The 118,659-nt window shown below is 45.6% G+C and overlaps 1 protein-coding gene and 10 non-coding genes across 12 annotated transcripts; 3 read left to right on the forward strand and 8 right to left on the reverse strand.

The window, feature by feature from the left end:
• Positions 1 to 9,454: 9,454 nt before the first annotated feature.
• TRNAL-CAA (transfer RNA leucine (anticodon CAA)) lies at positions 9,455 to 9,564 on the reverse strand. The gene is made up of 2 exons: positions 9,527 to 9,564; positions 9,455 to 9,500 (listed from the first exon to the last, which is right to left on the reverse strand). It is a non-coding gene; the product is annotated as a tRNA-Leu (tRNA).
• A 10,151-nt stretch (positions 9,565 to 19,715) lies between these two features.
• Positions 19,716 to 19,825, reverse strand: TRNAL-CAA (transfer RNA leucine (anticodon CAA)). Its single transcript has 2 exons — positions 19,788 to 19,825; positions 19,716 to 19,761 (listed from the first exon to the last, which is right to left on the reverse strand). It is a non-coding gene; the product is annotated as a tRNA-Leu (tRNA).
• A 5,335-nt stretch (positions 19,826 to 25,160) lies between these two features.
• TRNAA-AGC (transfer RNA alanine (anticodon AGC)) lies at positions 25,161 to 25,233 on the reverse strand. The gene has a single exon. It is a non-coding gene; the product is annotated as a tRNA-Ala (tRNA).
• Positions 25,234 to 29,880: 4,647 nt separating this feature from the next.
• TRNAL-CAA (transfer RNA leucine (anticodon CAA)) lies at positions 29,881 to 29,990 on the reverse strand. The gene is made up of 2 exons: positions 29,953 to 29,990; positions 29,881 to 29,926 (listed from the first exon to the last, which is right to left on the reverse strand). It is a non-coding gene; the product is annotated as a tRNA-Leu (tRNA).
• Positions 29,991 to 33,048: 3,058 nt separating this feature from the next.
• On the forward strand, positions 33,049 to 33,121 carry TRNAR-UCG (transfer RNA arginine (anticodon UCG)). The gene has a single exon. It is a non-coding gene; the product is annotated as a tRNA-Arg (tRNA).
• A 513-nt stretch (positions 33,122 to 33,634) lies between these two features.
• Positions 33,635 to 33,744, reverse strand: TRNAL-CAA (transfer RNA leucine (anticodon CAA)). The gene is made up of 2 exons: positions 33,707 to 33,744; positions 33,635 to 33,680 (listed from the first exon to the last, which is right to left on the reverse strand). It is a non-coding gene; the product is annotated as a tRNA-Leu (tRNA).
• A 10,791-nt stretch (positions 33,745 to 44,535) lies between these two features.
• Positions 44,536 to 44,645, reverse strand: TRNAL-CAA (transfer RNA leucine (anticodon CAA)). Its single transcript has 2 exons — positions 44,608 to 44,645; positions 44,536 to 44,581 (listed from the first exon to the last, which is right to left on the reverse strand). It is a non-coding gene; the product is annotated as a tRNA-Leu (tRNA).
• Positions 44,646 to 44,987: 342 nt separating this feature from the next.
• Positions 44,988 to 45,060, reverse strand: TRNAA-AGC (transfer RNA alanine (anticodon AGC)). The gene has a single exon. It is a non-coding gene; the product is annotated as a tRNA-Ala (tRNA).
• A 2,029-nt stretch (positions 45,061 to 47,089) lies between these two features.
• TRNAN-GUU (transfer RNA asparagine (anticodon GUU)) lies at positions 47,090 to 47,163 on the reverse strand. The gene has a single exon. It is a non-coding gene; the product is annotated as a tRNA-Asn (tRNA).
• Positions 47,164 to 55,446: 8,283 nt separating this feature from the next.
• Positions 55,447 to 110,835, forward strand: SRPX2 (sushi repeat containing protein X-linked 2). Of its 2 annotated transcripts, XM_088475582.1 has the most exons (11): positions 55,447 to 55,681; positions 57,384 to 57,538; positions 81,777 to 81,860; positions 90,839 to 91,030; positions 93,064 to 93,240; positions 95,931 to 96,057; positions 97,384 to 97,505; positions 98,391 to 98,570; positions 99,910 to 100,043; positions 105,045 to 105,166; positions 110,544 to 110,835. In XM_088475582.1, the coding sequence occupies exons 2-11, from the start codon at positions 57,466 to 57,468 to the stop codon at positions 110,722 to 110,724; spliced, it is 1,392 nt and encodes a 463-aa protein (XP_088331708.1). In that variant the 5' UTR covers positions 55,447 to 55,681; positions 57,384 to 57,465; the 3' UTR covers positions 110,725 to 110,835. The 2 variants fall into 2 exon arrangements, with proteins under 2 accessions (XP_088331708.1, XP_088331709.1); XM_088475583.1 differs by lacking the exon at positions 90,839 to 91,030 and having other exon boundaries at positions 55,448 to 55,681.
• TRNAE-CUC (transfer RNA glutamic acid (anticodon CUC)) lies at positions 57,837 to 57,908 on the forward strand. Its single transcript has one exon. It is a non-coding gene; the product is annotated as a tRNA-Glu (tRNA).
• Positions 110,836 to 118,659: the final 7,824 nt, after the last annotated feature.

A 118,659-nucleotide genomic window follows, 5' to 3' on the forward strand; every position in this document is an offset into this window, starting at 1 on the left:
ATAGTATAGTTGTCCACAACCAAAATGTCATCAATGTACCTCAATCAATCTATCACTTTAATACATTCTGATATTGTCATTGAATTCTCCAGAAGGTTTAGGGGTATATTTACTCAGCATTAGTTCGTCAAAACCGCCGACCATCCCCGTACTTCTTAGATTCTTTGTCAGTGTGGTGAAAATGCCTTTTTTAAGTGTAATTTTCTTACTGCATCTGCTTACTAAACATCTGTATGTGTCTTTGCCTATGTAGATTCTACCGCACTTTATGTGTATGAGTCTTTACACTTGGAATGGAGGATGGAGGTGTGGAATGGAAGGATGGAGGTCTGGAACAGAGGATGGAGGTCTGGAACGGAGGATGGAGGTGTAGAATGGAGGATGGAGGTGTAGAATGGAGGATTGAGGTGTGGAACAGAGGATGGAGGTGTGGAGCGGAGGATGGAGGTGTAGAATGGAGGATGGAGGTGTGGAACAGAGGATGGAGGTCTGGAACGGAGGATGGAGGTGTAGAATGGAGGATGGAGGTGTGGAACAGAGGATGGAGGTGTGGAGCGGAGGATGGAGGGACAAGCATTTGCTAAGTACAGATAGGATGTGTTCCCACAAATGCAAACCATGCAAGATGCATAAGCGCTTGTCAGGAGGTGGATCACCTACAGGTACTTGATCCCTAATGTACATTATGAAACAAAGATGGTAATGGTTAGAAGCCGCTTCTGATTGGCCGACTGCGTCTTGATCCCTGTAATTATTACTATTATTATTACTATTATTAGTGTAAATGCTGCAATATGTTCACATTAATATTTGCAGCTGTCCGTGACACAAAAGCAGATTCATCTTTTAAAGGGAAAGACAATGGATGTTAGTATTTATTTGAACTTAATTAGTACTTTATTTTGGTATTTGCATCTGTATTTAATTGTATTTTACGTGGTATTATTATTATTATTATTATTATCCTTTATTTATATGGCGCCACAAGTGTTCCGCAGCGCCTTACATAGTACATAGAACTAATAAGTGAACAAGAAACAAGTAACTTACAGTACATTACCGTGCAGGACATGGACACGATTTATATACATTGCTGCAATAGCGATTAGATCACAATAAGCTACCGGGAGTTGGCGGTCCCGTGTTAGGTGCCCTAATGGGGAGTAGAGAGTAGAAGAAAATGTAAAGAGAAGCACATGAGGGAAGAGGTCCCTGCTCGTGAGAGCTTACATTCTAAGTGGTATTAATAACACTCGAGAATAGGGATGTGTGAGACTGGCACCAATTTACCTATTAGATTCAGTGGTAGATTCATATGTGCAGCTTGGAACGGTAGGAGCCTTTCAACAATGCCTCCCAAAATACAGTTATGGAAATACAGGATGGTTCCAGCGCTTTCTATGATCTATCCTATACATTTGTTTGATGGTGTTCTCGATGTATTCAGAGATATGTAAAAAACAGAATGGCAATATCGTATAATACCGTCAAAAAAAAGTTTTCTTTTTTAAGAAAAATAAATGCACTCACCAATAATAATAATTTATGCTTTCAAAAGTCCAGTAATCAAATAATTTATAATTTATTAGTCTATAATGGTGTAATCTAATTACACCACTAATTGCAACCACCACAGGACCACGGTGAAAATTGTGTCCAACGCCTATCACCCACCGGTAAATGGTGAGTGCATTTATTTTTCTTAAAAAATAAAACTTTTCTTTGACGGTATTATACGATATTGCCATTCTGTTTTTTTACATATCTCTGAATACACCGAGAACACCATCAAACAAATGTATAGGATAGATCATAGAAAGTGCAGGAACCATCCTGTTTTTCCATTAATAACACTGGGCATGATTCAGCTTTGGAAATATGGTATGATATTGTAAACCTGGACAAACCATGTTGCAATGCAAGGGGTGCAAATACATACATTTTATTTGCTGGTGGGGTAAATACTGGCTGCTTTTGCATGTAGCCCACAAATGCTGCCCAGCTTTATTATTACACTGCAAATTAGATGCCAGTTTGGACACCTCCCTCCCAAATCTAAACCTCTTTGCACATTTTTAAATCTGCCCCCCCTGCAGTGCAGCCTGGTGTCACCAAGATGCTCAGTTACTTGCTATAACGTACTCTATTACCAAAGCTAACTCAGGCCCAGTGTCCAGACATAGGCTATAATATGTTGTACTGTATCATCAGGATTTGCCACTAACATTCCAAGTCACTTCTCCTGGTGCCAGCCAGGCGCACATGCTGTCCTTACAGAGATAATGTACAAATGCCCCAGAGGGTACATCTTCTCTGGTGCTGTATTGGTTCTTCTTTTTAAATGGTGAATATAAAACATTATGATTTACATGTTACATCCTACATATAGGAACACATTTTACTCAGTCCAATGTCAGTGAGCTATAATAATGTCCATCTGGTTCTAAAGGCTCAAAATAAATATATGATTTTATTCTAAAGTTCAGAACGCGGTGTTATAACCAAGTTTCAATATATATGCAAATAAATAATAATAATCTTTGTAATCCAATATTCACAGTGTCCATGAAAAAAAGCAGCAAAATGTGAATTGAAATTGTTTTATTTGTGCAGATTGTTATTTGCTTTGTTATTTTTTGAGTTTGTATTTTTTTCAATGTTCTGTATTCAATAGTTAATGTTGGAAACTAAATAAATGCAGGAAATACCTGAATGTGCCCTTCAGTAATGGCGACTGCTAGATACATCTTACTACAGTGTACGGTGGTTTTGAAAACCATATGTATATATCCAGTCCTGCCCTATATGCCCTATATTTAATTGTCAGCTCCATTCTGTGTCCTCTCAGGACTGATCACTGGTTTTCAATTTGTAAAGTTCCTCCTAGTATTATCTGACACTAGCTGGAAAGCCATGGGTGTAGCGTTAGTACAGACATATCCTGTGAAATGCCAGATACGTTTGTGTATTGAGATAAGACAAAGCCAGTATCCTGGTAAATGCAGTCAGATATAGGCCCGTATTCAATTTGAGGCGAAAAGTCTGGATCCGCGATACTTTTTCGCCGATGACGTCATTTTCGCTTGTTTTGCTTTTACCCCGTATTCAATTTGAAAGACTTTCTGCCTAGGCGGAAAGTCAATGCAATGTAATAGGCAAAAAAGTTTCGCCTACGAATAGCAGGCAGAAAAAAGTGCAGAATTGGGGTTTTGGGGTGCAACGTTGTGGGAACCCCCCTGCAGCCTTCAGACAGTCCCCCAAAGATAAACTGTCTCAAAAATTAAAAAAAAAACACTTAAGAAGACCCCAAAAAATCACTTTCATTCTGGGTGGCAAAAAAATAAACGTTGGGGGACAAAGTTAAAAGCTAGCGAACTTGACTCTGGGGGGGGTCCCCAAGTATGCCCCAAGTGTTTTTTTGATTGCAGGGGTTTGCAGCAGGTGGATTTTTCATGATTTTTTCAACTTCACTTTAGCAACTTTTAAATATGCTGACCCCCATTTTCAAGTACCCCAAATTTGCTGGGATAAGTTATTTTCTGGGAAAAATACTCCTGAATACTATTCTGCACCACGTATAGAAAAACGCTATTTAGCAGCTATTGAGCCCGTTTAAAAACACCAAATACCTTCAGCAAGCCAAATCGGGGGTTCCATGGGGAACCCCCATGTCAGAGTATCTTTTGGGGGGTGTCAGGCTGATTTCCTCAAAGCTGACAGTACTTTCCGCATGTTCAAGTTTCGCCGGGTCCCGTTTTCGCATACTTTCAAATTGAATACGGGGTTAATCGGCCATGCGCGCGATACTTTTCCACCTACAAACAGGTGAAGTAGGTGAAAAGTCCAGGACGCGAAAAAGTATCGCGGATCGGCTCAAATTGAATACGGCTCATAGTGTATATGATAGTATATCTGGAGCTCTAGCACCCCCTGCAGGTCATGTTTGAGAGACTTTTCTAAATGTAGGAGTAATAGAACATTGCTATATTTGGGAAGAGTTGCAGTGGTCAGGCTGATTAGCCTCAGTGATATATATTACAATAGGATGCAGAGAAACATGGCTGGAAAATCATTGTGAGGGCTGTAAAAAAAAAAAAAATTATCTGGAGAATACGCGCATCGATCCCGCTACCTCTCACATGCTAAGCGAGCGCTCTACCATTTGAGCTAATTCCCCTCCACTGCACTCACCAGTTTCATGAGTTACACCACAGAGACATTAGCTGTTGCATCATGATGTATTTATCAAGGGAAAAAGCCTTTGCACAAATCACTTTGGGGCCCTTTTATTAATGATCACATACACAATGCGATCTGGGCGTGAGATTAGCGCCCACGATCACATTGCAGGATACGATCATATCGGCCCAAATGTATCACAGAGCACTCACAGGGACTGGGGCTCAGAAGGAAGACCATCCCTGCGATGTGACCGCGTTATCTTTAAATGGCGTTGGCTGCGGGGGACAAGCTCCAGAACGCATCGTATCCCCATAGAAACCTTAGGGGGTTGCGGCTGCTGCCGATAATGGAGGGACCACAGGAAATATTGGAGATCTCTGCTGCGATCCATCCATAATACATTGTAAGGATACTGACTATTTGCCGGTATCCCCCTGTAAATGGGTGTTTTTGGGGAATATGCGGCAAATGATTAATGATAAATGGGCCCCTTTATAAGTAATCACAGCTGTACTCTGTGATCCAAACACTTAATTCAATTATCTGCAAGAGCCGCTGTTAGCAAATATTTGTATCAAGGGAGAATCTACAAAATGTAATTCCATAGGAGGCAAAGTAATATGCATTATAATATCTTATAGGTGCTACCCACTAATTCCAAACACAGATACATACAATTACATAGAAGAAGGAATCAGTGTACAGTAGGGTGCACTTTCCATCTAGTAGAAATATCAATCTAACAACAATTCTTTATTCAGTATACTCTATAGACAGGTATCAATACAAATTATTTACTAATATCTTAATATATGATTTGTATCTTCTTATGTATCAGTATGTAATCACATCTATATGCACTATGATAGGGTCTATTCAAAGTGAAGTATAAAACCAGACAGTACAAGAAAAGAAAGTGATTAGAAAAGAAAGGACATTTAATGTGAATAAACAGATTGTTAAAAAACAAGGCTGTGTGCTGCTTATATTCTAAATATAAAGTAAGTCTTTCATATGTGTGAGCTTCTAGAATGCACCATTAGTTACACATAAAAGTTGCAAGTTTGTGATACTTTATTAGGGTACACTGGTATACTATGTATCGTAATGTATCAGCTTAAGCTGGCAATATAACCTCTCACTACATAGAAGAAGGAATCAGTGTACAGTAGGATGCACTTTCCATCTAGTAGAAATATCAATCTAACAACAATTCTTTATTCAGTATACTCTATAGACAGGTATCAATACAAATTATTTACTAATATCTTAATATATGTTGTTTGTTGTTTATGTATTTCCTGTACATATAATTCATCATGATTTGTATGTTCTTATGTATCAGTATGTAATCACATCTATATGCCCTATAATAGGGTCTATTCAAAGCAAAGTATAAAAGGAAATTTAATGTGAATAAACAGATTGTTACAAAACAAGGCTGTGTGCTGCTTTTATTCTAAATATAAAGTAAGTCTTTCATATGTGTGAGCTTCTAGAATGTACCATTAGTTACAAATTAATGTTGCAAATTTGTGATACTTTATTAGGGTACACTGGTATACTATGTATCGTAATGTAGCAGCTTAAGCTGGCAATAACCTCTCACTACAGGAGAATCATCCACTGACGTTAAATAGTGTATACAGGTTGAGTCTCCCATATCCAAATATTCCGAAATACGGAATATTCCGAAATACGGAATATTTTTAGCATGACTGAGATAGTGAAACTTTTGATTTTTGATGGTTCAATGTACACAAACTTTATGAAGGCACAAAATTATTAAAAATACTGTATAAACTGACCTATAGGCTTTGTGCATAAGGTGTATATGAAACATAAATGAATTTCATGTATGTACACAAACTTTTTTTGAGCCATAAAATTATTGAAAATATTGTATAAAATTACCTGTAGGCTGTGTGTATAAGGTGTATATGATTCATAAATGCATTCTGTGTTTAGATTTGGGCCCTATTCCTAAGACATTTCAATATGGTATACAATTATTCCAAAATACGGAATATTCCGATATCCAAAATACCCTTGGTCCCAAGCATTTTGGATATGGGAGACTCAACCTGTATATAGTAATATCTCATCTATTCCAGTTTGGATTAGGGATAACCTGATGTCACAGTATGTTACCGTATATTGGATGAAGATCACTGAATAGACTCGCCAAGACTCTCCTAAATGTGCTCATATGAGATGTTCATTCTCCTGATCATACAAACTAGGAGCTATTACAAGGTTTTAGGGATTATAATATGCTTGTTGTACAAGTTATAGCCTAGATATTTATTACATACACCATGTACCAATGGACTTTAAGTTATCCCGTACTCGTAATACACTCTTATTTATAATCTAATTTTGCATGTTTATTATATCCACTGCACCTTTATCTGTTTGTCATATAAATTCTATACTTTAAAATGCTTATGATGATGCTACAATGGAAAGTCTTCTGGGTGACACAAATGGAACAGCTACACTGTGGTCTGATATCCTTGTTATACAGCTATAGTTATACATGTATCCATGGGTTGTTGTTGTTTTTCAACTTAGAGGAAAAAAAACATTTTTTTAATGTATTATTCCATGTTTAAGAGTATAGATGGATTTCAGAAGCATGAACATAGAGGTTCTAATAATTCCTGGAAATACATGGTGCTGGTCTTGGAGGTTCATCATGAAATGTAGACAGACAAAAGATAGCAAAGCAGCACAAATTGTATATCCTGCAAAGTTAGCTATAAATGTAAGGCCGATACAGAGATAATGTTTGCCACATTGTGGTTATGATGCCATTTTAGATTATTACTAATATTTTTATTATTATTATCCTTTATTTATATGGAGCCACTAGGTCCACAGCACCTTACAAGGTAGATCCCACAAGTGCATTAGTGTTGGGTGAGGATCTGACATGATAAGTCATACAGGTTCAGTCTCCCATATCCAAACTGCTTGGGAGCAGGAGAATTGGGGATATTAGATTTTTCCATGTTATGGAATATTTGCAAACCGTAATGAGATTTCTTGGGAATGGGACCTAAATCTAAACACATAATGCTTTTTATTTCATGTACACCTTATACACACAGCCTGAAGGTCATTATATACAGTATTTTTAATGATTTTGTGAATCAAACAAAGTGTGTGTACATACACAAAATTCATTTATGTTTCATATTACACTTCATGCACAGTCTGAAGATGATGTTATACAATACGTTTCATAATTTTGTGCATTAAACAACATTTGTTTACATTAAACCATCACAAAGCAGGTGTGTCACTATCGCAGTCACACTCAAAACAATTCTGTATTTCTGAATATTTGGATATATGAGACTTTACCTGTACACACAAGGGGCAAAATTTACTAAGCGCCGGGTTATAAACCTCAGCGATTTGGTTGGCAGTTTTGCTATCCGCAGAATTACTAAGGCCAAAACAGCCCTCAAAGCACACTTTAGAATGAAACAGAGAAACAATTGAATAGTTGCTGAAATCAATTTATAAGCCCATCACAATACTACTATTACTATTGCATTACTATTATCATGTAGTATGTACTGTATGTCCTATGAGTTAAAGTCCCTCTGAATTGTTATTGTACTTGAACTATCGTGGATTTACATTTTCCACAGCAGACACCGAATGGCAGCACTGGGGTCAGTGACACCCAGTGTGGCAAGTAAAGCCCCCGCGTGGCTGAAAAGGGGGGGTCGTTTATTGAAATTGTGAAACGAGGGTGTTAAAGCATAGAAGATTATTTTATGACATCTGACATAGATGAGGGGTAGGCAACCTGTGGCACTCCAGCTGCTGCGGAACTACAAATCTCAGCATTCCCTGACAGTTTTATTATGCCCTAACAGCAAAACTGTGGCAAGGCAAACCAGTGGCATAACTGCATCCCAGGTGGCTGGAGAAAATATAAATATTGGTGCCCCACCCCCAAAATAAAATTTACCACCCCCCAGCACCTATGCCAGCCCCAGCCTCTGACGTCCCCTTATGCAGTTCATTTTATACAGTGCCCCCAGTAGTGGTCCCCCTATGCAGTGCCCTCAGTAGTAAGGGCCCCTGTAGTGCCCCCAGTTGTAGTGCTCCAAATAGTGACCACAGTAGTAAGCCCCCTGTAGTGCCCTCAGTAGTAAACCCCTGTAGTGCCCCCAGTAGTAAGCCCCTGTAATGTCCCCTGTAGTGCCCTCAGTAGTAAGCCCCCTGTAATGCCACCTGTAGTGCCCCCAGTAGTAAGCCCCCTGTAGTGCCCTCAGTAGTAAGTCCCCTGTAATTCCCCCTGTAGTGCCCCCAGTAGTAAGCCCCTATAGTGCCCTCTATAGTAAGCCCCCTGTAGTGCCCCCTGTACTGCCCCCAGTAGTAAGCCCCCTGTAGTGCCCCCAGTAGTAAACCCCTGTAGTGCCCTCAGTAGTAAGCCCCCTGTAGTGCCCCCAGTAGTAAGCCCCCTGTAGTGCCCCCTGTACTGCCCCCAGTAGTAAGCCCCCTGTAGTGCCCCCAGTACTACGCCCCCTGTAGTGCCCCCAGTAGTAAGCCCCCTGTAATGCCCCCTGTAGTTCCCCCAGTAGTAAGCACTCAGTAGTAAGCCCCCTGTAGTGCCCCCTGTACTGCCCCTAGTAGTAAGCCCCCTGTAGTGCCCCCAGTAGTAAGCCCCCTGTAGTGCCCTCAGTAGTAAGCCCCCGTAGTGCCCCCTGTACTGCCCCCAGTAGTAAGCCCTCTGTAGTGCCCACAGTAGTAAGCCCCCACTAGTAAGCCGCCTGTAGTGCCCCCCCGCACGCACACATACATGAAAAAGAAAACAATACTTACCTTAAACCCCACTCCAGTGCTGCTGCCGTACGTCCCTGGCGCCCGCTGCTCGGAAATAGGAAGTGACATCATGACGTCACTCCCATAGTGCACTGTGGCACCCGGAAGCCGGAGCTCGAGAGTGAGCTCCGTTCTCCGGCTGGCGCCGGGGGGGAGACAGGAGAGCAGGAGCTGGGCGCCTGCTGGTAACACACTCAGCGGGCGCCCGGCAAATGGAGGGTGCAGCTCCTCCTCAGCAGTGCCTGAAACGGCCGGGGGACAATGGAGCCAGGTGCCCACTTCAGGACTGGCACCCAGTGACAAATGACTTCATTGTGTCTGGGAGCACCGCCACTGAGGCAGACTCAGAGGTGTATTTCTGCGGTAGCTGGAGTTCCACAGGTTGCTTATCCTTGGTCAGAGTAAATTATAAAAAAAAAAAACCACATGTCAGAAGTGGGATTTGAACCCACGCCTCCATTCGGAGACCAGAACACCCATATGCAGGGAAAATATCAATCTTGAGTCTGGCGCCTTAGACCGCTCGGCCATCCTGACAGCTCACAGCACATGTTTAGAATGTGAGTCACATACCTGAGCTTCTTATTGCAGATCTCCAGGTATGAAAGCCGTTTCTAGCATTAGCTGATACTTGTTGCCACCTTTGGATGTTATGTCAGTAAGGAGATGTTATAGGAATTACATTAAAGAATCTGCCTCCTATATACTGTATGTGTGAGGTATAAGAGATAGACAGTAATTAGATAGACAATGTCTAGATATACACCAAATGTTAGACAGTCAATAGGTCGACAGGGACAAAAGGTTGACATGGTCAAAAGATCGACACACTAAAGGTCGACATGTAGACAGTCAATAGGTCGACAAGTACAAATGGTCGACCAGATCAAAAGGTCGACATGAAAATGGATGACAAACAGTGGTCAACACATTTTTTTTTTGAGCCCTAATCTTCACCCTAAACCTCCCCTTGGTGCCTGACTCTCCCTCCTGGTGCCTAACCATCAGGGTAGGTGCCTGAGCCTAACCGTCCCTTCTAGTGCCTAACCCTAACCGTATGAGTAAGTGCCTAACCCTAACCGTGGGGGTAATTGCCTAACCCTAACCCTCCAGTAAGTGCCTAACACTAAAAACAAAACGGATTCAACATCAACCTTTTGGTTAACAACCGAACACGCCAACCGATTGGATTGTGCCACAGAGATATCAAAAATTGGCAACATTCATATCTCTAATTAGGGAAAAAGCCCTCACAATATTCTACTGATATGCTTCTTCAAAGTCCTGTTTAGATGGATCGTGTTCTCTGTCTTGGCTCATAAAAGATGCCCATAAACTTCTGCTGAGTCTCCTAGTACAAATTATGGACATTGAGCTGCGATCTTTTTGGTTTTGCTGGACACTTCCATAAGGGTATTCATATCATAAAATGCTTCAATTCAATGTTAACGCTTTTACGCACACATTGCCTTACCGGTGCTGGTGTTCAGTCACAAGATGAGAAGAGGATCAGAATGAGAGAAAACAGGGACCCCCTCGCTTGGCCTGGTTTTAAACAGTCAGATGCCTTCAAGTAAAGGTTTTTATGATCCTCATTTTTATCATGTTTGCACCATGGGTCGAGAACCTGGAAGTGATCCACCTCCAGACAGATACATATGTATCTCTAATACTCAACACAGGACATATTTTTGGTCTTGGCTCCCTTCACACAAGGAGTAGTAAATTCTAATAAGGACTCATTATAAAAAGCTGCGCAATGTGTTTACGCCCAACTCTGTATGAGCCCATGAATCATTGCACCCAACAGCCCTTTTACCAGCATTTGTGGTTATTATTATCCTTTATTTATATGGCGCCACAAGTGTTCCGCAGCGCCTTTCATAGTACATAGAACTAATAGGTGAACAAGAAACAAGTAACTTACAGTACATTACAGTGCAGGACAAGGACACAACTTATATACATAGCTGAAATAGGGATTAAAGCACTCACAATAAGCTGCCGGGAGTTGGCGGTCCCGTGTTAGGTGCCCTAATGGGGAGTAGAGAGTAAAGAAAATGTAAAGAGAAGCACATGAGGGAAGAGGTCCCTGCTCGTGAGAGCTTACATTCTAAGGGGAGGGGCAGACAGACAGGCGTGACACAGAAGGGGAAGATAGGAAGGAAAGAGCATGAGGTGGGTTAGGATGAGTGCTGGAAGGCCATGATGAAGTAGTGGGTCTTGAGAGCCCGTTTGAAGATTTGTAGAGAGGCGGAGAGTCTGATGGGGAGAGGGAGAGCGTTCCAAAGGTAGGGAGCAGCACGGGCAAAATCTCGGATGCGGGAGTGGGAGGATGTAATCAGTTGGCAAGAGAGGCGGCATGCATTAGATGAGCGAAGTGGGCAGGCAGGAGGGTGAAGGGAGAGAAGGTCAGAAATGTATGCGGGAAAGGATTTGGTGAGGGCTTTGTAGGCGAATGTAAGAACCTTGAATTGGCATCTGAAGGGGAAGGGGAGCCAGTGTAGGGCTTGAAGGAGAGGGGAAGCAGATGTAGAACGTCTGGAGAGGAAGATGAGCCAAGCAGCAGCATTAGGAACAGATTGTAGTGGAGAGAGGTGGGAGACTGGGAGGCCAGCTAGGAGAAGGTTACAGTAGTCCAATCTGGATATGACTAGTGAGTGGATGAGGGTTTTAGTGGCATCCTGGGTGAGGAAGGGTCTAATCCTGGAGATATTTTTTAGGTGAAAACGGCAGGACTACGAGAGGTGCTGAATGTGTGGTTTAAAGGAGAGGGAGGAGTCTAGGATAACTCCAAGACAGCGCACTTTGGGGCTAGAGGAGATAGTTGTGCCATCAATAGATAATGAAATTGTGGAAAGTGATGAAGTGGAAGAGGGTGGGAAGATGATCAGCTCAGTCTTAGACGTGTTAAGTTTAAGAAAGCGCCTTGACATCCACGAAGAGACAGCAGAGAGACAGTTGGAGATACGGGTAAGGAGCTCAGGGGTGGAAAGGTAAATTTGAGTATCATCTGCATAGAGATGATATTGGAGGTCAAAGGAGTTAATGAGTTCACCTAAAGAGGATGTATATAGGGAGAAAAGGAGAGGTCCAAGAACAGAACCTTGGGGAACTCCTACCTTTAGTGGAAGTGGAGGGGAAGAGGAGTCATGAGAGGACACAGCGAAGGAACGATCAGAGAGGTAGGAGGAAAGCCAGGAGAGGGCAGTGTCATGTAGACCGAGAGAGTAAAGGATTTGCAGGAGGAGAGGGTGGTCTACAGTGTCAAATGCAGCAGAGAGGTCAAGGAGAATGAGCAGAGAGTAGTGGCCCTTGGATTTGGCAGCAAGGAGGTCGTTGCTGACTTTCGTGAGGGCAGTTTCAATGGAGTGGAGAGATCGGAAGCCAGATTGAAATGAGTCAAGGAGGGAGTGGGAGGAAAGAAAGGTGGTAAGGCGGTTGTAGACAATACGCTCAAGGAGTTTGGAAGCAAAAGGGAGAAGAGAGATGGGTCGATAGTTGGAAAGTATGTTAGGATCAAGGGTAGGTTTTTTTAAGAATGGGGGAGACAAGAGCATGTTTGAATGCAGAAGGGACAATGCCAGATGATAGGGAGAGATTAAGGAGGTGAGCAAGACGGAAACATGCAGAAGGAGACAGGTGGGAGAGGAGACTAGAAGGGATAGGGTCAAGAGGGGAGGTGGAAGGAGGGGAGGACCGGATGAGGGCCATGACTTCCTCTCCAGAAGCAGGGGAGAAGGATGTCAGAGTTGGTGAGACAGAAGGTGAGGGGTGGTAAGGGCAAGGAGGGGGAGGAGTGCTGAGGGTCTGATGGGATATGATGTCCTCATGTATGGAGTCAATTTTAGATGTAAAGTAGGTGGCAAAATCGAGGGCAGAGAGCGAGGAGGGAAGGCAAGGAGGGGAAGGGCAGAGTAGGGAGTTGAAAGTGGCAAAGAGACGCCGGGGGTTTGAGGACTGGGAGGAGATGAGGTTCTTGAAATATGTTTGTTTGGAGAGAGACAGGGCAGCACTGTAGGAAGAGAGAATAAATTAGAAATGGAGGAAGTCAGCCTTAGAGCGTGACTTTCTCCACTGACACTCTGCAATTCTTGAACACTTTTGTAGGTATCTGATGCATTTGGTTAAAAAGAACCACTGACTTACATTTAATGAATAGCTGTGAGCCCCTGTCAGGATGGCCGAGTGGTCTAAGGCGCCAGATTCAAGATCGCGATCGTATTTTTAATTGTCAGCTACATTCTGTGTCCTCTCAGGACTGATCACTGGTTTTCAATTTGTAAAGTTCTCTCTAGTATTATCTGACACTGGCTGGAAAGCCATAGATGTAGCGTTAGTAAAGTCATAGCCTGTGAAATGCCATGTAAGTTTGTGTATTGAGGTAAAACAAAGCCAGTATACTGGTAAATGCAGTCAGACATAGGCCCGTATTCAATTTGAGGCGAAAAGTCCGGATCCGCGATCTTTTTTCGCCGATGACATCATTTTCGCCTGTTTTGCTTTTACCCCATATTCAATTTGAAAGACTTTCCGCCTCAATGCAATGTAATAGGTGAAAAAGTTTCGCTTGTGAATAGCAGGCAGAAAAAAGTGCAGAATTGGGGTTTTGGGGTGCAACGTTGCGGGAACCCCCCTGCAGCCTTCAGACAGTCCCCCAAAGGTAAACTGTGTCAAAAAAAATTTTAAAACATTTAATAGAGACCCCAAAACATCACTTTCATTCTGGGTGGCAAAATAAAAATGTTGGGGGACAAAGTTAAAAACTAGCGAACTTGACTCTGGGGGGGTCCCCAAGTATGCCCCAGGTGTTTTTTTGCTTGCAGGTGTTTGCGTCCGGTGGATTTTTATGATTTTTTCAACTTCACTTTAGCAACTTTTAAATATGCTGACCCCCATTTCAAGTACCCCAAATTTGCTGGGATCAGTTATTTTCTGGGAAAAATCCTCCTGAATACTATTCTGCACCATGTATAGAAAAACGCTATTTAGCAGCTATTGAGCCTGTTTAAAAACACCAAATACCTTCAGCAAGCCAAATCGGGGGTAACCATAGGGAACCCCCATGTCAGAGTATCTTTTGGGGGGTGTCAGGCTGATTTCCTCAAAGCTGACAGCACTTTCCGCATGTTCAAGTTTTGCCGGGTCCCGTTTTCGCGTACTTTCAAATTGAATACGGGGTTAATCGGCCATGAGCGCGATACTTTTCCACCTACAAACAGGCGAAGTAGGCGAAAAGTCCAGGACGCGAAAAAGTATCGCGGATCGGCTCAAATTGAATACGGCTCATAGTGTATATGATAGTATATTGTAATAATAATAATTATATATGATGTTGCATGTTATAGTGCAATCACCCAGCTAGAGATGGCAAAAACATTGACGTTCCTGGGTGGGCTTAAACCACCAACCTTTCATTTAATAGCCAAACACGCTAACGGATTGCGCCACAGAGACTTGGGTGTTTTGTTTTAGCGCTTCATATAACTAACAAGGGAAGAAACATTTCAACATTCAACCCATAAACTGTTATAAAGTTCTATTAAGAAAATGCAGCTGTAGTTTTAGTTTTGTCTATAATACCTGGAGAAATGAAGGGTGTATGGTTTTGCTATTATTCCTTTAGTTCAGTTATTAGTGTCATTTACTTACATTTCCCTCCAGAGGTTCCTGTCTTAAATCTGGACCTCTAGCACCCCCTGCAGGTCGTGTTTGAGAGACTTTTCTAAATCTAGGGGTAAGTCTTGACAATAGAACATTGCTATATTTGGGAAGAGTTGCAGTGGTCAGGCTGATTAGCCTCAGTGATATATATTGCAATAGGATACAGAGAAACATGGCTGGAAAATCATTGTGAGGGCTGTAAAAAAAAAAAAAAAATTATCTGGAGAATACGGGCATCGATCCAGCTACCTCTCACATGCTAAGCGAGCGCTCTACCATTTGAGCTAATTCCCCTCCGCTGCACTCACCAGTTTCATGAGTTACACCACAGAGACATTAGATGCTGCATCATGATGTATTTATCAAGGGAAAAAGCCTTTGCACAATTCACTTTGGGGCCCTTTTATTAATGATCACATACACAATGCGATCTGGGCGTGAGATTAGCGCCCACGATCACATTGCAGGATGCGATCATATCGGCCAAATGTATCACAGAGCACTCACAGGGCCAGGGGCTCAGAAGGAAGACCATCCCTGCGATGTGCTTGGAGTGACCACGTTATCTTTAAATGAAACCTATGGGGGTTGTGGCTCCTGCCGGAAATGAAGGAACCGCAGCAAATATTGGCGATCTCTGCTGCGATCCATCCATAATACATTGCAACGATACAGACTATTTGCGGGTATCCCCCTGTAAATGGGTGTTTTGGGAGAATATGCGGCAAATAGTTAATGATAAATGGGCCCTTTATAAGTAATCACAGCTGTACTCTGTACTTAATTCAATTATCTGCAAGAGCCGCTGTTAGCAAATATTTGTATCAAGGGAGAATCTACAAAATGTAATTCCATAGGAGGCAAAGTAATATGCATTATAATATCTTATAGGTGCTACCCACTAATTCCAAACACAAATACATACAATTACATAGAAGAAGGAATCAGTGTACAGTAGGGTGCACTTTCCATCTAGAAGAAATATCAATCTAACAACAATTCTTTATTCAGTATACTCTATAGACAGGTATCAATACAAATTATTTACTAATATCTTAATATATGATTTGTATCTTCTTATGTATCAGTATGTAATCACATCTATATGCCCTATGATAGGGTCTATTCAAAGTGTAGTATAAAACCAGACAGTACAAGAAAAGAAAGTGATTAGAAAAGAAAGGACATTTAATGTGAATAAACAGATTGTTAAAAAACAAGGCTGTGTGCTGCTTATATTCTAAATATAAAGTAAGTCTTTCATATGTGTGAGCTTCTAGAATGCACCATTAGTTACAAATAAATGTTGCAATTTGTGATACTTTATTAGGGTACACTGGTATACTATGTATCGTAATGTATCAGCTTAAGCTGGCAATAACCTCTCACTACAGGAGAATCATCCACTGACGTTAAATAGTGTATGCAGGTTGAGTCTCCCATATGCAAATATTCCGAAATACGGAATATTCCGAAATACGGAATATTTTTAGCATGACTGAGATAGTGAAACTTTTGATTTTTGATGGTTCAATGTACACAAACTTTATGAAGGCACAAAATTATTAAAAATACTGTATAAAATGACCTATAGGCTTTGTGCATAAGGTGTATATGAAACATAAATGAATTTCATGTATGTACACAAACTTTTTTTGAGCCATAAAATTATTGAAAATATTGTATAAAATTACCTATAGGCTGTGTCTATAAGGTGTATATGATTCATAAATGCATTCTGTGTTTAGATTTGGGCCCTATTCCTAACACATTTCAATATGGTATACAATTATTCCAAAATACGGAATATTCCGATATCCAAAATACCCTTGGTCCCAAGCATTTTGGATATGGGAGACTCAACCTGTATATAGTAATATCTCATCTATTCCAGTTTGGATTAGGGATAACCTGATGTCACAGTATGTTACCGTATATTGGATGAAGATCACTGGATAGACTCACCAAGACTCTCCTAAATGTGCTCATATGAGATGTTTATTCTCCTGATCATACAAACTAGGAGCTATTACAAGGTTTTAGGGATTATAATATGCTTGTTGTACAAGTTATAGCCTAGATGTTTATTACATACACCATGTACCAATGGACTTTAAGTTATCCCGTACTCGTAATACACTCTTATTTATAATCTAATTTTGCATGTTTATTATATCCACTGCACCTTTATCTGTTTGTCATATAAATTCTATACTTTAAAATGCTTATGATGATGCTACAATGGAAAGTCTTCTGGGTGACACAAATGGAACAGCTACACTGTGGTCTGATATCCTTGTTATACAGCTATAGTTATACATGTATCCATGGGTTGTTGTTGTTTTTCAACTTAGAGGAAAAAAAACATTTTTTTAATGTATTATTCCATGTTTAATAGTATAGATGGATTTCAGAAGCATGAACATAGAGGTTCTAATAATTCCTGGAAATACATGGTGCTGGTCATGGAGGTTCATCATGAAATGTAGACAGACAAAAGATAACAAAGCAGCACAAATTGTATATCCTGCAAAGTTAGCTATAAATGTAAGGCCGATACAGAGATAATGTTTGCCACATTGTGGTTATGATGCCATTTTAGATTATTACTAATATTTTTATTATTATTATCCTTTATTTATATGGAGCCACTAGGTCCACAGCACCTTACAAGGTAGATCCCACAAGTGCATTAGTGTTGGGTGAGGATCTGACATGATAAGTCATACAGGTTCAGTCTCCCATATCCAAACTGCTTGGGAGCAGGAGAATTTGGGATATTAGATTTTTCCATGTTATGGAATATTTGCAAACCGTAATGAGATTTCTTGGGAATGGGACCTAAATCTAAACACATAATGCTTTTTATTTCATGTACACCTTATACACACAGCCTGAAGGTCATTATATACAGTATTTTTAATGATTTTGTGAATCAAACAAAGTGTGTGTACATACACAAAATTCATTTATGTTTCATATTACACTTCATGCACAGTCTGAAGATGATGTTATACAATACGTTTCATAATTTTGTGCATTAAACAACATTTGTTTACATTAAACCATCACAAAGCAGGTGTGTCACTATCGCAGTCACACTCAAAACAATTCTGTATTTCTGAATATTTGGATATATGAGACTTTACCTGTACACACAAGGGGCAAAATTTACTAAGCGCCGGGTTATAAACCTCAGCGATTTGGTTGGCAGTTTGCTATCCGCAGAATTACTAAGGCCAAAACAGCCCTCAAAGCACACTTTAGAATGAAACAGAGAAACAATTGAATAGTTGCTGAAATCAATTTATAAGCCCATCACAATACTACTATTACTATTGCATTACTATTATCATGTAGTATGTACTGTATGTCCTATGAGTTAAAGTCCCTCTGAATTGTTATTGTACTTGAACTATCGTGGATTTACATTTTCCACAGCAGACACCGAATGGCAGCACTGGGGTCAGTGACACCCAGTGTGGCAAGTAAAGCCCCCGCGTGGACGAAAAGGGGGGGTCGTTTATTGAAATTGTGAAACGAGGGTGTTAAAGCATAGAAGATTATTTTATGACATCTGACATAGATGAGGGGTAGGCAACCTGTGGCACTCCAGCTGCTGCGGAACTACAAATCTCAGCATTCCCTGACAGTTTTATTATGCCCTAACAGCAAAACTGTGGCAAGGCAAACCAGTGGCATAACTGCATCCCAGGTGGCTGGAGAAAATATAAATATTGGTGCCCCACCCCCAAAATAAAATTTACCACCCCCCAGCACCTATGCCAGCCCCAGCCTCTGCCGTCCCCTTATGCAGTTCATTTTATACAGTGCCCCCAGTAGTGGTCTCCCTATGCAGTGCCCTCAGTAGTAAGGGCCCCTGTAGTGCCCCCAGTTGTAGTGCTCCAAATAGTGACCACAGTAGTAAGCCCCCTGTAGTGCCCTCAGTAGTAAACCCCTGTAGTGCCCCCAGTAGTAAGCCCCTGTAATGTCCCCTGTAGTGCCCTCAGTAGTAAGCCCCCTGTAATGCCACCTGTAGTGCCCCCAGTAGTAAGCCCCCTGTAGTGCCCTCAGTAGTAAGTCCCCTGTAATTCCCCCTGTAGTGCCCCCAGTAGTAAGCCCCTATAGTGCCCTCTATAGTAAGCCCCCTGTAGTGCCCCCTGTACTGCCCCCAGTAGTAAGCCCCCTGTAGTGCCCCCAGTAGTAAGCCCCCTGTAGTGCCCTCAGTAGTAAGCCCCTGTAGTGCCCCCAGTAGTAAGCCCCCTGTAGTGCCCCCTGTACTGCCCCCAGTAGTAAGCCCCCTGTAGTGCCCCCAGTAGTAAGCCCCCTGTAGTGCCCCCAGTAGTAAGCCCCCTGTAATGCCCCCTGTAGTTCCCCCAGTAGTAAGCCCTCTGTAATGCCCCCAGTAGTAAACCCCCTGTAGTGCCCCCAGTAGTAAGCCCCCTGTAGTGCCCTCAGTAGTAAGCCCCCTGTAGTGCCCCCTGTACTGCCCCTAGTAGTAAGCCCTCTGTAGTGCCCCCAGTAGTAAGCCCCCACTAGTAAGCCACCTGTAGTGCCCCCCCCGCGCGCACACATACATGAAAAAAAAACAATACTTACCTTAAACCCCACTCCAGTGCTGCTGCCGTATGTCCCTGGCGCCTGCTGCTCGGAAATAGGAAGTGACATCATGACGTCACTCCCATAGTGCACTGTGGCACCTGGAAGCCGGAGCTCGGGAGTGAGCTCCGTTCTCCGGCTGGCGCCGGGGGGGAGACAGGAGAGCAGGAGCTGGGCGCCTGCTGGTAACACACTCAGCGGGCGCCCGGCAAATGGAGGGTGCAGCTCCTCCTCAGCAGTGCTTGAAACGGCCGGGGGACAATGGAGCCAGGTGCCCACTTCAGGACTGGCACCCAGTGACAAATGACTTCATTGTGTCTGGGAGTACCGCCACTGAGGCAGACTCAGAGGTGTATTTCTGCGGCAGCTGGAGTTCCACAGGTTGCTTATCCTTGGTCAGAGTAAAATATAAAAAAAAAAACCCATGTCAGAAGTGGGATTTGAACCCACGCCTCCAGTCGGAGACCAGAACACCCAGGTGTAGGGAAGATATCAATCTTGAGTCTGGCGCCTTAGACCGCTCGGCCATCCTGACAGCTCACATCACATGTTTAGAATGTGAGTCACATACCTGAGCTTCTTATTGCAGATCTCCAGGTATGAAAGCCGTTTCTAGCATTAGCTGATACTTGTAGCACCCTTTGTACGTTATGTCAGTAAGGAGATGTAGGAATTATAATAAAGAAATCTGTCTCCTATATACTGTATGGGTGAGGTATAAGAGATAGACAGTAATCAGATTGACAATGTCTAGATATTCACCAAATGTTAGACAGTCAATAGGTCGACAGGGACAAAAGGTTGACATGGTCAAAAGATCGACACACTAAACGTCTACATGTAGACAGTCAATAGGTCGACAAGTACAAATGGTCGACCAGATCAAAAGGTCGACATGAAAATGGATGACAAACAGTGGTCGACACATTTTTTTTGAGCCCTAATCTTCACCCTAAACCTCCCCTTGGTGCCTGACTCTCCATCCTGGTGCCTAACCATCAGGGTAGGTGCCTGAGCCTAACCGTCCCTTCTAGTGCCTAACCCTAACCGTATGAGTAAGTGCCTAACCCTAACCGTGGGGGTAATTGCCTAACCCTAACCCTCCAGTAAGTGCCTAACACTAAAAACAAAACGGATTCAACATCAACCTTTTAGTTAACAACCGAACACACCAACCGATTGGATTGTGCCACAGAGACATCAAAAATTGGCAACATTCATATCTCTAATTAGGAAAAAAGCCCTCACAATATTCTACTGATATGCTTCTTCAAAGTCCTGTTTAGATGGATCGTGTTCTCTGTCTTGGCTCATAAAAGATGCCCATAAACTTCTGCTGAGACTCCTAGTACAAATTATGGACATTGAGCTGTGATCTTTTTGGTTTTGCTGGACACTTCCATAAGGGTATTCATATCATAAAATGCTTCAATTCAATGTTAACGTTTTTATGCACATATTGCCTTACCAGTGCTGGTATCCAGTCACAAGATGAGAAGAGGATCAGAATGAGAGAAAACAGGGACCCCCTCGCTTGGCTTGGTTTTAAACAGTCAGATGCCTTCAAGTAAAGGTTTTTATGATCCTCATTTTTATCATGTTTGCACCATGGGTCGAGAACCTGGAACTGATCCACCTCCAGACAGATACATATGTATCTCTAATACTCAACACAGGACATATTTTTGGTCTTGGCTCCCTTCACACAAGGAGTAGTAAATTCTAATAAGGACTCATTATAAAAAGCTGCGCAATGTGTTTACGCCCAACTCTGTATGAGCCCATGAATCATTGCACCCAACAGCCGTTTTACCAGCATTTGTGGTTATTATTATTATTATCCTTTATTTATATGGCGCCACAAGTGTTCCGCAGCGCCTTACATAGTACATAGAACTAATAGGTGAACAAGAAACAAGTAACTTACAGTACATTACAGTGCAGGACAAGGACACTACTTATATACGTAGCTGAAATAGTGATTAAAGCACTCACAATAAGCTGCCGGGAGTTGGCGGTCCCGTGTTAGGTGCCCTAATGGGGAGTAGAGAGTAAAGAAAATGTAAAGAGAAGCACATGAGGGAAGAGGTCCCTGCTCGTGAGAGCTTACATTCTAAGGGGAGGAGCAGACAGACAGGCATGACACAGAAGGGGAAGATAGGAAGGAAAGAGCATGAGGTGGGTTAGGATGAGTGCTGGAAGGCCTTGATGAAGTAGTGGGTCTTGAGAGCCCGTTTGAAGATTTGTAGAGAGGTGGAGAGTCTGATGGGGAGAGGGAGAGCATTCCAAAGGTAGGGAGTGGGTGGAAGTAATCAGTTGGCAAGAGAGGCGGCATGCATTAGATGAGCGAAGTGGGCGGGCGGGAGGGTGAAGGGAGAGAAGGTCAGAAATGTATGCGGGAGAGGATTTGGTGAGGGCTTTGTAGGCGAATGTAAGAACTTTGAATTGGCATCTGAAGGGGAAGGGGAGCCAGTGTAGGGCTTGAAGGAGAGGGGAAGCAGATGTAGAACATCTGGAGAGGAAGATGAGCCGAGCAGCAGCATTGAGGACCGTTTGTAGTGGAGAGAGGTGGGAGACTGGGAGGCCAGCTAGGAGAAGGTTACAGTAATCCAACCTGGATATGACTAGTGAGTGGATGAGGGTTTTAGTGGCATCCTGGGTGAGGAAGGGTCTAATCCTGGAGATATTTTTTAGGTGAAAACGGCAGGACTGCGAGAGGTGCTGAATGTGTGGTTTAAAGGAGAGGGAGGAGTCTAGGATAACTCCAAGACAGCGCACTTTGGGGCTAGAGGAGATAGTTGTGCCATCAATAGATAATGAAATTGTGGAAAGTGATGAAGTGGAAGAGGGTGGGAAGATGATCAGCTCAGTCTTAGACATGTTAAGTTTAAGAAAGCGCTGGGACATCCACGAAGAGACAGCAGAGAGACAGTTGGAGATACGGGTAAGGAGCTCAGGGGTGAGCTCAGGGGTGGAAAGGTAAATTTGAGTATCATCTGCATAGAGATGATATTGGAGGTCAAAGGAGTTAATGAGTTCACCTAAAGAGGATGTATATAGGGAGAAAAGGAGAGGTCCAAGAACAGAACCTTGGGGAACTCCTACCTTTAGTGGAAGTGGAGGGGAAGAGGAGTCATGAGAGGACACAGCGAAGGAACGATCAGAGAGGTAGGAGGAAAGCCAGGAGAGGGCAGTGTCACGTAGACCGAGAGAGTAAAGGATTTGCAGGAGGAGAGGGTGGTCTACAGTGTCAAATGCAGCAGAGAGGTCAAGGAGAATGAGCAGAGAGTAGTGGCCCTTGGATTTGGCAGCAAGGAGGTCGTTGCTGACTTTCGTGAGGGCAGTTTCAATGGAATGGAGAGATCGGAAGCCAGATTGAAATGAGTCAAGGAGGGAGTGGGAGGAAAGAAAGGTGGTAAGGCGGTTGTAGACAATACGCTCAAGGAGTTTGGAAGCAAAAGGGAGAAGAGAGATGGGTCGATAGTTGGAAAGTATGTTAGGATCAAGGGTAGGTTTTTTAAGAATGGGGGAGACAAGAGCATGTTTGAATGCAGAAGGGACAATGCCAGATGATAGGGAGAGATTAAGGAGGTGAGCCAGACGGGAACAGGCAGAAGGAGACAGGTGGGAGAGGAGACGGGAAGGGATAGGGTCAAGAGGGGAGGTGGAAGGAGGGGAGGACCGGATGAGGGCCATGACTTCCTCTCCAGAAGCAGGGGAGAAGGATGTGAGAGTTAGTGAGATAGAAGGGGAGGGGTGGTAAGGGCAAGGAGGGGGAGGAGTGCTGAGGGTCTGATGGGATATGATGTCCTCACGTATGGAGTCAATTTTAGATGTAAAGTAGGTGGCAAAGTCGAGGGCAGAGAGCGATGAGGGAAGGCAAGGAGGGGAAGGGCAGAGTAGGGAGTTGAAAGTGGCAAAGAGACGCCGGGGGTTTGAGGACTGGGAGGAGATGAGGTTCTTGAAATATGTTTGTTTTAAGAGAGACAGGGCAGCACTGTAGGAAGAGAGAATAAATTTGAAATGGAGGAAGTCAGCCTTAGAGCGTGACTTTCTCCACTGACGCTGTGCAATTCTTGAACACTTTTGTAGGTATCTGGTGCATTTGGTTAAAAAGAACCACTGACTTACATTTACTGAATAGCTGTGAGCCCCTGTTAGGATGGCCGAGTGGTCTAAGGCGCCAGATTCAAGATCGCGATCGTATTTTTAATTGTCAGCTCCATTCTGTGTCCTCTCAGGACTGATCACTGGTTTTCAATTTGTAAAGTTCTCTCTAGTATTATCTGACACTAGCTGGAAAGCCATGGATGTAGAGTTAGTAAAGACATATCCTGTGAATTGCCATGTAAGTTTGTGTATTGAGATAAAACAAAGCCAGTATACTGGTAAATGCAGTCAGCTATAGGCCCGTATTCAATTTGAGGCGAAAAGTCCGGATCCGCGATCTTTTTTCGCCGATGACGTCATTTTCGCCTGTTTTGCTTTTGCCCCGTATTCAATTTGAAAGACTTTCCGCCTCAATGCAATGTAATAGGTGAAAAAGTTTCGCCTATGAATAGTAGGCAGAAAAAAGTGCAGAATTGGGGTTTTGGGGTGCAACGTTGCTGGAACCCCTCTGCAGCCTTTAGACAGTCCCCCAAAGGTAAACTGTGTCAAAAATGTTTTTAAAACACTTAATAGAGACCCCAAAAAATCACTTTCATTCTGGGTGGCAAAATAAAAATGTTGGGGGACAAAGTTAAAAATTAGCGAACTTGACTCTGGGTGGGTCCCCAAGTATGCCCCAGGTGTTTTTTTGATTGCAGGGGCTTGCGACAGGTCGATTTTTATGATTTTTTCAACTTAACTTTAGAAGCTTTTAAATATGCTGACCCCCATTTTCAAGTACCCCAAATTTGCTGGGATAAGTTATTTTCTGGGAAAAATCCTCCTAAATACTATTCTGCACCACGTATAGAAAAACGCTATTTAGCAGCTATTGAGCCCGTTTAAAAACACCAAATACCTTCAGCAAGCCAAATCGGGGGTACCATAGCTAACCCCCATGTCAGAGCATCTTTTGGGGGGTGTCAGGCTGATTTCCTCAAAACTGACAGTACTTTCCGCCTGTTCAAGTTTTGCTGGGTCCCGTTTTCGCCTACTTTCAAATTGAACATGGGGTAAAGCGGCCATGCACGCGATACTTTTCCGCCTTCAAAACAGGCGAAGTAGGCGAAAAGTCCGGGATGTGAAAAAGTATCGCGGATCGGCTCAAATTGAATACAGCTCATAGTGTATATGATAGTATATTGTAATAATAATAATAATTATATATGATGTTGTATGTTATAGGGCAATCACCCAGCTAGAGATGGCAAAAACATTGTCATCCCTGGGTAGGCTTGAACCACCAACCTTTCGGTTAACAGCCGAACATGCTAACTGATTGTGCCACAGAGACTTGGGTGGCTGGTGCTAGCGCTTCATATAACTAACTAACAAGGGAAGAAACATTTCAACTTTCAATCCATAAACTGTTAGTAAGTTCTATTAAGAAAATGCAGCTGTAGTTTTAGTTTTGTCTATAATACCTGGAGAAATGAAGGGTGTATGGTTTTGCTATTATTCCTTTAGTTCAGTTATTAGCGTCATTTACTTACATTTCCCTCCAGAGATTCCTGTCTTAAATCTGGAGCTCTAGCACCCCCTGCAGGTCGTGTTTGAGAGACTTTTCTAAATTTAGGGGTAAGTTTTAACAATAGAACATTGCTGTATATGGGGTGAGTTGCAGTGGTCAGGCTGATTAGCCTCAGCGATATATATTGCAATAGGATTCAGAGACACATGGCTGGAAAATCATTGTGAGAGCTTTAAAAAAAAAAATTATCTGGAGAATGCGGGCATCGATCCCGCTACCTCTCGCATGCTAAGCGAGCGCTCTACCATTTGAGCTAATTCCCCTCTGCTGCACTCACCAGTTTCATGATTTACACCACAGAGACATTAGATTTTAGATCACGATGTATTTACCAAGGGAAAAAGCCTTTGCACAATTCACTTTGTGATCATTAATAAAAGGGCCACAATGTGATCTAGGCGTGATATTAGCGCCCACGATCACATTGCAGGATGCGATCATATCGGCCAAATGTATCACAGAGCACTCACAGGGCCAGGGGCTCAGAAGGAAGACCATCCCTGCGATGTGACAGCGTTATCTTTAAATGGCGTTGGCTCCAGCTCCAGAACGCATCGTATCCCCGTAGAAACCTTAGGGGGTATCCCCCTGTAAATGGGTGTTTTTTGGGGAATATGCAGCAAATAGTTAACGCTATATGGTCCCCTTTATAAGTAATCACAGCTGTGTACCAGCGATATCTCTGTAAACAATGTCGTCCACAGACATATCACGTTGGCTGTGCTGACCGCCTGTACACATGCAGTGGCAGCCGTGGGGAGGGGGCGGACACGCCCATGCCCCCCATCCAGCAGGACACGTGCCTGGAAGATGATGGTCATTCAGTGTATATGAACGACAGTCATCAGCAGATATATGTGCTAGGTGTGTCCCCACCAGCAGCTCTTTATAGAGGCTCGTTTATGATATCCGGATTCTGTCTTCAGTACATGGAGCCTGATTCATCAAGGATCGCTATTGCTACAGCATATGCAGGCGGGCGATTGTTGCGTACTGCGCATACGTATGCATCACAGTGCGTGAAGGCACCACTGCGATCGTACTGCAATTATGGAGACCATGCAGAGCCATTGCAGAGTGATTGACAGGTAGTCAGCATTTGGGGGTGGTGATGGGGGGTGGTCGGAGAAACGCAGCCGTGTCTGTCCATTTGAACGCCATTGCATGGGCGTGCATAAATTAGCCATTGCGATGGCATATGCAGCTTGTGCGCTCACTGCGTGCAATGAGGTCAGAAATTTCTAAGTGAGGTCAGGGCTGCTGTAATTCTGCGTGATGGGCCGATGTTACTCGATGTTACCGATGTTAGTGAAGGACTGCAATGTATTACGGATGTGAGATAGCGGCAGTGGGCGTCTCTATGCTGCCTGTGAGACGGCAGTGCGATAGCATTCATTGGCATATTTTTGCAGCAGACCTGCGTGTGATTACGGAGCTGCGATTGCAATAGCCATCCTTACTGAATCAGGACCTCAGTTCACACTGTGGGCCTCATTCAGACCCGCTCGCAAGCGCTGAGCGCTCGAAAGCGGGCCGATCTTGAGGTCCTGCGCACACGTGCAGCAGCCGCACTGCACGTGCGCAAGCCCCGGAGCGAGAGAGAAATTCTCTCGCTCTGGGGCTCACTACAAAAAAGGCAGCTGTCGATGGTGATCAACAGCTCGCACCATTTTGTAGGCGGGGTGGGGGGGTGGCTGGCCAAAGGATCGCCTGACATTTGCGGGCGGCCACACTGACATCACTCGTGATGTCAGTGGTGAGCTTCCGGCTCTATTAGAGCCGAGAGCTCACTGGGGCTTGCAGCAGACGAGACCCTACCACAAGGGTCTCCTCGCAAGCCCCGATGGTCGCGATGGTCTCGACCATTGCGACCATCAACCTGGTCACTCGCTAAATCTGTGGATTCTAGCTATTATCTTCTAGAAGGTGCTAGTTAAATGTTAAGTATAATCTGATTGGTTGCTATGGGCAACATCTCCACTTCTAAAAACTCTCTCTTTAGTAAATATACCCTTTAAGAGTGACATCTGCTGCTATCAGAGTTTATATTGCCTTTTTAAATAGCTACTGAAGAGTCCTCTCTGCTTCACTAAAAAAGGTTTTAAGCTACAGATTTCCTTTGCTCACTGCAGCACATCAATAACATTTTATATCAGTGTCTGATTATTATGTCTATGCGATGTTTGTGATGTGCACTTTTTATTCAGGGAATAGCCCATTAATTTATGGACTAGGGGCGGGATTGTGTAGTTTTGCCTAGGGCACCTAGCAGGGGCGTCTTTAGAGAGGAGGAGGCCTGTGTGCATCCCCCGACATGGGCCCCCTCCTCTCACTCCGGTGGCCAGCAGCCGACTGACGTGGCTGGCCGGCCACCGCATAATCAATAGACTCAGGGCCAGTGGCGTAACTTCGTCCCAGTTGCCCGGAGGCAAGATAACAGTTGGTGCCCCCCCCTGGAAAAAAAAAAAACTACAAAATGCTACTGGGGAAAAATAGGAGGAGTAGTGGGGAAGCACTGCAGGGGGCAGGATGGGAGGAGTAGTGGGAAGCACTGAAGGGGGCAGGATGGGAGGAGTAGTGGGAAGCACTGAAGGGGGCAGGATAGGAGGAGTAGTGGAAAGCACTGCAGAGGGCAGGATGGGAGGAGTAGTGGAAAGCACTGCAGAGGGCAGGATGGGAGGAGTAGTGGGAAGCACTGCAGGGGGCAGGATGGGAGGAGTAGTGGGAAGCACTGCAGGGGGCAGGATGGGAGGAGTAGTGGAAAGCACTGCAGGGGGCAGGATGGGAGGAGTAGTGGGAAGCACTGCAGGGGGCAGGATGGGAGGAGTAGTGGGAAGCACTGCAGGGGGCAGGATGGGAGGAGTAGTGGGAAGCACTGCAGGGGGCAGGATGGGAGGAGTAGTGGGAAGCACTGCAGGGGGCAGGATAGGAGGAGTAGTGGGAAGCACTGCAGGGGGCAGGATAGGAGGAGTAGTGGGAAGCACTGCAGGGGGCAGGATGGGAGGAGTAGTGGGAAGCACTGCAGGGAGCAGGATAGGAGGAGTAGTGGGAAGCACTGCTGGGGGAAGGATGGGAGGAGTAGTGGGAAGCACTGCAGGGGGCAGGATAGGAGGAGTAGTGGGAAGCACTGCAGGGGCAAGATGGGAGGAGTAGTGGGAAGCACTGCAGGGGGCAGGATGGGAGGTGTAGTGGGAAGCACTGCAGGGGGCAGGATGGGAGGAGTAGTGGGAAGCACTGCAGGGGGCAGGATAGGAGGAGTAGTGGGAAGCACTGCATGGGGCAGGATGGGAGGAGTAGTGGGAAGCACTGCAGGGGGCAGGATAGGAGGAGTAGTGGGAAGCACTGCAGGGGGCAGGATGGGAGGAGTAGTGGGAAGCACTGCAGGGGACAGGAGTACTAGTGAGAAGGGACTCACCAGGAAGAAGTCCTCTATGCAGATCCTGGGTCCTGGCCAGTGGTTATCTTCCTGGGGAGAAGTGAGTGCAGGGCAGCAGCTGAGAGACTGCACCGACTGCCGGGGACTGGCTGCTGACACCACGTGCCCTGTCTCCTGGGTCCCGGCCCCTCACCACTCTCCACCAAAGTTCAGACTCAGTGCCACTGCCAGCCGCAGGTGCACTGTCGGAGGCTCCTCAGACAGAAGGGGTAAGCACAGGGTGAGGTCACGGGCGGTCACATGATACGTGACGTCCATGACCCGCCGAGACCACAGAGTGTAGTGGAGCCGGAGGAGGAGCGCCGCTGATGCTGATTGGCACTCAGCTCAGCGGCTCCTCTGGCTTTCTTTATACAGTAGAAGTGAACGAAGCCGGCGGTACTATAGGTGTAGGTGCGGTGGAACGTCTGGGACCCTGGAGACAATGGAGCCAGATGCCCCCTTCAGGGCTGGAGCCCGGCGGCAACTGACTCCATTGTCTCCGGGAGTTCCGCCACTGCTCAGGGCACTAAAGCGTACCCAGGGTCTATTGCTGTGGCGGCCATTTTCCGGCTTTTGAACAGCGCTGGGAGACCCGATGCGGGACTTCAGAGAGCTAAGTAATACAAATTATGGGCGCAGGGTGTGCGGTGCAGGCCCCCCTGGACCTGGGGACCCATGTGCACCACACACCCTGCACCCATTATAGATATGCCCCTGGCACCTAGTATTCTTGCCATGGCTCTGTAAGTGCTACATACACTCTGCTACAGAGAGTATCTAGCAATGGATTGATTGGCTGGGATGGAAACTGTTTTTAGTGTGTAATGCTGGGTACACACTGAGATGACCGGCAATCGTGCACCATGGGGACACCACATGATTGCCGATACATGCTACTGTGATTAATGAATGACGGATCGATCACTCGTTAACATACATTAGGTCGCATGCAAAATTATCAGGTTTGATATGCAGCACTTCAAACCTGACAAAATTGTTAGCAACCGCAGATATCCGCACATCGAGCGTACACGCTGAGCGATGTAAGTGATTTATCGCTACGAAACAGCAAATTGGCCCAACACCACTCCAGTGTGTACCCAGCTTTACAGCAAGCTGATAGTGATTGTGTTAGCTCTGTGTGATTATTGGGCTTTTATTTTTAACCCTGATCACTATATTCTTCCTATGCTGTCAGCAGCCAGGGACCATGCAAAGCTGCAACGCCAAAACGTAGCAAAGTGCTCACATCTGTGACATACTCAGAAATAATCCACCAAGGATAGAAATGTCTAACCTCCCAGCTGGAATGCTTCACACCTAAACCAATGGAGACTTCAATGGAAAATTCATTAATTATTTACAAGTTTAACATCTCCAACCTTATTAGACAGGTACATTGACGACCTTTTGGTGATGATCATTATGATTGTGCAATCTTCCAATACTGGTAAAAGCAAAGTGTTCCCTGAATTTGCACCAAAACATCACATGTCAGAAGTGGGATTTGAACCCACGCCTCCATTCGGAGACCAGAACACCAAGGTGTAGGGAAGACCTCAATCTTGAGTCTGGCGCCTTAGACCGCTCGGCCATCCTGACAATGGGGTTTGTAGACTCATATTTGTTAATGGTTCTTCCGCATGTACTGGCCGGAGGCTTTAGCATCCAGACTGTTGCAGAGTTTAATGGAAGTGAGCTTTATGGGGGTACTTTAATTTATTCTCACTGCGCATGTCCCAGAGCTGAGCAATTACATGTGATGCGGAGTCTGTATCTCTACATATGATGGAATGCATGTGACTGTGTGGTAACCACATATAATGAGGGGGATAATGGGCACATCAGTGCAACTGGGCTATGCGGAAAGGAGCATACACACAATATGCTGCCTTTCAGATGCATCTCTTGCACCAAGTGCAAAGTTGGTGCAGGTGCATACTGATAATGGTAACTGGTATGGAACCAGGGGCCTGATTCAGAGCCGAAAGCTCTGACCAGAGCGCTCGCTCTGAATCAGGGCCCTCCTCCATGAAAATGGAGTGGCCTCCTGGCCGCTCGCATAGCTGTGGGTGACCACCCACAGCATATGCGAGCGTCCATGATGATGGTCGCGATGGTCTTGACTATCGCGACCATCGGGCTTGTGACGGAGACCCTGCGGTAGGGTCTCGTTGCCGCAAGCCCTGGAGTGATTTTGGCTCTATCAGAGCCAAAATCACTCCCACTGACATCACTAGTGATGTCAGTGGGGCCGGCTTCAGTCGGTAGGTGTTCCCATGGGAATGCCTCCATCTGGCAGGCACGCCCCCGGCACGCCCACCGAAGGGGGCATGCTGTCAATCAACATCGACAGCACGCCCCCTTTGGTGCGCGACCTGGAGCGATGGAGAGCCCGTCGCTCGCCGGGTCTTGTCCATGCGCATGACGGAGCTCCCTCTGTCGTGTGCATGCGCAGTGGGGGAACATCGACCTGCTTGCAAGCGTCCTGCGCCCCACCTCCCCCACCCCCTTATTCCTCCAAGTGGTTTCATCCCAGGTAAGACTTTTTTTTTTTTTTTAAGAATTGTTTCTTAAATTTCATGTTTGCATACGGTACCTCCCAACATGACCCTCTCCACATGGGACACAATGCTCTGTTCCTGGACTACCCTGGTAATGGATGATTGCAGTCACCTATGTTGAACTAGTTAATTGATAAGAAAGGTGTTTCACCACAGGTGATGGCAATCATGAATTACCAGGGAAGTGAGGAACAGAGCATTGTGTCCCATGTGGAGAGGGTCATGTTGGGAGATATGTGTTTGTTTGCATTTATAGTACACAGTGTCTTACATTGTATTGATTAATTGTGTTTATGTATGTGTTGTGCATGGTTAGGGGTTTTAATGACTGTTCCTTTTATTTACATTTTGAAAAGTTACTGTTTTTTTTACTGTTGTTGTTATATGAGGCAAATTGTGTACTGAAGGTCTCGTTATTGCATTTGTACAGTTTGTTCTGTACACTGTCCATCATGTTGCATTGCCCATTTGATCCTAGGATGGGTGACAGGCTGAGTATTGGCACAGATTATAAGAATTTGGTTTCCCCACACAGAGAGTTCTTATCCTGTGCACCCCCATAGTGAAGTTCACCTTGGAAGAAGAAATAAACACACAAGCCAATCTATCAGCACACAGTGGACAGGGACGTAATCGGCATCCCGATGGTCAAAATCACGGTACTGGTATCCCAACAATATTCTGAATCCCGCCACCGGAATCCCAACATCTAATATCCCAGTGGTGAGTGTTTATGTTAGGTTTAGGGGTTAGGGTTAGGCTGCAGGACAGGAGGAATAGGGTTAGGTTTAGGGATGGGAGGAGTAGGGTTAGGCTGTTGGGAAGGGTTAGGGTTAGGCTGCGGCACAGGAGGAATAGGGTTAGGCTGAGGGATGGGAGGAGTAGGGTTAGGCTGTTGGGAAGGGTTAGGGTTAGGCTTAGGCTGTGGCACAGGAGGAATAGGGTTAAGCTGTGGGAGGGGAGGGTTAGGGTTAAGCTGTGGGGAAGGGTTAGGGTTAAGCCGCGGGACAGGGAGGGGAGGGTTAGGTGGAGGATAAGAGTTACTTACCAAATTCTGTCAGGATTGTGGTTGTCGGGATGCTGATGTTGGTATCCTGACTGCCGGGATCCTGTACTCAACCCGTGGACAGACCACCCATCTTTGTGTCAGCCCATCATGAAGAGAAGGACAGTAAATCAGACGCTTCTATACATAATCATTTTTTTTAATAGAAATTATGTCTACAAATTGGTATTAAAACTATATTTATGTCCCAGGCCAGTAAATGAATGTAGTTTGTACTGGTGGTGGGCCAGGCGCTCTCTCGCACGAGGCAGTAAAAAAAACTGTACTTATAGCTCTGCAGGACCCCAAATTGGCTCTTTAGCAAGGGATGGTTTTTCAGTTCAGTGGTCCTGTATGCAAGAGTAATGTCTGTCCCCTTACCTACAGTATATAGAACAAGATGAAAATAGTGAGCCAATATACGCAACCAGGGGTAAGTGGGGAAAGCATTTAGCCTATGCCCTTCTCACATACGCCATGCCATATAGGTCATGTGACTGTAGTTGCTGTAGTAGTCACATGACTCTTTGCAAACTCTGTAGATATATAAATCGTTAATAGCAATCTGAGGAAACAAACCGATGAATATGTATAATTACCAGGCATCTTCTTATAATCCGCCACAGTGATATATGTTAAAAGTGTTCATCTTATTTTTTTTCATGGGATAACTGCTTTAAGAGATTGTGGCATTTGAGTGATCATAGTTATTACAATTAATATTGAATTGGTGTCTCTTCTATTCCCATTAATAGATCCTGTATTTCCATGGGTTCTTGCACATAATACATATGGTAGAAATCACTCTGAATTGCTATAAAAATAAATGGGAAAGTCTCAATTTTCAGAAGCACAAAACTTGCTAATTCCCCACTTCCAAATTTTTCAAAATCACTGTAATAAGTTTGTTTTAGCAATAACATAGCTTTCTACTAGGCTGCAGTGTTGGGCCAAATCATTTCTAGTACTTTAAAAATTGATAAACAAATTTGCCCTTTAGCAGATTTCCCCCGTGGTGTTGGAGGGTACCTAAAAACAGGACTTTATCTCTGGCCGCGTGGCCTAATGGATAAGGCGTCTGACTTCGGATCAGAAGATTAAGGGTTCGAGTCCCTTCGTGGTCAATTTTATTTTTTCAAAGCTGAATTGCCACAATAATCATGGATATTTCAAAGCCTTCCGCAATGTCCTTTTATAAACACTGATTAAAGAAAAATTGGAACAATTGTAATTTCATTGACCTGTTTATTGTAATTGTATAACAAAAGGTAAAAAAAATTGCTAAAACAAATTTGCCCTTTACTAGATTCCCCCCACAGTGTTGGAGTGTATCACAATGAAATATCTCATGGAAGGTATGTATGAATAATGGTGGACATATGTATGACCGGTGACTCCAAAGGGTGAATTTTCTGTGCAACGCTTTTCAAAGCCTACTGCTTCTTTGGCGATTTGTGGAACTGGATTTAAAGTGGCAATAATATTAAATACAATACCAGGAGTGTTTGTATTTAATATTAATGCATCTCTAAATTCAAAGCCTGAAAGCAGTGCAGCTGTGAAAAATGCTGCGCAGTAAATTTACCGCTGGATCTGTTAAATGAATTTGCACCAAAATGAAAAACAAAAATTTCCCATGTCAGAAGTGGGATTTGAACCCACGCCTCCATTCGGAGACCAGAACACCCACATGTAGGTAAGAGATCACTCTTGAGTCTGGCGCCTTAGACCGCTCGGCCATCCTGACATCTGTTATAACATTCTGAACTTTGCCCATAGAGTCATATTCTTAGCATGTGATGAAGTTTTTGCTAAACTCAACTGAAGTTGCTTCAAAGTTCTATGCTATTGGGATCTCTGTGCTATAGGGATCTATGTGCTATTGGGATCTCTGTGCTATTGGGATCTCTGTGCTATAGGGATCTATGTGCTATTGGGATCTCTGTGCTATTGGGATCTCTGTGCTATAGGGATCTCTGTGCTATTGGGATCTCTGTGCTATAGGGATCTCTGTGCTATTGGGATCTCTGTGCTATAGGGATCTCTGTGCTATAGGGATCTGTGTGCTCTTGGGATCTCTGTGCTCTTGGGATCTCTGTGCTCTTGGGATCTCTGTGCTATTGGGATCTCTGTGGATTGAATACCTGCAGACATTGTGTTCAGTTCAAGGTTTTCTCCCACAGTGAAATATTCAGGATTAATTAACCCTCTGGCATACTTGCCAACTCTCCCATAGGGTCGCTGAGAGTCCCGAACTTGGGGTGGGCTCAGGGCCGGATTAAGGCTTGTGGGGGCCCTAGGGCAACTAAATTGTGGGTGCCCCCACCAAGCCACACAGAGTGTACTCCTCCCCACCCCATCCATCACATGGGAGCCTAATCCTACTCCCCCCCCACGTGTGTGTTAAACACGCACACACACACACACATATAATATATATGTAGCAAACGTATATATTGTATAAATAACATACTAACACATACATATATAGTATACACACACATAAACACAAACAAACACACACTAACACATATATACACATACAGTATATACACACATATTGTATATACAATAGCACATACACATAATACACACAAACACAGTACACAGACACTTGTATCCAGCAGCTGCAGGTTGCTAATGGGAGCGGGCACCTCACATCATTAGGCTCCGCCCCCTCGCAGCGTAATGCCGTCCACGATTTGTGGGTGATATGGGGGCGGGGCTTGTCATATTGGCTCCGCCCCCATTTCGGCCAGTGAAGAGGGGAATTGGTCTAATTGTGGGGGCCCCTCTGTGTGTGGGGGCCCCAGGACGACCGCCCCTGTCGCCCCCCCACTTAATCCGGCCCTGGGTGCGCTGGCCAGTCTCCTGGTTCCCCCACTTCACATCTGAAGGGGGCGATCGGAAGGTTGGATGATGCGATTCATATTGAATCGCAACAACCTCCCCCCTCCCCCTATGTAAAATAGTGCAAGTCATGGCTTTCAACAGCTGCGAACGGAACGCGATGATGTGTTGCCCCGCCCCCACTGTAAACTACCGCAAATTGCAACCAATCAGCTTCTAGCTACCATTTATCTGGCACAGTCTATAAAATGACAGACACTGATTGGCTGCTATAGACAGCTTCTCCACTCACTCTCTCCTGAAGGTTTGGTACATCTCCCCCTCTGTGCCACAAGTGTTTCCCAGGTTCCTACCTGCCTCCAGGATTAGTGGAGAGAGGTTTGGTCTTCACAGCAATTCCCCCCCCACAAAAAAAAATAAAAAAATAAAAGAGATGTTCCCCTGCAGGCACCACCTCCCCTCACATTGCAGACTGAGTGTCTCTCTGCAATGGGGAGATGTATCAAGCAGTGTAGAGTGAAGTTGCCCATAGCAACCAATTACCTGCTATGGTACCTATATTTATAGAATGTACTTGATAAATGCTATCTAGAAGCTGATTGGTTGCTATGTCAATTTCTCCACTATTTACATTGCTTGATACATCCCCCCCCTCCCCCCCCAAAAAAGGGTTGCTGCCATTAGGAAAAATATGCCAATGGTAATAACAGTAGGTAAGAAGCAGTGGGGGCCTGACAGATAAGGAATGGGGGGACACCAGACCAAAAGCCGAGTAACTAGTACCCCCCTTTGTAGATCCGCCTACTACCATCAGGAGGGGCATGCAGGGTGGGCTGATCCATATTAGACTGCAGGACTATCTTGCCTATCCAATCTCCGTTTGCAGCTGCATAATAGGGATGGCCATCGACCATCGATGATTCATAATCATTGAAGGTTTATGGCCGATGTCAAATGCTTTTACCATCGATGTGGGGGAACAAGATGGTTTCCTTCCATTGAAGGTAAAGCATAACCGAATGGATTTTTTTTTCTAAAGTGATGGGACACAGAGCATAGCCTAGCCCCCGACAACCGCGAAGCCCCACCACGGGTTCTGATTGGCCCATGGGCCAATCAGTTAAAGAATAGGTACGACCATTGGTTGGTGAAATCATCGATGGTCATCCATTGCATAGTTGGTTACCATCGATGGCCTCTTGATAAATCACCATCGATGGTAAACACACCAACCTCCATCCCTACTACATAATTCTCTTGTAAGTTGTAACGCTGAGGAGTTTCCTGATCAGAGGAGGATCTCCTCAGCTGTATGTGCTGTGCTCTGATTGGCTGAGGGACACATCACACACAGTCACTCAGCCAATCGGAGCACAAACATTCCCCCCTACAAACACTGCCAGGTAAGGAAGACTGGAACAAGATGGAGGAGTCAGGACAGGAGTCTACTAGTAGCACCAAGGAAGGGGTCAGGTCAGTGTTACTGTGTATGTAACAATGTGTGTAAGTGTTACTGTGTGTGATACAGTCTGTCAGTTTTTGTTGCTTTCCAGCATTGTGGGATGAGTAGGCTTTGCTTGCTCTTCCACAGGGCAAGCTGGGACTCGTTGTTCTAAAAAGCTGTTTCTCTCTCTTCTACAATGAAAACATACCCAAGTCATCATGAAAGGATTGATAGCGAGACATAGCAGGAGGTATATATATCTGTCAGTTTATATGTGCATAATGGTTTTGACAAAAAAAAAATATATATATATATATATATATTCATACAAATCCAGGCGGCACTCACGGCGACTTGATAAATGAAATCACATACTCGTTGATTTTAATCAACGTTTCAGGACACTCTATAGGTCCTTTCGTTAGGATACCTGACGTTTCCAGATGAAAGGACCTATAAAGTGTCCTGAAACATTGATAAACAACGAGTATATGATTATATTTATCAAGTCGCCGTGAGTGCTGCCTGGATTTGTATGCTGAATATACCTTTCCGTGCTAGGAGAGGTAAAGAGGAAGGCACCGGGCGCAGATTTATTCAATGTGTATCAGGAGTGCTGGCATGTTTTGCTAAAATATATATATATATATATATATATATATATTAGTGTGTGTGTGTGTGTTATTGTTCATTAAGGTAGTATGTCGATTTGTTTGGTCCTCTACCATCTATTGGGTCTTCTATTTTTACATTTTTGTTATTGTTTTACATATGTGTCTAGTTTACATGTACTTACTTGTAAAATTACCTTGCCGGTATTAGACAGTCGGGATGCCAACGGTCAGCATTTAGACCGTCAGCATCCCTACTGCATACCTACTGGTATGTATGTGCCCATTTATATTTGTGTCTTAAAGCTGGCCACACATGTAAAGATTTTCTGTCCAACCAGCCAACTAGCTGATTGGTTGGAATGAAAATCTAGTAACGTATGGAAGCAAATGACAATCAGCAATTTGCTCCCAAATGCTGGAAAATGGACAAAAACTGTTGTTTGAACAAATTGTTCAGATCAAACATTTAACAAACTTGTCTGACGCCATTTTCATCTGTTTTCTGGCATTTAGGAGCAAATTGCTGATCATCAGTTACTCCCATACATTACCAGATTTTCATTCCAACCAATCACCTAGTTGGCTGGTTGGACAGATAATCTTTACATGTGTGGCCAGCTTTAGGCTGTTGGTGACAACACTTTCTCTGTAGGTGTACTTACTTTTGTGTTTGTCACACATTGTGGACAGTGTTATTAGTTACTTTTTTTTTTTATAAACAGGTTATTTATGACCATCTGTCAGTTTCCTCATTTGTGGGCCTTTAGTTTTTAGGTATTTCTTGGGTTTAGCACATGTGTAGAGTTTATATGTGTAACTCAAATCGCAGCCTGCCTCTCATTCTGCTTTTTGTGTTTAATGCTGTTGTTGATATAATCTCATGAGTATGGTGACTGTTGGCTTCTGCAAGATACCATGTATTACTGTCATTACATATCTATCACTGCAGTCACTATTTGGCATGCATAGACGTGCCTTACTGGTAATTATGTGTATATACTGTATGCCTTGTAATGCTGGCTGTCATACCAGGTTCATATAAATGTTTCATGCAATGTGGGGGGGGGCTTTTATATATATTTGTAGGTGTTTTGTCAATGTATTCAGTAGCGGCTCCAGGCACGGGCAAGCCGGTCCGTCGCCAGGAGCGCTACTGTTTCCGGAGGGCGCAGGAAACGCCCACCACCTGCCCGGCGGTGTAGGACATATTTAAGCACAGGGGAGAGGGAGCGGAGGAGGGAAGGGGCGGCGGCAACACAGGACGGCGCTGGGCGCAGCGCTGCCTAGCCCCGGCCCTGAATGTATTGTATAGATTTATATGCTGTACACTGTTTCCGTGGTGACCATGTTACTCCCGGTGATGACGCACTTTTTCTTTTACCGGAAGTATACACCACAGCCAGGTGCAATCCGCCGGGTACATGCTGGGTTTCACGATGGTGTGTGTGATACATGGCAGAGGTTCCCAAACGCCGCCATTACACACATTTTAAAGATAACAATGCTTGAGCACAGGTGACTGAATTAGCATACCTCCCAACATGACCCTCTCCAGGAGGGACACAATGCTCTGTTCCTGGACTTCCCTGGTAATTTATGATTGGTGGAGGCTCCAGGGGTGGGGCTGCAGTACAGTCCAAAATTCAAATAGGGGAGTCACACCAACTGCCAGTGAGTCCCAGCCAGTGATGTTGGGCAGTGTGTGAAATGACAGTTGGTGTGACTCCCCTATTTGAATTTTGAACTGTGCTGCAGCCCCACCTCTTACCAGGGAAGTCCAGGACCAGAGCATTGTGTCCCTCCTGGAGAGGGTCATGTTGGGAGGTATGAATTAGTACCTCAGTCAATTTAGCCATCTGGACGCAAGCATGGATATCTTTAAAACCTGGACTGTAATAGCGGAGTTTGGGAACCTCTTATATAGGACCTGACTCAGAGATTCAGGTAAATCTGCTATTTACACAAATCTCCAATGTTTAATGATCTGCACACATGCACAGGGGCCGCACATGCAGATCTGATCCTGCAACGCCGATCGCAGGGCCTCAAAAGCCACAAAATGATTGACATGCTGCTGGCACTTGGGTGGCTGCGACGGGGACGTGTCGGCCCCGTATTCGTGACGTGCCAAAGCCATTTGACGCAGCTTCACTGGGCCTGGCTATGATTTTGCAGGACATCCTTAGTAACCTTAGGTTTAATCAGATGTCCAATGTTCACGCAGTTCATCCGATGCTGCATCTTTGGATGCAGCCAGTAGTGGATTTACTGGTAGGTAACACAAGCGTTCCCAGGGGGCCAGGGGGCTTTATAATGGATAGCATTTTTCTTGTGGAATACTCCCAGGCCCTGGCAGGCTGTCAGCGCATTGATTGGGCAGCTGCCGGGTGCCGGCTCCAGCTCACACCGCTCTGTGGGAGGGAATCCCCTGCTGAAGCATGCTACTATTGCTACCTTCGGGTGTGGTGTAGGCGGAGCCACCAGCGCTGATGGGGAGTTGGGGGCGGGTGCAGTGATGCATTGTGCAAATCACCTTTAGTCCCGCCCCTAGCACGGACTGACAGTGGCATAGGTCGGGCCCCTCCATTCAAGAACTACATCGGGTCACACACTACAGTAAGTAACCTGTGCTACTCGTCTGCCTCGCCTCTGTGCTTCCTGTCTCAGCACCTCTGTCCTTGCCCTGCTCTATGTACTTCACATTATGTCTGTCTGTCTCCCCCAGTCTGTGTGTATATCTCCATTCCCCCCCCCCCCCCCACCAGAAGTTTGTATGCCTACATGTTCTCCTCTCATACACCAGCAGTTTGTACAGTGACGTAACTAGGGGTGGGGGTCAAGCGGGACACGTGCCCTGGGCACCGCCGACGGCCATCCAGGGCAGTGCGGTCTGTGGCACTACACACAAACACACACAGACATCAGCGGCAGTGTGTTTGTTTTAGCAGCCAATAAGAATCAGACAGACTCTTATTAACTGCGGCGCCCCTAATTTTACTCTGCTGATGGTGGGTGGGTGCACATTTGTACTTGCTCCCTTGCCCTGTTTTTGTCTCACTTTAGTGACAGGAAAAGCAATAGGTCAGGGAGTTGCTGATGTCACTGTGCCTCTCCCTATATGATGTCTGACACTGCCGGGAGCCGCCCCCTGGTAGGAGGATTCTGTCAGTACATGGCACACTCACCAGCGCTTGCATCCTGCCGGGCCTGAGCAGTAATCTCTCATACTGCGTCAGACAGCAGGAGCTGGGAGCGCGCAGTCAGTGACATTGAGTCTACATACTAGACAATGTTGCCGAGGAATGGGTATGATATACCACCGGCCGCATTGCCGGCGGTTCGATTCCCGCCAGCGGCAGCCCGACAGGAGCAGAGTTGGAAGCAGCGGAAGCCCGACAGCGCTGGAAATCCCGATCATGGATAGGTAAGTGTACACTAACCTACCTAACCCTCCTTAGGGGTGCCTAACCCTAATCCCCCCTCTAAGTGTCTAACCCTAACCACCCCCTTCCCTGCTGCCTAACCCAAAGTCCCCCCCGGGAGCCCTAAACCTAACCCCCCCCCCCCCAGCGGCTGTCCGCTCGCGGTGCCCGGCATCACTACGATCGTGATGCCGGGCGCCGGTCTCCCGGCATTGGGCAAATGCGGGCGTCTACATCTAGACGCCCGGCATTTCACCCATGCTGGGATAAGACAGTCAGGAAGCCGGCTGCCGGTATTTAGGCAGTCGGCTTCCCGATTGCTTCCCGTTGCCGACATGTCATCCGATTCGGACAACATATTGTCTAGTGTGTGTAAAGGCCATAAGAGGCTTGGGTACACTTGATCGACAATTATGTCAACATTCGTCATGTCAACATGAGAATGCCAACATGGTCGCACTGTCAACATTCATCACATTTACTTGAATGAATATGTCTACATGATGAACTGTCGACAGACGGTCCCTGGTAGTCTAGCAGTGTCTTACCTTGTCCCAGCAGCTGCTGCTGCAGCTCCTGCTTCTGCCAGGTCCCGGCTTTTATAAGAGGATCAGTTCTTGTGGCGATATCTCAGCAGTGATGTTCCTGGTGAGTATTTTCCCCACTATTCCTAATCCTAGTCCAGAGTTGGACTGGCCCACAGGGGTACAGGGGAAATCTCTGGTCGGCCCCACTCCCTGAGGGCCCACCCCCCTACTCTAGGCGTAAAATTCCAGACCTCAAATCATACATTGTTAAACAGTGATGTGGTCAGTTACCTGGTAGAGTAGGACCACTGATCAACATGGGTGCTTGGCTCCTTTCTATAGAAACTACAACCAGATTTGCCTATTGGTTAGCAAAGCATCTCTGGGGTCTGGCCACACCCCTTAAACATGGGCCCCTACCACAGCATTCCCCCGGGGGGCCCTTTATGCCCCAGTTCGACACTGTCCTAGTCCCTACCACTAACCCTCCCTTGCAGCCTAACCTTAACACCCCTCTCTCTCCTGCAGCCTTACCCTAACCCTCCCGGCGGTGCCCAAGCCTAACCATCCACATCCTCATACTTATATATTTATTTTAAATAAATATATTTGGTGTCTGCCATAGGAGTTTAAATCACTCAAGGGTACCAAGATGTTGTTATAATAATAAATTATGTATTTTAAAAATGTCACTCTGGCTTTAACATTACCTTAATTCTTCCATAAGGTTCATTACTGAATAAAAGGTAAAATCCACCCCCTTCTCTAACTATTACCTTTAAAGGCTTTGGGGAGTCTTCTGTCCTAGCTGTAGACACTAAGGTACTATCCCACATTATGCACAGTAACTACCCTGCCTTTTGCAGAACTTCATTGGAGTGAGGCCACCTCCTGCCAATTTATGTGCGGAGATCTCCATTTTATTATGTGCTTTCGGGGGCCCTCTGATTAGATCTGCTCCCCCCGTTACCCAGTTGAGGTTTAAGATTGAGAATTTGTCATTGAACCCATTTAAACTAGGCCGCCACATGCTAACCACATACAGACTCTGTAAAATCATGACTTGTGGCATCCTGCAGCTGGAAGTGGTGCTTAATGAGACCTGTGTCATCATGACCTCATCTTTATTCTTTACTGGGGTTAATGGACTACTCTTCTCATGAAACCAGGGCAACTCACTTAAATTGTGCAAGAGTGGGGAAGTTTGAAGCATTGCATTATTGCACCTCTAAAACCCTCACTGTGGACCAGTGCTTAGAACACAAGACCACCTCCACTATCCCTGGCATATGTAATCCTTGGTAGCCAAACCAGTGATGGTGGGGTCAGTCATGTAGCCGTCTTCTCAGGCCCTGAATGTTTATATTGTTTTGTGCCTGCGCAATGGAGGTAAACACCCTCAGCTCCCTCATATTTTGGTATTCTGTTAAAAATGTAATTAGTTAAATCACAGTAGTAAAAGGTAACAGATACACATAAAATACATTGGGGCTAATGTAGAGTGAGTACTGTGCCAGTGACACATCGTGCGTGATATCACTCTGCGCATGCTGAGAAATACAACGCAATGTAACTGCGCCAGTGCTCATACACCACTTGCGTCTGAAGAGCCGGTACGGAGGAGGGAAGGGCATGTGCTAACCTAGACCGAGTACAGTAACCGTGTGTTCATGTTAAGTGGAGGTGTTACCCATAGCAACCAACCAGATTCTATGTATGATTTTCTAAAATGTATTAGATAAATGAAAGCTAGACTCTTATTGGTTGGTAAGGGAAATGCTACTACTTGTCCTCTATCTGTAGACTGTTTGGTAAATCTCCCCCCTTATGTTAGATGATAACCATCTATAATATAATTCTGGTAACATCTCCATCTACTACATGAGCAGGGGGAGTCAGAGGGCGGCGCATGCACACACACAACCCCCGTCCCCCTGTGCATCCCCCAATACCTCCTACACCACACAGGGACCAAGCCCCGAATTACACAGAATATTGTCTCTTTGCCTGCATATGGACATTAAGGGGGTCATTCAGACCCACTCGCGAGCGGCAGTACGCTCGCAAGTGGGTCGATGGTCCCCACTGCGCATGCGTACGATGGAGGGAGCTCCGTCGTGCGCATGCGCGAGACCCGGCGAGTGAAGGACTTTCCATTGCTCCGGGTCTCTCACCAAAGGGGGCGTGCTGTCGATGTTGATTGACAGCACGCCCCCTTTGGTGGGCGTGGCGGGGGCGTGCCTGCCAGACGGAGGCGTTCCTATGGGAACGCGTACCGTCTAAAGCCGGCCCCACTGACATCACTAGTGATGTCAGTGGGAGTGATTTTGGCTCTGATAGAGCCAAAATCACTCCTGGCCTTGCGGTTGAGAAACCCGACCACAGGGTTTCACTTGCAAGTCCGATGGTCGCGACCATCGCGACCCTCTTGTTGGATGCTTGTATATGCTGTGGGTGGTGACCCACAGCTATACGAGCATCCAGGAGGACGCTCCATTTTAATGGAGGTGGGCCCTGATTCAGAGCGAGCGCTCTGGTCAGAACGTCCGGCTCTGAATCAGGGCCTAATTTTCCTAATTGCTGAATCTGTCCACTGTTACTGTATGTGCTGGTTGGTTACATATTATTAAGGAGCGTATGGCCCAGGGCATGCATGCGCAGTTATTATGGTGCTCTGTCATTCCGAACATGGGTTGTACCGCTGCTGCTGTTCCTCAACACCTAGAAGCAATACAATAACCTGGAACACATCACTAAACCGATGTAATATAAAACCTATATTAATACACCATCTGCACTGCTTTTCTATAATAACATAATATTCCCACCCCTGTATTAGCCTTTTATAACATCTAATAAATCACCCCCCTGCACTGCTCTTATTATATAACACATATTATCCCCAACTTCCTGCACTGTTCTTAACGTAAAATAACCCCTCCCCATCTCTGCTGTTCTATAAGAACCCCAACTCCCTGCACTAATCTCATATATGGTATATGAGACCCACCCCCCCACACCTGTACTCATTGCTGTGACGGAGAAAAAAAAAAGAGGGTGAGAGAAAATTGAGAGGGAGAGAGAAGGTAGGGAGAGACAGAAGGGGAGGGGAAGAGAGCTATGTGAGGGGGAGAGAGAAGGTAGGGAGAGACAGAAGGGGAGGGGGAGAGAGAGAGCTATGGAGAATGCAAGTTAAATAAATGTTTAAGAGAACAGAAGGGGGAGACGGGGAAATGTTGGGGAGAGATACGGGGGAGGGAACAGAATAGGTCTGGCCACAATAGCTGCGACCCAGCAAATGACTGGCCCATAATAGTAGTCTCCTATCGGTCATGTTTGTGTTGTTTTCATTTATTTTCTTTGTGACAATTGTCTGACTCTGTAGCAGCAGGTTACTGCTTCTCTCGTTGCTGTGAATAAAGGCTCCAGCATTACTGGATGTACACTTTATTGTCTGGAAAGAATGCAGTAATCTGCTCACTGCTGCAGGCAGGCACCTCCTCCTCCTCCCTCCTCCTCCTCCTCCTCCTCCTCTGTGCAGAGTCTGCTGTGCTACACGAATGTATGTACTGAAATAGGAAGAGAATAAAAACAACACACAAGAAAATGTAAATCAGTGTAATTACAAATGTAGAGTATTTGTTGATCATTTACGGTAAAGTGAAGCGAAAGAAAACATTTTGTCAGAAGTGGGATTTGAACCCACGCCTCCATTCGGAGACCAGAACACCCATATGCAGGGAAGAGATGCCTCTTGAGTCTGGCGCCTTAGACCACTCGGCCATCCTGACAACTGCTTCTCCTGCATGATTTTTACATTATCTACAATGATGGGATTCAGCTGCAGCGTGTTACATTTACAAAGGGGTTTTGTTTCCTTTTTTTAATGTATTTATTTTTGTTATTTGTGGGATTTTATGTTTTTGTTTATTTATTTTTTTTAAATAATATTTTTTCTTGGCTGTTATCTTTCCCCTGCCTAGAGCTGATGACTTTTTAAATAATGGTGAATAATCTTTGTAGTTTTCTTTTTTTTTTTTTTGAACACTTTATATAAAGTCAGGGATAACAGATTACTTTTATAGTATAATCCATACCACGAAATGAATTGAAAAAAAAAAAAAAATCTTATCTGGAGAATGCGGGCATCGATCCCGCTACCTCTCGCATGCTAAGCGAGCGCTCTACCATTTGAGCTAATTCCCCTTGCCTTGTATGCTGCTGAGTTTTACCTTTATAAATTGCTTATGCCTTAACCCCCATCCTCCTCCCCCTCTTCCTTTCCATACAGTCCACAGCTAGATATACACCAACTATATTATATAGAGAACTTTACAGGTGCATATATTTTGTTTAAATACTGTTACTTATAGCATCATGCTTATTTTGTTACATATAACACATATAGCATATAGATCATATATCGAAACTCCCCAATGTAAAAAAAAGTTATATTCACAATACTGAAGCTGCATACACACACAACGATTTTTTTAATGAACGATTTTAGTAAACGATTTTTTCCTGTGAAAAAATTTACTAAAATCGTTTACTAAAGTTGTTCATTTACTAAATGTCATGAACGATTTTTATGAACTACAAACGATTTTTGCATATTCCCTTAATGAAAATCGTTGAGTTGACAAGTCTGACTGAACGACAAACTACAAACGTGAACGCGCATGAACGATAATCGTTCATCGTTTGACTCAGAAAGTGAACGATTTTTGCCATCAATTATCGTTAAACGATATCGTTTAACGATAATCATTAAAAAAATCGTTGTGTGTGTATGCAGCTATAGTATTTGTTTAAGATTATTTCACACTGTAATTGCTCATAATATTATGTATGTTTATAGTTAAGTACAATAAATATAATATTCAGCTCAGTAACACAGCATTGGATGTAGATTAATGTAATATACAAGGTTTTATTTACTCATTGAGGTACAGAATGTGATGAGTTTTGTATTTTGCTGTAACATTGCTGAGTAATGACTCCTCACAGAGGTTGTATGTCCTGTATGCCAGGACCAATGGTCCCCAAACTCCTCCTCCCCTACTCTCCCAGAATGTCTGTCCCTGAGAACCCTGATAGAGTGGGTGGATCTCCCGTATCTCGTCTACTTCCTAGTGAAGTGCGCAGAATGGGTAGAACAATACCAGAATCATGGGGAGAAGGCGGGGTCAGTATGATGCGATTCATTGACATTTGCATAATTTGAGCCCTGCCCCCTCTCCAAGAACCCACAATTCCCAGCATTTTGCCATAATGGGGGCAGGGTCTAAAGATGTGAAGAGCCCCACCCAGCCCTGGGAGTGGTCACTTGCATCTCCACTAGGTATTGCCATTGGTGGGGTGTCTATTGATGGTTACATCAGTGATTACCATCGATGGCACACAAACCATCGATGGTTTGCACCCCCTCAATGGCCAACACTGCTGGGGGATGCTGGACCAATGCAGAGAACCACATTGTAAGTATGGGCACTCTATCTTCCCCTGCCCACCCCTAACTCCATTCCTACCCCTCCCCTTAATTTTGTCCCATCGTCTGTATCTCAGATTCCCCCCCGCTGTGTGTCACCATCTTTGTGTTAAGCTGGCTATACACTGTACAATTATCTGTCAGATCATCTGAGAATTTTATGATCTGACAAAGGGCTATATAATGTTAAACATGTACAATCTCCATTTTCCTCAGATAAATCGGTCTGATTGCATCTTTTAGGATACTCATAAAATGCAATAATTCTGGTCACCGTGTCAAACATTTTGCAGTGTATACGCACTGCCAACAGATTTTATTTTGATTTTAGATGACCACTATACAGATAATCTGTGCAGTGTGTACAGGAACACGATCTTTCCTTCTGATCACTAGGAGGGTTATATAGTGTGTACAGGAACACGATCTTTCCTTCTGATCACTAGGAGGATGATATAGCGTGTACAGGAACACAATCTTTCCTTCTGATCACTAGGAGGGTTATATAGTGTGTACAGGAACATGATCTTTCCTTCTGATCACTAGGAGGATGATATAGCGTGTACAGGAACACAATCTTTCCTTCTGATCACTAGGAGGGTTATATAGTGTGTACATCTGAATCTTCGAAGGTTTTTCTCATAAGGACAAATCATGAGTGCATCACATTTTAAGTAAAAATTGTAGGGTATGTATGTTTGTTTTACAGCATGGTACAGACAATCCTGTAGAGAAAAACTTTGACGTCCCTGGGTGGGCTTGAACCACCAACCTTTCAGTTAACAGCCGAACGCGCTAACCAATTGCGCCACAGAGACACCTGAAAACTGCGTTACAGTAAAGTCTTGAACAATAGCAGAAGCTTTTGCAATATTCTACTTAAATGACTTGAAAGCCCTAATAGTAAATAGTGACTGTACTTTGTGGCTCCAAGATCCACAGAAATTGCCATTGCATGATTTTTACGTTCCGTGAAAACAGACTTAAATTGTGCTAATGAACTTTAGTCAGTGGTAGAATATAGAATATTGCAGCTAAGGCGTCAACATGCTTAACACTAAGCGTTTGGATCTGTAATTTGCGCACAGCAACTTCATATTTATCGTTAGTTGTGCTGCTGCGCAGGGCCTAGGAATCAACACCGTCGCTGCCCCCAAAGATGGATTAAGTGCCCATGGCACTTAGGACTGGGAGGACCTAAAGAACAACATTCATGGGAAGCCACTCCCCTGCCAGTACGGACTGCTATTGAGAGGGGGGGGTTGGGTACTAATTACCCGGGCCCGGCACCCCCCCCCTCTTACATCACAGCAGCCCAGCACATGCTGCTGTGTGCTGGGTTGCACTGGGAGATTGCTTCCCCCACAGGCGTGGCTGCTTCTTAGCAACCGCAAGCAATCAAGCTGATTGTGCCCCCCGCTGGTTATGCACCGGGCTGGGGGGCTCACTGTGCGCCTCTCACCAGCGTGGCCACGCCTCCCACTATTAGGCCATGTCCTTTTTACCGGGGCCCGGCGTGGCTCTTGGCGGGCCTGAGTCCCAGGGGGGGAAAACGCCTCCCCCTGGGACTGTTTGTCTTGCTGCGATCAGCAGAGTGCTTCCAATGAGAAGTCACTACCACTGCTGCTAGCTGAGGCAGTCCTTGCGGGAAGGGGATTTTACTGGGGTGGGGGGGGGGCTGCCACTGGTCAGGAGCTAAAGCACTGGGCAACAACCTCAGCTTAACCGATAGGAGTCTGCAGATACAAATCTTAATTTCCTCTTTCCTCACTGATGCACTATGATCAGCCTAGTCAGAATAATTTCCATACTTCAGTCTTAATTGATCCAACAGGAGTTCTAATTTCAAACCGTCTTACTGAAACCAGGGGTGGCCAGACTTTTGGATGCGGTGATCTACTTTTTAATGCTAAAAATCTTTTGTGATCTACAGAGTAAGGGGGCGTGGCAAGCAAAAAAGGGGGCGTGGGGGCTGTCCTGCTGAAATTACACCTTGGCCACCACATTACAAACAATTAACACACACACTGGCCCTCACTGCAAAAAACCCAAACACAATGTCCCCCCACAGTAAAAAACAAACCTATTGTCCCTCATATATAAACATACAGTACATTAAATTGAGGCAATTTAATGTATAAATACACTCTCAGACAGGTCAATATTCTGTGGAGTGGGATAGGACATCCCCCCCGCCCCACAGAATACTGACCTGTCTGAGAGTGAGGAGCTCAAGTCCCTCCCTGCCCTCAGTCGTGGGCGACATCAGCAGTCCCCTTTTGGGTTTGGCACCTTTGAGCCATCCCTGCCCCCATGGCACCTCTTAGCCTGGCTCTGCTAAGCCTTGTCACTACCATCCCTGACTGTAGAAAATCTCCTGTCCCTGACCAAAGCTCTGTCCCACTCCCCTCACCTCAAGTCTCCATCCCCTCCTATCCTCTACCGGCGAAATGGAGGCTCTTACATGTGACCGCCTCAGCCAATAAGAATCAGCCCGATTCTTATTGGTTATTGCTGTCACAGTAACAGCCGCCAGAGTCAGCTGCAGCTTCAACTCGGCACAGCAGCCAATAAGAATCACACTGGTTCTTTTTGGACGCTGCTAACTGATGGGGACGTGTCAATGCGATCGACTGGTCGACGCTTTGGCCATCCCTGGCCTACAGGAATCACAACACACAGTGAGATCAGGACTTTATTGAATTTTCCAACTAGTTGTAACCGTTACCTTGTAGAATGTGGAAACTGAAAATTGAAACATCAGGGATACAAGTGTCATTCTAGTAGCTGGATATAAAGTTACAGATACTTTTGCTCAGCCAGGAAGTTTTATCTGGAGTATCATAGGAAAGTCTCTTTAACCAATTGTATCCGGGCAACACTATAAACAGAGCTCACAACTTAAACTTAAAACAGATAACTTTCACAGAGGGAGGAACTTTATCTCAACATCCCCTACGTGCACCATCTGTACAGAATAAACTGAGTATTGTTGGTAATGGGTAGCATGCATGCTATGGGACAGGGTAACACAGAGGGACTTTAATCAAAGAAGAAATTCATTATAAAGGTGTTATTTTGCTTTGAGTTATTAATTTAGTATTGTCTAAGTATAACATGTTAGTGTGTAATGTAAACTAAGGAAGTAGTTGGAGATGGGGATATAATTTGTTTAGTAAGAAGCTGGCAGGGATAAGTGCGGATCTGGTAGAGAGTATCCCATGTATCACAGGCGTTCCACGCTGATCGGAATACCGAAGATCTCCTTCCCTGTTTCAGTGCAGTAAAGCTATATTTCTTGTATGTAACGTATACAACTATAGTGGGTTAAGATTGTACGTAGATGGAGATGGCATCAGCCGCTGTAACCGATGGGCTACACCGTGCACTATTAGCTGGTGGAGGGATCCACTGGAACCCTCCCCGGCTATGGCGGATGTGCATGTGGAGTCCACGGGACTGCACATACACTGTACCCCCTGCACTGGCCGGCAGCTTTCCGGAGACATGATACATCCAGCCGATAGGATCGCTTTTTGCAATGCGATCATGAGTGGTACTGGCACAAAAGCGATCATTGATAAATGGGCCCCTGAGTCCCATCCAATTTAGACTAAATGCTATAATACCGGAAAATAGAGGATAACCAGCACAAAAACAAAGGTCTCTGCAATTAAAAATAATAGTAGAAAATAGAAATACAGAAAGCAATAAATAAAAAAACAATATACTGCATTTACAGCCCAGTTACCAGTGGCCTTTAATGGATGCAGGGGGCCTTTGTGCAACTCTACAGTCCCCTCTTCTACCCAAAAGATGAGAGGATGGGGCTGGCACCCGGTGGTGGGTGCAGGAGGACTATGCAGGGACCTGACTGATTATAGTTTTAGGTAAATGAATGGGCTTATTCTAACTCTGCCTGTGCAGACCCCACGCCCAAGCCTGTGGAGTCATGATGTCACATCTAGGGGGCAGGGCTGCTGGTACTAGGAAGTAGAGCCCCATCCTTGGGACGCTCCGATCAGCTGCAGGGTGCGTGCTTGGAACACCACTGGCTCCAGGATGCCATTCCAGGTACCCTGCAAGCCACATGCAGGTGCTGTGAGGCAGCAATGGTGCTTCTCCCAGGGCCATGCACCCTAGTTGACGGCACAGCTTGCACACCCCTAGTTACAGTGTTTAATTATAATAGTGTTACTCTTGGAAAAAAAAGTGTCTTAAATAAAATAAAAATATAAGAAATGTCATTGTTTACATTCCTAAAGCAAAAAGTTAACTTCTATGAAAGACATACACCCTAAATTTCTTTAGCTCATACTTTCCTATTCTCCTGATAGTTGTGTGAGGCTCCCGATTTTTCTGGTAGCCCCCCACACCCCTGGAAGAGTAAGTGTGTCTCCTGCATCCCACATACATCCTAGTGAAGTTGGCCTGATGGGAAGATTATACGGGGAATTAGCGGATACAAAGGGTCAGGGCTAAAATTATGCAAGTTGCACCATTTAGCCTCACCCCCTTATCGCAGACCAGCGAACCGCAGCTTTTTGCCATGATGCGGGAGGGGCCTAATGACATGGAGAGACCAGCCCCGCCCCCAAAAGCTGTCAGGTAGTAGCTTTAGCTTGGTCATGATAAAGAATCATTCAGTTGTGCCACTTGCATACTGTTGCAGTTATATCTGAATCTCCCATACTGCACTTGGGTATGTATGACTCAGTCTCCTTGGAACTTGCTGCCTCGCACAGGACGAGAGGCTTCCGCTCTGCAAACCTCATAAGGAGACTCAAACCTTAGCTGTTTAATCAAGCATTTCAGTAGCATACCTTCCACCATTTCGGAGCATTGAGTAGGGATCTCCTTGGTGCCCAGTGTTCCCCAAGCCGCTGGGCTGCCCCCAAGTTCTCCCTCGCACTGCATCTATTCACCTGCTGTTCTGCTGTGCTCTCCCATCCTTATGCCTCTGTGGGACACTACAGTCCACAAGTGGGACAGTGCCCAAAAAGCAGGACTGTGCAACTGCGTCCCTTTAGTTCCTAAGCCAAATACTTAGCTGTATTTTCTGTGGTCTGTTATTACATAAGTTTTATTATTTATGTCATTTTTAATCTGCTAATGTACAGAGATTTGACTCTTATTGTTAGGAAAGTGCTATATAAATTATATTATTATTATTATTTATTATTATATGGAAAGTTGTTGTTGTTGTTGTTTTGTTGTACAGCTCCCAACATTAGAAGTTTGGAGAGTGGGACATAAAATGATATAAAGGAGGCATAGCTATTGGAAGAGCATCATTTAATAGTTGTGGCGGTGCCACCATCATAGCATTCCTTGCATGCAACCATAATTTGTAAACCAGATGGTTTAGCCATAAATAGCCTACTTTGCACATAGTGAAATGAGTCACTGAGTCATTGCTTTGGTAACATTGGAAAAGAGGGTAAAGCCAGGAACTATCAGATTCCGATAGTTGGAGTGGGGGGACGGTACCTATGATTGGGGCTGTCACAGTTATATCTGGATAGTTGGGCGGTTGTTATAACACGACTTGTCTTGTAGTATTAACCAGGGCCATAACTAGGGTAGTGCGGCCGGTGCCATGGCACAGGGCACCACAGGGCAGGGGGTGCTGTTTGGGCCTGTCAAATTTCTGTTTATTATCATTCTCACTTGTAGCTTCCTCTTCTTTTATCCCCAGCATCTCCTGGCCTCACCTATCTCTTCCCTGGCCGTTCCTCATGAGGCCATGGCCCTTTTTCAGGTGCACTATCTTATGTCCCTATTTAAAAAATGGGGGGGTGGGGGGCGGCAATGCTCTCTCTGGCACAGGGCACAAAAAAGTATTGTTACGGCTCGGGTATTAACAATGGCCTTGGTGTCAGTATTCTAATGTAACAAGCAGTGACTCTCAGACCCTCCTATATAAGGCAGCTATCTCTGTGTAAGAAGGCAGTGACAGTCCCTGGTAAGGGTGATTGTTCCTATGAATGTTCCCGTTACCCATGGCCCCCTGCCAGTGTAATGTTTAGAATTGATAGGGGAGGGGTTGTAGCTCACAGAAATAGCTGTATGCTCTGCTGCATTGCCAGTGATAATTAATGGGCACTAGATAGAATGCAGGTGCAGGAAATTACCCTGCTGGTGTGTAACCGTGCTCTGAAAAGTGCACCAACTCTGATAGATGTTCTAATACCGACACAGTGGCCACTGTGTATACAGCATGAAAGGCTTGGCTAGGACAATAGGTACTTTGATGTGTGGGACTTTTACTATTTCATATGAGCTGTTCTCATTAAAAGGACTCGGGTCAAGAGTAGATTATATATACATAATCATTACTCACTGGTGATCTCAAAGCTTCGTTTTTCTTGTCTTATTAAAAAAAATGTTTTAAGTGACTTTAAACGAGGCTCAATAGTAGGTGCCAGAGAGAGGTCACTACATCTCTGAAGTCAACACAAAATGTGTTTTTTCACATGCAACAATTTCAAGGGTGTATCGTGACTATACCGCAGCAGGGAAGAGTGCAGCACTGCTGGGAAGACATCCAGAGTGCGACACCGCCGTGGCTGACAGAAAACTCTGAGTGATCGTGGTGAGTAACATCTGACCGACATCAGCGTTCAAACAGTGCAACTTTGCCTTTCTTCTATAGGGTACAGGAGCTGATGACCCACTCGGGTACCATTGCTGATCACCATGGCACAAGGCTCTGCAAATCACCTGGACTCATGAACACCACCACTGGATGCAAGATGACTGGAAACGCATGGCCTGGTCTGGCAAGTCAAAGTTCTATTTTGGGCAGATGGATGAGTACGCGGATGGAGGCAATGTACCCTGCATGCCAACAAGGGACAGTCCAGGGCGGTGGTGGCTCTGTTATGCTGTCGGGTGTTTTAGGCTGGCACGCATCCCTGATACATATGCAGAGATAACTGACCAGCAGATGTAGCCATCCCTGTGGATCATTTGCACACAATGTCATGCATTCACTCAGGCAGGTGTGGGATCTTTCAGCACGACAGTGCACCACCGCACAGGTCCATTGCCGCCAGACTATGGGTGGAGGAACCTTCCTCTGAGTTTGACATCATGAGTTGGCTCCCTCGTCCGATGGAATTGAACCCAATGGAACACTTGTGGGATGCAGTGCAGCGTGCCATCAATGGCAGGGTTGCACCACTGGCAAATATTAGGGACTTGAAATTATTCAGGGGGCATGGTGTACAGTATCTACACAGTACAGAGAGCTCATGGAGTCCATGCCTTGTCGTATTGCTGCTGTAATCTGATGGAAAGCAGGACCTATGCAATACTGAACACTACCGATGCTGAAGAGATCTCCTCCTCAGTGACCACCAACATCATTCATTCACATTCTGAAGATTTGTAAAATTTACATTATAGCATCTCCCATACAGGGGCAAATCTAGGCTGCAAGAAAAATATTTGATTCAAGCTTCCTCCAGTTATAGTTAAAAAAAAAAAAAAGATTCAACTTTATTCTGTTCTATTCTGATCCCTTGATAGCACCAATTCCTATAGAGTGCTACTAATGTACCATGTTGCCCTGTCTATGTCTGCTCCTCACCCAACTTTCTTGTTACCTGTCCATGTGACTGCCCACTGTTTCCTGGGAAGTAGGTGGCTTAGCTAGACAACTCCAGAGGTAGGTCACCTACTTTTCTTTGTTACATGATATAATGGAATTCATATCCTTCTCCAGTCACATACTTGCACTTCTAGAGTGAAGCCATAGTTGTGGACTGCAAGAAAATATTCGGCCTATACATCTATTAGTCACCAGTGACCTCATAAAGCAATAGATACGGATCATGAGCATTCCCAATATAAAGAAACTTGCCTCCCAATATATACAACATAAATCATTTAGAAATCAAGATATATATTCGGCAATGGGCTCAATCCTTCACCCAGACAAAGTCTATCTCACCTAATCCTCGCACTAAGGGGGTCATTCAGACCCGCTCGCGAGCGGCAGGATGCTCGCAAGCGGGTCGATGTTCCCCACTGCGTATGCGCACAACGGAGGGAGCTCCGTCATTCGCATGCGCGAGACCTGGCGAGCGACGCGCTCACCATCGCTCCAGGTCTCACACCAAAGGGGGCGTGCTGTCGATGTTGATTGAGAGCACGCCCCCTTTGGTGGGCGTGCCGGGGGCATGCCTGCCAGATGGAGGCGTTCCCATGGGAACGCCTACCGTCTGGGTCCGGCCCCACTGACATCACTAGTGATGTCAGTGGGAGTGTTTTTGCCTCTGATAGAGCCAAAATCACTCCAGGGCTTGCGGCAGGGAGACCCTACTGCAGGGTCTCCGTCGCAAGTCCGATGGTCACGATGGTCTCTTTTTGGCCGCTCGCATATGCTGTGGGTGGCCACCCACAGCTATGCGAGCGGCCAGGAGGCCGCTCCATTTTCATGGAGGAGGGCCCTGATTCAGAGCGAGCGCTCTGGTCAGAGCGTTCAGCTCTGAATCAGGCCCTAAATCAGGAGGTTTTTTTTCCTTAAAGCCCCATTGATTTTCCTAAAATTCTCCCAAATCAGCTCCACCACCCAACACTGCAGCCTCCCAGAGACAGGTCATATATTATGCAGTTGCCTTGTCCTCTTGGTCAATACATTGGTACCCTGTCTTTATTTGGGAAGAAGGATGGGTAGCATTTTATATTGATGGGAGTGACTGGTCCACCAGTTGGAACTAATGGTACGATGAAGGTTCCGTGTGCAGAATTGTAACTAACCTTCCTTATGAATCACTTGTCATTTTTGTGTTTGAGAAGTTTGGATTCTCTGCAGTGAAACAAATTAGCATTCACCACGTTCTCACTATGGGGTCTATTTACTAAGCAGTGTTAGGAGACAGAGTGATAAGCTGCCAGCCAATCAGCTCCCAACTGTCATTTTTCAAACACAGCCTGTGAGATGACAGTTGGGAGCTGATTGGCTGGCACCTTATCACTTTCTTATCACTTTTCACTCTGTCTCCTAACACTGCTTAGTAAATAGTCCCCTATATACAAACCATACAATAATACAGAAGGGGGTAATGTAACTTTAAAAGGGGTGTACATTTTGTCCAGAGTTTTACACAATGAATGTTGTAATATCCCCCAAATGACAGAGCCAAGCTGCTGTTTGGCCACGGTTCCTCCTCCACCCCCCCCAAATCCTTCCCTCTCCTCTACTATGACTGTATAGAGCCAGAAGACGGCTGAAGACTGCACATCTGGGCTGTGGGACTGGGGATCTGACAACCAGCAGCTGGTTCCTGACTGCCAGTGAGAAGACGTCACCTGCTCAGTATCATACTGGTAAGGAGAGTTCTCCATGTGTTACTAATGTGTTCTAGCCGATAATGTACAGGACAATTCAGACACAGTTCTTTCTAGATTGTAAAGTTACTCAATGACGAGGTAGGATCAGGGGCAGGAGATCTTGTTCTTAATGGGAGTTAGAGAAGGTTACAACCGATAAGCTTGTACCACCTAGAACAGTGTTCCCCAACCTTGGTCTTCAAGGCACACTAACAGTCCTGGTTTTAAGAATTGCCATACTTGAACACAGATGACTTAATTAGGGGATGTAGTTTGGAAGCCGACGGTCTAAATCCCGACCGCCGGCTTCCAGACTTTCTAATCCCGGCGTGGTACTAATGACAGGCGTGAAACTCAACGCCTGTCATCAACCAGACATCGGAAGACCGGCACCCGACATCCCGATTGAAGTGATGCCGAGCGTGGACAGCCGAGGGGGGGGAGGGTTAGGTTTAGAGCTCCTGGTGGGACTTAGTGTTAGGCACCCCCCCTGGGAGGGTTAGGGTTAGGCTAGGGGAAGGGGGGATTTGGGTTAGGCATCCCCCTGGGGGACTTGGTTTAGGCTGCGGGGAAGGGGGTGTTAGGTTTAGGCACTTAGAGTGGGGATTAGGGTCATGCACTTAGGGGGGAGGTTAGGGTTACGCACCCCTAACAGAGGGTTAGGGGGGGGGATTAGGTTAGCGATACTTACCTTAGGGACGATCGGAATTTTCACCCTTGGCGGGCTGCCGCTGTCGGGATTAATTCCTACTACACCCCTTAATTAATAACTCAGTTATTTTTACTGTACTATCTGTGCTACAGCATGGATATTTAAAACCTGGACTCTTATTGTGCCATAGGGGATGAAATTGGGAAACACTGACCTAGAACCTCAACGTTCATTTTTTTCAGCGGGACACAGGACAGTTGGCGACTATGCTGACAATATGTGTGAGATCTCGGCTTGTCCATCATAATTAGTGAATTAATAAATTGCAATCTCTTACATTACTGGCTGAGACCATATAATATATAATATATATATATTTTTTATTGGTTCAAGTAATCCCTTGCTGGGACATCATCTCCGATAGGACTCTGTGTCAGCAAAGAGGTTATTGCTGCCTTCACAGTATAATTTTGCGATTTGCTGGCTGTGTAGGAACAAGGAGGGAATGTAATGATGGGTACATGCGATATAATGGGCGTTCAATTGAACAGCCGATATATTGTGTGTGCGTCGGCCAGCATGTACAGACGATATGTATGTGAATGACGTTGTTCAGAGACATATCGCATCGGCTGTGCAGCACAGCCGATGCCCAATATTTCTGTGTATATATTGGTGGAACGGGCTGCGTGTACGAGCGGTCATACGACCGCCTGTTCACTTTTTGCAGTGGGCGCCAGTGACTGACCACTCACCTGGGCGTACACATGTAAGTCACGACACACCGGGCCGGCGACTGATAAATGTATATGCCCTTACCAATCATCAGATAGAACTGCAGATTGGTCGAATGACTGATCCAACGTCCTAATGTGTACCCAGCTTTACTGTTAGATGAGATAATGCATATACTTTTTGTGTAGTGGTCCTTTAATTAGCAGCAGTATAATTATCCCTTACACAGACTATCCCGGCAGAAGATATAGTATAACTGGGGCAGATTATTCACTGCGCTGAATTCAGCTGCAAAATCCATTTTCTCTGCAGAAGCTGCTGAGCTCTAAATCAGAAGAGTCTCCTTATTCCTGGCATTAATACACCAGCATCTGTCAGACATACAGTACCTGCCATGGAACAACTAATACTGCTGCTGCTTCTCGCCCTGGTCAAGCCGCCGGCCACCGCTGCCTCCCTGTATGAAGGTAAATTGTCCTACTTAAAACTTTCCAGAGTTTTGCTATTTTAATCATGTTGAGTCTATTGGCTGTTCTCGCACTTCATCCCATTCCATTCCATTCGGATTTTCCGCCTGAAGTCTGGAACAACACACAGGACACGTCTGTTATTTATCAAAAAAAAATAGATTCGGAAAACATGGCAATGCCTCTAGCACAGGATTAATGTCCACATAATATCTGGCTGAGAATTGTGGTGTTTTAATGAGGTATCTGCCTCTAGAATAGATCATCTGAGAACATTTTCATGCTGAGTCTCAGACCTTCCCTGGTGGTCTAGTGGTTAGGATTCGGCGCTCTCACCGCCGCGGCCCGGGTTCGATTCCCGGTCAGGGAATGACATTTTTTTATTTTTATTTTATTTGAACATGCAGTTTTTTATTTTTATTTTTTTTAAAGATGATCACTTTGTCATCATCATATTGAATAAAATATATTTGCTGCATTTATAAGCGCTTGTTTTCCAGCATTTCTTTGTAGAGATCTGAAAGCCTGGTCACATGACTCAGCAGGGGGCGTGGCTATGAGACTTCTCCGTACAATGTATTTCCTGTTCTCTATGTTGCATTTGTCACGTAGCTGATACATTACCACTTAAGAAGGGGCAGCAAAGTTCCACAGCATCTGGAGAGCCACACGTTGCCTGCCCCTGCTTTAATATATGGCATGTAGAACCCTGCTGTGTGCCCAGTGGATTTTCTTTTATTGGAGTTTCACCCTGTACTTCTCCAGCATATCTCTGGGTTGCAGGACATGCTGGTATTTGTGGTTCCACAGCAGCTGTAACATTCACAGGTTGCCTTTCTCTGTACTGAGTGGCAGAATTCATGTGTAAAACCACTGATGTTGCCAGTCTGTGGAAATTAAGGAGGGGTAGCACATTTCCCTCTATCACCTGACCAGCACAGTGGTCGGGGGTCCCTCCCCGGCTGCGTATGTGTATAGGCTTACCAGCAGTGTTGCCAGCTCTGAAATGAAAACAAGCCCAACCCAATAAAGCCCAAAATATATGCCCAGCCTAATATGGTGGTACGGGGGTGGGGGGGTGGGGGTCATTTAATGAAAACCTCAAACTTTATTGTTCATTTTATTAAAATACATATAAAGATTTATATGCAAAACAGGGTTTTCCTCTGCTCTATGAATAGACTCCATTGTGCGCAGTAAAGGGCAGGGTACTCGAGGACTGATTCAGCAGAGGACGGAATTGCAGAGCCGAACACGAGCATATTGTGCGGTTCCGTCCTTGCTAAAATGCAAATGCAGCAGAAGGTGTGTGACAGCTCCTTGCTGCATCTGCGATCCCAGCGCTGTGACCGAGGTTGCAGTCTGGGATCACCATCATTATCAATCAGACAGAGGTATACGGGGGCCTGTGTGCGATATCGCGTTTTGCACATGTGCAGAATGGGTCTTGCGCAGATTCCCAAACAACGGGATTCTGCGATCAGCAGCGCAGTAGTGTACAGCGCTGAATCCGGCCCTCTGTGCATGGTAAAGTGCAGGATAAAAATGTCATTTACACAAACACCTCAAAACTAGATAACTGTACTATAGAATCAGTATGATGTTTGCCATGTATATGTATTACACTGGCAGGTAGGACCAATATTATTGCCACTTATAAATAATATAGATTAGCATTAGGACTGTCTGGTATAGGAAAAACAAAGACACATGGGGAAAAGTAATTTCTATTCATTGTTTAAACAAGTCATATTCTAGTTATCCAAATCTATATAACTACATACACAGAGAGACATACAATACAGAGAGAAATACAGAGAGACAGCTAATACAGAGAGATATACAGAGAGACAGATAATACAGAGAGATATACAGAGAGACAGATAATACAGAGAGACAGATAATACAGAGAGACAGATAATACAGAGAGACAGATAATACAGAGAGATATACAATACAGAGAGATATACAATACAGAGAGTCAGATAATACAGAGAGATATACAGTGAGTGAGATAATACAGTGAGTGAGATAATACAGTGAGTGAGATAATACAGTACAGAGAGATATACAGTGAGTGAGATAATACAGTGAGTCAGATAATACAGAGAGATATACAGTGAGTGAGATAATACAAGAGAAAGATAATACAGAGAGATATACAGTGAGTCAGATAATACAGAGAGACAGATAATACAGAGAGACAGATAATACAGAGGCCCTGATTCAGAGCCAGACGCTCAGAGAGCGCTCGCTCTGAATCAGGGCATTTTTTTTTTTTTTGTGCGGCCCCCTGGCCGTTTGCATAGCTGTGGGTGACCACCCACAGCTATTGCGAGCGGCCAGGTGATGGTCACGATGGTCTCGACCATCGCAACCATCGGGGCTTGCGGCGAGACCCTTGTGGTAGGGTCTCGTTCCCGCAAGCCCCAGTGAGCTTCTTGCTCACTGGGGCTTGTGGTAGACAGATAATACAGAGAGATATACAGAGAGGTAGATAATACAGAGAGATATAGAGAGAGACAGATAATACAGAGAGACAGATACAGAGAGACAGATAATACAGAGAGAGAGATAATACAGAGAGATGTATAGAGAGACAGATAATACAGAGATATATACAGAGAGACAGATAACACAGAGAGACAGATAACACAGAGAGACAGATAACACAGAGAGACAGATAACACAGAGAGACAGATATACAGAGAGACAGATATACAGAGAGAGAGATATACAGAGAGAGAGATATACAGAGAGAGAGATATACAGAGAGAGAGATATACAGAGAGAGAGATATACAGAGAGAGAGATATACAGAGAGAGAGATATACAGAGAGAGAGATATACAGAGAGAGAGATATACAGAGAGAGAGATATACAGAGAGAGAGAGATATACAGAGAGAGAGATATACAGAGAGATAATACAGAGAGAGAGATAATACAGAGAGAGAGATAATACAGAGAGAGAGATAATACAGAGAGATATACAGATAGATAGATAATACAGAGAGATATACAGAGAGACAGATAACACAGAGAGATATACAGAGAGACAAATAACACAGAGAGATATACAGAGAGACAGATAATACAGAGAGATATACAGAGAGATATACAGAGAGATATACAGAGAGATATACAGAGAGATATACAGAGAGATATACAGAGAGATATACAGAGAGATAATACAGTGAGACAGATAATACAGTGAGACAGATAATACAGTGAGACAGATAATACAGAGAGACAGATAATACAGAGAGATATACAGAGAGAGAGATAATACAGTTAGACAGATAATACAGAGAGACAGATAACACAGAGAGATATACAGAGAGACAGATAACACAGAGAGATATACAGAGAGATATACAGAGAGATATACAGAGAGATATACAGAGAGATATACAGAGAGATATACAGAGAGATATACAGAGAGATATACAGAGAGACAATTAATACAGAGAGACAATTAATACAGTGAGAGAGATAATACAGTGAGAGAGATAATACAGTGAGAGAGATAATACAGTGAGAGAGATAATACAGAGAGAGAGATAAAACAGAGATATACAGAGAGATATACAGAGAGACAATTAATACAGTGAGACAGATAATACAGTGAGAGAGATAAAACAGAGAGATATACAGAGAGAGAGATAATACAGAGAGACAGATAATACAGTGAGAGAGATAATACAGAGAGAGAGATAAAACAGAGATATACAGAGAGATATACAGAGAGATATACAGAGAGACAATTAATACAGTGAGACAGATAATACAGTGAGAGAGATAATACAGAGAGATATACAGAGAGAGAGATAATACAGAGAGACAGATAATACAGAGAGATATACAGAGAGAGCGATAATACAGAGAGATATACAGAGAGAGAGATAATACAGTTAGACAGATAATACAGAGAGACAGATAACACAGAGAGATATACAGAGAGATATACAGAGAGATATACAGAGAGATATACAGAGAGATATACAGAGAGATATACAGAGAGACAATTAATACAGAGAGACAATTAATACAGTGAGACAGATAATACAGTGAGAGAGATAATACAGAGAGAGAGATAAAACAGAGATATACAGAGAGATATACAGAGAGATATACAGAGAGACAATTAATACAGTGAGACAGATAATACAGTGAGAGAGATAATACAGAGAGAGAGATAAAACAGAGAGATATACAGAGAGAGAGATAATACAGAGAGACAGATAATACAGAGAGATATACAGAGAGAGCGATAATACAGAGAGATATACAGAGAGACAGATAATACAGAGAGAGATAATACAGAGAGATATACAGTGAGACAGATAATACAGAGAGATATACAGTGAGACATATAATACAGTGAGGCATATAATACAGAGAGACAGATAATACAGAGAGCTATACATAGAGACAGATAATACAGAGAGACAGATAATACAGAGAGACAGATAATACAGAGAGCTATACAGAGAGACAGATAACAGAGAGATATACAGAGAGATAGATAATACAGAGAGATATACAGAGAGACAGATAACACAGAGAGATATACAGAGAGACAGATAACACAGAGAGATATACAGAGAGACAGATAACACAGAGAGATATACAGAGAGACAGATAACACAGAGAGATATACAGAGAGACAGATAATACAGAGAGATATACAGAGAGATAATACAGTGAGACAGATAATACAGTGAGACAGATAACACAGAGAGATATACAGAGAGACAGATAACACAGAGAGATATACAGAGAGATAATACAGAGAGATAATACAGAGAGATAATACAGAGAGATATACAGAGAGATATACAGAGAGATATACAGAGAGATATACAGAGAGATATACAGAGAGATATACAGAGAGATATACAGAGAGACAGATAACACAGAGAGATATACAGAGAGACAGATAACACAGAGAGATATACAGAGAGACAGATAACACAGAGAGATATACAGAGAGACAGATAACACAGAGAGATATACAGAGAGACAGATAACACAGAGAGATATACAGAGAGACAGATAACACAGAGAGATATACAGAGAGACAGATAACACAGAGAGATATACAGAGAGACAGATAACACAGAGAGATATACAGAGAGACAGATAACACAGAGAGATATACAGAGAGACAGATAACACAGAGAGATATACAGAGAGACAGATAACACAGAGAGATATACAGAGAGACAGATAACACAGAGAGATAATACAGTGAGACAGATAATACAGTGAGACAGATAATACAGTGAGACAGATAACACAGAGAGATATACAGAGAGACAGATAACACAGAGAGATATACAGAGAGACAGATAATACAGAGAGATATACAGAGAGATAATACAGTGAGACAGATAATACAGAGAGACAGATAATACAGAGAGATATACAGAGAGAGAGATAATACAGTTAGACAGATAATACAGAGAGACAGATAACACAGAGAGATATACAGAGAGACAGATAACACAGAGAGATATACAGAGAGACAGATAATACAGAGAGATATACAGAGAGACAGATAACACAGAGAGATATACAGAGAGACAGATAACACAGAGAGATATACAGAGAGACAGATAATACAGAGAGATATACAGAGAGATAATACAGTGAGATAGATAATACAGTGAGATAGATAATACAGTGAGACAGATAATACAGAGAGATATACAGAGAGAGAGATAATACAGTTAGACAGATAATACAGAGAGACAGATAACACAGAGAGATATACAGAGAGACAGATAACACAGAGAGATATACAGAGAGACAGATAACACAGAGAGATAACACAGAGAGATATACAGAGAGATATACAGAGAGATATACAGAGAGATATACAGAGAGATATACAGAGAGAATACAGAGAGATATATAGTGAGACAGATAATACAGTGAGACAGATAATACAGAGAGATATACAGAGAGAGAGATAATACAGAGAGATATACAGTGAGACAGATAATACAGTGAGACAGATAATACAGTGAGACAGATAATACAGAGAGAGAGATAATACAGAGAGAGAGATAAAACAGAGAGATATACAAAGAGAGAGATAATACAGAGAGAGAGAAAACACAGAGAGATATACAGAGAGAGAGATAATACAGAGAGATATACAGTGAGACAGATAATACAGAGAGATATACAGAGAGAGAGATAATACAGAGAGATATACAGAGAGACAGATAATACAGAGAGAGATAATACAGAGAGATATACAGTGAGACAGATAATACAGTGAGACATATAATACAGTGAGGCATATAATACAGTGAGGCATATAATACAGAGAGACATATAATACAGAGAGCTATACAGAGAGACAGATAATACAGAGAGACAGATAATACAGAGAGACAGATAATACAGAGAGATATACAGAGAGACAGATAATACAGAGAGACAGATAATACAGAGAGACAGATAATACAGAGAGACAGATAATACAGAGAGACAGATAATACAGAGAGCTATACAGAGAGACAGATAATACAGAGAGATATACAGAGAGACAGATAATACAGAGACAGATAATACAGAGAGCTATACAGTGAGACAGATAATACAGAGAGCTATACAGTGAGACAGATAATACAGAGAGCTATACAGAGAGAGAGATAATACAGAGAGATATACAGAGAGACAGATAATACAGAGAGACAGATAATACAGAGAGCTATACAGAGAGACAGATAATACAGAGAGCTATACAGAGAGACAGATAATACAGAGAGACAGATAATACAGAGAGACAGATAATACAGAGAGATATACAGAGAGACAGATAATACAGAGTGACAGATAATACAGAGACAGATAATACAGAGAGCTATACAGTGAGGCATATAATACAGTGAGACAGATAATACAGAGAGACAGATAATACAGAGAGCTATACAGAGAGACAGATAATACAGAGAGACAGATAATACAGAGAGCTATACAGAGAGACACATAATACAGAGAGATAGTTAAACATAAATGGATTGGTGAAGCAGCTATGTAACATGTGCTAAACTCCCCATCACCTGATGAGTGCTCCCTCCTAACAGTGCAGGGGAAACCATCAGCCATAATCATAATGAAATAATGACACAGAGACTTATAAAAGGGGAAAGGAAGATCAGTTTTATTTATTTTTAAACTAATTAAACTAATATATAACTGAACTAAATAATAGAAGAAAGAAAGACAAAGTATGGTGGTGCAGAATGAACGGCCCCACAATGCAGGATCACCAGCTGCATACTCACACTGGTCTTCTAATGGGAGGCGAGCAGCCAGCCCATTACCACGCCCAAGGTATTCATCCCCCACCCCAATGACACGACGTGAGGACCATCTGGTTAGGTGGTTGCCGCTGACCCCAGTAGGGTAAAATCAGCCTAAGCCATGTATTGGAAGGGAGAGCACCTCAAGCTCCAAAGACAGATGGCGGCTGCTACCGTTCTTTCCCGCCACAGGAAAAGCCGGCACCAAACAACTCAATGAATAAGGGAGGGAGGGCGGGAAACATTTCTATGAAACAGCTGCCAAGCAGCAACTCTGACATAGCACTGACCCACCCCCTGCCAATAATGTAGGCTAACCAAACCTAACCCCACCCCCTGCTCAATCCTATAGGCTGGAAGCCCAAGTCTGGGCTTCCAAATGCACTGTGGTGATAGGTGTTTTCGCTGATATTATTGGTGATAAAGAGACAGCCCTATAGCTGCTTATTAGTAAATAGACTCCAGGTGACCAGACTGTAATACATCACCTAACCACTGAACCATACTGTACCTGCCTACTTTATTCATCCCCTCTATGAGAGAAGCCCAGAGAGGTGCTGCACCTGAATACTGTTGAATTTGTAAATAAACCTTTTAATACATTCCTGCCTATAAACCTCTAAGATTCACCTGCCTAGAACCTCTAAGATAAAACCTGCTTATACCTTCTAAAACCACAAGGTGTCGCTAATTAGCGCTGTGTTTGATTATACCATTAATGAAATACTGAGACAGTTGAATAGCGGTCCAACGCGCTAAAGATTATTATTCAGGTAAAAGTACAGATGTTACAACGCTATGATCTAATAATGAGCGCAAATAAATTGTACAAACATTAGGTCATAAGGTACAGTTAATATACATGAAACTGTTATTAAAGATCAAAATACAATGAGCAATATGAGACAGAGAGAGAGAGAGAAAGAGAGACACATCAAAATACAATGAGAGAGATATCAATGTCTGCTGAGAGCACATGTTCAAGATGGCTGGTGATTGTGTGTGTGTGTGTGTGTGTGTGTTTGTGTGTGAGGGGGTGGTTGGGAATGCTTCCTGCCCTATTGTCCAAACCGCATGGTCTACAAACAAACTCCATTATGAAGCTACCTCATTGAAATCTCCCATAATGCCATAGTTAATTAAATATGCAAGCTGGATATCATATGCCAACACATCAGGCAAACACTGTACCATTTAATATTCCAACATGTACAACACAAGCTGATTCCAATATACAACAATACCATCCTACAACAGACCTCATCCAGTACCCACTAGACCGTGGGGAGGGGGAAGGGCTGAAGCACATGCTCTTCCTTTGTTTGCAAGCCTCATGATCCCTAGGCAAACTCCAATTTGAAAACTCACATTAAGTTGTAACTTTGTAAATCATACATCCATCAATGATCACAATTATAATAAAGACAATATACCTATCTGACCCATACAACACCATAACTGGGTAGAATTATAATTTCCTTTGTTCACCCCACATGGAAGTAGCCATCTCTAATAAACTGCAGACAATATACCTATCTGACCCACACGGCAATTACTTATGACCATTCAAAGCTGTTATTAATTCAACTTCCATAATATATAACTGATACCACCCTATGATTACATTCATAAGTATACAACACATACCAAGCCTATCTCTCCCAAGCAGAGATATTGTTCAAGCACATGGGAAGGCCCTAACACCGAGCACATGTGAAGGCCCTAACACAGAGCATCAATCATTTACAAATATTACAAAAACTCCATAATCAATCCCTTTCCTGCATGCTGATAACATACTATTGTACCCTACAGTGTAGATGAAAAGTACAGATTAGATAACATATCATCCACTGTATGCTAACACAGACTCATGAATATCCTTAGAAAACTACAAACCACAAACCATGCTAAGCTAATAACAGATTAACACCAAAAATAGCTACAGACACCCAAATAGGCTAAATATTGCACAATTTATACTTGGCTATAACCCAGGGGAACTGAGACCCATTTTCCGTTGTCTTGTGAGGGAGGGAACCTCTCTCTCTTCCAAAATCTGCAAGTGTGTCTGCTGGCTTGTGTGTTCTCAGAATGTGCATGCTATGTTCCCGCCCCCTTTCACCTGTGAGGTCATCAGAAAGGGAGTATCCTTTTGGTTTCCGGAAACTACTGTTAATTAGGTTCTAGTCCCAGTTAGCTATCTCTATTGATTAGACTGGAATAACCAGTCCTTTGGACAAAAATGTAAACAAGCCTACACAATGTCATTGTTCTTTGGTAAGGGTTAGAAATCCGTTACAGGGCATTTATTGGACAATTTCAAATGGATACAAAAGGTCTCCAACCTCCCTTTGCATCCCCCACCTGCAAATCTAAGCTGCTATGGCTTACAACATTTCAAATAGTTATTCTCTCTAACATTCATATTTCATAGCCGCATGTTCTGATCTTCATATTGATGTCACCGGAACGCTGTGGAAACAGAGTAGATCAGTACTTTTCCAAACACAGTCCAATTGTCATCTACTAAGCCATAGCTACAGAAAACATTCATTTCTTTATATACTGACATTGCGTTTAAACCAAGTAATTATCCTTTTTTGCGTTACGGGACCATTGCTTTTAAATGTATGTATGCGGGGAAAACACCACTGCCTTGCTGTTGCTCAATTATAAGTCTGTGGTGATTTTAATGTGTTGGAAAGTTATTTTATGTATTCTGTATGTGTTTGGGGAAGATTGTTAAAAAGCTGTTCGTGCTACTTTTAGCAACTTTGCACTGTGGTTTGTGTACTATGTATTTTTGACAAAATGGCGCTTGTGTAAGCTTTCTTTTCTAAAATGGGGTCTTGCTGCCATTCACAAGATGGCGTCATGCAGGTTTTCCTGATTGCAAACAGATTCTGTCTTACCCAATTATCCGATTTCGACAATACTCTGGGGGACGGGGCCAGGATCTGACATTTTTTTGCAACACTTAGCCCCGCCCCCTCCCCACAGACCCTTGATTCCCATTTATCTTCCCTTTTTTGCCCTCTTCACTAGGAAGTGGGTGGGATGCAGAAGATCTGTACATTCTTTCGGGGGTTTTGGGGACTACCCAAGAAATCGGGAGCCTCCTGCAACGTCCGGGAGAGTAGTATGCACAGATCATAATCAGTATCTGAATTCTGCTAAACCTCAAAATGATACAAGATACATAGGGCGCGATTCAGAGGTGGAGTCTGCTGCGTCCGTTCTTGCGTCTGTTGCCGGAGTCGCGGGTGAGATAACATGACTGTGCAAGGTTGGAGGCGCCCGCTATCACTAAACTATGGGAAGATCAGCATCCTGTGCGAAATGTGTGCGCCTTCAGGCCCATAGTAACAGTGGGGAGAATTGCACTCAATGCACAGAGGGGATACTGTGCTGTCTACTAATAATACAATACAGAATCAGTCCCTTATAGGATCCATGCTGCACAATTCCTGACAGCTATAATAACCCGTATCTGTGCTCTGAGTCACTTCTGGCAGTGAAGAGGTTACAGCTCCTGTGTATGTGCACTAAGTCAGTCTGGCAGTGAAGAGGTTACAGCTCCTGTGTATGTGCACTGAGTCAGTCTGGCAGTGATGAGGTTACAGCTCCTGTGTATGTGGGCTGCTGCTGCTGCTATTCTGTCATTATTCAGATAGTTCTCCGATGTGTCACCCATCCCTGAGGCCCATGCAGGAGGCCTGTTATATAGTGTGAAGCATGAGGTTATACATTCGTATCCATCCCAGCAGAATAGGGCCTAACGATGTTATTGTATGGCTGTAACTCGCAATAATGCTGTTTGTTACTATGTAACTACTTCAGTACATTTCTAGAGGGCTGGTCATCTGAAAGTGTTCTCTCCAGGCAACAAGCTGGATGTATGACCATTGTGGTTTCTATTGTTATCACCACGGGCAGGGGGTCACTGCCAGCAGCGTCACAGACATAATGTACTATGTAGCACGTTGCCAGTAAGAGGTATAGCGGCAGGTTTGTGGACCAGGGGAAGGGGGTGGGGAGTAAATATTTTGGGTGGGGGCCCCCACAGGCCTTACTTTGGCCCTGTTCGCAGTGGCATGCGCCTAGAAGGGGTCCAACTAGTTTTGGGCTCATTTTGGCCTTTTTCAAGGATTTCCTTGAAAAAGGCCTAAATGAGACCGAAACTAGTTAGACCCACTCACTACGCTAAATCTGGACTTCTCCTTTTGGAAAGACTGCATAACACCTGCCTAACTATGGCCCCTGCATATGTGAGCCCCAAGTGAGAGGGAACTGTTGCAGCCCTATACAGACCCCTAATTGTGCACAGAGACCAGCAGCCACATCAGCAAGGTCTAGTAACAAGGGCAGCCGAACACCCTACAATAATGGCCAGGCCATCTCCGCTGGTGACCACTAGGCTAACTCTGAAGTAGGCGGCGGTGTACCCATTACTACTAATGGCGCACACAGCTGAGCCCCAGCAGGACCGTCTGACCCTCCCCTGACAGCACTGTGCCTGTACCCACCCTGGAGACCCACCCAGCCTCTTTCTGAGGACTGCGGATCCCGGAGTAAGGCGTTCGGTGAAATAGCCACAAATAGGGCTCCAACTGTAGAAGGGGTACCCAGGGCTTCTACAGAGTCAAAGGTCTGACCCACCAAAATCTTAACCAGGAGCTGACTGGCTGGTACTTTATCTCATCCAAGGCTTAGCAAATAGACCCCACAATTTTATACTTAAACTTTAGCGACTCAAGTTTAACTGTGGACATATAGCAGGAGAGCGCAGGGGTCCAGCAACTCATCTGAATTCTGTCTATATAGGGATGGATGCCTCTTGGACCCCAGTAGCTCCAACAACAAATACAAAGTCAGAAATCCTCTGCAGTGCACCCGCACACAACGTGTAGCCATTTTTGGTTGAGGAAGGTTTTAGTGTATAAACCATTCATCTGTGACAAAAGGGAGTTGAGCAGTGACTATTTTAGTGAAGCAAGTCACAGAAACAAATCTTGCACCAAGCTGCTGTATAGTAGCTGGCCAGGGTGCTGAAACAGGAAGAGAGCTTCTGAAACTGAGGCTTGGAATGAAGCAAGTCTCAGAAAAAAACTGTGTTGCTTTGTGAGTGACTAACTGCTGCTGCAGGGCCAAGGGCTGCACTCTGACTGGATCTCTGTGACAGGTGCCAATCAGAGATTGCAATGTGCCCTGTTGCTTAGCAGCAGCCTAAAGAGGGGAGGGAGTCGAATACTGAGCAGGGTTACGTCTGAGGCAGACAGAGAATGAGAGACAGCCTCTAAAGAACCCATGAAGATGCCCTGATGCGGACACAGTAACCAGGAAGAAGCCAGGGGAGACATAGCTATCATGATTTAACAAACAACCATCGGAAAACACCATCAAATTATTTCTATTTCATGGTGGAAAACACCACCAAATGATAAAAACATTACTATTGGAACAAAAACATTGATGGTTAGTAACCATTGGATTCCTATGTCCATCCCTATGCTGAACCTGCAGGCAGACTCCGGCCACCACTCCTCCACCGTGAAGTGCTCCCTCTCCAGTGTCATTGTGCAGAGAGGACATTGCTCATCGCCATATTTGGCATCCGGGGAGGGGTGCGCATGGAGGCTGCGAAAATATGCACAGGTGCCCCAGCCCCGGGGACATGCTGCTGATAATGCTTATGGTAGCTGCAATACAAATCCAGCAGCAGGGAGGGAGTGGCACAGATGTATTGGCAAAACATAGCAAATAAAAGTAAATTGCAGGTGTCCGTTTACATTTCTGACACAGGCATAGAAACATAGAAACAGAATTTGATGGCAGATAAGACCACTTGGCCCATCTAATCTGCCCCTTTTCATGTATCCTTTAGGCAACTTCAACCCTATTTGTTCCTTACGTCTCTCAAGGATATTCTTATGCCTATCCCAAGCGTGTTTAAATTGTTCCACCGTCTTAGCTTCGACCACCTCTGATGGAGGCTATTCCACTGATCCACTACCCTTTCTGTGAAGTAATTTTTCCTCACATTTCCTCTGAGCCTCCCTCCCCCCAGTCTCAGTGCATGTCCTCGTGTCCTCGTACATCTCTTCCTCTGAGCCTCCCTCCCCCCAGTCTCAGTGCATGTCCTCGTGTTCTTGTACATCTCTTCCTCTGAGCCTCCCTCCCCCCAGTCTCAGTGCATGTCCTCGTGTTCTTGTACATCTTTCCCTATGACGAATGTCTCCCTCCTGTCCCTTGTTAAAACCCTTCATGTATTTGAAAGTTTCTATCATGTCCCCCCTTTCCCTTCTCTGTTCCAAACTATACATATGAAGATATTTTAGTCTTTCTGTGTAAGTTCTGTGCTGTAGGCCATGCACCATTTTAGTTGCCCTTCTTTGTACAGTCTCTAATGTATTAATATCCTTCTGGAGATATGGCCTCCAGAACTGAACACAGTATTAGAGATGAGGCCGTACCAATGACCTATACAGTGGTATTATCACTTCTTTCTTTCTGCTACTGATTCCTATCCCTATGTAACCAAGCAACTGACTTGCCTTCCTCATTGCTTTGGTGCATTGTCTTCAAGTAATCTGAAATGGTGACTCCTAAATCCTTTTCCTCCTCTGTATTTTCTATTATAGTGTCCTTGATACTATAATTAGCCTTTAGGTTATTGGGACCCAAGTGCATGATTTTGCATTTTTTGACATTAAACTGTAGTTGCCATGTTATTGCCCATTCCTCTAGTCTACCCAGATCCTCAGTCATTTGTTTTACCCCTCCTGGTGTGTCTACTCTGTTGCATACTTTTGTGTCATCTGCAAAAAGGCATACTTTCCCTTTAATATTATTTGCAATATCACCAACATAGATATTAAAAAGCACTGGCCCAAGTAAAGATCCCTGGGGTACTCCACTGGAAACCTTTCCCTCGCGTGAATACACTCCTTTTACTACAACTCTCTGTTTCCTATCCTGCAACCAAGATCCTATCCATTCAGCAGTCATAGAATCTAGTCCTGAGCTTTCCAGTTTGTTTATCATTCTGCAATGTGGGACCGTGACAAAAGCCTTACTAAAGTCTAGAAAAGCTACATCTACAGCCCCCCCTTGATCTATTACTTTTGTCACCCAGTCAATAAGATTTGTTTGGCAGGATCTCCCCTGAGTAAATCCATGCTGTTTGGGATCCTGTAAATTGTTGGATTTGAGATATTCCACCACTCTTTCTTTTAATAGTGATTCCATAATTTTTCCCACTACTGATGTAAGGCTCACTAGTCTGTAGTCACTGGTCTGTAGTCACTGGTCTGTAGTCACTGGTCTGTAGTCACTGGTCTGTAGTCACTGGTCTGTAGTCACTGGTCTGTAGTTATTTGCTTCTTCTTTGCTGCCACTTTTGTACAGTGGTATTACATTTGCTCTTTTCCAGTCCTCTGGAATCACTCCTGATACTAGCGACTGGGCACTTACCACCTGGGTGTCACTCTTCAGCAACTGCAGCTCTCCTCCCAGGACAGGCCAGCTCCTCGTCTCAAGCTGGGATCACACTGAACAGATATATCTGCAGATGATGGTTTGTCACAGGGCCATAACTAGGATGGTGCGGCATGTAATTGGCACTGGGCACCGCAGGTCAGGGGGCACTGTTCGGACTGTCAATTTTTTGTTTATAAACATTCTCACTTGTAGCGTCCTCCCTTTTATTTTTTTATTTTCAATTTATCCCCGGCATCTCCTGGCCACCCCTACAGTATCTCCCCCTTACCAATTACCCCCTCCCTCCTCCATGTGGTCACCTCCCTAAGCACCTTCAATCAATATTTAACACCTACAGCTATCTGCTCCACAATTTCTCATAGCAGCACTAAACGCAACCACTGATTCCCAACACACGTGTTACCAGCACGCCTCTAGTACCAGATTTGTCATTGCCCTTACCCATGAGACCGCACCCCTTTATCAGGTGTGTGGCTTATGCCCCTATTTGAAAACTGGGAGGGGGGGTGGGTGGGACAGTGCCAATGCTCTTTCTGGCCCAGGGCACCAAAAAGTCTAGTTACAGTTTTGGTTGTTCATACACACTGAACACCTATCATCTGTGTTCTTGCCGTGGGACGAACCATGCCCCCCTTCCCACGGCCTCTGCAAAAGTGTACGGGGCGGTCGGCCAATGGCTGTGCAGCAGAGTCGACACGATATGTCTGTGAACCACGTCCGTCACAGACATTCTCACTGGTACACACTTGCAGACCGTCTGTACACACTGGCTGACAGGCACCAGATATATTGGCTGATCAATTGATTGGCCAATATATCTGTCAGTGTGTACCCAGCCTTAGTCTGTTTCTTCTAGGAGGTGAAGATACTCTGTGCCAGGCTGGGAGGGGAGGAAACATCAGGGACAGGAGCTGTGCTGTAACTCCTGCAGTTTCCGGCACCATGATGTAGATGAAGGATATCTCGGTCCTTCATGTTTATGGTAGGCTGATTCAGCGTCGCCCTCTAGTGGCTGGCGCCCCTAGGCAGCTGCCTAATAGCGCCACCCCTGCTCTGCACATGGGAAATCGCCATATAGCATCATTCGTGCATAACAGTCATGAACAGATGTTTCCAGTGCAAAGTGATATAAAACACAGCATACAGCATGCAGCTACCAACCACACACATTACACGTATACACAGGACAAATACTATTTACAGCCAGAGATATCTGTGGTAGCGAACAGAAGGATTTTGCAAGTAAGAGGGTCTCCCAGAAGGAGATTCTCCCAAGAAGAGAATCCCCCGGAAGGAGTAGCTCTACACAGGGCCATCTCTTCCATTGGGCTTGTTGGGCAGTTGCTTAAGGGCCCGAAGCTTGTAGGGGCCTGCCAAAACACCCCCTGAAGCCGCAGCCAGTTGGTAAATTTGTGATAGTTTTAGAAGCCGGCCGCCGGTGCACTGTATTCTGATCTAACCTCCCAAAAGTGATGAGTACTCACCTCAGTCCCAGTTTCACTTCATCCGCCGTCTTCAGACCAGTCAGACAGAGTCTCTCTGCATGTGTGGGAGGTCTGATGGGCATGCAGGAGGGTTTCATTTTATTGACCATTTACATTTTTTTCCTGTGATTAGGTGGGTAGGGGCCGCAGTGCATTGCTTCGCCCAGGGTCCACACTGCTGTTAAGACAACCCTGGCTCTACATGTTGCTCAGCGTTCAGAGGTCACATTGATCTGTACCTCCCTATAGCCTCACCTCCAGAGCTCGCCGTAGTGAACACAACCACATCTCTATAAAACAAACAATCCCTGATCAGCCCATAATGATGTAAGAATACAAATAAAATAAAAACAATAAAGTGCAAAGTGATAAAAAAAGAGGCCCCATGTAATCCTGTCACCCTAGGCCTGGGCAGGGCCACCAGGAGATCTATCAGGCGCTGTTACTAGAGCCTGCGGGCATGGCTACAGCCATACTTACCTACTCTCCCGAAAATGATCGGGAGTCTCCCAAAAATAGGGTTGTGCTCCCGACCACCCAGAAGACTAGGTAAGTCTCCCAGAACCGGCCACAGCCAGCCTGCACCCCCCGTTGCCGGCCACTTACTATGCAGTCCGGGGGATCAGCTGATGCGATTTGCGTTAAATCGCGTAATCAAAGCCCCGCCCCTGCTGTACAGTGCCAGTATTACCGGCTCTGCACAGCAGGGGGCGGGGCCGCAATGACGCAATTTAGCCGCTACGCCCACCTGCTGTGTTCAGAGAGCCAACCTGGCTGTCCCCTCCCGGAAGGGACAGCCTAAAGGTGGGCAAGTATGGCTACAGCTTGTTGCATATACTGGGCACTCTTTATATGTTGTGTTACCCATTTAAAGGGCCCCGAGCACGCCATCTTGGGCACACCGGTGTGTCTCCTTGGCAGCGCTGCGCCCCTGGAAATATTGCCTTCCCACAAACTGTAAGAAAACCTGGCATGCTCTCTCAGACAATAGCGTGATCAGCGTCATTCCTACCACCCCAGGTGGCAGAGACCAGGTTCTCTCCTCGCCTTCACCAGCGATGCACTCTGCAGCAAGAGCGCGGAGCGACATGACTTCCTGCAATCACTGCGCAGTGGGAGGAGCAGGAACAGGAAATGGACAATATTATGCAGCCTCGCTCTCTTGCTACACTCACCACAGTGTCAGTGAAATTCCCCAGAGGAGTCAGCAGGGGTCTCCTGGTTGGAGAGCTCATTAATAATGACTAGCATGAAAAACAAGTATATAAACAGGAAAAAGTTCCCTTAAAACTGTAACTACCGGCTGTTCCACATACATAAAGCACAGAGCATGTTCCCGGAAGTCACTCCGAGGCCTGTGCCGAGCATACAGGGACAGTCGGTGTGGGCGGAGGAGGAATGTGCTGGGTAAAATTGTTACATTCCAGTGTAATCTTTTCCAAATGTCCAGGGGTTTGGTGACTGAAACCACAAAGATCCACAGTATGTTGTTACTGCTCTGCACATTGTCATCTGATCCTCTGTGGAAATCGCAGACCACTGTCCTGTAGCGTATGAACATGACCGGGCTACAGGGTCCTATTGCAGGCTATGCCGCTAATCCGTCTGAGGGAGATGCACGTGGCTGCTGTGTTGTCATCTCTAATGCGTCACGGTTCGGTAGGCGCTAATCATCATTGGGTTTAAGGGCTATTTATGATTAAATAAATGGCCATTATCTGAATAAGCTTTTCTCATTCAGCATCAATGATTAGATGATTATGGTGTCTATGTACTAAGGGGCCCATTTATCAAAGTGTATTTGAGGTATAATCAGGTTACCTCAAATACTAAATATGCCCCATATGTATTAAGGAGAGACCGCAGCAAGTATCTCCGATATCTGCAGTGATCCCTCCCATGCTGCTTGCAGCCGCCTCACCCATAGGTTTCTATGGGGGAAGCGATGCTGCCAAATTTACCAATATCCGCAATGCGATGCATTCCAGATACTGGTCCCCGCAGCTAACGCCATCTGAAGATGACGTTAGCCACTGTAGCCACTTTTTGCAATGTGATCATGGGCACTACTGGCATTCCCTGAACGCGTTGCAAAAGTGATCATTGATAAATGGGCCACCAACTCTTGAAGTAGATGGAGATAAAATGCCAACCAACTAGCTTACCAGGCTCTGTTTGAAAGGAGGAGCTGATTATTTGGTACTTTATCTCCATCCACTTTCCCTCTCCAAGGTTTAGTACATAGACCCTTATGTCACAGCCCTGCAAAGCCATGACATGCGGTGAGGTAAATGGCTGGGGAGGCACTGGCTCTTACCAGAGCCAGACATACACATACATATATGAACCCAATGGTTGATGTGGGCATTATACAAAGGTGCAGCAGTATGTAGTGCTGAGAATTTGGTGAGTTTTGATCAGGGATGTGCGGAAAAGGTAGACAGGGGAGGCAGTGCCTCACCTGCCATACACTTTATACTCCAGAGTTTTGACTATAAAAATGATCAGAATAATACAAAGAAGATATTTATAATATTTTGGCCGAGATGCACTAAACGGAAAATGCGGTAAAATCCCTGCTTACTGCATTTTCCGTATGCATCAATCACCTGGCCGCCGGACTGCGATGTAGAGGGTAACGCTTTTGCTGCCGTTACCCTATAGAAGCCTATGGGCTTCTACCGCATCGCGATCCGATCAGATCCCTCCCAGCATGCCCCGCGGCCGCCGCATCACTCTGCGCATGCGCAATGGACTCTTGGGTCATAAACCCGGAGTCCACTGTGCAGCGATCGCAAAGGACAGCTCTTATCGGAAGCGCTGTCCTTTGCTGTACTGATCGCATATGTTAGTGCACATGCGATCAGTACCAAAGCGATGTCTGGCGGTAAGTTTTGCACTCTGTTAGTGCATCCCGCCTTTTGTTTAATTTTTTCTTATAATTTTTATAGTCAAAACTTTGGAGTATACTGAAGACAGGAAAGGTTCTGCCGGAAGCACCATTAGTCTAATCTAGGTGACTGCCTTGAGTTCTATTGGTTGGGGGCGCCTAGAACACTGAGGGAGAGGCCTCATGTCACTTCTCCAATCTTTGGAATGCCGCACCCCCCCCCGGGGATGCCCCCACATGGAGCGTGGGCCGCTGACATGAACATGGAGCAGCCGTTAGTAGACTGCTGCACCTACATACCAGTGTTATACGCTGGGAGTGTGTCGCTTGGCTATGATGACACTGTTGCTCTGAGGAGCAGGGGAAGACGCTCCAACCTACCACCTGTTAAAGTTAGAGGCACAGGGAGTGCTATTGTCAGGTGAGATGTGACTGCTGCGCATGGCTCTTGTAGAAACCTAGTGGATGTCTATACACAGAGATTCCACGTCAATAGGAGAAAGAAAGATGAATCTATTATTATAAAATTGGAGAATAATCTAAATTATGTCAGCATGCACCTTTGTGTAATGACCTAATAGTGGATGCGGCACATGCAGGTCACACCTAACGTACATACTGCACGCCGCTAGCTCCCATTGCACAACGTGCACATTAGGTGTAAGGCACACGCGTGAGCCGGGAGAGGAGAGCAGCGGGAATGGAGGAGGATAAGTCTTAGTAACGGTGTGGGAGGGGGCGGGGAGTGGGACGGGAAAAGGGCAGAGAGCGGGAGGAAGGGGACGGAGAGCAGGATAGGAAGGGCCGTGTGGGGCAGGGGCCGGCTGCGGTTGACCCTATTAGAATAAGCTATTGGTGTAATCAGCTTGGTCTCAATAGGTGTCACCGGAATGTGAAATGAAGGTTAGTCCACACAGATTGTCCTTAACCAGGCTGCTGGCTTTATTGTGATAACAGAGCCTACACTAGGGGTGTGCGATCGGTGCCGATGCACAGAGCCAGGGGGCGTATCTATAATGGGTGCAAAGTGTGCAGTGCACACGGACCCCCGGGTCCAGGGGGGACCCGCACCGCACACCCTGCACCCATGTTATTTAAAACTTACCTCTCCGAGGTCCCGCACCGGGTGTCAGCGCTGCACAAAAAGCTGCAGCCATATTTCCAGCATTTTGCGCATGCGCAGTAGACTCTATGGGTGCACACTAGTGCCCAGAGTCTACTAGTGCTCCATGGGAAGAGAGGAGGGGGACTCGCACGGGGAATGCACACGGGCCCCCCCCAGCCAATCAGCTCCCAATGTCATTTTTCAAACACAGCCTGTGAGACTCTTGTGGTAGGGTCTCGTTGCCGCAAGCCCCAGAGAGATTTCGGCTCTAACAGAGCCAGAATCTCTCCACTGACATCACTTGTGACGTCAGTGGGGCCGGCCCCAAACGGTAGGTGTTCACATGGGAACGCCTCCGTTTGGGCAGCCACCCCCCCGGCCCGCCCACCAAAGGGGGCGTGCTGTCACTCAATATCGACAGCACACCCCCTTTGGTGCGAGACCCGGAGCGACGGTTTGCCCGTCGTTATCCGGGTCTCGCGCATGCCATCGACCCGGTTGCGAGCACTCAAGGCTTGCAACCATGTCTGAATCAGGCACAGTGTCACAAAAAAAAAAACACTGGAAAAGCAGGGAAAAACATTGGGGGAGAGAAATCTTGCGATGGTGATGAAACATTGTATCCTAAACATTGCAGGGTTGAACATCGAAACCATCTGACCGATGTTTTTGATGAAACATCAAATGATTCCCATCCCTATCCAACAGACCCGGGTCAATAACTACTAGTATATATAGATCTAGGAAACAGTGAGTTCATTAAACCAATGTGCTGTAATATCACTTTACAAACTTCAACTCGATGTCTGCTTTGATAATATAAATTATAGGATGTTGCTCTTTATTATAAAGTACAGAAAACAGAAAAAAACTTTTCTTATTTGTGTCCATTTAAATCCACTATACTGCAACTCTCTTTGCTTTGACGACTGTCCAAAAGTAATTTCTAGTTTATTTCCCATGTAACAGCCAGTTTGTGACTTGCAGTATTTACCTTTACGGCTGATTTCGGCTTCCACAGTGGTGATCAGTCCAAGCTGCGCTCTCGCTGGCTTTATTAGTGATGAAATAAAACTTCCACTACTGAAGTCATTAAGCACTTTATATGAGTCAGTGGGAACCTTTGGTCTTTCCAGAGCAGAATGTCTGTCTGCTCCGTGTGTCTTCCTGTGCGAATCCTCTAATGGGTGAGACGCTGAGCGTGTAGAATGACTCAGAGCCACCATGTAATATACCCGGCTATTATAAACATCTGCGCGGTGTAATAGCGTTTACTCAGAGCAAATGTAGGAGCTGCCTTGTCTGGAATAAAGAAACAAAAATAACACTCACATTGGGGGAAATGTATCAAGCCTTCTAAAAGAGTGGAGAAGTTGCCAATAGCAACCAACCAGCTTCTACCTCTCATTTTATAGAATGTAGGAGATAAATGCTATATAGAAACTGATTGGTTGCTATGGACAACTTCTCCAGGTTTGATACATTATTATATATAGGTCGCTAAGAGTAAATGAATGAGATCGTTCATTGGGGTTTGTCTCGTGTTCCTCCGCCTCTATCCGAGATGCCTTTTTGTTTAGCTGTCATTGAAGGAAGCATAAAGACCATTGCTCCCTATGAAGTATGTGAGAGCTATGCATGGACACTTGAGGCAAAGCAGACAGAATGCAGAATGGGAACATGTGTCTAGTTCTGCAAACTGCCTATGGTGGCCCCAGGGAACTCATCTCAGGCACTTGGTGAAATGCAGGGTGACCACTTGGTGGATGACCCCTAATGGTAAATACGTGTGGGAGAGAACTGTACAAACAGCTGTTATCATTAAGTAACATATTTATCCTTCAATATTTGCCTGCTATCCCCCCCAAAAACCTCCTGTGAATCTTAAGGTTCCCCCAGATGTGCCATGGAGAGATCGCTATAGACCACAAATGCAGCCCCCGTGGGTTTCTAAGGGGTTGTTATGCAGTCGGATTTACCAAGCATTCCAGAACTAGACCCCAATTCATACTTTCTCAGAATGGCCGGGAAGTTTCCAAATATCTGGTGGTGCTCCCAGGCCCCCTCGCAGTAGAAACAGACTTCCCAACTCTCCCTGATTGTCAGGAAAACTCCCTGAAATAGCAGCAATCTCCCTGACTCCATGGAGCCTCCAGCAATCTCCCTGATTGCACCTTACCCCCATTATATAGCTGTTACATACTTGGGGGGAAAAAATAAATAAATCAGAGCTATATACATTCAAATGGTATAATCAGTGCTATTTCCATGCATTGGTTATGGCACAATGATCTCTATGGCTACATCCCTTTTCCATATAAGGTTTCTCTATGCCATTTACATGGAAACCCTGGTAAAACACAGAGGGATCTCCCTTCATAGGCCCCCGGTGTCACATGCACTAGCCAATGGGAACTCATTGGCTGCGGGGGACCCGAAATTAGGAAGCATTGTAATAGCGTTACTCATCTCCTGGGTAGAGACAAATAGTAAATTTGCGTGAAAATTATGTGAAAAATATTTATCACATCTGCAATAAACATACGGATTGTGACAAATATGCCTCTAAAATGTGGACAACTGAAAAGTGGGGGGTTATTGATCCAGGCAGAGTATTAGCACATAACTATGCATATGAATGCTTAGTGACCATGAATAGTTTGCTAAATTCATAGTGTATTATTAACACTGCACAAAATGATTTTCGGAAGGCGGCCCTTCCCCCTCTCCAGGGCCCAGGGGACTGCAATCGTGTAGTAATTTTCAGTATTGCAGAACCAGTAAATCATTAAAGATCACCATCTTAAAATGGTGTCAGAGGAAGTGTGTGACTGGGAGGACCAATTACAAGCAGCTTTGCTTCATACTCTGTCTTCTTCAGTATGCTTCATGGTTGGTGTAATGGTTAGCATTGCTGCCTCACAGCCCTGAGGACTTGAGTTTGATTACCAACCATAACACTATTTGTGTGGAGTTTGTATGTTTTCCATGTGTGTCCACATGGGGGATGTACTAAACCTTGGAGAGAGAGAAATGGGAGACAGATATAATCCCAACCAATCAGCTCCTAACTATCTGTTTACAGGCGGTTTAAAAAATGACAGTTAGGAGTTGATTGGTTGGTACTTTATCACTTGCCAAGGCTTAGTACATCCCCCCCACGTGAAAGGGCCTATGAGAAGTTGTAGAACACACCCAGCTAAGTAAGAAATATTTTCACAAAAAAGTAGACGTTATCTTCATGCAGGTAAGGCGGCCATGTTTGCGTTCAATCAGTAGCTGATTCAAGCAGCCTATAGGCAGTTTGGTGATGATGTCACGGGAGGGAGAGAGGAGGGCAGGTTACTGCTGCTTATATATGGACGCATGTAACGGATGATGGGGGTTGTAGTTTACAATACCTCCCAAGCGTCCCGATGTAGGCAGGACAGTCACAATTTGAGGGCTTTGCCCTTCAGGGATGTGGTTATTCTGTACACAATTATAATGATAACGGTCCAAAGGTTAACCCCATAATGCTGAATGTTGTAATGTCGACAAGGATAACGTCAACAGGGTTGAAATGTCAACACCCAACATGTCAGCGCCTGCAAAATGTTAACACATGAATTGCCGACGCAGTAAAAAATGAGGAGTTGACGACATTCTGAGCATTTTACATGTTGACATTATGGTGTCAACATTGTGATAGTCGGCAAAATATACAGAAGCCTTTCTTAATTCCTGATTGGAACAGCATTTTGGCCATAGGCTACTACAGCATTGTCCGGGGACGGGAAAGTTGGGAGGTATTATCTAAAGTTGTAATTGTCCTTTATGGATGCCATGTGTGCCCACTCTATATATCAGCCCTGTAACTCACTGCTCTGTCCCCCTATCTGCCTGCACACAGTATATTGGGCCATAGATCACCTATCGTTGCTCTTGTGTCATTAGGCTCAGGATACCCGGCGGATGAGAGCCACAACAATGAGGTCTATGTTGAACATCGCCCATCCGTACCGCGGCCAGACTACAGAGGTAAGACATAGAAACAAGAAAATGTATATAAATATAATTATTCATTCATAGAAATTGTGCAGAATGTGCCAGTGGGCTGTAACGATAACAAACAATAGCATTCAATTAAAAAAAAAAAAAAAGTCCAGTTTATTTCCATTTTATTATTCGATGAAAAAGAAACTCTGCCGTGTCTTTTGTTGAATGTTAAAACTACCCTGTAATAAGTTGCATTTTGCACATTGCTATATTAATGTGAATATTTGACCCACATTCTAAGTTACTGACTGCAATAAGTTGGCTTATTAACAGCAAAAATGATATAGCAAACATTATTTTATACTTTTCCTTTTTGTATGACACATTTTTATTTATTTTTTTAAACAATTTTATTGACAGATTGACAAAGAAATCCAAATACAATGGCAGGTACAAATATTTGTTACAAAAACATTTGATAGCATATAAACAGTGATTAACAAAATATACATCCACAAAAGAATATAAACAAAGATGTATATAAATAAATATCTCCCACATATAAATACTGGTGACAATACCAACCTCATTAGCTAGAAAGGTGCACCAGAACCTAGAACCTTCAAATTATATTTTGACAGATTTGTTGGACATGAAAAGTGGATATCTATCATTAATGCATCAGGCACAGAGGCCCTGATTCAGAGACGGACGTTCTGAAAGAGCGCTCGCTCTGAATCTGGGCGTTGTTTTTTTTTTTTTTTGTGCGACCTCTTGGCCGCTCGCATAGCTGTGGGTGACCACCCACAGCTATTGCGAGCGGCCAGGATGATGGTCACGATGGTCAAGACCGTCGCGACCATCGGGCTTGAGACGAGACCCTTGTGGTAGGATCTCGTGGCCACAAGCCCCAGAGAGCTTCTGGCTCTAATAGAGCCGGAAGCTCTCTCACTGACATCACTGGTGATGTCAGTAGGGCCGCCCACAAATGGCTGGCGTTCTCTTGGGAACGCCTCCGTTTGTGAAGCCACGCCTACAAAACTGGGCGAGCTGTTGATCAACATCGACAGCCGCCCCTTTTGTAGTGAGCCACGGAGCAAGAGAATTTCTGTCTCGCTTCGGGGCTTGTGCACGTGCAGTGCGGCCGCTGTGCGTGCGCAGAGCACACCATCGACCCGCTCGAGAGCGCTCAAGCGCTTGCGAGTGGGTCTGATTCAGGCCCAGAGTTCAAAGGGGTGTTCCAAAGCCTCTCTGCGTGCTACATATTGTGCTTTATGACTGTGGTTGCCATGGTGGTCACAAGAATCGGGGTTGCAGATCACCCGTGTACGGTAGCAGGTGAAAATCAGTGGTGGTTTATTGAACATAATGGGGGATATACAGCACGGCACACTTCAGTAATACAGTCCAACAGTTCCACACGATGGTTCCCACAAGGAATCCTCGGCATAGCATCACCTCTTAGCGTAGTGCCAGTAACTCTCAGCAAGGCAGCGGCTCTGCTTCACCGTCACTGGCAAGCGCACAGATTCACGAGACCTGGGGTAACTTATACAAAGGAAGAGGAACAAAGGTCCTCACAGTCCTCCTTCCTCGATCAGCTGGCAGGAATCATTACCATCTACACCAGCCTCATCTTTGTTCTCCCTGGAACACTGACCTGCTCCTCCTTATACCCCCAGAATAACCTCAGGCTGTAGGGGTGTGTTTTGCTTTCTTCTGTGTCTTAAATTGGGTACGCATTAGGACGACGGATCGGCCGTCCGGCCAATCCACCGTCCTATCTCATGATTGGTAAGTGCATACACACTTAACAATCATCGGCCTGATGTGTCATGCCTAGCGTCACAACTGGGAGGGCATTTACAGCTGTGATGTCAGTCACCGGTGGCCTCTGTAGCAAGTGAACGCTGAAGCACACACAATATATATCGGCTGTTCAATTGAAAGGCTGATATGTCGGCCAGTGTGTACCCAGCTTTAGGATAAGGCATAGTAATACAATTTCCTAATTAAGGTGAATAAACCAGGCACAGCGAGTCACCCTGTGGAACAGAGGGGGACACTACACCAAGCTAAGGGCCTGATTCAGAGCCGGACGCTATTTGCAGACGCTTGTTCAGAAAAAGGGGCAGGCTATTTAAATTAAGCGCTCGCTCTTTGCGGTCTGTTGACGCCTCTGTCTGAACGAGCGAACGAAACATGCGCTTGCTATTTTTAAAAAAACGCCCCCTGGCCGCTCGCATCCTACGTCATCTCCGGTATTTATTAGATTAATCGAGTACATTGAAAGGCGTATGAACTGCTCGCAGTGCTTGTGGTTGGATTTTCCTACCGCAATCATGCGAGCAGTTCAGGCTAAAAGACAACCAAGTGACGTGGCCGATGACGCTGCTTTGTTAATTATGCACACCCTAAAAACGCCCGTTTTGACCGTTTGGCACGCCTGCGTTCGGATCTCCACTCCCCGTTTTCAAGCACCTTCCCCTGTTACCACCCACAAACGCCTCATCCTGTCACTCAAAATAGCAGGCATTCGCTATTTTGCGAACACACGATTTCCGACCGCACTGACTGGTTCGCGCATGCGCATTACAACCCATACGCATGCGCAGATGTGTGAACATCGCTCGGAACGAACGAGCGACCGCTTGCGAGCGGCTCTGAATCAGGCCCTAAATCTCCTGTGGTTTAGATAAATACATACAGCTTCTGTTACACCATAGTCTGCTCTACATGACCTGATTATTATTATTATTATTACATTTTATTTATAGGGCGCCACAAGTGGTCCGCAGCGCCGTACATACAGTAAAGGGTACACAGAACATTACATTACAATACAGTAACCAAAATATAAACAGAACACAAGTAACAGTTAGCAACACAATTCTCTATACACAGTACAGCTCTGAAGGTGACGGCTGTCATAGAAGTGCTAGAGAAGAAGACTGTGAGGCATTGGGGAGGAGGACCCTGCTACTAGGAGCTTACAATCTAGGGATCTAATGATGTATGGTTTCTGCAGATCTAGATTACACATAAGCTGGGTACACACAGTACAATGTGTACTCAGCGATGCGATCTACGATCCAATGGCTGACATATAGGGCGGTCCACACACACGGAGCGATTCAGTGCCTGACTGCCCAATATGCTGCCCCCCTCCCCGCCCCATAGACCAGCATGGGATCGTACACCGCTTCTCCAGATCTCTTGTGCGTGCAGAAAGATCTGGAGGAGCGACGGACGACCCCACGTGAGCGCGCAGTGGACAATATCATGCCCACACACAAAACGATATAGCTGCGGTATCGTTCCAATCCGTCAGGTCGGCTGCTATATCGCTTCGTGTGTGGGGGCCTATAGACTGATTCCCATGGCAAAAGTAACCAATAGGGATCTCAAGGGCTAACATGAATATTCCACCTACAGTGTAACAGAGAACATAACACAATCTCCTATATTACTAATAATAAGTCTGACAGTCATACACAGCATGAGCAGAGATATGCTATGGGGAATGAGAGGATACACATACTGAGGGGCCCATTTATCATTTAATATTTGCAGTATAAAAGTTTCCCCCAGATGCATTACAAATGCGATCATCTATAAATGGGCCCCTGAATGTGGATAGTTATAATGTGTGTTACTGTAGGGCAGGCACTCTAAAGGGACATAGATATGAGATATATAGAATGTACTTCTTTTCCCTATCTATAATGAGATTGCTGCATTAATTCCCTCCTGTGACGGGCTATTCAGCAATCCTCTAACTTATGACTCACAGTGATAAACAAGAGCTTTGCACTGGGATGTGAGCCCTTGGCTGACGATTACTCTCAGGCCTGTTTCTATGTTTCCTGTTCGGCTGTTCATGACCCTGGAAATTTAATTGGGGAAAAACAGCAACAATGAGAGCTGCCAGGAGAAAGCAATTCCTCTAAGTATAAGGGTCTCCAGCCTGTACAGTACATGTAATTGATTATAAGATGATTTACACATTATTCATATTAACTGCAGTATTGTTTTCTCAGTGAAAACTACACATGATGTAGACATGTGCCCACTGGCTGCTAATGACTAACGCACATGAGAATGCCGTCAGTCACGCACTATACTACAATGTATCACTGAGTTATGTGTTTTATGCACATTTAGAACTTTTACAAGTTTGTTCCATCTGCATTTCCTAAACACGAGTCTGGGACGAGCCAGGAGGCAGATATATTGTGTAGGCCAGATGCATGTGGGAACACTTGCATTATACCCTCCCATTGTGATGGAAGTTCTCAGCTGTTTCCACTCGTCTCACACGCTATGTGCTATAACTCGGGGCTCATTCAGAAGAATGGGATGATCACAGGAAATGTGTACATCATACGTGATGTGGAAGTGTTTAGTGACTGCACACGTGTACATTATATTATATTATGTGGAATATCTTGTTCCAATCACTGTCTGTACATTTATACACTTATTCTGGGTACACACTCAATTGAACCACTGATATATCATGTGTGTGTCGGTCAGACAATATATTTGTGGATGACATCGTTCACAGACATATCACATCGGCTGCCATAGATGTGCCACAGTGGGGGCTGCCATAGATGTGCCACAATGAGGGGCTGCCTTAGATGTGCCACAATGAGGGGCTGCCATAGATGTGCCACAATGAGGGGCTGCCATAGATGTGCCACAATGAGGGGCTGCCATGGATGTGCCACAATGAGGGCTGCCATGGATGTGCCACAATGAGGGCTGCCATGGATGTGCCACAATGAGGGCTGCCATGGATGTGCCACAATGAGGGGCTGCCATGGATGTGCCACAATGAGGGGCTGCCATGGATGTGCCACAATGAGGGCTGCCATGGATGTGCCACAATAAGGGGCTGCCATAGATGTGCCACAATGAGGGCTGCCGTAGATGTGCCACAATGAGGGGCTGCCATGGATGTGCCACAATGAGGGGCTGCCATGGATGTGCCACAATAAGAGCTGCCATGTATGTGCCACAATGAGGGGCTGCCATAGATGTGCCACAATGAGGGGCTGCCATAGATGTGCCACAATGAGGGGCTGCCATTGATGTGCCACAATGAGGGGCTGCCATTGATGTGCCACAATGAGGGGCTGCCATGGATGTGCCACAATGAGAGGCTGCCATGGATGTGCCGCAATGAGGGCTGCCATGGATTTTCCACAATGAGGCCTGCCATGGTTGTGCCACACTGAGGGGCTGCCATGGATGTGCCACAATGAGAGGCTGCCATGGATGTGCCGCAATGAGGGCTGCCATGGATTTTCCACAATGAGGCCTGCCATGGTTGTGCCACACTGAGGGGCTGCCATGGATGTGCCACAATGAGGGTTGCCATGGATTTTCCACAATGAGGGCTGCCATGGATGTGCCACAATGAGGGGCTGCAATGGATTTTACACAATGAGGGCTGCCATGGATGTGCCACAATAAGGGGCTGCCATAGATGTGCCACAATGAAGGCTGCCATAGATGTGCCACAATGAGGGACTGCCGTAGATGTGCCACAATGAGGGGCTGCCATGGATGTGCCACAATGAGGGGCTGCCATGGATGTGCCACAATGAGGGCTGCTTTATGAGTTGGTGGTGCCGGATAATTTCATCTGGACTTTTCCTAAAATAGTTGTGGTGGTCTCTCTGTGCTTTCCCCTAATTACTGGACACCACAAAGACAGTGACTCAGCCTGTACCCAGAGACAATAGACAACGTGACCCATAAGATTCTAAAATTCTATGTAACCTGCGCTCTGGACTCAGTACCCTGTGCTTAGTATCAGGTACCCTGTGCTTAGTATCAGGTACCCTGTGCTTAGTATCAGGTACCCTGTGCTTAGTACCCTGTGCTTAGTATCAGGTACCGTGTGCTTAGTACCCTGTGCTTAGTATCAGGTACCGTGTGCTTAGTACCCTGTGCTTAGTATCAGGTACCCTGTGCTTAGTATCAGGTACCCTGTGCTTAGTATCAGGTACCCTGTGCTTAGTACCCTGTGCTTAGTACCCTGTGCTTAGTATCAGGTACCCTGTACTCAGTACCCTGTGCTTAGTACCCTGTGCTTAGTACCCTGTGCTTAGTATCAGGTACCCTGTGCTTAGTACCCTGTGCTTAGTATCAGGTACCCTGTGCTTAGTACCCTGTGCTTAGTACCCTGTGCTTAGTATCAGGTACCCTGTACTCAGTACCCTGTGCTTAGTACCCTGTGCTTAGTATCAGGTACCCTGTACTCAGTACCCTGTGCTTAGTATCCTGTGCTTAGTATCAGGTACCCTGTGCTTAGTACCCTGTGCTTAGTACCCTGTGCTTAGTATCAGTTACCCTGTACTCAGTACCCTGTGCTTAGTACCCTGTGCTTAGTACCCTGTGCTTAGTACCCTGTGCTTAGTACCCTGTGCTTAGTATCAGGTACCCTGTGCTTAGTACCCTGTGCTTAGTACCCTGTGCTTAGTATCAGGTACCCTGTGCTTAGTACCCTGTGCTTAGTACCCTGTGCTTAGTACCCTGTGCTTAGTATCAGGTACCCTGTGCTTAGTACCCTGTGCTTAGTATCAGGTACCCTGTGCTTAGTACCCTGTGCTTAGTACCCTGTGCTTAGTATCAGGTACCCTGTGCTTAGTACCCTGTGCTTAGTACCCTGTGCTTAGTACCCTGTGCTTAGTATCAGGTACCCTGTGCTTAGTACCCTGTGCTTAGTATCAGGTACCCTGTGCTTAGTACCCTGTGCTTAGTACCCTGTGCTTAGTATCAGGTACCCTGTGCTTAGTATCAGGTACCCTGTGCTTAGTATCAGGTACCCTGTGCTTAGTATCAGGTACCGTGTGCTTAGTACCCTGTGCTTAGTATCAGGTACCGTGTGCTTAGTACCCTGTGCTTAGTATCAGGTACCGTGTGCTTAGTACCCTGTGCTTAGTATCAGGTACCCTGTGCTTAGTATCAGGTACCCTGTGCTTAGTACCCTGTGCTTAGTATCAGGTACCCTGTACTCAGTACCCTGTGCTTAGTACCCTGTGCTTAGTACCCTGTGCTTAGTATCAGGTATCCTGTGCTTAGTACCCTGTGCTTAGTATCAGGTACCGTGTGCTTAGTACCCTGTGCTTAGTATCAGGTACCCTGTGCTTAGTATCAGGTACCCTGTGCTTAGTACCCTGTACTCAGTACCCTGTGCTTAGTACCCTGTGCTTAGTACCCTGTGCTTAGTATCAGGTACCCTGTGCTTAGTACCCTGTGCTTAGTACCCTGTGCTTAGTATCAGGTACCCTGTACTCAGTACCCTGTACTCAGTACCCTGTGCTTAGTACCCTGTGCTTAGTACCCTGTGCTTAGTATCAGGTACCCTGTGCTTAGTACCCTGTGCTTAGTATCAGGTACCCTGTGCTTAGTACCCTGTGCTTAGTACCCTGTGCTTAGTATCAGGTACCCTGTGCTTAGTACCCTGTGCTTAGTATCAGGTACCCTGTGCTTAGTACCCTGTGCTTAGTACCCTGTGCTTAGTATCAGGTACCCTGTGCTTAGTACCCTGTGCTTAGTACCATGTACCCTATGCACTGTGCACTGTACTTAGTACCCTTATAACACATTTTAACCCTTCACTGTTTGTTTATTATATATGTACTTAATTTTTTTTATTTTCATTCTTTATATGCAGTTGTGGCTGCTCTTAACCATCTCTTTTACAATGCACTTTTTTTACTATGGCGGTGCCTTGGGGCGACTTAGCTGGGCCAGTTTGGGGGTGTCCTGTGCTCTGGATTTGAACCATAGTATGTTAGGGACCTACCCTAAAGAGGTTACCTGGATATGGTGGGTAGGCCCAGAGCCGTAACTAGACTTTTTGGTGCCCTGTGCCAGAAAAAGCATTGGTGCCCCCCTCATTTTTCAAAGGGACATAATGCACCCAAAATAGGGCCATGGCTTCATGGGGAAGGGCCAGGGAAGAGATAGGAGAGGCCAGGAGATGCTGGGGATGAAATAAGAGGAAGCTACAAGCAAGAATGATAATAAACAGAAATGTGACAGGCCCAAACAGCTCCCCTTGACCTGTGGTGCCCTGTGCGATGGCACCGGCCACACTACCCTAGCTACGGCCCTGGGTAGGCCCATAACCTTGGCCAAGATTATGCTAAAAACCTCTATTGATTGCAAAATGTTATTGCATTTATATATTATCAATAATTCGGAGTTGTGCACCTGAGATTTGTCTGTTTCTGTGCCTGCAATTAGTCTCATCAGGTAGCACCTCCCATTATATATATTCAGGGTGTGCAGTCCGGGAACCTTTCCTGTATACCCCATTTAATGTGCTTTATTGCACACCGGAGGGAAAGGAGATGCCCTCAGTCTGGATTAGCACCCCTACCTTATTGGTTTAAAAGCATGGAGTCTGGTAATGTCATGACGTCTCTCCCATAGTGCATAAGAGTGGGCCGGAAGGATCGGGGATTCAGGTAATTTGTGGGATTTTTTTTGTGTGTGTGTAAGGGGGCATGGGAATTGACATTGGCACAGCACAGGGGGGGGCGCTACTGGGGGCACGGTATAGTGGGGGTGGCCGCTACTAGGAGCACTGTATAGGAGCTACTGGGGGCACCGTATGGGGGGTGGGTTGACCGCTACTGGGGACACTGTATAGGGGGGACTACTACTGGGAGCAATGCATATGGGGACTACTACTGGGGACACTGCATAAGGGGGACTACTACTGGGGGCACTGCATAGGGGGGACTACTACTGGGGGCAATGCATAGGGGGGACTACTACTGGGGGCAATGCATAGAGGGGACTAATACTGGGGGCGTTGCATAGGGGGGGACTACTCCTGGGGGCACTGCATAGGGGGACCACTACTGGGGGCACTGCATAGGGGGGCTAAAAGCATATTCTTGCACCTGGGCCCATCACTCTCTAGTTCCGCCGCTGTCCCAGAACCAGGTGTTACAGCCGTTTCCTAATTACTTTCCTTCTTCTTTGTCTGTAAGTTTCTCGCTGGTGCTATGACCTGAAAATTCAGGACGGGGAAGCGGCCTGCTATTCACCTCTGGGTGGGGGGTATCGCAGCAGCCTCGGAACCCGCTGCAGTTTGTCCTGTGACCAGGGATTCAGACTTATTGGACAGAATTCTGTGCGTTGCCTGCAAAGTCGCCGCTGGTCGGGATACGCTCACTGCAGAAGTAAGTGATAAATTACAGTAAATATACTAGGATACAACTACCTGGATTGTAATGAGTTTGTAACACCGCGGTGTACACAATGCTTGTGCAACCAGCTACCCCCGATTATCTCATCGATGTGGGGATTTACGACTCTGTTCCCAGTGGATGCGAGTGCATTATACGCCACTATCGGTTTATCAGTGGAGAAATATCGCTCCACTGCTTCCGATGTCGCCAGTGTGTGCCACTAAGAATAAGGGCCATTGTTTAGATGGCCAATTGGTGTAAAAGTGATCCCCATCGTGCCGGTCCCTACACTAAAATAAAGAATTTAAACGCAATAATTGTTTTGTACTGTGGACAGAGGGCTTTAGTCCTATCCGCACATGGATTTTCAAGGCAAGTACTCCCCAAGCAATAGCAGCATTTATTGGGCGCCAGGAAATGCAGAGGTTGGATAGATACAAGGGTTTGTTCACAAACTACATATTTAGCCAAAAATAGGGATATTTAGAGGGACATTTATTACATAAACTGTGCTGCAATTAGGGGGAAGCAAGATAACGACCAAAAAGACTCAACCTATATGTGAAAACGGTGGCAATAATTGAGGTGAGATTCTAATACACTGGCCTATTTACCAAGACTGGGCAATAGGAAAGAGTGGTACTCCGATCTCCGGTGATACTGGCTGGCAGCGGTATGAGTCCTCTTTCCGCATCACTGGCCAGTCCTAGGCTCCTCTGCACATGCGTGATCCGGCTTGTCCAGGACACAGGGTCTCATTCAGACCTGCTCACGAGCGCTGTACGCTCACAAGCGGGTCGATGTTTCCCAAATGCGCATGTGCACGACGGAGGCGCCTCCGTCGTGCGTATGCGCGAGACCCGAATAACGACGGGTCTCACACCATAGGGGGCGTGCTGATGATGGTGAGTGACAGCACGCCCCCTTTGGTGGGCGTGCCGGGGGCGTGGCTGCCCAGACGGAGGCGTTCCCATGGGAACGCCTACCGTCTGGGTCCGGTCCCACTGACATCACTAGTGATGTCAGTGGGAGTGATTTGGGCTCTGATAGAGCCCAAATCACTCCAGGGCTTGCGACAGACGAGACCCTACCACAAGGGTCTCGTCGCAAGCCCAATGGTCGCGATGGTCTTGACCATCGCGACCATCATCATGGACCCTCGCATAGCTGTGGGTGGTAACCCACAGCTATGCGAGCGTCCAAAAGGCCGCATCACTATTAAAAAAAACACGCCCTGATTCAGAGCGGGCGCTCGTTCAGAGCGTCCGGCTCTGAATCAGGCCCGCAGTTACTTACTCTTTTCCCAAATCTGAATCCGGCCCTAAGGGGGAGATTTAATAAAGCTTGGAGAGAGATAAACTTGGAGATAAATAGTACCAACCAATCAGCTCCCAACTGTAACTTTACAGGCTGTGTTTGAAAATGACAGTTAGGAACTGATTGGTTGGTGCTATTTATCTCCAATTTTATCTCTCTCCAAGCTTTATTAAATCACCCCTTAAGTCAGGGATGGGGAACCTCCTGTTCGGGGGCCGTATAAGGCCCGCGGGATCATTTGGTCTGAGCTTTTTTTCTGCTGGCCTCATCTGGCTAGCAGTGTGTCTAGAATGGCACCCTGCAGCCAGAATCTATGCAGCAGTGCTGCCTGGAGCGTCCTTAGGATGCTTCAGACGGTCACACAGCTGCCCTTACAGCTCCCAGGAGCATCACGAGGGTGTCCGGGCATAGCTGTAATCACTGACGATTGTGGCCCCGCCCCCTTGTGACATCACACGGAGGGGCGTGACCTGCACCAGGCCCGTGAATAATGTTATATATATCAAAATGGCCCTCAGCAGAAAAAAGGTTCCCCACCCCCTGCCCTAAGTCCTTGCCAAGCAGAATGAAACTGTAAAACTATAAGCTGCACGTTGTTCTTTTTCAGTTACTATATTCACACATCGTAGCCGGTCTCAGGATTGTTTTTAGTGGGGTAGGAGAAGTTATACACCAGATATTACTCCATAGTCTCTACTGTATTCCAGGGATCCGATGCCACGCTCTGCCAGCAATACCCAATGGCTCGTACCGATGCTCGCTCGGTGCTGACGAGGGATCACGCTGCGACTATACCTGCTATCTTGGCTATCTGATCGAGGGGGATCGCAATCGGGTCTGCATGGAGGACGGGCTGTGGAGCGGAGAAGAACCTGTTTGTGTAGGTAAATTTTCAGAATGATTGGTAAAAGGATAGTCTTACCCAGTTTGTCCCAGGGAAAGGCTGAATGTACTGGAAATAAACACCGTCTACTGGCTTTACTGCCATTGCTTGAGTACATACCTCCAAATCTATGGTAACCATTAGTTTGGTTAGTATGGTAACCACCTGAACTCACAGAAAGTTCTAAATATCAAATTCAGAGACAGAACACTGTAGACGGCCATTTAAAAAATCTATATTAATATATTAGTTTTTCAAACATAAGAAATACAATACAACAAGGAAGTCAGTAACATTAATCAATCTCACATGTACGCAGTCGGAACTCTGGGTAACAGACATATTGCTGCACCTATGGGGGGGAAGGAGACAAAAAGGGAGAGTGAGGGAGAGACGGAGAGTGAGGGAGAGACGGAGAGTGAGGGAGAGACGGAGAGTGAGGGAGAGACGGAGAGTGAGAGTGAGGGAGAGACGGAGAGTGAGGGAGAGACGGAGAGTGAGAGTGAGGGAGAGACGGAGAGTGAGAGTGAGGGAGAGACGGAGAGTGAGGGAGAGACGGAGAGTGAGGGAGAGACGGAGGGAGGGAGAGTGAGGGAGAGACGGAGAGTGAGGGAGAGACGGAGAGTGAGAGTGAGGGAGAGACGGAGAGTGAGAGTGAGGGAGAGACGGAGAGTGAGAGTGAGGGAGAGACGGAGAGTGAGGGAGAGACGGAGAGTGAGGGAGAGACGGAGGGAGGGAGAGTGAGGGAGAGACGGAGAGTGAGAGTGAGGGAGAGACGGAGAGTGAGAGTGAGGGAGAGACGGAGAGTGAGAGTGAGGGAGGGAGAGCGAGGGAACTGCTACAGACAAGGCGCAGGAAGTGAGTTTTCTTATGCGTTTAGCTTGAGGCCACTTTGTGCGAGTGCGTCGGTGGGTTGTCACTCGGTGCCATCTACGCAAGTGTGTCCTCATACACTATGGCGTTAGTTGCGCCAAACAGTTTCTCATGGCTCGCCAAGCCCTGGGCAGCTCGGCCACGCGAGGGTCTTTTTTGCTCGATATGTGCGTCTTATTCACATAAAGAAAACACAACTTTTCTGCTAGATTGCACTGATCAGTTTGATGTGCGACATTTGTACATCTGTGTGCGGCTGAGTCTGAATCTGTGTACGTTGCGCTGTGATGCAGCGGCTGCGGTTTTGTCTCACGCCGAGTTCCGTGGTGCTTTTACCTGCGACGCTGTACGTGTATAAAACTAATTCCTGTGCAGTTAAAGTCGCAGCCCAGCGTCTGTGGAGCACTGTGAGGGGTGTTTTGCTGCGTCTGCGATGCAAATAAGAGGCAAAATGTAAAGAAAATCTGTACGCCACACATCTCAGACCATATCGGGTGCTCCGGGCGTCTTGCGCTGTATGGCGTATGGACGCGAGGTGTTTGAGGACATCTATTTGCTGGAGTTTCTCTTGATTCTCACACAGGTGAAAGATTTAAGAGAGGATGTTCCTCATTTTTGCCCACTGCTCCAGTGCCAGGGTCTCCCCCATGTCCTGCTCCCCGGCCAAGTCATGAAGGGGTTGGGTATGAGCAATCAAAAGACCATAAAGCAATGATATGAGGCCCTTTCAAACTAAGTCTAGGCAAACATCGTCCTCATAAAGAGCCAGCTTGTGGTCCCTTAGGCCAGCCAGGATGCCAGTGATATCAGGATTGCTATATAATCTAGCTACCAATGGCTCCATGGTTAGTGCAATAAAGTAAGGCGATAGGGGACACACTTTTTCGATTCATTATGAATGCTGAAAGGGGTTGAGGTGAAACCATTGGTCAGGATGAAAAGTGATGTGTTGAAATGAAAAAAGGCAGCTCCACGCATTAAGTTAACGTAAAAACCGAAGGCTTGGAGAGTTAGGCACATGAAAGACCAGTTGACCCGGTCAAAGGCCTTCTCTGCATCCAAGGCCACCACTAAAGCGGGAGAGGCCCTATGTTAGCCAAGTGTCTGAACTCTGCTTGTATTATCTGCTGCTTGGTGGCCAAGGATAAAACTCACCTGGCCTGAGTGAACCAAGACATGGAGAGACAAAGCCAGTATCTTGGCAAGGATTTTTATATCCACACTTAACCGAGAGATTGGCCTTTAGGTAGAGCATGCAGTTGGCCTTTCCCCGTTTTTGGGAATTACCACACCTCCGCTCTGGAGGAGGCCCTGTCACATTTCTGCCCTGAGAGCATCAACGAAAGATATTTGATCTTCTTATCGTACCATGCAACTGAACAAATCGCAAGCTCTGTGGGTCAATAACTAATAGAATAGAGATTAAGACCGTTAGCAGAGCCTGTTTAATGTAACTAGCCATGTCTTTTTTTCACATTGAAGTTATGTAAATCATTATTTTGATGTGGTATTAATTGGTTAGTAGCATTAGATGTGTGTTATGCTCTGTCGGCAGTTAGAATGTCGATATGGACGTTATGTCGACATTATGCATTTTTTGACTATTTTAAGTCCTAACAATAACCCTACCATAATCCCAACCCTAACCTGACTATAGCACTACAATGTACTGTTGACATTGTGACTGTCAACTTGCACAGTGTCGACATAAAGACTGGATACCGCAGTAGATTATTCTAATGCATGACGTGTTGTACGATGCTGCCTGTACAGTGTGTTGATTTTTGGGAACTAACTCGTGGTGTTGTCTTCTCACAGATGTGGATCCCCCTAAGATTCAGTGTCCGACCTCACGAGTGAAAGTCGCCGAGCCGGGAAAGCTAACGGCCGTGGTGTACTGGGGCAGCCCGCAGGTGAAAGATACAGCCGATGGGGTGATAACAAGGTGAGACCGTCCCTCCCAACCAGATCAAGAGCCCAGATTCAGAGATGGCCGCTAACGCAGCCGCGAATTTGTACGCAACAGCTTGTGCGAAAATATGCAAATGTCACTGCTTGACTTGTATTGAGACGCCCACCGGCCACTTCATAAATTCAAGCCACTATGTAAAAATACACGGCATCAGCTGCAGATCAGCCGATTATCGCGCTTCTACGATAACCGAGTAACCCGATGGTCGCACAGAATAGCTACCGGAACTCAGACGCCAGAGCCATACTGGACTCAGACACATGCGCAGATCACCGCTAATCGCCCAACTCCGTAAACATCAGCAACATGTCCATCACAGTGTCAGGCCCCAAGACGAGATTCCCCTAAGTACCCAGGCCAGGTCCCAATGCACCCCTTATTTTGTTGTGATCATCCCCATAATAGTCTGCGGGATGGTCCTGCCAGAGTATGAGCACGGGTAAGAAGCCCAGCGATGACTTACGGCGAGGACCGCACCTTTAAAATATTTTATTTCTTTAAATGAAAAAGGAAAACCGCATATTTTGTCCCATTGGGTATAAAGTGACTGGGAAGAAGGACTGTGCTCTTGCACCAGTAACGCTTTTCCCAGTGTGACCAGTGCAGGAGGAAGTGCCCAGTGATCACATCCTACACCATGTGCTTTGGGGACAAGCGTATAAATGATAAATCTACAATTTGTCTTAATATTTCTTACCACTAGGGGCGCTGTTATATTTTAAGAGAAGTGTGACAATTCCTGCTCATGCTGAGAGCTGTAAATAAAGTTGTCTTAGAGCAGTGGTCCTCAAACTCGGTCCTCAGGACCCCACACAGTTCATGTTTTCCAGGTCATCCAGCAGGTGCACAGGTGTATTAATTACTCACTGACAAATTTTAAAAGATCCACAGGTGGAGGTAATTATTTCACTGATTCTGTGAGGAGACCTGGAAAACATGCACTGTTTGGGGGTCCTGAGGGCCGAGTTTGAGAACCTGTGTCTTAGAGAAAGGACAGTGATCTGTTTTTACTGCACATTTTATTCTTTAGAGCAGGGGTCTTCAAACTTGGCCCTCCAGATGCTGTGGAACTACACATCCCAGCATGCACTGCACATAGTTTTAGCATGCTGTTATATCAAAAAGGTGGCAGTGCATGCTGGGATGTGTAGTTCCACAGCAGCTGGAGGGCCAAGTTTGAAGACCCCTGCTTTCGAGGCTTCTAGCTAAAGACCGGACCCTTCAGCGCAGCACAACTATAGTGATGTTTTATGTCCTTTATTAGAATAAACACCTCTAATTCTTTTCTTTTATACCCAGAGTGATGCGCCGAGGGCCCGAGGCTGGTTCTGAGCTTCCTGAAGGGGAGCACATCATCCGGTACACGGCGTATGACCGAGCGCACAACAGAGCCAGCTGCAAATTCATAGTAAAAGTGCAAGGTACAGGAGCCTGCGCCGATATTCCTCCCCTGCTCTCCTCGGGGCCGCAGAGGGGCGCCCTGGGCCCTGATAACAGAGAATGTTACAGATGATGTTAAAAATGGAATCTGCTGAGAGAACGTGTAAATGGTTCTAATGCTGTTAGTTACATTATTTTTATGTGCTCAGCATATTTTGTTTCCAGTAGGGATTAATGGTCCCTACTAAATTAGGTGGCTCCATTAGTGCTCCATACATCATGCAACAGAACACGGCACAGATGACGAGCCATGCATGCCCAAGTGCACCTGTTACCTACGTATAATGGAGGCAGCCATGATATTAGCTAAGGCCATAGGGTGAGATTGATCAAAGCTTGGAGAGAGAGAAAATGGAGGAAGATACAGTAGCAACCAATCAGCTTCTGCCATTTTTCAAACACAGCCTGTCACATGATGAAAGCTGATTGGTTGATACTTTCTCACTCCACTTTTATCTCTCTCCAAACTTTGATACCTCTCCCCCATAGTCACTCAGTTGGTGCTTCTTACTGTGGAGAGAGATACAGAGGAGAACTTGCCCAAAGCAGCCAATCAGCTTCTGCAATGTATCTAGCGCAGTCTGTAACATGACAGAAGCCGATTGGTTGCTATGAGCAACCTCTTCACTTCTCTATCCAAGGCTTGATACATCTCTCCCCTGTGTGAGAGAATAGCACCAGCTATCGTCCAACTCCAAACCATGAATATATCCTGACTTCAGGCGATTCATCTATCGGTGGAATAACATCTCAGTATAATGTTTTATCCTCTGATTTTTCTGTTTTCTCAAAGTTAAAGAAAAGATTAATATGACAGCGGTTATAGCTGCGCGTTCTGAGCTGTGCGGCCTCTTTCCTCCCCGCAGTGAGAAGATGTCCGATACTTTCTCCTCCCACTCACGGCTACATCACCTGCAGCTCTGCAGGAAATAACTACGGCGCCAACTGCGAGTACCAGTGCGAGGGAGGCTATGAGCGCCAGGGGCCAGCTATCAGGGTCTGCCAGTTCAGCCAGCAGTGGGCCGGATCGCCCGCGACGTGTACACGTGAGTAGTAATCGCTACCGACAATTATTACAAGACTCCGCCATGTGATAGCTGCCGGGCTTGGATTGGCCCTGTTTAATAATTATGCCCACTTAGAGACTTTCCTCCCCATTGTCTCTAATCTTGCACTTACTTACTGTGAATTCATAGCAGCCACTAAACAGAGCTGTTTAGTGGGTGTGGGGCCACGGTGTGTGTGTAGCGCTAGGCAAACACTACGCTGCTGAAGGGAGTGATGCTACACCATGGTGGGAGAGTGACTATGCCTTTCTGACGGGCCTGTGCTCTCCTCAGTTCCCTCATTGACTAATGTCAAAGTGTCCAGCTCTAGGGATGGCCATTGATTGTTTAACCATCGATGGTTTCATCTGTGCTTTTCATTGATGGCAAGAATCCATAGATGGGGAACCATCGATCGTTCACACCATCGGTAGGCAGCAGTGAATGTGGTATCTGATTGGTCTGGAGTAATATGATTCCTACTGGCCTTCTTCACAGATGCTGGTAGAGCGGTCTGAGTAGGGGTTACCGCCTATCCTTAATCCCTTTGTGCATTACCCAGCATTTCGGAGGAACAGGTAGACTGCACTTTCCAGTCCATTATGGCCGACCACTAAAGCCCAAAATCCGGTTGCCAGAGTTGCAGTCAGTGTTAATAGTCCATGGACTGGGGCGCTCAGGACAGGTCCTTTGGATACAGGCCCAGGATGGCCACAGACCCTTCAATAACCACATTCAGATCACAGCATTTCCCACCAACGCCACATGGCAAAGCTTAACACCACAATAGGGGAAGTGCTGCCGGCATTCTTCCTGATGAGAGAGGGTCCCGGCTGGGCACAACCTTTATTACCGGTGTTTGGTAACCCCGCTCCCATTACAAGGATGTGCGCCTACTTCTAAGGCCCTGTATGCCTCTACTCTAGCATGCGATGTCTCAGGGCTGCATTTCTATGGCCTAAAGGAGCCTTAATGCATTGATGTCACTACACCAGTGCAGTTATACTAGGGGATGATGAATAATACAGAGTAATCCAAAGGACTACACTAATAATTACGACATTGGCCGACCACAGCTGTTTTGGTGACGTGTCCTTTGTGTCTTAGATGAGAAAGACGACACCCCAGGAACGGCTCAGTTGAAACAGTTAAAATGCATCTGTGTGATTCATTTACATAAGTGAGAGCAGCTAACGAGCTACAGACACACCTGCCCCTCATCACAGCACGTTCTTGTCTCCGATGTGACGTATGACGTTTATCACCCACCCACACGGGTTCCCAGTTATTATCCTGAATTGATCCCTCGTCCTGTGACTTTGTCTCCCTGTACTTTTAGCCATGCAAATAAACGTCAATGTGAACTCTGCGGGCAGCTTCGTGGACCAGTTCTTTGAGAAGCAGCGGCTACTGATCCTCTCTGCGCCCAGCTCCTCGGACCGATATTACAGACTGCAGAGCGAGGCGCTGCAGGTAGGTGCTGTCGCAGGACGTATGCCTGATACAGGCTGACTATATGGCGTTGGGTGGGAAAACTGGATGTCAGATCACAAGGACTAAGATCACGGACTGTTACAATTGTACAAAGTAATTATACATCCGTCACCTTATTTCCCCCAAGGCGAAGTAGGCCGCTGTCTTCTAACAGTAATGAGCAATGCTGTATAACATGCCACCAGGGACACTTGCACTGAGGGCCTGGCAGGGAGTAGCGCATCTTACACCGGTGACCCCTTGTCCTTGCAGAGACAGGTCAGGGCCCTCAGCGTGTCAGCAAAGTAAGGACACACGGACACAAATTCAGCTCACCTCTATTAGTTTGAGTTACACGGATCCTAAAATACATCAGCTACGGGATGTACATATTACACCTACATATACCGTGGGCAGGGCCGGTTCTAGACATTGTGGAGCTCAGGGCGAAAGTTCACAGTTGCGCCGCCCCCCCCCCCCCTCCCCCCCCAAAAAAAACCCAAACAACTTTTTGTAGATGACGTTCCTCTGCGTGCGCTGAAAGCACACGCGCCTCCAGAAAGTGGGCGTTTCCTTGCGGAACACCCCCAATTCATCACACTGTGGGGCGTGCCCAGCACTTATGAAGGTGCTGGGCTTACCCCAAGCTCTCCCCTCGAGGCGAATAATTGCCATGTGCAGTAATGCACCTTACACAGTAATGCCCTTTATAACACATTATGCCACATGCAGTAATGCCCTGTATAACACATAATGCCACATGCAGTAATGCCCTGTATAACACATTATGCCACACGCAGTAATGCCCTGTATAACACATTATGCCACACGCAGTAATGGCCTTTATAACACATTATGCCACACGCAGTAATGGCCTTTATAACACATTATGCCACACGCAGTAATGCCCTGTATAACACATTATGCCACACGCAGTAATGGCCTTTATAACACATTATGCCACATACAGTAATGGCCTTTATAACACATTATGCCACATGCAGTAATGCCCTGTATAACACATTATGCCACATGCAGTAATGCCCTGTATAACACATTATGCCACATGCAGTAATGCCCTGTATAACACATTATGCCATACGCAGTAATGCCCTGTATAACACATTATGCCATATGCAGTAATGCCCTTTATAACACATTATGCCACACGCAGTAATGCCCTGTATAACACATTATGCCACACGCAGTAATGCCCTTTATAACACATTATGCCACACGCAGTAATGCCCTGTATAGCACATTATGCCACATGCAGTAATGCCCTGTATAGCACATTATGCCACACGCAGTAATGCCCTGTATAACACATTATGCCACATGCAGTAATGCCCTGTATAACACATTATGTGACACACAGTAATGCCCTGTATAATACATTGTGCCACACACAGTAATTCCCTTTATAATACAGTATCCCCAATTCAAATTACGCCACACATTAGTCCCTTATTCATGTTATGGCACACAGTGGTGCCCCTTTTACACAATGCCCAAATTAATGCCCCTTATACACAAGGCCCACAGTACTGAGTAGTAGTGCCCCTAATACAATGCCCACAGTAGTAGTGCCCCCTATAGTAGTGTCCACATTAGTAATGCCCCAGTAATAATGCCCCCTATAGTAGTGCCCACAGTAGGAATGCCCCCTATAGTAGTGCCCAAAGTTGTAGTGCCCCCTATAGTAGTGCCCCCAGTAGTAATGCCCCTTTATAGACATGTCCCCAGTAGTAATGCCCCCTTATAGACATGCCCCCAGTAGTAATGCCCCCTTATAGACATGCCCCCAGTAGAAAAGACCCCTTATAGACATGCTCCCAGTAGTAATGCCCCTCTATAGACATGCCCCCAGTAGTAATGCCCCTTATAGACATGCCCCCAGTAGTAATGCCCCCTTATAGACATGCTCCCAGTAGTAATGCCCCCCTATAGACATGCCCCCAGTAGTAATGCCCCTTATAGACATGCTTCCAGTAGTAATGCCCCCTGTAGTAATGTCCCTTATAGACATGCTCCCAGTAGTAAAGTCCTCCTATAGACATGCCCCCAGTAGTAATGCCCCTCATAGACATGCTCCCAGTAGTAAAGTCCCCCTATAGGCATGCCCCCTTATAGACATGCCCCCAGTAGTAATGCCCCCTTATAGACATGCCCGCAGTAGTAATGCCCCCTTATAGACATGCCCCCAGTAGTAATGCCCCCATGCCTCCCTTCTGAAAAATAAAAAATACAAACACAATACTTACCTTAGGCCCCGCTCCTGCGTCCGCTGCTGTCCGGTCCGACCACGGCTCCACCACGGATCTATGGGAGAGACGTCATGACGTCCCTACCATAGTGCTCTCTGCTGGAGCCGGAGCTCTGGAGTGAGCTTCGGCTGCCGCTGCAGGGAGGGAGCCGGGTGCCCGTTGATAACAAATATCAGCGGGCGCCCGGCAACGCGGGGGGGACCGACGCTGGGTTTTTTTTTATTATGGGTTTATTATTTTTTTTACCTTCTGGGGACTCAGTGGCGCCCTCTAGAACCGCTACTGACCGCGGGCATGTTTTATAGTCCTATCTTTGCTCTGGAAGCATCTGTTATTATTATTATCATCATTTATTTATATGGCGCCACAAATGTTCTGCAGCGCCTTACACAGTACATAAACAAGTTGTAGACAAGTGACTTACTGAACAATACAATACAGGACCAGGACATGGATAATACACATTGCTACATTAGCGACCATAACACCCAGATAAGCAACAGAGCATAAGCTACCAAGTGTTAGGTGCCCAAGTGGGGAGTAAGAAGTAGATGAAGCTAAAGTAGGGAATATTACATTCATATTAAGATGCACGTATGTCACGATACACACATGGATTGTGCCGACACATGTTTGCTCATATATAAATGGGGGAACTTTATGTTCAACTTTAAATCAGGCACTGAATAATGATTTCATTATATATCATATAAAATATGTAATGTAGTGTATATCTCAGTGATGCCTAAACCTTTCCTCATACACAGGATTCTCCATAGCATAATCTGTGCGTGATTGGGTGCGTCTCCCTGCGCCCTCTGACCTCTATAATGTGGAAATAATGACTTTATAATCAATTCTGACATAAATAATAAAATCTTACACTAATAACGCTGAGAGCTGTTGGTAAGAGGTCAACAAGTCACCAAATCAAAACTAAACTATTGAAATCTTCAAATTTATTCTATTTATTGAGAAAACAAATAATTTTATCAGTCACTGAGGATGTCATTCTACATTAGTCTACAACGTAAATTCCATCCTTTCCGATTTGGATAAATGATAATTGTCTGAGGCCGGGATGTACTAAGGTTGCGGTGACCATTCCGCCAGTCACCACAACCTTACTAATCGCATATGTATTAACATATGTGATTAGTATTGCAAAGGATAGCTCTTGCGATAAGAGCTGCCCTTTGCGAAGCAGCCGACGCCGGGTGACTGGGTCTCCGTGGGACCCCGCGCCCTCCGAGCCCCTGGAGCTTTGTGCTCCCTGCACCCGGAAGATTAGTAGGAGGAGGAAGCGGAGGACCCAGGAGGAGCGGGCGTCAGCGACAATGGACAGCAGGTGAGTGGAGGCCAGCGCTGGGCAGCGGTGAAGCATCAGGAGTGAGGTGCGGTAAGAAGCCCACAGGCTTCTATAGTGTAATGCCAGGTTATTCTGGCGTTACCCTCTGGACTGATAAAAGTGCGGCCGGGGCTTAGTACATATGGAAATGCGGTAAAAACCCTGTTTTTGGTGTTTTTAGCGCATTTTTCCTTTAGTACATCCCGGCCTCAGTGTTTAGTGACCCTGGAGTATTGGGTGGGGAAGCAGTTTATCATTACTTACAATTACAGTGCTTAGAATCTGGAGCGCGTGGCATCACAAGGAGGGTGTGTGTGGGCCGCCCTGGGGTATCACCTGTCGAGGGGTGACACCAAAGTGCCGTCTCCTCCACAGTGACGGGAGCCGGGTGCTGCACTGTAGCATTACATGCAGCACTTGGCTCCTGCCACAGTGAGGGACCCGCCACTTGGTCCCCGGGGGCAGCCCTCATCTCCTGGACCCCCGGAATGGCTAACACAGGGGCTCAGTACACGAGACCACGCCACCTACCAAGGAAGCCAAACCCCCTGCATCTCCCCAAGGCTTGGTGCGTCTCCCCCTGTGATGTTTGCTGAAGTGACGCATTGCATTATTTTATGTGCGGGTTTAGCCTACAACATAGTCTCCATTTGTAGTCAATAGGTAGCATTGTTATTATACTATGAGGGAGAAGTACTAAGCCTGGGAGAGTGATAAAGTACCAACCAATCAGCTCCTCACTGCCATGTTACAGGCTATGTTTGAAAATTGACAGGAGCTGATTGGTTGGTACTTTATCATTCTCCAGTTTATCCCCCCCCCCACCTCTGCTCCGTGGTTGCCTTCCCTCAGCGGGTGCTGCGCAGGTCAGGTACATCTCCTCTCCCAGTCGGTTCAGTCTCCCCTAACTGACTGATGCTGGGAGGAGGCGTGGCTGCGCTGCGCCTGCTGAGACATCACCGGATCTTGGCCACGCCTCCTTCCAGTATCCGAGAGGAGAGCCGGAGGCAGAGCCGACCAGGAGAGCAGAAGTGTCTGCCCTGCACAGCACACTGCTGAAGGAGGCATAGCTGGCTGGCCTGGCAGCATAGGTGTAGTGGGAAGTCCGGACCCTGGAGACAGACCCCTGAACCTACAGTAGTTACGCCAGTGGTTAGGAGCTGATTGGTTGGTACTTTATCGCTTTCCACTTTATCACTTTTCAGAGCTTAGTACATCTATACCACTATTTTGTATATTATTGCATAATATAGAGCAGAGCAGTTTATACTAGGGGTCTGTGCATATAACACAATGAAGCCGAATGACCTTATCACGGTTGTCTATAGACGCCCCGTCAGTGCCAAGACATTACCTACCCCTGATGGTTACACGTCTTTTTCCCAGAGGGCGATCTGTGGTCTGGATCAGCGTCATGTAATAGTGGTTGAGTTGGTGGGAGAGCTGCCAAAAGAGGTGGGACGCGTTCGCGCTCAGCAGCTATCCGGGGAACTCATCGAACAATTAAGGTAACTCGACTCTGCTTCTCCTAAAGATTTGTGTCCCAGGATGAAACGTGTTACAGGGCTGCTAAGAAGTGTGTTATATGGAAATGCCCACATCTACAGTGTTATAGGGAAAAATGCCCACATCTACAGTATTTAAGGCAAAATGCCCACATCTACAGTGTTATAGGGAAAAATGCCCACATCTACAGTGTTATAGGGAAAATGCCCACATCTACACAGTGTTATAGGGAAAATGCCCACATCTACAGTGTTATAAGGAAAAAGCTCACATCTACACAGTGTTCTAGGGAAAATGCTCACATCTACACAGTGTTATAGGGAAAATGCCCACATCTACAGTGTTATAAGGAAAAAGCTCACATCTACACAGTGTTCTAGGGAAAATGCTCACATCTACACAGTGTTATAGGGAAAAATGCCCACATCTACAGCATTATAGGGAAAATGCCCACATCTACACAGTGTTATAGGGAAAATGCCCACATCTACAGTGTTATAAGGAAAATGCCCACATCTACAGCGCTATAGGGAAAAAGCCCACATCTACAGCGCTATAGAGAAAATGCCCACATCTACACAGTGTTATAGGGAAAATGCCCACATCTACAGTGTTATAGGGAAAAATGCCCACATCTACAGTGTTATAGGGAAAAATGCCCACATCTACAGCGTTATAGGGAAAATGCCCACATCTACACAGTGTTATAGGGAAATGCCCACATCTACAGTGTTATAGGGAAAATGCCCACATCTACACAGTGTTTTAGGGAAAATACCCACATCTACAGCGTTGTAGGGAAAATGCCCACATCTACAGTGTTGTAGGGTAAATGCTCACATCTACAGTGTTGTAGGGAAAATGCCCACATCTACAGTGTTGTAGGGAAAATGCCCACATCTACAGCGTTATAGGTTTGTATGCTGCTGTTAAGGGCCAGTATGTGTGTGATGTTACTGGGCAGTAGGCGGCCAGGAATGGTGTCACAAGGCATAACACGTGCATGGTGTTACAGGGTAACATGAGGGTGTGCATGGTGCTACAGGGTAACATGAGGGTGTGCATGGTGTTACAGGGTAACATGAGGGTGTGCATGGTGTTACAGAGTAGTATGCGGTTGGGGTGGTGTTATGGGGCAGTATGCGGTGGGGAGAGTGTTATGGGATAGTATGCGGTTGGGATTGTGTTACAAAGTAGTATGCGGTGGGGAGAGTGTTATGGAATAGTATGCGGTTGGGGATGGTGTTATGGGGTAGTACGTGGTTGGGGATGGTGTTATGGGGTAGTATGCTGGCGGAAATGGTGTAACCGAGCAGTATGCGGGTGAGGATGGTGTTGCAGAGTAGTATGCGGTGGGGATGGTGTTATGGGGCAGTATGCGGTGGGGAGAGTGTTATGGGATAGTACGCGGTTGGGGATGGTGTTATGGGGCAGTATGCTGGTGGAAATGGTGTAGCAGAGCAGTATGCGGGTGAGGATGGTGTTACAGGGCAGTATGCGGTTGAGGAGGATGATACGGTGGCAGTATGCGGGTGAGGATGGTGTGGCAGTAGGCAGGTGAGGATGATGTTACAGGGCAGTATGCGGGTGAGGATGGTGTTACGGTGTTGGTAGGCAGGTGACGATGGTGTTATGGTGGCAGTAGGCGAGTGGGGATGGTGTTACAGGGCAGTATGCGGGTGAGGATGAGGTTAGGGTGGTGGTAGGCAGGTGAGGGTGATGTTACGTGGCAGTAGGCAAATGAGGATGATGATATGGTGGCGTTAGGCAGGTGTGGGTGATGTTACGTGGTGGTAGGCAGATGAGGATGATGATACGGTGGCGGTAGGCAGGTGAGGGTGATGTTACGTGGCGGTAGGCAGATGAGGATGATGATATGGTGGCGTTAGGCAGGTGAGGGTGATGTTACGTGGCGGTAGGCAGATGAGGATGATGATACTGTGGCGGTAGGCAGGTGAGGGTGATGTTACGGTGGCGGTAGGCAGATGAGGATGATGATATGGTGTCGGTAGGCAGGTGAGGGTGATGTTACGGTGGCGGTAGGCAGATGAGGATGATGATATGGTGGCGTTAGGCAGGTGAGGGTGATGTTACGTGGCGGTAGGCAGATGAGAATGATATGGTGGCGGTAGGCAGGTGAGGGTGATGTTACGTGGCGGTAGGCAGATGAGGATGATGATATGGTGGCGTTAGGCAGGTGAGGGTGATGTTACGGTGGCGGTAGGCAGATGAGGATGATGATATGGTGGTGGTAGGCAGATGAGGATGATGATGATATGGTGGCGGTAGGCAGATGAGGATGATGATATGGTGGCGGTAGGCAGATGAGGATGATGATACGGTGTCGGTAGGCAGGTGAGGGTGATGTTAGGTGGTGGTAGGCAGGTGCGGGTGATATGGTGGCGGTAGGCAGGTGAGGGTGATGTTACGTGGCGGTAGGCAGATGAGGGTGATATGGTGGCGGTAGGCAGGTGAGGGTGATGTTACGTGGCAGTAGGCAGATGAGGATGATGATATGGTGGCGGCAGGCAGGTGAGGGTGATGTTATGTGGCGGTAGGCAGATGAGGATGATGATATGGTGGCGGTAGGCAGGTGAGGGTGATGTTACGGTGGCGGTAGGCAGATGAGGATGATGATATGGTGTCGGTAGGCAGGTGAGGGTGATGTTACGGTGGCGGTAGGCAGATGAGGATGATGATATGGTGGCGTTAGGCAGGTGAGGGTGATGTTACGTGGCGGTAGGCAGATGAGAATGATGATATGGTGGCGGTAGGCAGGTGAGGGTGATGTTACGTGGCGGTAGGCAGATGAGGATGATGATATGGTGGCGTTAGGCAGGTGAGAGTGATGTTACATGGCGGTAGGCAGATGAGGATGATGCTATGGTGGCGTTAGGCAGGTGAGGGTGATGTTACGTGGCGGTAGGCAGATGAGGGTGATGTTACGGTGGCGGTAGGCAGATGAGGATGATGATATGGTGGCGGTAGGCAGATGAGGATGATGATGATATGGTGGCGGTAGGCAGATGAGGATGATGATATGTGGCGGTAGGCAGATGAGGATGATGATATGGTGGCGTTAGGCAGGTAAGGGTGATGTTACGTGGTGGTAGGCAGATGAAGATGATGATATGGTGGCGTTAGGCAGGTGAGGGTGATGTTACGTGGTGGTAGGCAGATGAGAATGATGATATGATGGCGGTAGGCAGGTGAGGGTGATGTTACGGTGGCGGTAGGCAGGTGAGGGTGATGTTACGGTGGCGGTAGGCAGGTGAGGGTGAGGTTACGTGGCGGTAGGCAGATGAGGGTGATGTTACGTGGCGGTAGGCAGATGAGGATGATGATATGGTGGCAGTAGGCAGATGAGGATGATGATATGGTGGCAGTAGGCAGATGAGGATGATGATATGGTGGCAGTAGGCAGATGAGGATGATGATATGGTGGCGGTAGGCAGATGAGGATGATGATATGGTGGTGGTAGGCAGGTGAGGGTGATGTTACATGTTACGTGGGGGTAGGCAGATGAGGGTGATGATACGGTGGCGGTAGGCAGGTGAGGATGATGTTACGTGGTGGTAGGCAGGCGAGGGTGATGTTAGGTGGTGGTAGGCAGGTGCGGGTGATATGGTGGCGGTAGGCAGGTGAGGGTTATGTTACGTGGCGGTAGGCAGATGAGGGTGATATGGTGGCGGTAGGCAGGTGAGGGTGATGTTACGTGGCGGTAGGCAGATGAGGATGATGATATGGTGGCGGTAGGCAGGTGTGGATAGATTTGTTACTGAATTAATCTGGGCTCAATTCAGTGATTGCTGTGAAAGAAATTTTAATATTCTTGTATAAAATGTTATTAGGGGGGAGATGTACTAACCCTTGGAGAGTGATAAAGTGGAGAGAGATAAAGTACCAACCAATCAGCTCCTAACTGAAAAAAGACAGTTAGGCGCTGATTGGTTGGTATGTTGTCTCTCACCACTTTATCAAGATCCAAGGCTTAGTACATCTAACCCATACTCTTGGGGGCCCATTTATCATTGTATATTTGCAGCTGAATCCCTGAAAACACCCATTTTCGGGGGGTTAACCGCAAACATTAAGTTCCCCCCAGATGTATGACAGAGGGCTAGATATCTCCGATACCTGCTGTGATCCCTCCATTCTCCCCGAAAGGTTTCTTTGCAATGCTGCCATATTTAGCAATTTCAGGAATGCAAAGCACTCCAGAGATTGGCCCCTGCCTATGGGCTACACGTCGCGGATTCAGCCGGCAGAGGGTTCCCCCTCCCTGGTAATGGGCACTGTGCATGTGTGGTCAGCGGGACAACTCATGAGCGTCAGCCCAGGCAGCACTCGGAGCACATCACAGGGACAGGCTCATTTCAGAGTCGCTGTCCATGCGGGTGCTCTCTATAATACATCCTAACTATGTAATCGCGCCCGAGACCCTTGCGGTAGGGTCTCGTTGCCGGAAGCCCCAGAGTGCTTTTGGCTCTAACAGAACCGAAATCTCTCCCACTGACATCACTTGTGATGTCAGTGGGGCCGGCCCCAGATGGTAGGCCTTCTCATGGGAACGCCTCCGTCTGGGCAGCCACGCCCCCGGCCCGCCCACCAAAGGGGGCGTGCTGTCACTCAACATCAACAGCACGCCCCCTTTGGTACGAGACCTGGAGCGACGGTTTGCCCGTCGCTATCCGGGTCTCGCGCATTCGCACGACTGAGCCGGCTCCGTTGTGCGCATGCGCACTGGGCCACCATCGACCGGCTTGCCAGCGCCTAGCGCTCGCGAGCGGGTCTGAATCAGGCCCTCTGTTGCAAACGGGGCACATATAAAACCGATACGTACAATGCAGATGCTAAATCTAAAGTGACCCTGCCTGTGAGATGCCCGGCAGTCTCGTGGAGATGATTGTTGCTGCTGGCAGCTATTGATTGGGAGACATTTATCTGTATTTATTCAGCATTCAGTGCCAGAAGAAAGGAATCTGATTGGTTGGTAAACAAGGCCACCAATCACATAACAATCTGGCTCACAACCAATCAGATGCCTCAATGTCCCGCACTGGGAGCTAACCTGCCCTTTACATTTTAGTCAGTTGATCACTGTCTAAAACGATACGACGGTCAGCACTTAATGCAAAGGAGGTGTTACACTAATTGGCCAACCACTGTAATGAGCTAATTAGTGACATAGGGAAACTCAGTGGTAAATATGAGAGCAGACAATGTCTCCTGGATGAAATGGGTCAGGTTGATATACAGTTACCTCCTGAGACCTATGTAATAAATACAGTTCCCTCTTGAGACCTATGTAATAAATACAGTTCCCTCTTGAGACCTATGTAATAAACATTCTACAATCCCTTACTTTGTACCCACAGGCAGGCCCTGCATATTACCCGGGCCTATTTCAATATGGTTCTTATTGACAAGTATGGAGTTGACCGGGAACGGTACATGGTGCCGACAACATCCGATGAGATCTTCGGCTTCATCGACACTTATTTACTAAGCTCGCAGGAGACTGCTCGGCTGGAGAGGAACAAGGAGAACTGTGAATAAAGGACAGAGCTGCTCTGGAAACAGACAGAACTATTGGACTCATCTGTGGTCATGGCCACATGCAGCAAACCTAACGGAGAAAATAGTTTTTTTTTTTTTTTAATAGTTAAAGGTACAGTATTTATTAAATAAAATGTATATTTAAACAGTACTTGTGAAAAGTTATTGAAAATAGCAGTTGAGGAGGTAAAAGAGCTGTGACAGCTGCTGGCACTCCCATCACATGCCAATACTAATAATATCAGCACTATATAGAGGTTATTTGCATTACATTAAATAGAGGGTATTGTGAGCATATGCCGGGGACTGCTATTGTAGGGGCCTTATGGCGGGGTCAATAGGAGGATGTAGACAAACTGACATCTTAGCTAGGGTCCCATCAGGCTTACCGCCCAACCCTCCCGAGCATCCAACATCCACTGATGAGGATATGTAATATGAGGGGGTTTGGGAGGTACTACCCTGATGCACAGGTATGCATGAGGTCTTAATCCTGCATTACCCTCACCCAAATGTACTAATATAGCACAATAACTCTGATTAGACACCAGGTTTTGTTCTATAAGCAGCAGTTCATTGGATTAAGCATCAGGTCCCTACCCCCAAATTCACTTTAGCCCTTGTCTAGGTCATACCTCAGCGGTGCGTCCAACTTAGAACCAGCCCCTTTGTATTCTGCAAGGATTAGAGTTTGTGTTTCCAATGTTCTAATACTTGAAAGTCAGTGGAGCAGCAGCATAGTGCTGGAGGATCTCATTGCATCATTGCTCAGTACATAAGAGGTGACCACAAGCTTTATCTCATGTGTTCCACTACTGACCGAACTCAGGATAACTCGTCTGTCTACATAACGTCATTCTGCAAACCTGTCCTAGACATTTCCGTGACTAATACTAGGCGTTCATACACATGTTCTGCTTAAAGAACAAACCCAACCCCCACCAAAATAAATAGTATTGGCTGGAAAAATATTGTGTACTGTAGCAAGCCTTTCTTTAACAAAATGGAAAATAGCACCAAAATAAACATGTACTTAAAATGGATAGACAAATCCCTGTGAAAATTATGTACCCCATCAATTATATAAACTTAAGCCTATTTAGTGACAGCATGCCAAAACTATTGGTTTAGTTGTTAAGTAAACTTTGTCCAAGACTATTAAAAGGTGATAATTAATCAGTTATCACTGTTAAGTTTCACTGTACCGGCCGTGTGTCCTTACACGTGCATGGCGTAATCTCTGAGACAAGCATATGCTACTGGCAGGATCAACCAGGTAGCTCTCGATCCGTCATGTGACCTGCTGGTTGTGAAACCTAGTGAGTGAGCTCACACTATTGTCCATGTAGATGACTCGCCAGTAACTTTGGTTCCTCGGTATTGGCCTACTGACCAGCTGTTCTAACACACTCAGACATGGCACCACTGCGCTGAGGACGGGTACCTGTAAGGTTAGCAGTAATTTCAAATTCCAACAGGGAAACTGTTGACTACTCAATTTTACATGGTCTATACTCTATACTAGGGATGAGCGGGTTCGGTTCTCAGAGAACCGAGCCCACCCGAATTTTGCAGATCCGAGTCAGATCCAAGCAGGCTCGGAGTTTCTCGCCTGTCTCGGATCTCGAAACCGAGGCAAAACCATAGTCGGAAGTCTTGCGGTTCGCGAGCTTACGTCTCTATGAGCAATGTAGTATATAGGGACCACGCGGCGGACGCCATTTCACTACGGCTGTGGAGACTGAACAGGGAGGGTGGGTAGTGTAGGGCTGGGAGAGTGGTGCTGTGTCCTGGGCTGGTGCACTGCTGGTCCATTCCAGTGCTGATCCATTCTGGCTGGTACTCTGCTGTCTGCTGTGTCCTGGGCTGGTGCACTGCTGATCCATTCTGGGCTGGTACTCTGATGTCTTCTGTGTCCATCTGGGCTGGTGCTGAGTCCATATGGGCCCAAGTTCTGCTCCCCCAAAAAAATAAAGTGTCTTTTTTAGTGTAATATTTTTCTGTGTGTGTGTGCATGTTAGGCTTAACCGCATAAGATCCAGCCAGCAACGCAAGTTGCAACCTAGTGCTGCCCGACTGCAGTCGGGATCAATCGCTGCTCTGGGCCCAAGTTCAGGAGCATAAAAAAAAATGTAAATCAATTGTTTTTTTTTTTTTGTCAAATTTTTTTCTGTGTGCTCGCGACTGCACGTGTGTGAATTTTATAACCGCACCTTGGCTACACTATTGGTGCTTGTGACACTGCTTCAAGACCGCAGAAAATATGGAGGGCTGTCACATAACAGGAGAGCAAGGCCAAGAATCACATGTTTAGCTGCCGCCAGCAGTGCAAGGCCGTCAACTTCCTCGTCCTCTATGAAGGTCCATGCCCCAGGGCTTAAGTCACGCCATCGATATGGTAAAGCTACTTTTACTGAAGTTAAGAACAAAAATTTTTAAAGGAAATTTGCCTTTAGACAAACAAAAAATTGGCAATATGCCATTCACTACACGAAGTGGAAAGGAAAGGATAAGGCCTTGGCCTTTATTTATAATGACTGCTGGATCTGATAGCCCTTCTGCTTGTAGTAGTAGTGGTGTGGTACCATTAAAAAATTTAAGTTGTTAAAATGAGTAAGCCAGCTCCGGAAAAACCAACTGTGTGCCCTGAGAAATCGAAATCACAAATCCCCGAGGAGAGTGCAAGTGTGTCCGCAGTTGCCATGTGTGAGCCAGACCTAAATACTAGTGTACTGGAGGATCCTCCAAGTTACAACATTTGTGTGCCCTCTGTAAATGTGGGGAAGGGCAGTCAACATCTTGCAGACGTAGTCATTGAGGATGCTTCTGTGGAATTGCACATAGAGGAGGATATTTTGGTAGTTGAAGGCGCTAAGGATGATGAGGATGTTGATGCCGAGGATGTCCTTTGTGTAAGGCAACAGCTGTTGCCCATGGATTGAAAAAGCCAAAGCACATTGTTGTCATGCCGGGACAAAAGACAAAAAAAATCCACTTCTCACGTGTGGAATTATTTCCACTCCAATCCGGACAACAGTTGTCAAGCCATAACCATTGCCAAGAAAGAGTGAGTAGAGGGAGGGACCTAAACCACCTACCTAGGAATATCCTCCTTGTTACATCACTTGGAGCACATTCATCAAATTTCAAAGTGTATGTCGCCAAGTTCCAAAACGCAAAACGTAACAAGTCCAATGTCACCTACCTGCTCCCTCTCTGTGGGATGCAAGCGCCTTCGATCTCCAACATCATCAACATCCTCATTCGTGATCGGAAGTAATTTAAAAAAACAATTGACTATTAAACAGTCCTTTGATAGAGGAAGGAAGTATAACAGCTGTCACCCAGTTTCACAGCGGATCACTGACGCCATGACGGCTGTGCTAGTATTAGATGGTGAAATAATAAAAAATTAGGATGATAGTGTGGAGTCAGTGCAAAAGGAGGATGAGAGGGGGAAATTTGTGTCCTATCTGACGCTAATGAGGATGTTGATGATGAGGATGTTGTTTGCGTAAATCAGCCACCAGTGGCAGCAGTTCCTGCTAATGATAAAAAGAAAGCCAGAAAAGCCACGTCTTGGGTGTGGAATTATTTTGATCTAAATTCTGACAACAGTTGTGAAGGCGTCTGTTCCATTTGTAAAGCCAAAGTTAGCAGAGGAAGGGACATTAACCATCTAGGCACCTCCTCCCTGTTACATCATTTGCAGCGAGTTCATGCAATTTGTTTAACAAAATTATAATTTGTAAATGAATAACAAGCAGTCTGGTATCAGCTACCAGCAGTTTGGACCATAACATGCAATCTCCACCACCAACACCCTCATCATCAACCTCCTCCTTAATAATTGAAGGTAGTCCTTCCAAAAAATGTTTTGTGGAGGCCCAAATAAACCAAGGAGTTTAGCCACTAGGACTGACACTTTCGTGGCTAAAGTGCTTGGTTTGTTAAACTGTGCATGTCCTTTTTAATATGCCACATAAGAGTGGGTGGGAGGGACAATTCCATCTTGCACCTCTTTTCTTTACATTTGGCATAATTTGGGCCATTGCCGACCGACATTATAGTTTATTAAACTGCCATCCTGTCTGCCACTGCTGTGTGGTAATGTTTCATAGATGTCCTATATTTTTTTTCAACTGCCGTGCGTTTGTGCTGCTGCTCTGTCGCTTACTTTAGCCAGCCAGCTCGTTGCAGCCTTTGGCCTATATTGGTGAAAAATAGTGAAATCAGTATTGTGAGGTGGTTACAAATGCATGGAAATGCCTGAAAATGATTGTTATTAAGGTTAATGTTACTGTAGAAACAAAAACAGGCCCAAATTATGTAGTTTTAGCTGTTTATATCATTTTTTAAAAAAAAAATCCAAATCCAAAACCAAACCTAAAAACAAAACACCAAGGAAAAAAATCCAAAACCAGATCCAGATCCAAAACCAGGGGAGATCCAGATCCAAAACCAAAACACGGGGGTCGGCGCACATCTCTACTCTTTACACACCTCTCCTCCCCTACCAACATGACATCATATGTCTGTGATCTGAGGTTTGAACACAGGCCCTGATTCAGTACCGGACGCTCTGACAGAGCGCTCGCTCTGAATCAGGGCCGGGCTTGTTTTTTTTTTTAACGGCCTCCCGGCCGCTCGTATAGCTGTGGGTGACCACCCACAGCTATAGCGAGCGTCCAGAAAGATGGTCGTGATGGTCAAGACCATCGCGACCATCGGGCTTGCGACGAGACTCTTGTGGTAGGGTCTCGTTGCCGCAAGCCCTAGAGAGCTTTCGGCTCAAACAGAGCCGAAAGCTCTCCCACTGACATCACTTGTGATGTCAGTGGGGCCACCTCCAGACGGTAGGCGTTCTCATGGGAACGCCTCCGTCTGGGCAGCCACTCCCCCGGCCCGCCCACCAAAGGGGGCGTGCTGTCACTCAACATCGACAGCACGCCCGCTTTGTTGCGAGACCCGGAGCGACGGCTTGCCCGTCGCTATCCGGGTCTCGCACGACGGAGCCGGCTCCATCGTGCGCATGCGCTCTGGGCCACCATCGACCCAGTTGCGAGCGCTCAGTGCTCGCAACCGGGTCTGAATCAGGCCCACAGTTACATATGAATAGACCATGACTCTTTACTGCCATAAGGCTACAGGAAAATCACACATACAAATACAGATTGCTGACAGTTCCAGTACAAGGCTCCTTTCACCTCTTTTGCTGTTTTTTATGGATGATCAAGAGAAGTGCCCTACTCTACTGGTCGTCGTGATCCACGTGAAAGGATGTAATAATCTGCACTGTACTCATTTTCACTGATTGTCTAATAGTGAAACAAATATGCTCATGACCATTTAATAACTATTATCATTAACTAACCCCTTGTAAAAGTAGATTCCAGTTTAATCCAAGGAAGTTATATATACTATATGTACAGTAGAACTCAGATTATCCAAACACCAACTGTCCAAAACATCAATTAATCAAACTATCTACAGGAACCAAAATGTATTTATACTTTAAGAAAAAAAACATTTATTTATGGTCTGTTTGATCCACTGATGAAATGATTTGATGGTATAAATAAGATGATGTATTTGAGCCCATAATGACATCATATATATTAAAATGATGGAAAGGCAACAATTTAGGGCAGCATAGTTGTAGTTAGCATAACTGCCTCACAGCACCAAGGTTACAAGATGTATTTTCAATCATGGTTGATCTGTGTGGGGTTTGTATGTTTTCCTGTGTTTGCGTGAAGTTTCTCCCACGCTCCAAAAACTTACCGGTAGGTTAATTGGCTGCTGACAAACAAATTAACCTTTGTGTGTGGGGGTGTTGTCCATGTTATAAGGAATATAGGGTCTGATTCAGAGCCGGACGCTATTTGTGCTCGCTCGTTCAGAAAAAGGGGCTGGATATTTAAATTGACCGTTCGCTCTTTGCAGTCTGTTGACGCCTCTATGTCTGAACGAGCGAACAAAACATGCGGTTGTTATTTTTAAAAAATGCCCCCTGGCCGCTCACGTCATATCCGCTATTTATGAGATTAATCGAGTACATCGAACGGCGTATGAACTGCTCGCTTTATCTTGTGGTTGGTTTTTCCTACAGCAATCATGCGAGCAGTTCTGGCTAAAAGACACCCAAATGACGTGGTTGATGACGCTGCTTTGTTAATTATGCACACCCTTAAAACGCCCGTTTTGACCGTTTGGCACGCCTGCGTTCTGATTTCCACTCCCCGTTTTCAAGTACCTTCCCCTGTTACCACCCACAAACGCCTCACACTGTCACTCAAATTAGTAGGCATTCGCTATTTTGCGAGCACACGATTTTCGACCGCACTGACTGGTTCACGCATGCGTACTAAAACCCATACGCATGCGCAGATGTGCGAACATCGCTCGGAACGAACGAGCGGCGGCTTACGAGCGGCTCTGAATGAGGTCCATAGATGGTAATCTTGACTCGGGCACGGACTAAGATGTGTGTGAGTTATATAAATACTGTTAATAAATTAGTATTCCGCATGCAATCCATTCGCATTCAGAATGTGGCCGCCTTTGGTCCTGCGGTCCTATATGTCTGCAAATTTTGTGGTTTGCGCCCATTTCCAGCATGCTTTCATTTTTTTCAGAATATTTTCCTAAAAGTTCTTATTTAGCGTGGGGCTAAAACATTGGATTAGAACGGAATGCTGGGAGCGTTCCTACAATGAACAGTCATCCTATTTTTTATGATGTTACCAGGTTTCAGTGATTTAGGGCCATATTCAATTAGGCTGCGAAAAAGGGTCATAAGCGATAATTTATCACCGATGACGTCATTTTTGCCACTTTCACTTATCCCCATATGCAATTGCAAAGACTTTTCGAAGGTGCGAAAAGTCTTTGTAAAAAAACGGGGATAAGTTTTCACCTGTGTTTAGGTGGCGAAAAAAAGTGCAGAATTGGGGTTTTGAGGTGCAGACTTAAAAATAAATAGCCTGCACCCCTGGGAGTGTCCCCTAAAAGTAATCCGTGTCAAAAAAAAATTTTTTTTAAATCCTCAGGACACCCCAAAAAAATTTACTTTTATTTTGGGGGCGAATAAAAAAAAAATATTGGGGAACAAAGTTTTAAACTAGCTAAATTGATTCAGGGGGGGGTTCCCAAGTATGCGGCAGGTGTTTTCTAGAATGCGGGTGGTAGCGGCAGGTACATTTTTGAAGAATTTAAAAAAAATCAATTTAGGGACTTAAAAATGTGCTACCCATTTTCATGTACCCCAAATTTGAGTTATTTTTCCCCCCAAAAAAAGCTAAGTGCTATTCTTCTTATGCTCCTGCCGCGGTTATTTAAAAACCCTGACTACCTTCAGCAGGCCAAATCCGGGGTATCCATAGTGATCCCCCATGTCAGGACATCTTTTGGGGGGTGACAGCGTGATTTCCCCAAAAACTGACAGGACTTTGATACTTACCTTTCCGCCGGATCCTAATTGAATACGGGGATAAGCGGGCATGCGCCTGATACTTTATCCCAGAAAAACCGGCGATGATGGCGAAAAGTCCGACCTCTGACTTTTCGCCTCAAATTGAATATGCAGTCGCAGATTTAAAGCGTCAATTATTTAAAAAGGCAAAACCATGTTGTAAAATACAGCCCTAACTATTTACAGTAATCATGTCAAAGCAGGCGTAACGTTTGCCCGGTCGCATGTACAGTACAGTAATCATTGATTTACGTAATATAAAAATGTCTGTTGAGATTTCTGATTCTTCTCTTCAAGGGAAATTCAGCATCATTATATGGTCATTAACCGCAGACCAGGCAATGTTCTAGCTGTGACCACAAACCCATCATTATGATCTCACAGTTTGGGATTTCAGGTTACATCCGTACAAAAGACTTTGTTGAGTTTGCATAAATTGTACAGTTATGGAGCATACACAC

This window comes from Taudactylus pleione, unplaced genomic scaffold, assembly GCF_031769625.1.
Source record: "Taudactylus pleione unplaced genomic scaffold, aTauple2 ptg000174l, whole genome shotgun sequence".
Classification (NCBI taxonomy): domain Eukaryota; kingdom Metazoa; phylum Chordata; class Amphibia; order Anura; family Myobatrachidae; genus Taudactylus; species Taudactylus pleione.

Bases quoted from the DNA above. Each gene is read 5' to 3' on its own strand.
- SRPX2 (XM_088475582.1), top strand. From the start codon at position 57,466: ATGGAACAACTAATACTGCTGCTGCTTCTCGCCCTGGTCAAGCCGCCG. The intron at 98,571-99,909 runs GTGAGTAGTAAT...CTGTACTTTTAG, and splicing joins ATCGCCCGCGACGTGTACAC to CCATGCAAATAAACGTCAAT. The intron at 105,167-110,543 runs GTAACTCGACTC...TTGTACCCACAG, and splicing joins GAACTCATCGAACAATTAAG to GCAGGCCCTGCATATTACCC.